Genomic DNA, 124,645 nt, shown 5'->3' on the forward strand with positions numbered 1-124,645 from the left:
TAAAGGTGTGGGGGCGGGACTAAGGGACCTAATGGTTCAATTTCCTCTAGATCCTGAGGGACAGCCAGTCACCAGATGCCTAAACCCCTCCCTTTTTCTTTTTGTCAGTTGTGGGGCTTGAACTCTGGGCTTGGGCGCTGTCCTAGCTCTGACACTTTGAGCCACAGCTCCACTTCCTGCTGAGTCGTTTATTGGAGATAAGAGAGTCTGGGACTTTCCTGCCCAGGCTGGCTTTGAACCGTGATCCTCAGATCTCATCCTTCTTAGAAGCTAGGATTAGGGGCGTGAGCCCCGGGTACTCCTGACTTAGCCCTTTTCTCTAGATTGGATTCCCCTCGGCTCTGGGTTAGTGATTGGTCCCTCCAACCCACCTTCACCTCTCGGAATGAGGCTCCCCGGACTCAGACCTGGGACCAGCCGGTAAATACCCTGGAGCAGGAGGGCTCCCATTGGCTGGGGCGGGGGCGGGGCTGCCCGGAGGCGGGGCTGCCCGGAGGCGGGGCTGCCAGGGGGCGGGGTTATCGGGGGCGGGGCTTCCCGGGGGCTGGGCAGTCTTCGGAAGAGGGGGTGCAGGGCCGGGTGTCTGCATTCGCCTTGCGCTCGAGTCCGCTCCGTGAGACCTGCGCGCAGCTGCGTCCGCTGGCCAAGAGCTCCTGCGATCCGGGGGGCGGTCCCCGTGTCTTCCCGCAGCTCCCCGGCCCGGGCCCTTCGTGCCTTTCCTCGCAGGTGCTTTGCGCGGGGAGACGGTTCCCTGGTCTTCGCGCTCTGCCGCTCGGTGGACGAGTGCGAGCCCCCAGCCCCGAACTTCTGGAGAAGGTCGGCCGTCTCACACTGCGCCGGTGCGTCCTGCCGGCGGACCCCAGCCGGTGCGCCCACCCAGCCGGCCATTCCCGCAGCCCTGCTTTCGTTCCCCGGAGGGAGCCGACTGAGACCTCATTGATGCACCCATTCCAGTGGTGTAACGGTGAGTCCCGGGGCGGGAAGGGGCTGGCTCGAGTTCCCGCGGAGGCACCTCGGCCGAGGGGCGCGACGCCCCGTGGGAGCCAAAGTTCTCCCTCGGCGTCCTGGCGCCCACCTCTGCTCCCCTCCCCACGGAGTCGGACGTCGCCGGTCCCTGGCCGGGTGAGGGTCGGTCTGGAAGGGTCTTGGGGCAGGCCGGAGGCGGGGGAGCCTAGGGTGTTCCCCAGCCTTTGTGCCGGCCCCTTGGCTCCAATGCCCGCTTCCTCGCCTTTGTGCGCTAGGGCTCTGTTCTTTGTTGTGGCGGTTGGCGGAGAATGAAATCCGCGCTCGGGCCGGGATCTCCTAGAGGGAGCTCAAGTTCCCGGCCTGAAACTTCGCAGGCAATTTTAAATAGACGCCGCCGCGTGCGGGGCTGCACGCGCGGGCGGCGCCGCGGCCCTTTGTTGGCTCCCCATTGGGTTGCGGGGGGGCGGCGGTGGCGAGTGGGGGGGAACCGACGCCGAGTGGGGAAGAGGGTCGCCGGACTGACGGGTTCACCCTGGCCAATAGGCACCCTGGGCGCCCGGCTAGCTATCCCGGCGCTGCAAGCTGGCCTCGGGCAGGGGCTGTGCTTTCTTAGGCCCTGGACGGTGGGGTCCGCTGTGGTGAGTCTGGGTCGTGACTGCACCCCTAAACCCGGCCACACACGGTGACAGTCGCCCCAGTCTGCCCATCTCACCCGAGCCTCGGGGCCGGTTCAGGTGAGGACACAGGTTAGGCTTGGGTCTGGATTGCTCCCCCAGGTATAAGCGAGGGAGGAAGGTCTTCCGAGCCTCAGAACTGGTACCCCATCCCCACCCCCGTGGGCCTCCGCGTCCTGGCGGCGATCGTCTAAGGTTGGAGGAGTTTGGGGGCCGAGCGGGATGAAGCCGATGGTGCTTTGATCCATTCTAGAGAGTAGATTGCAAGAGGCTTTTAAGACAGTTTGGGCAGCGTGTATGAATGTTCTCCCCCTCCCGCCCCCTTCCTCCTTTTTTTTTTTTTTAACTAGTTGGTTCTAATTTCCTGAAAATGAACCAAGCCGTCTGTGATGGGCGGGCTGTGTGGGAGAGGAGGCGGAGGATGGGTGTTGTGAGCATCTTAGCTAGGAGAGTCAGAGATTCCCGGCTGGCTGGAAGAAGCAGTTCCCAGAGCCTCGGGTCTTTCTTGGCCAGCCCTTCTCTGACGTCATTCCTGCGCTCAGCCTGCCAGCTGAGAGGAGGCCTTCTTCTGAAGTTCAGGCTTCTGCTTTCTTCATAAGGTTGGCAAGACAATGGAGACAGAGACTTAGGGAAGAGAGCGAAGGCAGCTGCCAGTAATCCTGTTCTGTCTTCTTCTGGGAAATTTCCACTTTTCTTTCCTGTGATTCAGAGGATCTGGTTCATGCTAAACACTGTACTTACTTTCAATTATTTCACTTATTTTTGTACGGGACTTGGCTTGAACTCAGGGCCTGGGTGCTGTCCCTGAGATCCTCTGATCGCATCCTCATTACATTGTCTGGTTCCATTTACAGCCCCCTACCCCCACACCCCGGCCTCGTTCCAGTCCTAGGGCTTGAACACAGGGCCTCGGTGCAGTCCCTGAGCCTATTTGCCCTCAATTGAGTGAGCAACAGGCAGCACTTTTGGCTTTTTTTGTATAGTTTATTGGAGCTGAGTCTCACAGCCTTAACCTGTCCAGGATGGCTTCTAACCACCTTAGATCACAGCCTTCTGACTAGCTAGGATTAAAGTTGTGCCTGGTCTGGGTGCTGTCCTTAGGCTGTTTGGCTCAAGTGTTCTACCTACCACTGGATTCACAGCTCCACTTCTGGACTTTGGTCGTTAATTGAGTCTCAAGGATTTTCCTGCTCTGACAGATTTTCCAACCTTAATCCTCAGGTCTCTGTCCTGAACAGCTACAGGCATGAGCCACCAGTGCCCAGCTACTTCCACTTTTTTTTTTTTTTGCCAGTCCTGGGGCTAGAACTCAGGGCCTGGACACTATCCGTGAGCTTTCTCAAGGCTAGCACTCTACCACTTGAGCCACAGCACCACTTGCTGCTTTTTTTATGTGTTACCAAGGAATCCAAACCCAGGCTTCATGCATGCTAAGTGCACACTCTAGCACTAGGCCAGGCTTGCGGCTCCTACTTTCATGTCATCTTTTTTTTTTTTTTTTTTTTGGTGCGTTCAGGGGCTTGAACTCTTGGGCCTGGGTGTTGCCCCTGAGCTCTTCAGCTCAAGACTACTGCCCTACCCCTTGAGCCACAGCATCATTTCTCATTTTCTGGTGGTTATTTGGAGATAAAGCTCATAGACTTTAGTGCCCAGGCTGCTTTGAATTGCAATCCTCAGATCTCAGCCTCCTGAATAGCTAGGAGTACAGGTATAAGCCACCACACCCAGCTGCTTCCACTTCTATTTATTTTTCTATTCATTTTCTTTCTTTCTTTCTCTCTCTCTTTCTTTCTCTCTCTCTTTCTTTCTCTCTCTCTTTCTCTCTCTCTTCCTTTCTCTCTCTCTTCCTTTCTTTCTTTCTTTCTTTCTTTCTTTCGTTCTTTCTTTCTTTCTTTGTGGGTAATGGGGCTTGAACTCTGGGCTTGGGCCTGTCCCTGAGCTCTTCAGCTCAAGGTTACCACCCTACCCCTAGAACCACAGCCTCACTTAACACTTTCTAGAGATTAATTGGAGATAAGAGTCTCAGGTTCTTTAGTGCCCAGGCTGGCTTTGAACCGTGATCCTCAGATCTCAGCCTCTTAAATAGCTAGGATTACAGGGGTGAGCCATGCCCAGCTTGTACTTTCACTTCTTAAAGTGACCTATGGATCTAATTCTTTGACTTCACTGAAAAAGCAACCTCTTTTCTGAGACCCTATTTCCTGGGGCCGAAGTTCTCTGACCTTACAAATTTTAAAGGAGAGACTAGCAAACAATACAGTCAACATGGGTAAAGGTGACCCCCAAAAAACCAAAGGGCAAGATGTCTGCATATGCCTTCTTTGTGCAGACATGCAGGGAAGAGCATAAGAAGAAAAACCCGGAGGTTTCTATCAGTTTTGCAGAATTTTCCAAGAAATGCTCAGAGAGATGGAAGACAATGTCTGGGAAGGAGAAATCTAAATTTGATGAGATGGCAAAATTAGACAAAGTTCGCTATGATCGTGAGATGAAGGATTATGGACCAGCTAAGGGAGGCAAGAAGAAAAAGGACCCCAATGCCCCCAAAAGACCACCATCTGGATTTTTCCTCTTCTGCTCAGAATTTTGCCCAAAGATCAAGTCTACAAACCCTGGCATCTCCATTGGTGATGTGGCCAACAAGTTGGGTGAGATGTGGAACAACTTAAGTGACAGTGAGAAACATCCCTACATCACCAAGGCTGCTAAGCTGACAGAAGTATGAAAAGGATGTGTGCTGATTATAAATCTAAAGGGAAATTTGATGGAGCAAAAGGTCTTACTAAACTTGCCTGGAAAAGGGTGGAAGATGAAGATGAGGAAGAGGATGAGGAATAAAAAAAAACCTATTGATCTGTCTGCTTGTGAATATCTTAGAGTAGGGGAGCGCCATGATTGGCCCATCTCTCATTTGTGTAAAAACAAAGGGTTTAAAACCTACCACACTTAACTAAAAAAAAAATACACTTCTCATGCCAGCTGACCCCCCACTTTCCACAGCTAAGAATGGCAGCAAATGCTATGTCACTATATACAAAAACAAGACAACCTGAAGCTAAATGGATGCCCACTGCAGTGTCAACAGGTCCAGCCTTACAGTGCATGCCCTGAGCTTTGGCCTCTCTAAAAGGCATCTTCCTCCACAGCCTCAATAGAGATTCCCTCCTTGAACACTTGTTTGTTAAACATGCCATTTAAAATATGATGTAAAAATCAACATTAATAAATTCTTCAACAAAAAAAATTTTTAAAGGAAAACTCCATTACCCACTTTTGGCCATTATATCATTTCCCATTTCTCTTTGGTAAATAGCAGTAATAGGGGTCGGGAGTTTGGCCTAGTAGTAGAGTGCTTGCCTAGCATACACAAAGATCCAGGTTCAATTCCTTGGTACCACATGCATAGAAAAGCCAGAAGGGGTGCTGTGGCTCAAGTGGCAGAGAGCTAACCTTGAGGAAAAAGCCCAAGGATAATGCTCAGGCCCTGAGGTCAAGCCCCAGGACTGGCAAAAAAAAAAAAAAAAAAAAAGTCTTGATAAATAGCAGTAACATGTTAAATATCTTTAATCTGAAGAATCTAAAATCCAAAATGGAAAAGTTGAGTGCCAGCAAGATGCCATTTAATGACAATTCCTTATCATCAAATTCTCATGTACATGTGATTCAAGTGGGAGAGCACTAGCCATGAACACAAAAGCTCAAGGGTAGTACATGGACTCTGACATCAAGCCCCAGGAGTAGCATGAACACACAAAAAAGGACTGAAGTTCACACACTTAATCTTGGAACTGCCAGGGACAGGAAAAGATGGAACAGATAACTGCTTCAGGATTTGTTGGGGCCAGTGTGCCTTCAGGCAACTTGTATTTGCCCCTTTTGAAACAATAGTCTCTGCCACAGCTGCAAGTTCCCAGAACAGGAAACCATTGACTTTCTTAGGGACCCCAAAGTAGCTGGATCCATCTCATAAAACACACATGGAAGAGCCCAGACAAACTGGGGACAGGACTTGGGGATGGTCCTCATTCAATGGTAAGAAGCAAGGAAGCTTTGGTTTTCTGGAAGGGAAAGCCTGGGACCTTTTGCTTGTGTAAAAGTGACAATTGATGATCTGCCAGCCCATCCAGAAGTCTTCATGGAAAGTTAATCTCCTTTGCCCAATAAGAGCAAATATTTGAATAAGGTGAAGGGTGCTTGGATCCTAGAAGCAAGAGGCTTTCTGCTGGGCAAAGTAAAGGATAGTAGCTAATTATTTCTTTTAATTTCCTCCTAATCAAGAAGTCCTTTAGAACAAGAACTTATTTTGCTTGCTGTTTCTCCACAAGGTCTAGGGCAGAGCATAAAGCAGTCCCACAACAATACTTGTTGGCTGATTGGTCATTTATTTAGTTGAGGGCAGTTTCTGGGCAGTTTTCCCAAACCTCAGTCTTTCTTTGAAGTTGGAGCTTTTTGCCAAGAAGACCAGATTGTGTAAAGAAAGTGAGGAATTATTAACAAGTAATCAAGACAAGATCTAGCCTAGGCATTGGAGAATTAGTGGAAGTCGAAGTTAATCTCCTCAGATATCGTCAGATGTACTGACTGTGTCCATTTGTTGGCTCTCATTCTTGTTTCAGTGTAGACACTTACTTGTATCCTAAAAAACTTAGGACATGTTGAGCAAAATTAAGTTGATTCCCAGTGACATTTGGACTATTTAAGATACTTTTTTGTATATAAGCTAGTATTGGCACTTAAGTTCTGAGCCTTGCACTCCTTTTTTTTTTCCCCAGTCCTGGGGCTTGAACTCAGGGCCTGAGCCCTTCCTTAGGCTTCTCAAGGCTAGAGCTCTATCACTTGAGCCACAACACCACTTCTGGCTTTTTCTGTGTATGTGGTACTGAGGAATCAAACTGGTGCTAGGCAAGCACCATTAGGCACCACTCTACCACTAAGCCAAACTCCCAGCCCACCTTGTACTTTTGTTTGTATGTTTACTGAAGGATGGCACTCTACACCTTGCCCTACCTCCACTTCCAATTTTTACCAATTGATTTAAGTAAGATTATCTCAAATTTGTCTGCATGGGCTGTCTTTTTTTTTTTTAATATTTTTTATTTTTGGTCAATTGTGGGTCTTGAACTCAGGGTGTGGGTGCTGTCCCTGAGCTTTTTCCCTCAAGGCTACTGCTCCCCCACTTTATGCCTCAACACCACTTCTGGTTTTCAGGTGGTTAATTGGAGATAAAAGTCTCATGGACTTTCTAGCCCAAGCTGGCTTTGAACCAGGATCTTCAGATCCAGCCTCATGTACCTAGGATTACCGGTGCCTGGCCCTGGCTGTCCTTGAACTGTGAGCTTCAGATCTCAGCCTTCTGAGTAGCTATAGGCAAGAACCAGCAGCACTACCTGGCTAACGCTTGAGTAAGCAAGAGCCCACAATTGAAGCAGGCCCTCAGCTCAATAGAATTCAGACAGAAAAGGGTCACTGGAACATCCCAAAATCCAGGCCTTGCAGACTTAAGAAAAGCCCAGGAAATCCTAGGCAAGGAAAGGTGAATGAACAAGCAAGGTGCTGGTGGCTCAAGACTGTAGATCTAGCTTCTCAGGAGGCTGAGATCTAAGGATTGTGATTGGAAGCCAGCCAGGGCAGGAACATCTTTGAGACTCTGATCACCAAAATAGCCAGAAGTGAAGCTATGGCTCAGTTGGGGGGGGGGGGAGAACAAACAAAAACAAACAAACTTCAAGCAGGTAGGGACAGGACTGGACAAGAGATAGTGAAGAGACTGGCCCATTGGAGATTGTGTTAGAGAACACTAGCAAGATATTGGAAGGACGATTTGAAGCCAACCAGGAGTTTAAAATATAAAATGGGAGGATGTGTCAGACATAGAGGGTAATTAGAAAAGGAACTAGAAAGAATGATGACATGTTTTAGGAGACAGCAGGTTAGGTAGTATGTAAAAAAAGGATGTGGCCAAGCACTGGTGGGTCATGCCTGTAATTTTAGCTTCTCAAGGGGTTAAGATCTGAAGATCACAGTTTGAAGCTAGTCTGGGCAGGAAAGTCTATAAGACTTTTATTTCTAATTAACCATCAAATAGCCAGAAGTGGGAGTGGTAGAGTGCTAGTTAATTTTGAGTTCAGCACTCAGGACCCTGAGTTCAAACCCCAGTGCCATCACAGAAAAGAAAAAAGAGGTGACAGTAAGATAAGGCGCAGAGTTTGGATGGAAGTTTGTGGTTATTAGTTGGATATAAGGTAGAAAGAGGAATAAGATGGACTATGTGTATGTGTTAGCTTTCTTATCCCTGGCTGAATGTCTGAGGGCAATTAACTTAGCAGGGAAGATTTATTTTGCTCTTGGTTTCAGAGGTTCCAGTCCATTGTGGTGGGGATGATGTGACTTCACATTATGGCAGCCAGAAATTAAGTTCTCAAAGATCTGCCTCCAGTTAATACACTCCAAAGTTTTCACAGCCTTCCCAAATAGAACCAGAGGCATAGAGGCATATGTTCTACCCGTGAACAGGGTAACAGTTTCCAAGCCATAACAACATGTTAGAATTGATTCTAATCTTTTTAGCTGGCCTAACACTGAGTTGTGGTAGCCCTGGTAATTATCAGCTAGAATTCTGTTGTACAGTATGGGTCCTAACTCCTAACCAAGATCCCAGAGAAGAATCCACAGCCTGAACATAGAGGGACTTTCAAAGTCTGACCTCGTATGAACTGTGAAGACTATGTGTGGATGGTGTAATGATAGAGGGACTTTTCCCCCTTATTGTTGGGAAGGTATCATTTTACTGTGGATTTACAGGTATGAAATTAGAGGACAGGTGCATTAGCATGTCCCTATAGTTTACCACTCAGAAGGATCACTTAAACCCAGCAATTCTAGTTCCAGTTGGGCAACATATAGAGCAAGATCCCATCTGTTTAAAAATAAAATAAATTTGGTAGCATGAGAATGTGGTTGGAATTCAGCTTATTCTCATTAATCAAGGCCTCTTAACCTTTCCCTTTGCCACTACCATGCTCAGCCTTTGGCTTTCTATCTTATCAGTCTGTTTTCTTTCCAGCTACAGCTTGGCTTCCAGCCTTGGTGTATTAGGGAGACACAAGAAAAAAAGCTTTCCTTCAGTTTGTTTCTTTGCCCAGAACCTGATCACGTGCCAGCATTACCAAATCCTGGCAAAGAGGGGACTACCACAATTAGAGAGCCACTACTATTCCTGAGGTCTGTGGAAAGGGAGGCAGCTAGTCGCTAGCCAGTGCTTTTCAAACTACAGGTGCAAGGGAGTCCATGATTCTCATTCATTTGTTCAGTGTAGGACTGAGATTCTGCATGTCTAACCACCTCCCAGGGATCCACGGGGCCTGTGGCACAGTGCCTTAAGGCTTTGAGTAGGAAGGAGCCAGTAAGGAAAGCTAAAGCTCCCCACCCCCACTGCCACTTTCTGGAACAGTGGCCCGGTCTTGGAGTGAACATTTTCTATTCTAGTCCTGGCACAGCTTGTCTTTCAAAGCAGGTGGCTTAATAATGACAAATGACCTTTGCAGTTGCACTTTGCAATTTACAAAGCCAGTTTCTTACCCCATCATTTTCAGCCTGTATATTTTGCTAGTTTTTTTCTATGACAAAGTGAAACCTAACTTCTTAAAGGTCATCTAGTTAGCTAGGGAGAGGTGGGTCAGCACCCAAATGGTTTCTCACCCAGGCCTCTTCTGTTTGGTTCTATATGCATTTTTTGAGCCACTTATAAAACTGAGGTTTCCTACTTTCTGACCATCACTTCCACCTGGAAATGCAGCTGTAGCCCAAGTGATAGAGCACTAGCCTTGAAGGGGTTGGAGTAGGGGGGGGGGGGAAGCACAGGGACTGCACCCAAGCCATGTTCAAGCCCCAGGGTTAGAACCAACAAAACAAAACAAAACAAAAAACCCAGATCTAATATAGCTCCTGTCGTTCATGTAGGAGTGACATAGTATGACATTAACCCCTGCAGTAAGTGACTAACTCAGTTTTTCCATCTTCTTTTGCAGGGTGTTTCTGTGGCCTGGGACTGGTTAGCACCAACAAGTCCTGCTCAATGCCACCCATCAGTTTCCAGGACCTTCCTCTCAACATCTACATGGTCATCTTCGGCACTGGCATTTTCCTCTTCATGCTCAGTCTCATCTTCTGTTGTTATTTCATCAGGTGTGTGGGGTTACTGATCAATCTGTGAGCAGAGACAAGGCAAAAAGAACATGGCAGGGGAAGGCTGAGTGAGGGTCCTAAAGCAAAGCCTTTTGCCTAGTGCTGCTTGCTCTTCGCCTACCCTTCTCTGAGATCTGTGTTTCTATTTCTATCAGCCTATCAAGTTGTCCCAGAGCATATAAGGTCACTGAGGGGTTGGACTGCATCCTACCTCTAGGCCTGTATTACTTACTGTCAGGCTGAGTAACTGAGTTACTGGTCCCTTAATTCAGTGGTCTCCTCCTGACTTGAGTTCTCTAGTAGGAATAGGTGGTCACCAATTATGCCAGAAGCATACGGTTTTTTTGTTTGTTTCTTTGTTGTTGTTTTGTTTTTGCCCTCCAGGCAAATCCTCTTGTCTATTCTCTAGATGCTGACCATCTAGATATGTTAACCATATCTGAAGAGCTTTTTTTCTTTTTCCCTAGCTCCAGTCCTGGAGCTAAAACTCAAGGCTAGCACTCTACCACTTGAGCAACAGTGCCACTTCTAGCTTTTTCTGTGGTACTAAGAAGTTGAACCCAGGGCTTCATGCATGCTAGGCAAGCATTCTACCTATACGCTACATTCCCAGTCCAGAGAGGTACTTGTTTTTTTTGTTCTTTTGCCAGACCTGGGGCTTAAACTCACTGTCCTGATCACTGTCCTCGGGCTTTCTCAAGGCTAGAGCTCTACCACTTGAGATACAGCACATCTGGCTTTTTGATACCAGTCCTGTTGCTTGATCTCAGGGCCTAGTTGCTGTCCCTGAGTTTTTGCACTCAAGGCTCATGCTCTACCTCATGAATCACCTCTCCACTTCTAGCCTTGCAGTGGTTCAATGTCATAAACCTTTCTGCCCAGAACGCTTTGAGACATGATCCTTAGATCTCAGTCTCCTGAGTAGATAGGAGAATAGGATCAGTAATGAGCCACTAGTGCATGGCTCTTGTTCCTCCTTCTCCCCCCCTCCTTTTTTTTGCCAGTCTTGGCCCTAGAACTCAGGGCCTGAGCACTGTCCCTGGACTTTCTCAAGGCTACAGCTCTACCACTTGAGCCACAGCACCACTTCCAGCTTCTTTTTTTCGATGTATGTGGTACCAAGGACTTGAACCCCAGTCTTCATGTATGCTCGGCAAGCACTCTACTCCTAGGCCAAACTCCCGGCCCCTTCTCCCTCCTTTTTTTTTTTTTTTTTGGTGAGTCATGGGGCTTGAACTTGGCCTGGGTACAGTCTCTGAGCTCTTCAGCTCAAGGCTACCACTCTACCTGAGAGCCAAACCCCACTTCCCATTTTCTAGAGGTTAACTGGAGACAAGAGTCTCAGGTTCTTTTGTGCCCGGGCTGGCTTTGAACCTTGATTCTCAGATCTCAGCCTCCTGAGTAGCTAGGATTACAGGCATGAGCCACCACACCCAGCTCTCCCTTCTTGAATGCTAAGCTTCCTCCTTTAAACAAGTCTTACCAGTGACAGAATACCTAAAACCCCAAGTCTAGTAATTTACCTAATTACCTGAAAGCTAATAGGAAAGATTGACTTCTATGTGACTTGGAGGCACATATAAAACCAGCTCTTTCTACATGCACATAGAGACTTAGTGTTTTGTATACACACACACACACACACACAGAGTCATGCCACATTCCAAAGGGCAAAGATCGGCAACAGAAGAAAATCCAGAGACCATCATTCTACCCAGGAAATAGGTAACCAGTATTTCCTAAGGGCCAATAATAGGTGTGACCTTAAGTTGTCAGCTTAGTCTTTGTCAAGGGCCTTTGTGTGTGTCAAGCATGTGTTCAGCATTTTGTAAATCATATATCCCACTTAATTCTCAGACTAATACTGCAATTTAAGTATTTGCCCACTGTATAAATGAAGACATTCATGCCCTGACAGTTAAGGATCTGCCCAAGGTCATGACATCCAGAGAGATGCTGAGATGGGCTAATCTGGGAACAATGAGTCTTTCATTTCAGATTCCTTCCATATGTTTGTTTGCCGTCTGTCCCTTGCATGGGAAGTAGGGGAGCCGCTGTGGCGACTGTGGCCTTCCCCTTACAGCTGGGTACTGGGATCCTACAGAAAAACAGACTGGGGAGCTGAATACCATTGATTGGTGTCTCTTTGGACCAGAAAAGCACAGCCCTGTGACCCCATGATACTAAGGCTGTTCACACTATAGTGCTGCTCAAGACCACCTGCCCCTTCTGCAGTAATCTGCTCCTTTATCATCCTGCCTTCTGTCCTGAAGTCAGTTGACCCTGGAGTCTCATAGGTCCAGATACTCACTAATACGTCCTACATGTGCCTATATATAGAAAGACATACAAGCTCAGAAGCCACTTCCTCTCCTTGAGTCTCAGTTTCCTTCTCAGCCAAAATTGGCTCATAACCACTGCTCCTGACCTGGTGAGCTCATGAACGAAAGCCAGCACCCCCTTCTTCTCCCACTCTGAGCTGCCCTTGTCCTACACAGGATGGAAGGGCTAGTAGAGTACAAATAGACAGGAAAGGAACAATTATTTTCAGGATCTGGCTGTATTGTTTGTTCTAAAAGGGAAAAGAGGAAAGGGAGAGCCTGCTGGCAGTGGCTACAAATGGGCTCATTGAAACTGGAGTATTTTTAGTTGCTTTGCTCAACCAGCAGCTGAGAAGGCCACCTGTCCAAAGCTGTTGGCTCTCCTTCCCCAGCTGGAATGCCCAAGGTCTTTGCTTTCTGCTCTGTTTTCTTTACAACAACCTTTTCAGCCCTGTTTTTAACATGATCTAATCCCTCCTGAGCTGAATTGTTTTCTGTAGGATGAAGGTTCAGCTCTGAAGCCCTTCTCCATTCTAAGGCTGGAGGTTCCTGGTACTATGGGCCAGACAGGTGATGCCACTCTTAGGGCCTGACAAGTAGAGAGGCTCCTTGCACATTTATGCAAGTATAGAAATGTTGCAGGCAGCCAGGTGTGGTGGCTCACATCTGTAATCCTAGCTACTCAGGAGGCTGAGATCTGAGGATCACAGTTCAAAGCCAGCCTGAGCACGAAAGCAAAAGTCATGAGAGACTCTTATCTACAATTAACCACCAGAAAGCCGGAAGTGACTCTGTGGCTGAGAGTGGGATGTAGATTAGTAAAGTACTTTCCTAGTATGGCTTTGACCCCAGAACCATGCAAGCAAAACAGAACACAAACAAACCATACGTAGGCCATTTACTGTTTACTACTGCCATATCGCATAATGGAGATTGTTAAGAGATTCCTGATCATGGAAACGTGTCTTCTTATCCCAGCCTGCTTTAGTGCGGGGCAGTGCCCCTTCCTCTTGGAAACTGAGGCAAGAAATAACTGCATTATATATGAAAACTTTTTTTTTCCCTGAGCTAGGTGATAGACACTTAATAATCCCAGCATTCAATAGGAGGAGGCAGGAGGATGGTGATAATATATAGGGGTGATCCATCCTATTTCAAACTGAATAAAAACAAAAACCTTTTTTTTTTTCTAGATTAAGGAGTTCCCTGCCAGTAAATAATAGGACAATAGGAGGTCTGGTTAGGCATTCTGCCACACTCTGCAATGAGCAGAAAGCACAGGTGGAGAGAAAAGAAAGGGACATTGGCTGTGCTTACCTCAGCCCCAATCCTGGCAGAAATCCACTTGGACCAGACTTCTCCCCAAGCTCCAGGAACACAGGCTTGCCAGGTCACATGACCTCCTGTCAGGAAGGATAGAGGAGGATTGTAGCTTGATCTTATCTACCCTGCACCATCCAGGGCATAGCCTGCCTACACCTTCTGCCTCTTATGTGACCCAGGGAGCATCCCAGCCGCTAACGATTTCAGGTTCTATTCTAAGTCTGGCTAGCAATCCATTCTCTGTAAACTTTGCTGGGTCTCTGTCACCCTGTTAATGTGCAAAAGCAGAATATATAAACTGAGCCACGCACTGGTGGCTCGTGCCTGTAATACTGACTACTCAGGAGCCTGAGATCTGAGGATTGTGATTCAAAGCCAGCCCAGGCAGGAAAGGCTGTGAGACTCTTATGTCCAATTAACCACCAGAAAATGAGAAATAGCTCAAAGTGGTAGAATGCTGGTGTTGAGTACAAAGGTGAGAAAAAGCCCTATTAGTTTCCATCTTTTCTTAACTGCTGTTGGGTAAGAGGCCATGTAAAGTTATCTGCAGCTGTACACAGGAGTGCATGCTTGTAGATCTAGCAAAAGGATCCCGAGTTTAAGGCCAGTGTGAGCTGCATAGCAAAACCCTGTTTCTCAAAATCAAAGGCAAACAGAACTTGACTGAAGGGTTCAGAATGAAAGTTTCCCCCACTGAAAATTAAAACAGTGTAAAACCAGTGAATGATGACAGTCTGAGCCATTTGCACAGTGAGCCATTCAGAACAGACTTCATGAAATGGCAGGCTGTGTTTCCAAATCACCTTACCTATTCAAGATTGTGGTGTAGTCCACCCTAATGGGACAGGTTGTGTTCTCTGGTAAAGGACAAGCTCTGTAATTGCATAGATCTTGATTCAGATCCAGGCACTCCTGCCAACTAGCTCTGCGAAGTTTGGGCAAATTGCTTCGTTTCTTTGGGCCCCACTGGTCTCATCTATAAAAAGGAAAATGTCCCCCTCTTCAAAGTTTTTTGGATCTAGTGAGAACATGCTGAACAATGTCGTCCTGGGAGTGACACACAACATGTCCTTGGTGAACTATTATGCCATTGCTATTAGTAACAACATGCCATGTTTTGGCTTTTGGGAGTTAGGCAGTCTGCAGGCCACTGGCTTAGAATGAAAAGGAGAGAACAAAGAAGATGTCGTCTGGGTAGTTTGTCTGGCACTGAAGACAAGTGTGCTTTGATTCCAGAATTTCTTGTATTCTTTGAGTGGAAAATTCCCCAGAGTCAACAGAAACTTACTTATCCTGTTATGCTGGAGTTATGGAAATATCCCTACCAATAATATCAGTGTAACTCCCTGTGTATCTTCTATAGGCACATCTGAAGAAATTTACCTCCTGGGAATGGTTGGGGGTGGGGGAGGGAGGAGAGAAAGAGCTCTTTGGAGTATTTCATGGAGATTCTTCCTGCCTGACAGTAAATTAGTAAAGGTCAGAGTCCTTAGTGAACTCTTGAGTTCAACCTGACCTGTGATAGCTGTGGAATAAAGCTCCCTTCCTCAGTGCTAGAAGGATGCCCACGTATACAGCCAGCCCAGCTAAAAGCCATGGATCTGTCTACGCAAAGGAAGAATAATAACCTGCCATCTCCCTTTTCTTCTCCCCAGCAAACTCCGGAACCAGGCCCAGAGTGAACGATACGGCTATAAGGAGGTAACTCGCCTTTCATGGGTTCCCATTTATCCTGATGAAGGGGAAGGGGGATAGGAGCCCAAGCTCTACTTGCCTGAGTTTCCATGGCCTCTCTCCCTAGGCCTCCCTGAGGCCAGCTCTCCTGTACTGTCCTCAAGCTGGGCTAATCCAGTCTGCCCAGAGATGTTCACTTTCAGCAGAGACTGGAATGCCCCCTGGGAAAGACTAGGATTACCTCATTGACTCCTTTGTATAATTGAGGCCTTCAGCTCTCACACCTCCTCTTCCCTCCCTAGGTGGTTCTTAAAGGGGATGCCAAGAAGTTACAGCTGTATGGGGTAAGTGTCCTGCGTGGCCCTCTAGCTAGTAAGGCACACTGCACTCCTCTACAATTCTTTTCTCGGGACCTGGGTGTCCCTGAGCTTTTTGTTGTTGTTGTTCAAGGCTAGTACTCTACCAATTTGAGCCATAGCTCCACTTCCAGTTTTTGAGTGGTTAATTGGAGATAAGAGTCTGTTGGGGACCTTACTGCCCAAGTTGACTTCAAACTATGATCTTCCGATCTCAGCCTCCAGTGGCTAGGATTACAGGTGTGAGCCACCAGCACTCGGCTTGCAGTAACTTTCCTTCTCTCTGTTACTCCCTCTCAATGTGCTCCTCAATCCTGACTTTTTCTGATCTGTCCCATCTATGCCTTTGAGGTCACCTCATTTCCCATAGCCACAGACCTTCCTAACCAGAGAGTTTTTGTGGTTGTCTGGGAGTGGGGAGGATTCCAGCATCACCAAGCACGAGACTTCGTAGACATGCCATCATTTCCCTCTTGTTTTTGATGTCTGCTATTATACCTCGAGTTCATAACAATTTGTCTTATAAACTTAGGCTTAGATGTCTCCTATGCTTTCTTTCATAAGAATAATGCAGGGACAATCACGGAGGTTAACGTACAAGAACTGAAGTCTAGATTTGAAGAATTTAACTGGTCCAGGAACTGTTTGTTTAGGCCTGTTGTAATCCTTGCTGCTCAGGAGGCTACTGTCTGAGGATTTGTGGCTCAAAGCCAACTGGAGGAGGAAAGTCTATGAGACTCTCATCTTCAGTTAAATCACAGAAAACTCTAGAAGTAGTGCCATGGCTCACGTGGTAGAGTGCCAGGCATGGACAGTGCCCATCTCACTGTCAGGAACACAGATGTATAAAACAAGGCGGGAGAGGACTGGGCTGGATCTTCCTTTTCTTGTCCAAAGATGTAGTCATGGATATTCTGGATGGTTAATAATCTCCTTCTCTGTCTTACAACACTCTTTTCTCTACAGCAAACCTGCGCAGTCTGTCTTGAAGACTTCAAGGGGAAGGATGAGCTAGGTGTACTTCCATGCCAACATGCCTTCCACCGCAAGTATGTGGAGATGTGGTCAGGGCTGCCCTATAGAGGAGTCTCTGGTCAATAATCAGGGAGTCTCTTCTAACCCCTGTCACCTCCAACCTGCCAGTGAGACCCAAGGGTCTATCGTGTCTTGTCATTTACTAGAAATTCGGATGGGTTAGGTTGGGTACTTGTTCTGAGGGTAAGTGGAGCAGTCTGGGATATCTTAGAGAGGTAATATTTCTCTCATCCACAGGTGTCTGGTGAAATGGCTGGAAGTTCGCTGTGTCTGCCCCATGTGCAACAAGCCCATTGCTGGACCTACAGAGGCCACACAGAGCATTGGGATCCTATTGGATGAGCTGGTGTGAGAGCCGCCTCCAGAGAAGCTGGAGAACACCTCTTGACATGAGGCACCTAGTCCCATTTGCACAGCTACAATGGACAAAACTATTGGGTGGTGACAGTCATACTTACCAAAAGGAGAGGGCTCTGGGCTTTCTCAACAGAGTGAGACCAGTGCCAGACTTGCCTTGCCTTTTGCCTCCTGAAACTCCCTTTCCTGTTACTTAGTACTGAAGACCTCAGCCAAACCAGACTATTGCAAACCCAGTACTGATCTGCCCACCTGCCTCATCTCCGCTCAGGGAAGGAGATCACCTTCTTCTGGCCATAAACACAGAGCAAACTCTGCAGAGTTCCCCGGAGGAGGACAAGAGGCACTTACCTGGAAGGGATGAGCTGGGTCTGCCTCACCACTCCTTCACCCAACTTCCTTAGAAAGGAAAACATGAGAGAATGAGGGCCTGGGAGGTGAGAAGGCTCTTTGTAAAATGGGGTGGAATGTGGAAGTATATGAGGACAAAGTCAATGTTTACAAGGGACCTATCAGAACAAGGATGGCCAGGACTGGCTGACTACAGGGACTGGGAAATCCTTCCTCTGTTAGGATCTGAGGTGCTATCCACTCTCTCCCTCCTCTTTTCCTTCCTCTCTCAATGAATCTCAGAGCTTCCTATTCTATGGTGTGGGGTTTGAGAACCCCTATGGAAGAAGGGCTTGTTTTATGCTCAACTTACACCCAGGTTTTTGTTTTTCCCCTAAATGAGCGAAAGGAGCCTAGGGTGAGGGGGTGACTTGGTTACAGGAGCAACAGAAACCTGCCTTCCCCTTTGTAAATAGTATTTTTATACTTTATCCTCAACATCTCAGGCTTTGCAAATGGGATTCCCACCCCTCTCAACTGAGGGGATGGGAATCTTCTCTCCAGAGTGGGTGAGGATGGGAGAATGCTATGTATTTAAAGAAAATAAATTTAATAACATGTTTCTCTAACCAGAGTTTGCTTATGGTTGTGTCCTGGGCTTGGCTGCTCTGCCAAGAGAGGGAACAGAACTCTAATACTGCCCCCTCCCAATTCCTCCTCCCCATGTCAGACTTGTGCACAAAGCTTTCTTATCTCTATAAGAAAAAATTGATAGATGCAGCTATATGCACGCATGCACATGTGCACATGTGCTAGTGAGGCTTGAGGCCAAGACCCTCAGGGATGCTACTCTATTACTTGAGCTCCAGTTCTGGTTCTGTTTTGCTAGTTAATTGGAAATGGTCTCATGGACTAGTCTGCCTGAGTTGCTTTGAACCATGAACCTCAGCTCTCAGCCTTCTGAGCACAGAGAAGGGGAAACTGGATATTATCTGGCCAGGTATATATCGACAGCTGCTGCCGTCTTGTTATTTAGTTCCGTGTTTCTAATAAGGCCTGCTTCCTGGGCCATCAGACTGTGCATACATGTATAAGCCTTTTTTTTTTGTTTTTTAAGTCTGTTGTAGGGCTTGACCTGAGGGCCTGGGCACTGGCCCTAACCCTATTTATGCTCAGTTAGGACTCTACCACTCATTTTCTGGTGGTTAATTGGAGATGTCTCCTGCCTAGGCTGGCTTTAAACCAAGATCCTCAGATCTCAGTGTCCTGAGTAATAAGGATTATGGAGAGACATGAGCCCAGGCTTTGAGATCTATGCATGATTAGCATTTCAGTGAATTTCACTAAAAGGGGAGTTTGGAAAGTGAGTTTTTGTAAAGAGTTTAATCAGGTGAAAGTGGAAAGAAGGAAACATTTCCTGTGGGCCCACACAGAAAATGAAAGTTAAAAACTCAAAATGGCAGTTGTTATGTGCTGCCTTTATTCTTTCTGAGCTACAAGAATGAATACACGTTTATCAAATGTAGCAAACCTCCAATCACTGGACTGTTCAGAGTAGCCAAGAACACATTTGGATCAGGCATTGGTGGCTTATACCTGTAATCCTACATACTCAGGAGACTGAGATCTGAGAACTGTGGTTCAAAGCTAGTTGGGGAAGAAGAGTCCATGAATTAACCACCAAAAGGAAGTGGAGCTGTGGCTCAAGTGGTGGAACTGTAGCCTTGTGTAAAAGAAAATCTTGGGGACCAAATGCAGGCTCTAAGTTAAAGCCTCAGGAACAGCAAAAAGTTAAAATAATTTTGATCCAGCTTTAAAACATCTGACAAAACCAGTTATTTTCTATGTTCACTAAATATTCAAGGACAACCATGACATGCAGAGTACTGTTCAAATAAGTTTGTACCCGAATGCCTTTCAAAGGGAAAATGGCAGAGGCTGAGTAATAATCATATATCCTGGGATTCCAACTAAATGTTTTTTTTTTAAATTACCATAGTGATGTACAGAGGGGTTACAGTATAGTAACCCCTCTGTATAGTAGTGGGTACATTACTTGAACATGGTTACCCCTTCCCATGTTTTCTCTCATTTTCCCTCCCCCTCCCAAGTTGTAGAGTTCATTTCCAACACATGTCTTGTGAATATCACTGTTTCACTGGTTTATCCTTTGTCCTTTGACTCATTTTATTTTCCCCCTTCTCTTCCCTGATTTAAAAAAGCAAATAAATGTACAACAATGCACCAGGTACCAAAGTCAGATACAGCAACAACAGAGGTTTTGTCTGTGGCAAACATACACCATTTGGTCATTGGGAAGACTGAGCACTTAACCCACGAAGCTTTTTTACAAGAAATAATATACTTTCTTCCTCTGGATAGCTCCGAATTTTGGATTAGGCCAAGAATGGTGAGGAAATCAAATGATTCAACCATAATTACATAATTAACCACGATAAGTACCAGGACCAAAGCACAAATGCAAATATCACTAAGGGTTTTCACACCTCCCTCAATTTTGTCATGGTTTCCTTCCTGTGTCAGTGTTAAGTAACTGTGACCAAAATGCCTAAGAGAACAACTTAAAGAAGGCAAGATTTATTTGGGCTCATGATTCCAAAGGGTTCAACCCACCGTCTTTGGCTCCACCTACCCAGATAGAAGAGAGCAAGAGTGTGACAGAGGAAGCTTTTCACTTCATGGTAGCCAGGATGCAGAGAACACCAGGGACTGACAACCAGTTACAACCTTCAAAAGCTCACATCTCCCTCCCAGTGACCCAGGACTCACCTCCTAAATTTCCACTGCCTCCCAAAATAGCACCACCAGCTGGGTCCCAAGTATTCAAATGAGGACATTTCTCATTCAAGCTATTGTACCCTTAACACTCATTCCCTGACGTATACTAGATTCTTTAGTCTACATTGAACAAAAACACCTTCTGTGTTTCTGACTCTCTGCCAGGTTCAGAAGGACAGGTGTGGACAGACTGGAGACAAGAACAAACTGATCATTCTATGGAAAATATTAAGTTGTTTGCCACACAATAGCATTAAATTTCTACTGATGGTATTGAAGAATAAGAATCATGTCCATTTAGTTTTTTTCCTGATAAACTGGAAGATTAGAGACAGAACTTCAGTGTCAACTTTGTGCTTTGGCGTAGATTCGGATTCTTTCCCTATTTGACAATCTCAACAAGAAACCACAACATGTGTTCAGAAGAGGAAGAGGTGACACAAGAGGTATCATTTTATAATTTGCAGTATAAAATATGTATAATATTTAATATAGGTTATATATGTGCACTTTCTCAAGACAGTGATTGATACTGGGGCTTGGGTGTAACTCAGTGGTAGAGTGCTTCCCTAGCATGTTGAAGATCCTAGATTCAATGCTCAGCACTTACAATTAATAATAAACGTCAAGCCCATGGTAGGCACCAATGGATCATACCTGTAATCCTAGCTATTCGGGAGACTAATAGGTGAGGATTGAGGTTTAAAAGCCAGACCCAGTGGAAAAGTCTGTGAGACTCCTATCTCCAGTAAATAACTCAGAAAAAAACGGAAGTGGTGGTACTGTGGCTCAAGTGGTAGAGTGCTAGCCTGGAACACAGAGAAGTTCAGGGACAGTACTCAGGCACCGAGTTTAAGTCCTAGAACCACCCTTCCCGCCACACCCCCAAAAAGGTGAAGCCCACACATCTGTAATTTTACCGCTTGAAAAACAGGCTGGAAGGCCATGAGTTTCAGGTCAGCCTAAGTAAGTTCCAATCTAGTCTGGGCTAGAGCATGATCTTGTTCTAAATAAAACAAAGCGAAATGAAAAGAAAGAAAGGAAGGAAGAAAAAAGAAAACGGTGGAAGGAAAAGAAAGGGAAGAAGGAAGGAAGAAAAACAAAAAACTGCCACTTCGGGCTCATACCTGTAATCCTAACTACATAGGAAGCTAAGACATAGAGGATCTTAGCTCAGAGCCAGCCAGGGCAAAGTCTGTGACACTCAATCTCTATAATAGCAGCAAAATGCAAACAATGCCCTGAATTCAAATCCTAGTGCCAGAGTTCCCCCCCCTCGCAAAAAAAGAGGGGGGAAGAAAAAGAAAGTGGCCGATAGTTCAGTGATATGAATAGTATTTGCAGTGATTATGGTAACATTTCTTTAATGATGCAATGGTGGAGACCCATAATGTATATCCAAATGACAACTATTGATTGTCAGGTCAGGCATAAGTCAGAAAAGTAAAACAATAATGTAATTACAAATGTTCGAGGGAATCATTTTCTCTGCCACCTTCAACATTTAATTCTCTAGTGGGTTCTCTGACTTGGATTTTAATGTCTGCAGAAAACCATTATCCTTTTGGAGAGGTACAAAGTCCCATGAGGAGTTGCAACAGTAATCAGTACTAAGTCCCCCTGGGAAGAAGAAACATTTATCTATCTATCTATCTATCTATCTATCTATCTATCTATCTATCTATCTATCTATCTATATCTATCCATCTATCTATCTATCTATCTATCTATCTATCTATCTATCTATCTATCTATCTATCTATCTATGCCAGTCCTGGGGCTTGAACTCAGGGCCTGAGCACTGTCTTTGGGCTTTCTCAAAGCTAATGCTTTACTACTTGCGCCACAGTGCCACTTCTGGTTTTTTCTATGTATATGGTACAAGGACTCAAACCTGGGTGTTCGTGCATGCTAGGCAAGCACTTTACTACTAGACCAAACTCCAGGCCCCTTTATTTATTTATTGTGGGTCCTGGGACTTGAACTGTCCTGGGCACTGTCCCTGAGATCTTCAGCTGAAGTCTACTTTTCTACCCTTGAGCCAAGCCCCGCTTCCTGTTTTCTAGAGGTCAGTTGGAGATAAGTCTCAGGTCCTTTTGTGTCCCAGCTGGCTTTGAGCCTTGATCCTCAGATCTCAACCTCTTGAGTAGCTAGGATTATAGGCATGAGCCACTGCGCCCCGCCCTTTATTTATTTTTTTATTGGCTTTACTCAGGTTTGGACTCAGGACCTCACATTTGTGAAGTAGGAACTGTGCCGCATAAACCACATCTCCAGCCCTAGGGAAGAGTCCATGAACTTTTCTGCCTGGAATGGCTCTTTTAGCCCTCATCCTCAGAACTCAGCCTCCTGCATAGCTAGGAGTATAGACACAGATTCTGCTCTTTAACTTGCCTTAGGCCCTGCCTCTCAGATCATGCCTGTATTGCTGTCCACTTCCGAATAATATTCCTGGGTCTCAATGTTACACAGTAAGCAGTGCCATTTAACCACCAAAGGCAACACTCTCTTCCACACATGCCCACCCCATCCCCATCGCTGGGGTCTTTAGTGCCAGGTTTGTATTTCATAAAGCTTCTGGAAGTATTTAAGTACCAGCACATCCAGGTCCACACAGCTACCCCTCTAGCACCTCCTCTGTGCTGTTCCTTGGAACATGAGGAGCTGGGACCCTGTAGGAGACCTGTGACCTTCATGCTTGTCAAGTAGAAGGGCTGTAGTGTGAAGTACTTGAATTCTACTAGAAACATGGCTGGATTTAATTTATTATATATTTACATATATTAAATGTAGATTTTGTTTATATATAATTTAGTTGCTGCCAATAAGGATGCTTGAACTCAGGGGCAGGCACTCTCCTTTAACCTTTTCCCTTCCTGGCTAGCATGGCTACTACTTGAGCCACACTGGCACTTCAGCATTTCGCTGGCGACAAAAGTCTCACAGACTTTTCTGACTGGGTTTGCTTCCCCAGATCTTAACCTCCTGAGTAGCTAGAATTACAGGCACAAACCATCAGTGGTGGTTATAGGTTCTTTTTATGTATTAATTATTTTTATTGTAAAGTTTATATATGGAGGGGTTCTGCTATATTAGTCAGTACATTTCTTACCCCAAGTCCTTTATTTTAAAAAGCAGTATTTTCTTTCTTTCTTTCGTTCTTTCTTTCTTTCTTTCTTTCTTTCTTTCTTTCTTTCTTTCTGTCATAGAGCTTGAACTTGGGCCCTTTTTGCTCAAGGCTAATGCTCTGTAGAAGTCCACGCACCTCTGACTTTTAGGTAGATAACTGGAGATAAGGGTGTCAGGGACCTTCCTGTACAGGCTGGCTTTGAACGGTGGTCCTCAGATCTCAATCTGTGGAGTAGCTAGAATTATACAGATGAGTTACATATGCTTAGCTTCCCTAGGGTGTTTTGCTCAAGGAGATTAGAGTCCCAGGGATTTTCCTGCTTAGGCTGACTTGAAGCCACAATTCTCAGATATCAGCCTCCTGAGTAGCAGGGATTCACATGTGAGCCACCTGCGCCTTGCAAAAAGCAATATGAACATTTGTAACATGTTTCATTGTTCTGTTAGCCCAATTGCAAGTAAACTACTTTGGCCATCTTCATCCTTATTCACCTTCTGTTTTTTCATCTCTTCCTCCCTGGCACCCATCCCACCAATAGATCCTGTTTAGTGTCGTTTTTTAAAATCTTTTTTTAGTGTGTAGTAATTGTACCAAGTGGTTTCACCATGCGATTCAGTTAACTTTTAACCTCACTAAATTATATGTTGTGTGTCAGACAGAGAGATGCAACAGCCTTGTGTAGCACCCTCCTCTTGCCACACATATTAGCAGCTCTTGCACAATTACCCATGGAATATTCCCATCTTGGACTTTTTCCACACCCTAAATTTAGCAAGCTAGAATTATCTTCTAAGCACCACTTTAAGCAACCGTGTTTGAAAGGAAGAATACCAACAAGAAGGAAATCTGCATTTCCTCTTGGCTGTGTATAGTATCCCTGACTTGATCCTACATCCAGGACTCGATCTTATTTTGTGCTGATGATGGTACAGCGAAGACTATAACCCAGCAATTCGTTTCAGATTTGTAAGAGTAAAAACTTGTACACGTAGCTTGAGAAACATGAGAAGCACAGCTGCCACTGCCAAGCAGTAAATTACAGGCATTCCTGTTTTGTGTGTTCTGGAAATTGTGCACATTGAATTGAATAATTGCCTTCAGTTGGCTGGTGAGCTTTCATTATTTAAAGGAATTCTTTTGGTGGGGGGGCAGTAAGGGAGGTACTGGGTGCTATACCTGAGATATATCTTCAATCCTTTTATTAGAAGAAATACTGTGTTTCAGTCTTTTAATCCTAAAAGCAAGCACTCTACAACTGAGCTATACCCTCAGCCCAGGGAAACTGACCTGCTTATTGACCTGAAAAATCAGGATTAGAGAGAGAATAACCAAATTTCCCAAACTGGCCAGTTTAAATTGGCCTGATAATAACATGCCCACTGCTTTCATGGGTACACAAAAGAAAGTAACCTGATGTTAACCAATCAGTTCTTTCTGTTGTTCTGGTTACACGCTTCCAGGAAAGTAACTTTGAAATGGGCAATATGCTTTTTCTTCTTTTGCCTCTTTCTTCAGCCTGATCTGTCTATGTAACCAATTTCTCTTCTCAGCCCAGGGAAGCACCCATTCTCTCTCTCCCTCTCTCTTTGTCTCTCTCTGTCTGTGTCTGTCTGTCTGTCTGTCTGTCTGTCTCTCTCTCTCTCTCTCTCTCTGTCTGTCTCTCTTTAATTGTGTATACATTCATTTTTTTATTTGAATTAGGGAAGGGAAGGAGAAAAACAGTATGATGAGAGAAAGGACAAAGAGTGAACTAATGTAACAGCGATACTCACAAGACAATATGTTGGAAATAAACTTTACAACTTAGGAGGGGATGGGGGAAGGGAAACTAGGAGAAAAACATGGGAAGGGATAAAAATGTTGAAGAAGTGATGTACTTACTACCTTAAGAATGTAACTTTATCCCCTCTATATATCACCTTGACAATAAAATAAAATTTAAAGTAAAAGAAATGGCATATAGCAGTATCACCCATTCTCTTTTATAAAATGTTACTTGACTCTGTAGTATATGAAGCCATGCAATATAGTTAAATGGGGAGGATACAAAGAGAAAGTAGAGTAGAAATGGGAATAATGATCAAAAGTACTTCATATGCATGTGTGAAAATATAATAAACATACTTAAAGAATTGTTCAAGAAATCTGGACAGCAGTGGCTCATGCTGTGATGCTAGCTACTCCAGAGGCTGGCACCTGAAAATTAAGGTTCAATGCCAGCCAGAGCAGAAAAGTTCAAGAGACTCAATCTCCAATTAGTCAGCAAAATGAAGGTGTGGCTGAAGTGCTATAGCACTAGAGTGTATATAACAAAGAAGTTGAGGGAGCAGTGGCTCACACCTGTAATCTTTGCTCTCAGGAGACTGAGTGCCCAGGCACAAAAGGACCAGCGACTTTTATCTCGCATTAACCTCTAGAAAATGGGAAGTGGAGCTTAGCTCAAGGGTAGAGCGGCAGCCTTGAGCTGAAGTAGCCTTGAAGCTTGAAGAAGCCTTGTCCCTTGAGGGACAGCACCCAGATCGAGTTCAAGCCCCATGACCTACAAAAAAAAAAAGTTGAGGGATAGTGAGGCCCTGAGTCCAATCCCCAGCACTGGCATTAAAAAAAGAAGAAAAGAAAAGAAAGTCTTAAACTGGGTGCCAGTGGCTGATGCCTGTAATCCTAATTGCTCAGGACCTCCCTTTATACAATTAATGTACACTAATTAAACAACAATAATGAAAAATCATTAAAAGCCAGGAGTTTGTTTCTCATGCCTGTAATCCCAGCTACTCAGGAGACTGAGATCTGAAGACAGTGGTTCAAAGCCAGCCTGGGTAGGAAAGTCCTTACGACTCTTATCTCCAGTTAACCACTAGAAAACCAGAAGTGAGGCTATGGCTCAAAGTTATAGAATACTAGCCCTCAGCAAAAAAATCTTAGGGATAGTACCCAGGATCTGAGTTCCACCCCGGTGACTAACAAAAACAAATAATGAAAGCTATGTCCTCCAGGTATAACCCAGTGGTACCTTGTGTGAGGCCCTGGGTTTGATCTATAACACCACATGTACAAAATCATTGTCAAAAGATACATTAAATGGGATGTGACAAATTATACAGGCTTCTAGACATTCATACACAGTGAGACCAAAGGAGGAGATTCTAAGTAGGAACACAGAGACACAATGTCTATCTGCCTATCATAAAATAATGTTTATGAAATAAACTTCAGGAAATGGAAAGTAGGTTTTTTTATTCATAGCTGTTTTTCTTTTCTTTTTGTCTCATTTGTCTTTTTTGGGGGAAGAGGGGGTCATGGGGCTTGAACTCTGGGCCTAGGCACTGCCCCTAAGCTCTTCAGCTCAAGGCCCTACCCCTTGAGCAATAGTCCCACTTCTCATTTTCTAGTGATTAATTGGGGATAAGAGTTTAATGTTCCTTAGTGCCTGGGCTGGCTTTGAACAGTGATGCTCAGATCTCAGTTCCCTGAGTAGCTAGGATTACAGGCTATGTCTATCTTTAAGAGGTAGACAGGGCATGGAAATGGTGGGCCAAAGGGTAAACAAATGCAATAATGGTGCTCAGGAGACACTATATTGAAAATAAATACATGACTTGTGGGTAGGAATAGGAGAGATAAAGTGGGAGAGAAAGAAGGAAGGGATGACACTATCCAAAAAAAAGTACTCTTCCCCCCACAAGTCATGGATCTTGAATTCAGGGTCTGAGCACTGTCCTTCTCAAGGCTGGAGCTCTGCCACTTGAGCCACAGCACCACTTCCAGCTTTTTCTATATATGTGGTACCAAGGAATTGGAACCTGGGTCTTCATGTATGCTGCATGCTAGGCAAGCACTCTACCACTAGGCCAAACTCCTGGCCCAAGAAATGTACTCTTTACCTGACTTATGTAACTATAATCCCTTTCTATATCACATTTACAATAATAAACTTAAAAATTAAAATAAAATATACTAAGAGAGGCTTTTATTATTAGAATTGACTCACACACTTAGAGATGCTGAAAATATTCCATGATTGTCACCTGATAGCCGGATATCCCTGGAACTAGGCAGTATAATTCAGGTGTAAGTCCAAATGCCACTAGAAGACTTAAAACTCTGAGTTCTGATGTCCAAGAACAGGCAGAAGAAAACAAATAGGTCAGTTCAAGAAAATTCCCTCTTTACTTTTTTGTTCTATTGAACGTCTGGGTTAATTAGCTAGTGCCTTCTCACATTGAGTAAGAGATCTTCAACACTCTGGTCCAAATGACAATCTCTTCCAGACATATCCGGGGAAAAAAACAAACAAACAAAACAAAAACTTACCACCTGCCTGGGGACACCTGAAACAAATCAACTGAACACCAAAAATTAACTGTCACTGACATAGTGAAAAAATTATTTTAAATGACTGGAGACATGATATTTGTCACTCTTTACTAAATGTATCCTCCTGTCTACCGCCATACCACTCTGAACGCGCCCGATCTCGTCTGATCTCGGAAGCTAAGCAGGGTCGGGCCTGGTTAGTACTTGGATGGGAGACTAAATGTATCCTCCTAAAGACAAAAAAAAAAGAATAGCAAAGACATATTAAATGATGACACTCAGGAATATGGTTCTGTGGTGATGCATGCAGTATGGGGAAGACCAGTATTGTAACAAAGAAATCCCAAATTATGACTGATAATTATCTGTTTAGTAATAACACTATTGCAATGTTTAGTAATAACACTGTATGTTTAGGATAAAGCAAATAAGGAATTACGTGAATGTTAATTAAGAACCATGATTTTTTTTTGTCTGTCTTGGAGCTCTGTCCCTGAGCTCTTCAGATCAAGGCTACCACCCTATCGCTAAAGCCACACCTCCACTTCCAGAAGAACCAAGATTTTAAGGCAGACACCAGTAATCCTACCTACTCCAGAGACTGCGATGTGAGGATCTTGGTGAGGATCTTGGTTCAAACCCTCTGGGGAAGGAGAGTCAGAGATTTTTAATTACTAACATTATTTTTATTTTACTTTATTTACTGGTCCTGAGGCTTGAATTCAAAACCTGGGCTCTATCCCTGAGACTCTCCATGTACTTTACCACTTGAGCCACAACACCATCTCTCTCTCTCTCTCTCTCTCTCTCTCTCTCTCTCTCTCTCTCTCTCTCTCTCTCTCTCTCTCTCTCTCTCTCTCTCCCTCTCTCTCTCTCTCCCTCTCTCTCTCTCCCTCTCTCCCTTTCTCTCTCTCTCTCTTTCTCTCTCTGCCAGTCCGCTTGAGCTAAGGACCTGAGCACTGTCCTTGGACTTTCTCAGTCTCAGCACCACTTCTAGCTTTTCTCTATGTGTGTGGTACTGAGGAACTGAACTCGGGTCTTTATGCATGCTAGGCAAGCACTCTACCAGTAGGCCAAACTCCCAGCCCTGGCTTTTCTCTTTATGTGATACTGAGAACTCAAACCTGGGGCTCCATGTATGCTAGGCAAGCACTCCACCACTCCAAGCCACATTCCCAGCTTTATTTGTGATCAGTTGTGCTGCTTTACTTCTGGGCCTGGGCACTGTCCCTGAGCTTTTTTTTCTGAAGGGTTGCTTGAGCCACCATATGACTTATGGTTTTTCTGGTAGTTAATTTGAGATAAGAGTCTCAGGGAGCTGAGACTTCTCTGGAACTTTGAACTGAGATCCTCAGACCTCAAACTTCTGAGTAGCTTGGGTTACAGGTGCCACTAGCACCCAGCTTGCAAGAGATTTTTTTTTTCAGGTCATGGGGCTTGAACTCTGGGCCTGGGCATTGTCCCTGAGCTCTTCAGCTCAAGGTTGCTCCCTACTCCTAGACCCACAGGCCACTTCCAGTTTTCTGCTGGTTAAAAGGAGATAAGAGTCTCTCGGACTTAAGCCCGGTGTGGTGGCTCACGCCTATAATCTTAGCTACTCAAGAGGCTGAGATCTGAGGATCCAGGTTCAGAGCCAGTCCAGGCACAAAAGGACCAGAGACTCTTATCTCCAATTAACCTCCAGAAAATGGTAAGTGGGGCTTGGCTCAGGGTAGGGCGGCAGCCTTGAGATGAAGAGCTCAGGAACAACACCTAGGCCCAGGGATAGGGTGGTAGCCTTGAGTTGAAGAGCTCAGGGACAGCGCCCAGGCCAAGTTCAAGCCCAATGACCCACAATAAATACATAAATAAATAAATAAATTAATTAAAAAATAAAATCACTGACCTAGGTGCCCTGGTTGGCTTTGAACTGCGATCCTCAGATCTCAGCCTTTTTTGTCACTAGACCTGAGCCACCTGTGCTCAGCTGAAGAGATTTTTTAAATCTCCAATTAACCCCCCCAAAGTGGAGGCCATGGCTCAAGTAGTGCTCAGGGATAGCCTAGGCTGGAAATTCAAGCCCCAAGACTGGCACAAAAACATAACAAACAAAACAGGATTTTTCAGTGAAAGAGAAGGCATAGGAAATAGATAATAAGCTTGTCTAACCCCAAGCATGTAGATTTTTTGCATTAGAAATACCAGTATGGATTCATTGTTTCTTTCCTCTTTCAAAAGGGAAAGTGCTGGCGGGAGTTTTGCCTAGTGGTAGAGTGCTGGCCTAGCATGCACGAAGACCTGAGTTCAATTCCTCGGTACCACATACATAGAAAAAGGCCTGAAGTGGTGCTGAGGCTCAAGTGGTAGAGCTCTAGCCTTGAGAAAGTCCAAGGACAGTGCTCAGACCCTGAGCTCAAGCCCAGGACTGGCCAAAAGAAAAAAAAAGAGAGAGAAAGAAAGTGCTTCTACATAAAGGTCTTATTTTCTAGGTATCCAGTAGGATGACCCAGACCTAAAAGACTAAACTTGTGTCATGCCTGAATTCCTAGCTAAGATCTGAGGATCAGTGTTCAAAGCCAGCCCTACACAACAAAGTCCATGAGACTCTTTTCTCTAATTAATGACCAAAGCCCAGAAGCGGAACTATAGCTCAAGAACGATCTAGCCACTGAGGAAAAGAAAAAGAAAAAAAAGAAATCCTCAGAGACAGCTCCCATGTAAGAGTTCAAGCCCTAGGATGGGAACAAAAAATAAATGCTAAACCTGATACAGTTGGAATGGGGAAATGCTCTAGACTAGAATCTTCTATTCTCGCTTGGTGGCTCACATGATGGGCTGAAGATAATCTTCTTTATCTCTAGAGGGTTCATGTGATTTCCTTAAGATAAAGTCCAGACTTCCTTAAAAAAAAAAAATCCCACTTTCCAATTTCAAGGGTAAAGTGTGAAAGACAAAAGAACACAACATCCCTCACCCTGAACTCTAAGTAGTGACCAAATTATTTAGGGAGGGGGAAAAGGGAGAGTGGTTTCTGTTATCTCATAATCTTGTCCTTTTAGATAAAACCCCCGGCCTCTACCTTTCTGTGCAGAGAAAGGACTAACTCCAGCATTCTTTTATCCAGGTGCTCCGTAATTTTCCTCCACAGATTCTTTAGGTTATTCTTCTTTAACTAGTGCTCTGCCACTTGAATGACAGCTCCACTTACAGCTATCTTTGGCACCGAATTGGAGATAAGGTTTTCATGGACTTTCCTGCCTAGATTAGCTGTGCAACAGCTAGGATTATATGCTTGAGTCACCAATGCCCAGTCCTTGCTCCCTTTATTAGCTTTTTCAATCAAACCTGGCATTTCACTATTGGAGAGGTAGCTCCACTCTGGCTTTTTGGGTGCTCAATTGGAAGTAAGTCTCATGGACTTTCTGGCCTAGACTGGATTTGAACCTTAATTCCAGATCTCCGGCTGTTGAGTTGCTAGGATTACAAGTATGAGCTACCTTGTTTTGTTTGTGATAGTTGTTTTGTTACAATGCTTCATTAGTGTGAATTGTGATTTTTCCAATACTACCAGTTCTGTGTCGTTTATCAACCTACATACTATTTAGGTGCTGTGAAATATGTAGTAGAACAAATGCTTAGTTTCTTCCTCACCTTACCAATTTGCAAAATAAGAGTTAATTCCTTAGGCAACGGAAAGGTGAAGGAAGTATTTTTTTACACTGAATTTATTGTCTTGCATGTAATTATGTTTCCATTGCGACAGGCAAAATATTCTTTTCATTCTCATATTGCCTTTAGCCAATTGGTACACTTTCATTATGGCTCCTGGGTCCTCTCCACATTTTTCAGTAATATTTGACAGCCATCAAAATGCCATAAGGCCATCCTCTATACTTTGTCTCAATTCAGACATCTGTCATTCTTTAAGTAATGATTGGCCCTTTTAGTGAGAAAGTACATTTGGATTGTAAATGGGTTCTTACTAGCCAGGAAACATGTCCATGGCTGAGGGCCTGCTCTTTTCTCTTAAGCATATATCCTAGAGTGCACAGAATGGCCTCACAGAGCTGCATTGTGTAAATGAATGGTGGTTTGCACAGCCAATCTTTTGTGGATGGACATGTGTATTCAATAAGCGTCTATTGCATGACTAAATTGTGCCAGGCACGAAGGACAAAGACATGGTGGTTGATTTCAGGAAACTCAGTGTAGAGGAGAGGATGTATACAATACAAGTACTTTCTTTCCATCGAAGCAGAGCAAGAATCCATCTAGCACCAGGAATACCTAGAAGAAACTCTCATATACAAAAAAGGATACAACAATCTCCTTATTGATTGGCGTCTAGCTCCACTTGAGCCTTGAGAGAAAATGGTTATCGGTGCTTGGAATGGTTAGGAACATCGTGAGTGCCACCAATTGGTCAGGGCAGGGCAGACCAAATGAGAGAAGAGGAGAAAATTCTCCAGGAAAGAGGAAATAGAAGGAAATTCAGTTCAACTCTGGGCCTTGCACTCTGACTCTCCCCCTCCCCCCCCTCATCCACGCCCTGGCCTCCTAAGGCCGGTGTCCAATCAGTTAAGCCAAGTCCTTTCTGGAAGGACATGGAAGAGTCTCAGTCTTTGGCTGGCTTGGACCCCAGATCCTTAGACCTCAAGCTCCTGGGTATCATCAACAAGGATTTCAGGGACCTCCCCCGCGCCCCCTGGTGGAGGGCAACGCAGGGATTCCCTCCTTGAACTCCACGGACATCACTCCAGATCGACATCCCAGCAGAAGGACAAGCAAAGGACCCCCAGTTCACGTCAGATGGGTAGTGTGCCCACGTCGTAACAAGATTTGAGGGAGGCACATGTCACGCAGGCGCGTGATGACCCAATCATCATGCTTATGAACCGGAAAAGGATCAGCCTGCGCGCTTGTGAAAAAACTCCTGAGTACGCGTGACTCATTTTTAGGAAAGGGTGAGTCATAGAGTCTAGCAAAATACAATATTAATCTGATAGGTTCCCATGGCATTTCAACTATAGTGCTGATATTTTTTGACCATTTCTTTTCTTTCTGCTCGTAACAAATAAAAAGTAGAAGCAAACTCAGTGGGCGGATGGTTCTCTATGCAAATTAGACGCCTTAGCTCCACCCTTTTGGCGCTTCATTTCCCACCCCTCAGCCTGGCTCTTCTTTGCTTGACGACCCCAGGTCGTGGAGCGGAGCGTTTGCGGCAGTACCGGCGGAAGTTAGCTAGGTGCTTTCCGGCAGCTGTGCTCGCTTGGACCGGATGCCGCTAAAAATGGTGGATGTGAGGGAAAACTTACGGAGGTGTCTGTGTGTCTGTCGGTCCGGGCTCCTGTCCCTGAGCATTTTGTTCAAGACTTGCGCTCGACGACGTTAGTCGCGGCTCCAGTTCCAGCTGTTCGGTGAGTAAGTGGAGAGAACAGTCTCACGGACGTCCCTGCTCGGGCTAGCTTCGAACCCCGGTCCTGAGGTGGGAGCCTCCTGAGGGGCGGACAACGTGGGCACGCCACCGGCAGCAGTTTGTCGCTTGAATCTTCAGGAAGGGACATCTCTCCACTCCACGGCCACACATCGGGGGCACCATTGGTACCTGAGAGGCCCCTTTGTCGGACACCCACCGCGTCACCCCGGCCCTGTTCGACCCCTGCTCGGAGACGCCCCCCCCCCCCCCGCGCCGTTATATTTGGTGTTGGTTCACCGTTTGGGGAAAGTTGCAGCCTCTGAGATAGCTCTCCTTTCCTCTACCTGCCCTTTCTTGCTGCAGTGTGAGAAATGGAGCCTGACAGCGCCAAGGAGACCTCCGGGGAAGGCTCCCTCGCGACCGAAGAGGACTGTCTCCTTGCTCTCGGGCAGGCCTTCACTAAGATCCTGCATCGCCTTACCGACCGGGAGCCTCGGCGGGCCAGGGCCGGAGGTGTTAAAGACCTCGATGCTCTTATTGATGCCACAGAGTGGGACAGATTGTTCGAGGGGCGTGGCGAGTCGGTCCGCAAAATGCTAGGGACACTCGCTCAGGTGACCAAAGCGTTGGAGAAGTATGCGGCCCCACTCAAGGAGGAGGCAGGCGCCAGTGGGGGTCACTCCGGAGTGGCTGATAAAGCGGAAGAAGTTGGATCACTGTATCTTAAACTGTTGGGGAAAGTTGAGGCTGCCAAGAATTCGGCAGTCGGTTCCGCTTGGAAGACAGATACAAGACACGTCGTAGGACCCATCTATATTTTTGCCATCTCACACTGCTCGAAGCAACCGTGGACCAGTCCAAGATCCCAGGAGGTGGCGGAAAAGGTGCTCACCTCACTCCTTCAAGTTACTGAATGCAAATCAGTGGCAGGATTCCTATGTGGAGAAAATGAAGAAGAGAGAGGGAGATTTCCTGTGGTCATTGGACTTCTCAAGCCCGAGTTGAATAAGTGAGTGCTGATCTTTTCACGGACCGGAGGTTTATTCATTCCAATTTTGTGAGAACTCAAAGTAACCCAAGTTTCTTCATGAGAAAAACAAAGGTGATGAATAATGCTATTTAAAGCACAGAACGACATGGCTATCAATGATATAAGGAACTTGAGAGTGGGATCGAGATCTTCACTCTCAAATTTACTACTATGTTTCTTCTAGCCTTGGAAAATTGCGTACTTTCAGCTGACTTAAAATGAGAATTCTGCCCCCATTTATTTGCAGTTAGAAATAAAGACACGAAAAGGATTTAATCTTACATATTTATTTACTTAGCCAGTCCTGGGCTTCTGGCCCTAATATTACACTTTTAGAATTTAAACTTAGGTTGGGAGTTTGGCCTAATGGTAGAGTGCTTGCCTGGCATGCATGACGCTCTAGTTTAGATACCTCCGTACCCCTACACTGAAAAAAGCCAGAAGTGGTGCTGTGGCTCAAATGGTAGAGCTCTGGCCTTGAGGAAAGTCCAAGGACAGAGCTCAGGCCCCGAGTGCAAGCCCCAGGACAGGCAAAAAAAAAAAATTAAAAAAATTAAACTTAGGGAATGTATGTATGTATGTTGGTGTGTTGGTCTTTGAACACTGGGACCTATTTGGCTTTTTTTTTTTTGGCCAGTCCTGGAGCTCACACTCAGGGCCTGGGTGGTGTCCTGAGCTTCATTTTTTCAAAGCTAGCACTCTACCACTTTTGCCACAGCTCCACTTGCTAGTTATTGGTAAGCATCTCGGGGACTTTCTTGTCTGGGCTAGCTTCAAACTGCAATCCTCACATCTCAGCCCCTTTGAATCATAAAAATTATAGGCATGACCCAATGGCACCCAACCTAGATAAGCTTTAGACTCACAGTCCTGGGTCATGGATAAATAAATGTATTTAGTGTATGTTATGTAAGTTTTTAATACAAATAATTAAATGGATATTACAACATTAACTTATCTGGAATGTACTGTACAAGAAAATATTCAACCCAAACTAGTTACTTACTTGGCTGATTAACACTATGTTACTTCAGCTGTTGTGATTTCATGTGTTCTTTTAGAGAATCCTGGAAGAATAACCCTGCAGTCAAACATGTGTTTTCATGGACTCTGCAGCAGATCACTCGGCCCTGGCTGAGCCAGCATCTGGAAAGGATACTTCCCCCATCTTTGCTCATTTCAGATGATTACCAAACTGAGAACAAGGTCCTGGGTGTGCAGTGCCTTCATCACATTGTGCTTAATGTGGTAAGCACCTTAGCTTGTCATCTATTACTCTGTAATGGGTTGTTTTTACTTTTATTTATTTTTCTGAACTAGCTTCCTATTAACAAAATGATTAAATTCACTTATTTGTATTTTTTTCTCCTTACATTTGTCCTCTCCCAACTTGATAGAAATTGTATTTCACGTGTAATACAGTAACTAAAAGAATATAGAAGAAACAGGAAGATAATAACTCATTATTAATAACCAGACCTTCAGAACCAGACTTTCAAAAACAAAAACCGAACCTGAAAGGAATCATATTCAAAGATGTAAACTGGGCCAGGAGTTTGGCCTAGTGGTAGCGTGCTTGCCTAGCATGCATGAAGACCTGGGTTCGATTCCTCAGTACCACATACATAGAAAAAAGCCAGAAATGGTGCTGAGGCTCAAGTGGTAGAGCTCTAGCCTTGAGAAAGTCCAAGGACAATGCTCAGGCCCTGAGCTCAAGCCCAGGACTGGCAAAAAAACAAACAACAACAAAAAAAAACAAATATGTAAACTATTACTAAAGGAACCTTTTTATTTTTATTTTTTACCTTTGTATTATGGGGCTTTTAGAATATATACAGAAGTAGAGGCAGTAATGTAATGAGTCACCATGTACGCAAAGTCCAGTTTCAGACTGATATTGTGGGTAAGGTTTTGGATTAGATCCCCAGCACTAGGGAAAAAAATGTTTTGTCCACCTCGGGAAACATTCCTTTTAATTGTTGTAAGTTGTCTGATTGCAGCCAGCTGCTGATTTGCTCCAGTACAACAGAGCTCAGGTCCTGTATCATGCCATTTTCAACCACCTGTACATGCCAGAGCACCAACTTGTTCAGGTAATTATAAAGCTTATTTTTGAAGGTCTGCATTGTAGTTTAGAAGATAGCATTTTGTAAGGCAGAAATAGTTGAGAGACATTTTCCTGTCTTGGAAAATGAAAATGTGAACCGAAAGCTATGGCCAAGTTGAAAGTATTGCACCGCAAGCAGGCATCTACATTCCCAAGTCTGATGAAAGCTAGGTTAATTTTCATGTGGATCAACTGTGTGTCAAAGTCACCATTATGCCTAAAAATGCTATACTTTTATTTGTGTGAATGTTTTCATCCTGCTTTATATCAACACTTGCACTTTAAACATTGTATATGTAGATGTTTTAATGTCAATTATTGGTTCATTCAACAAATAACTTTTTGCAACATTGTAATTACTGCAACTTAGTAAATGAACCAGATTGGGTTCATAACTTTAAGAAACACTGTGGCAGGATAGTTATTTCAGTCTGACTATGTACACATAAAACTATCTAAAACTGTACACCAGAATGCTAACCATATTAGATGAGGTTTGCATAAAGTGCAAGGCTAGCTCCTGACCAGGTTTAGGGTGGTGTTGAGGTGGTTCCGAAGGCATTGGGAATAAAGTAATATGTGCTTATGAAGGATATATTCACTCCCGTTTGAGTTGCTCATGAAGGAAATGAACATTCTAAAGACAGAAGAAGCAAATTGAGTGAAACAAAAGGTATAAACAACTTTTTATTTCTGTTTTTGAAGAAATAGAGATGCTGGAATTAAACCCAGCTCCTTGAAATTGATAGGCCAGCATTCTACCACTAAGGCAAACCCCCAGTCTCTTCTTTTCTATTCTTTCACATCCACTCACCACTACATTTTTCTTTTTTTGGTGGGTCATAGGACCTGGGTGCTGTCCCTGAGCCCTACCCCTGGGTCTGGGTGTTGTCCCTGAGCTCTTCTGCTCTGGGCTGCTCTCCTACCTTTGAGCTAAGCCCCACTTCCCGTTTTCTAGAGATTAATTGGAGATAAGAGTCTCAGGTTCTTTTGTGCCAGACTGGCTTTGAACCCTGATCCACAGATCTCAGCCTCCTGAGTAGCTACGATTATAGGCATGAGCCACTGGCGCGCCTGGCTACCACTACAGTTTTTCTTTTAACTTAAAAAAAATTTTTGTAAGAGTGATGTATAGAGGGGCTACAGTTACTTTTTTTTTTTTTTTTTTTTTTTTTTGCCAGTCCTGGGCTTGAACTTAGGGTCTGAGCACTGTCCTTGGCCCCTACATTTTTAAGGTAGTGAGTATATTACTCTTGAACATTATTACCCATTCCTATGTTTTTCTCCCATTTTTCCCAGCCAAATTATAAAATTCATTTCCAACATATTGTCTTATGAGTATCGGTATTACACTGATTCATCCTTTGTCCTATCATTTTGTTTCTTTTTGCCAGTCCTGGGCTTGAGTGCAGGGTCTGAGCACTGGCCTTGTACTTTCTCAAGGCTAGAACTTTACTACTTGAGCCACAGCGCCACTTCTGGCTTTTTCTATGTATATGATACTGAGGAATTGAACTGGGTCTTCTTGCATGCTAGGCAAGTACTATACTGCTAGGCAAAACTCCTGGCCCATTTTGTTTCTTTTTGTTACCTTTTTTTAAAAAAACCTTTTTTGTTCCCTTTTCCTCTTAAATTGCATTTTGGGTATTGGGAATATAGTTACTAACAAGTCCAAAGTTTCTGTCTTTGTGTATGTGTGCCAGACCCAGGACTTAAACTAAGGGCTTGAGCACTGTCCCTGAGCTTCTTTTGCTCAAGGCTAGCATTCCACCACTTGAGCCACAATGCCACATCCGCCTTTGATTGTTTATATGTTACTAAGGACCCAGGGCTAAGTGCATACTAGGTAAGCACTCTACTGCTAAGCCACATTTCCAGCCCCTAAATTTATGTCCCTCCCCCCAAAAAACAACAAAAACAACAACAACAACAAAAACAAACAACAACAACAAAAACCCTCAGGGGCCTGGGCCCTGACTGACAATCACAAGTATAATACTTCCTCTATGTAGAAGTAGTTTCATTCAAGTTTATACATGTTATATAACACCCAACATTTTTGTGATAACAGACTTAGATTACTGAAAATCTAGATTATAAAGTCTAATCACTCATAAAAATTAGTATACAGGTCTTGAAGTATTAAACTTGTGATTGCTAGATAATGTGAAGAGTTTGGCATGTTAACTCATACCTATGATCAAATAAAGAATTTGGCATGTTAACTTATACCTGTAGTCAATTAAATCAATAAAGAGTTTGGAATGTTAACTCATACCTGTAATCACAACTATTTAAGAAGCAGAAATTGAGGGTCTGGGCACATGGCCTAGCAGTAGAGTGCATGCCTATCATGCACAAAGCCCTGGGTTCAATTCCTCTGTACCACATACACAGAAAAGGCTGGAAGTGGTGCTGTGGCTTGTGTGCTACAGCTCCAGCCTTGAGAAGCTCAAGGACAGTGCCTGGGACTGGCAAAAAAAACCCAAAACAACAACAAAAAAACATACAAGCAGAAATTGGAAATTTTTTTCAGTTCAGGAACAGACTTAGAAAAACTCCATGTATATTAATAAGTTGGCATGATGACTCACACCTGTCATCAATTCTCTGTGTGGCACAAATAACATTTCCTTTAGGTTAGCCCAGGCAATCACTTGAGCAAGAAATGCCAGGGGCCATGGCCTTAGAGAGTTCAAACCCTAGTACCACTAAATCAGAAAAAAAAAATGAAGTTTAAAATTTTATTAAAGTGTCATGCACCTAATGTAGTATTGGTATTTTTTAGAATTCTATGCATGTCCCCACATTCAGTGAAGGTCTTAGAAAACTTAGAGTGAACTATGGTTTCTTTCCTTTTCTCCTAGGCTGTGCTTCTGTGTCTCTTGGATTTATTTCCCATTCTGGAGAAATCCCTGCACTGGAAGGGAGATGCAGCTCGCTCTACTACACACTGTGATGAGGTACTACAGCTAGTTCTGACCCACATGGAGCCAGAGCACCGTCTTGTCTTACGCAGAACCTATGCCAGACACCTACCAGCTTTTGTCAGGAGGCAAGTACCCAGACTGCTTGTCAGGTGTCTATGCTCAGTCTAGCTCTTTTTGTGTATGGCAGTTCCGTGGCTTGAACTGTGGGTCAGGGTGCTGTTCCTGAAATTTGTTCAAGGATGGAGCTATATCCCTTGAGCCACAGCTCTACTTCTGGCTTTTTTTTTTTTTTCCTGTCAGTTGTGGATCTTGAACGCAGGACCTGTGCACTATCTTTGAACTTTTTCACTTAACTTTTTCATTCTCCTACTTTGAGCCACAGTGCCACTTCTGGTTTTCTAATGATTAACTGGAGATGAGTGTCATGGATGTTTCTCCCTAAGCTGGTTTCCAACCACAATCCTCAGAGCTAGGCGTGGTGGCTCACACCTGTAATCCTAGCTACTCTGGAGGCTGAGATCTGAGGATCGAGGCTAGCCTGGACACTACAAAACTGAGACTCTTATCTCCAATGAATCTCTAGAAAACAGAAGTGGGGCTGTGGCTCAAGGGTAGGGTGGTAGCCCTGAGCTAAAGAGCTTAGGGACAGAGCCATGGCCGAGTTAAAGCCCTATGACTGCTCCCCCCCCCCGCCCCCCCAAAAGGAAACAACTCGCAATTCTCAGATCTCAGCTTCCTGAGTACCTAAGATTATAGGCATAGCCACCAGCACCCAATTCAGTCTATCATTACATTTTCTTTCCATTTTCAGATTGGGGATCCTAACTGTCCGGCACATGAAGAGGCTTGAGCAAGTCATCATTGGTTATTTAGAGGTTTATGATGGACCAGAAGAGGAAGCTAGGTTGAAGATCCTTGAAACACTGAAACTTCTCATGCAGTATACTTGGCCTAGGTATATAGTACCAAAACAAACAAGCTTTTTCTTTAGAACATGCCCAAATGTGTGTATTCAGTACAAAGTATTCAAGACGTGATTTGAATTTTTCATTTGCACACAGTTATAGCATTTAACCAATTATATACTATTGGAACCTATATTATTGAGTCAGCAAAAGGCTTCAGCTAGGTCTTACATCTTTTAGCTTAATATGCCAATTTAGAATTTAAACCATTTTTCTTCTTGATTCCAGAATTTCCTGCAGACTTGTGATCCTGTTGAAGGCTCTTTTGAAACTGGTATGTGATGTAGCAAGGGATACAAACCTTACACCTGAGCCTGTTAAGAATGCCTTACTACAAGAGGCCACAAACTGCCTGATCCTCCTGGACCACTGCTCCCAAGGACGGGTAAAGGTAAGGCAGTCTGTAACTCCATTTCTGTGGCTCTCACTGTCCTTAGGCAATTCTTTTCATTATAGTTTTAGTGTTTATGTGCCTAGTCAAGTCTGGAAATTAACGTGGAGTGTTTTAGGTCTCCATCTACTTCTAGGTCCTTTAGTCTTGTAGAATTTGATCAACTGGTAGTTGAACCCAGGACCTGATACTTTTTTAACTATACATATTGACATTGAGTTGTGCCTCAGCCTCTTTTTTTGCTCCAGTCCTGGGACATGAACTTTGGGCCTGGGAAATGTCCCTGAGCTTCTTCTGCTCAAGGCTAGTACTCTTACCACTTGAACTCCAGTGCTACTTCCAGCCTTTTCTGTTTATGTGGTACCGAGGAATGGAACCCAGGGGTTCATGCATGCTAGGGAAGCACTCTACCACTAAGCCACATTCCCAGCCACCACCTACTTTTTGAAACTGTTCAGATCATTTTGAACAAAAGGGTTCAGATGTCAGTAGGATTAAGGATGAAAAAATGGGCAAAAGCCTTACAAGTATGTGAGATTTAAGTTCTGTTCTAGTCTTTTTTGAGTTAAAATTCTCAAGCCATGACTATGGGCCTGTTCATATGTATTTAATGTCTTTTGCTACATTTAGAAATTTGACAGAATGAAGGCAGCATGAAAAGAAATTCAAATCCTAGAAAATAGTGATTGAATGTTTTTTGCTTTATTTAGATGATTTCATTTTAGCTCTTTAAATCTTGGGGAGTTACTGAGGCTCAGTTCTAATGTCATTTGCCATGGCTGGAAACAAGCAGCTATTTAATGGCTAGTAGGACACTTGCAAGTATTTTAAGTTTATTATGTTCTGACCAGTAAGTTGCCTTAATGTCATCCATTCTTGCCTTTTGATTATAAGAGAATAAATACAGAAAAAGAGCTGCATGTTCGTGGCTCACACCCTATAATCCTAGCTATGCAGAAGGCGCGAATCTGACCATCAAAACTCTGAAGCCAGCCCTGGCAGGGAAGTCTAAGACTCTTACCTACAACTAATCAACAAAAAGCTAGTAGTGGCTGGGTACCGAGTGGCTCATGCCTATAAAGCTACTGAGGAGGCTGAGCTCTGGGGATCCTGGTTCAAAACCAGCCTGGGCAGGAAAGTCCTTGAGACTGTTATCTCCAGTTAACCAATTGAAAACTGGAAGTGGCACTGGCTCAAAGTGGTAAAGTGCTAGCTTTCAGTGAAAAAGCCCAGGGACAGTGCCCAAACCAGACCCCAACTTCAGGCCCCACAACTCAGTGACCAAAAAAAAAAAAAAAAAGCCAGGAGTTGTGGCTCAAGTGGGAGAGTGCTAGTCTTGAGCCATAAAGTTCATAGACATCACTCAAACCATTCAAGTTCAAGCCATTTTCTCACTGCCTCCCTCCCACAAAAAAACAAACAAAAAGCCTGTTTTGTTTAATGTTTCAGGGTCTTCTAGCCAGAGTTGTCTTAAATTGCAAAGATAGTACAGTGGTGAGCTGTATTAGAAAAGTGCAGCAGAATCCCATGGAAGCTTCCGTCCTTGGAATTTAAGATAACATCCCAAGAAGAAAGGACTGTATGAATGCAGTTAAAAGGTATTTTTACACTATACATTGGAAGTTCGAGTTTCATTTTTCTTTATTCTTTCCTTTTGTGATCATATATGTAAGGAAAAAGCAGTAACTAAACAAAAACTTGGAAGGTCTGCCGTTGGTAAATACAGTTGGGGAAAAGAAAAAGATATCAAGGAATTTCCTGCTTCAAGTCTAGAAATATTTACACCCTCAGTCTCATTCAGCCTTCAGGAAAAGATCTGTTAAGCTGTTACTTAAAAAACATGTTATAAAAATATTCTTTACAACTTAAGGCTTTCTCCATTCACTCCACCCTTGCTCCTTTAAAGATGCATAAAATTATTAACACAAATATTGTGTGAAATACAACTCAAAGAGCAAAAACTGGAGGGGGGAAATGTGTTCGTGAAGTTCACAATGTTCAGTCCTGATTGTAAATGAAGGCAATCATGTGGTTGTGGCCTTGGCTCTGGGCTCTGTCTCTTGTTCATATTCTATTTCTACATATGCTCGTTTTCTCTGTAGTGGTCCTTTCAAGGGTGCTTTGCCTTTGTGTGTCATATTGACAGCCTGTTCTTCCTCTTCACTGGAAGATTCATCATCCTGGTCTTCATCACCACTGGCATCCAGTTTATCCATTTCCTAATCAGTGAAGAGAAAAAGTCAAACAGGGAAACGAGTACATTTTTCTAAACTCTTAAGTACAGAGCAAGCTAGAGAATTCATTCTCTTGGGTTTTTTGTTGTTGTTTTGATTAGTTTTCGCCAGTCCTAGGGCTTAAACTCAGGGCCTGATATTGTCCCTACACTTCTTTGCTTGTCAAGGCTAGCACTCTACCCTTGGAGCCATATCACCATCTCAGATTTTTTCTGTTTTGTGGTTCTGAAGAATCAAATGCAAGGCTTCATGCTTGCTATGCAAACACTACTGCTAAGCCACATTCCCAGCCCCCAGGGAGATTTTTTTTTTTCCCATAGCTTACCTCAAAATCACTTATGTCACTCTCATCTACCTCATCATCTTCTACAAATTCTCGTTTTCCCATATCCTAAAATAAGACATAATTATTAAGTTCCAAATACATAATGAAGATAGTTTTGACATCATAAATAAATTCATAAATAACAATCAGAATCAGTCCATATGTTAAAACAACATTTACTCATTTTAAATTAAATAGGTCATTAGATAATAATTTGTTGGCTGCTGCTAAGCCAAAATTAATCTCAGGGTAGATAAATGATTAATATTTTTGTTTAGGATAGTAGAGATATTTTACTTATATATATGTAAAATAAACATCTAATTCTGTAGGTTATTAGTTGACAAACTTACTTCTTCCTCTTCCTCATCATCTTTCTCCTCAACATCTGAAGAGTCGCTCTCTGCCTCTTGTTGTTCCAGAGCCTTGTCGAAGGCATGAATGGGGAAGTTGTAGATGTCACCATACTGGAGAACAAAACAGATTGCCTTTACTACATTTGGGTATTATACTTGAAGTTCAACTGTCCTACAAGCATATTCCTTTTTCCTGAGGGACAGTTGAACTTCCATCTTTTTTTGGGGGGGGGGGAAGGGTAGGTCATGGGGCTTGAACTCTGGGCCTGGATGCTGTCCCTGAGCTCTTCAGCTCACTGCCTGACCACTGTGCCTGGGCATTGTCTCTGAGCTACTCAATTCAAGACTGCCGGCCTACCCCTTGAGCCACAGCCCCAGTTCCCATTTTTCTCGTGATTAATTGGAGAGAAGAGTCTCATGCTCTTTAGTGTCCAGGCTGGCTTCCAACCAAGATCCTCAGATCTCAGCCTCCTGAGTAGCTAGGATTACAGGCACATGCCACCAATGCCCAGCTATAGTCCAGTTTTGACACTTAAAACAATCAATGGCTAACATCAAATAGGTAGCTTCTGAGAAGGATGGAACAAGGTCACAAAGTATTCATGTTGTCTATTTAAATGTTAACCTTAAAAAAAACATGTTCAAAGGCATGTTAAACTCATCTTAAAATCTGATTATGGAAAAACTAGTATCTAGAATTTTTGAGTATGAGAATGGGAATTGAAAATAACAGAAAACAAAGGATAGTCTTGGTGGTGGATTATCAAAGGCCAGTGAAGCATTCTATGTGCATATATAAATTAAAAAGGAAGGATAAAATCAGAGTAGGGCATTTTTCTAGCACTTTATTTGGTAGTATTATACTACCATTTACAATGTATGCCCCAAAGATATTTTCTCACCGTATCTTGTTTCAGTCTCTCCAGTAATTCCTTTTCAATGGCATTGTCCAGTTGAGCAGCAATTAATGCTTTTTCCTATAAAAGACAACAGTTCACTTCATTAGTATTCATTTTTTTCAGCCTAGAGAAGTGGAAATTATGTTTTTTCCTAATTTTATTTTTATTTATTTGCTTATTTATTTTCTGTGCTTGTCCTGGGGCTTAAATTCAAGAGTCTGGGGCTATCTCTGAGTTAATTAATGCTCAAAGCTCTAGCACTTAAACAACAGCTTCACTATCAGCTTTTTTGGTGATTGAGTTTCATGGGCTCTCCTGGTTGCTTCAAATTGTGATCCTTAGATTTCAGCACAAGCCTCCCAACTTTATTGTTATTTTTAAGGGAATATACGAAGGGTTTGCAATTCCTTAGTCAGCTTATGAGTGCAATGCTTCTTGGTCAATACCATCCCATTTTAACAAAGGAAGACCTTACAGCTTTAGAAATTAAGAGTTCTTGGCTGAGAGTGTGGCCTACTGGTATAGGGCTCTCCTGGCATGCATGGAGCCAAGGGTTCAATTCCTGGTACCACTTACACAGAAAACCTGGAAGTAGAGCTGTGGCTCAAATGGCAGAGCGCTAGCCTTGAGCAAAAAGTGTCCACAGACAATGCCCAGGCCCTCAGTTCAAGCCCCAGGACTAGCAAAAAAAAAAAAAAAAGTACTTCTTAGTACATCAGACATATAGGTCTGCATATATTTAAAAATAATGTGAGTTGCCGGATTTAGTACATCAGACATATAGGTCTGCATATATTTAAAAATAATATGGCTGCCGGGAGTTTGGCCTAGTGGTAGAGTGGTTTGATTCCTCGGTACCTCATACATTATTTACTGATTGTTTCTTTGATTGGCTAAGTGAACTTATTTACAGATCCCACTGAACATTTTACAAAAGATACAGAGTAATTCAAATAGCTGTCAGTAGTAGTAACTTAGCAGAACAAACTTCAATATACTTAACTGGCAACTTTTCCTTTTTTGTTGCTCACCTTGGGGCTTGAACTCAGGGCCTACCTGCTGTCCCTGAATTTAGTTAGGCTGGTGAGCAAAGCTCCACTTACAGATTCTTGATAGTTAAAAACATATAAGCTATGAAAATATCAAGTAAGTTACCTCTCTTCTTTTTTCTCTTCGTTCCACCTTCTTACTCAAAGGAACAAGTTTTTTCCTAGGGAAATAGAATACATTATTTAAAAATTCAGGCTCATATCCTATGTACTCTTTAAAAAAAAAACAGGATTGGAATTGTTTTTTTAAGGCTCAGCTCAATGCAGAAGAAATACTTTGTAATAGTACTAAAAATGCTGCTAAAGGGGCATTGGCCCATTGCGTCTTATGGGCAACATTATTGTCATTGTCCTTTCCTTCCTCCCCAAGGGTAGAGATGGCGCAGCCCTCCATTTCTTGGTGCAGCTTGAGGACTGACAAGATGCTATCCATGCAGTATTAGTGTACAGTCCAAGTATAGAAAAACTTCTGAAGCACAAAAACATTGAGAAATCATATTTTAAGTACTTGGTAACACAGGAGCTTCTTATACCTCCAGCTACTGAAAAACGTTACTCAGCATGCAAAGGATTACTGGGACAGGGTAGTCACAATTGAACTGAAGGAAACACCAGAGCAAGGTATAAAGTGTAGGATGTCCAGCTCCTTCAACAGGTAAAAGAAGATATAAAAGCTAAGAAAGTTAATTTTCATAGACTTGGAGAATTCTATCATTGGTTCTTTCAACTTCTTAATTCTTAGAATGCTTTTCTTGGATCATCTCAAGATGAATGGGGGCCGTAAAATTTCTGGTATAATAGAAAGCTTTAGTCTTATCTTAATACTTAAAAAAAAAAAAAAAAGTGGTAGATTACCATGGAGCAGAACTTGTGAGCCTTCATTTGAAGTGACTTTAATGTAATTTCATTTTCTCAGCTACAACCTAGATTCCCACAGACTGCTTCTCCCCATGGGGTAGTTTTGGAGTTACACAAAATTTTTGGTTGTGTGGGTACTTTTGAACAAAGTTTTAGACTTACTCCAGGCTATTCTGTGGCTCACACCTATAATCCTAGCTACTTAGGAGGCTGAGATCTGAGGATCACAGGCTAAAAGCCAGGCCAGGCAAGGAAAAGTCCATGATACTCTTACCTCCAGTTAACCACCAGAAAATCTAAAGTGGAGCTGTAGCTCCAAGTGTTTACACTAGCCTTGAGTGAAAAAGCTCAAGGACAGAGCCCAGGACCTGAATTCAAGCCCTGTGACGGATAAAAAGTCTCAGGAACTTTTGTGCTTGGGCTGGCTTTGAACTGTGATCCTTAGATCTCAGCTTTCAGAGCAGCTAGGATTACAGGTATGAGCCACTAGGGCCTAGCAGTTTCATAGAAAACTTATTATGCTAATAAAAGGAAATACAATATTGAAAACTGAATGTTATATCCTATTTCCAGTTTCATTCTTCTTGATTTGACAGAGATAATTCCCCCTTTCAAAAAACAAAACTCACAAACTTATGGACATATATTCTGTGTGTGTGTGTGTAGGCATATATATATATATATATATATATCCAACATTGTAACACAAAACTTTAGTTTTTCACTGTGTATTACTAAGTTTTAGATACTAAACTGAGTTGCCAAATTAATTACATAGCAGCTTTCAAGTTTAAATTTTTAAATCTTTCTATCAACAATTTGCTGATCCAGGATCTAATTAGGAATTTTAATTTATAAAAGTATCATTTGGACAAAAAAAAAAGGCATTAAGACTAACACTCCTAAAGGTATTATACATCTAGATCACTGCCACCCCTTCCATCAGTTTTGTTTTTATGCCAGTCTTGTAGCTTGCAGGAATACATTGTTCTTCCTTGGCCTTCTCCCTTTGCTTAAAGTTGGTACTTTACCACTTGAGCCACATTTCTACTTCTCATACTTTCTTAAGTTGATGGTTACATTTTTGACATCATTTCCAAACTACTTATGTCAAGATTCCTTTAGGCAATTATAAAGAAAATTTTATGAATGAAATTTTCTAATAAAGAAGACAAGAATATTCTATGAGTGAGATTTTCTAATAAAGACAATTTATACTGTACTGTTCCAAACACCCTGAAAAATCAAAGGGTACACCTTTGAAGTTTCTTCTCCACATAAGCTAAGACATTTCAAAGTTGAATTTGTCAGAAGTTTTACAATCTCAGCTTCCTAACATGGTCCAATGGAAAGAAAGATGTTAAATAATCCAAATACTTACTGTCGCTTTAGTGTAAGCTTTCTAATGCGTATTAGATACTGGGTTATCTTGGTAAATCTCTGCTTACATTTGTGTCGAATGAAACGAGGCCAGTAAATTAGATTTTCATCTATTTGTTCCAGTGCTTTCTCATAGTTTTTACTAAGCCGGACCTACCAAACAAAATGAAAACTTGAGTAGGGCAAATGGACAAGCTTTCACTGTCAGTAACTATGGGGCCTAAGGAGATGGCTTTATGAGTTTAGAGAGGATCATGGGAAAAGGGACGTATACAAGCCATTTTTATCTATTTATCTGTGTTCACTAAAGTTTTGTCATTAAGTCTTACCCGTTCCCAGAGACGCCTAGGAAAAGCTGCTCGTTCTATAACCTTCATATACAGATAGCATTGTCCTGAAGGATATAGTAAATAAATTTAAAATTATTTAGGCAAACTAAAGAACGTCCTTGCCAAAACTGTTAAATAGTTCTCATGAAGTTAAGCTTGGGGAGTTACCTTTCTCTTCCTTGATGGTAGCATACTGACTATTTGCCAGAGGACAGGATGACCGATTACACAGTCCAGTCAGGCTGTATTCATTTCTGCAAAAGCCTTGAGTCTTGGTTCTTAAATGAGGGAAAGAAAACAAAGATTAGATGTTGATTACCAGGAAGGCAATTAGAAGAATTTTATTCCAGGTTACAAATCTAGGCTCACCTTATTTTGAAGGAACAAAACTGCTTGTTTCCTAGTGTATCCCAGATAACCTGTGACACAAAATAAAATTAAAAAATTATTGTGGCCTAAAAGATATTGTATAGATAAAAAAGCCATCATCATAAAGGCTGGGAATATAATTCAAGCTCTTAGTATGAGGAAATCCTTGGGTTCAATCTTATACTCCTAATATCCTCCCTACAACCCAAAATGAACTAAACAAACAAAAATTCACAAGGAAAAAAAAAAAAAACAGACCAAATCTTATTATATAAGACAGGATTGGCTTCACACGAAAGCAATCCTGTGTGTGTGTGTGCATACACAGTCCTGGGGCTTGAACTCAGCGCCTGGGCACTGTTCCTGAGCTTCTTTTTGCTCAAGGCTAATATACTACCACTTGAGCCTACAGCACCACTTCTGGTCTTTCTTTTCTGTTTATGTGGCAACTGAGGAATTGAACCCAGGGCTTTGTACATGCTAGGCAAGCACTCTACCACTAAGCCACAATCCTAGCTCTCCCTTAAAAAATCTTTGAGAGGAGTCGGGACCGTGGCCTAGTGGTAGAGTGCTTGCCTAGCATACATGAAGACCCAGGTTGGTTTCCTCTATGCAATATATACAGAAAAAGCTGGAAGTGGTGATGTGGGTCCAGTGGTAGAGCACTAGCCTTGAGGAAAGCCCATGGACAGTGTTCAGGCCTTGAGTCCAAGAGCCAAGACTAATTAATCTATAAGTATTTTTCCAAAATGTTTTTATATGTGTATTTCAACCAGCAGCATGCCTCTGTGTGTATGTGTTTATTTTGCTGGTACTGGGATATGAACTCCAGCACCTCAAGTTTGCTGTTTCTTTGCTCATGGCTGGCACTCAACTACTTAAGCCACTCCTCCAGCCCAGCTTTTTGCTGGTTATTTGGAGATGGAGACTAACTTCTCTGTTTAGACTGGCTTTGAACCAGATCTCAGCTTCCTGCATAGCTTGGATTACAGGTTGGAACCATTGGTAGTTCATGGGTATATATGATGAATACATATCTTTTATACACTGTTACTCTCTTACTTTGCGTAATCTATCTATTGTTGTTGCACAAAAGACAGGTACTGGTGGTTCACCCCTGTAATCCTAGGTAGTCTGGAGGCTGAGATCAAAGGGATTAAAATTGGAAGCAAGCCAGATCAGCAAAATCTGAGGCTCTTATCTCTAATTAACCACCAAAAAGCCAGAAGCGGATCTGTGGCTCAAGTGGTAGCCACAGCACAAAACCTAGCCTTGAGCACAAAAACCCAGAGACAGTATATAGCAAAGTTCAAGACTCAGGACAGAAACACATACACACAGAGTCAAGCTACACAGTACTAGATTTTTAATATATGTATTATCTATTAGCTATTGGTATCATTTACTTTTGTTTTTTAAATTGGCTGTAGGGCTTGAACTCAGGCCGTCTCTGAGGTTTTGTGCTCAAGACTACCACTTGAGCCAACTTCTGCCTTTTGTGATGGTTAACTGGAGTCAAGAGTCTCAAAATTTCCTGCTCAAGCTATTCAACCTGTCTTCAAATGTCAGCCTGTGGGAGTAGCCAGGATTACAGGTCTGAGTCACCGGTGGCCAGCCTGCCTCTTCTCTTGAATCCCAGAATCACAAATGTTCATCACAGAACATTCCTGCCCCAGCTGGCTTTGTATCACGATCCTTAGATCTCAGCCTCCTGAGTACCTAGGATTAAAGATGTGAGCCACCAATGCCCAGCCCAGTAAACAACCAGAAAGCGGGATGTGGAACTAAAAGGCTCATGGATTGCACAAGCACCAGGATAAGCATTCCTCCCCACTCCCTCCAATAAAAGACCCACAACACAGCTTTCCTTTTCTGCCATCTTAGTAAATGCAACTGCTATTGAACTGCATTTGTCAGCTGCCACCCCCTCTTAAAGATCAAAACAAAACACTTCCTATAGGCTTTGTTATGATTTTGCCCTGGCAAGCATATCCAACTTCATTATCTTTCTCTCCTATTCTTTATTCCTGTTACACGTCACTCAATGTCCTTAATATTATTGCTTCTCTCCCATCTCCAGATCTTCATGCCCTCTCCCTCAGTGGCTGGCTCATTCTCAACCTAGGTCTCAGTTCAAACTTTTATTCCTAGAAAACTCTGACCAGCGCCATTTGAAGTGGTCTGTCCTAACCACGATCCACTTCATTACTACTAACCTTTCTTTCCTACTACTATTTTGCAAAGCAATTATTTTATTTGTCCACATGTGTATAGACTTTCTGACTAAAATTCTCTGGATAGCAGAGGCTCCTGTGTGGTTTGTTAACTAGATAGTATTTATCACAGAGCCAGGCGCACTCACTTTGTAAGTACTTATAAATACCTAAAATCAATGAACTGTTGGTTACTTCTGAAATTATGACTTGGGTAGACAACAGGGGAAGGTTAAAGACAAACCTAACATAGGAAAAGCCGGCTGGGAAGTATGCATAACGATAAAAATCCCGAATGATGAGGTCTCTTAGTTCGCCGCACCCCTGCCACCCTGCCAACGTCCACCCATTTGACAGCATGGCGCGAAGGCCTGCAGACGCCAGGCACTAAGGAAGTCAGCCCGGGACTGCGGTGGCCGACTCTCGGCCGCGGGCTGGCGGGTCCGGCAGACACACGTGCGAGCCCGCCTAGAAAACTGCGTTGAGAGCCTCGCGTCCAGAGCAGCACGAAGCAAACGAGCCCGTATGAACGTTCGAGTCCTAAACACGCGCAAGGTGGCTGCGCGAGCCCCGGGGTGTCAGCACCAGTGGGGAGACTCACATCATCCGACTGCATGGCGTCGGCGACCCAGCACGCAGCGGCAGCCTGGTCCGGAAGGCCGGCTCGCTTCCCCCAGGAACCACTTCCGGCGGCTCACTTCCGGAGAGCCCAGCTTTAATATCGCGAGAACCGCTAGGCTCTCGGAAGTGCGTCATACCACGGGCGGACTAGCTTCCGGCGCGGCCCCCCCCCTCCCCCGGCAGTCTGCGCGCTTTGTCTAAAGCTGTTAGCTACCTTCAGCTGCCGGAGCGAGAGCGCGCCGGTGATGGCCCCGGGGCGCAGGCTGAGCACCCGGGCGCGGCGGCCTTGGGGCGGGGTCCGCTCAGCGGCCGTCTCTTACGCTCCTTGATCGAGCTCGCACTTGTGGCTCAAGGAGTGAGTTCGGTACGGGCCTCTTCTCCCTGACGGACGTGGGTTTGGGGAGGCGTGGGTCCCCGTGGCCTAGGAATTGGAGGCCTGTGCACACCTGCCTCCAGGAAACTGACCCACCAGATACTGTTTCATAAACAGATCTGGGCGGTTAGCAGTTCTTTTGTTTCCCCGAACGAAAATGAAAATCTTTGTCAGTTAAAGTGTTACCAAGAAAAAGGTCTTTTTTTTTTTTTTTTTTTTTTTTTTTTTTTTTTTTAAAGGAGTTCCAGGATTTTCATGTCCCAGTTGGTTTGGAACTACATTCGTCAGATTTCAGGAGTGAGCCCCCAGCACCTGGCACACATTGTACTATTTTTTTTTCATGCAGTGGGAAAAAATAATGCATATAATAGTATACATACATATAAAAAGTATATATGCCTGCTATAGTCTATTGGCAATGATGGAACCACTTGATGGCAGATCCACTGTAGATAGAAACTTAGAAATCGCCCTTAAAAAGATATATATGTATATACATATATGTGTTTTAACATTTTCTAGATACATATTCTACAGTAATTTTCACATATCTAGAAAAAAATGTGCATAGGAAGCTAACGTAGATTTATACAAAAGTAAGGAACCCAAAAGTTCAGTAGAAAAATGAATGTCCAGGGACCGGGATCATGGCCTAATGGTAGAGTGCTTACCTAGCATGCACAAAGCCCTGGGTTTGAGTCCTTGGTACCACATACACAGAAAAAGCCGGAAGTGGTGCTAAGGCTCTAGTAGTTGAGCGCTCACCTTGAGAAAACTCGAAGACTGCCCATTCCCTGCATTCAAGCACCATGACTGGCCACAAGGAAAAAAAGAAAGTGGGTGTCTATGGCATAAAGGACATACAATAAAAAGCTGTTACGTTAACATGGATAAATTTCAAAACTATTGGTCAGAAAAAATTATGCATGGATATTTCTAATTTATTATGGATGTGTAGCAAATTAGCCCACACATTTGGTGGCTTAGAACAACATTTATTATGAAATTATAGTCCTGCATAAGCGAGTCCTTTGCTTAGGTCCTTTCAGGGTTGCTGTTAACATGTTGGCAGCATTGTATTTTCATTTGTAGTCTGAGCTAGGGAAATACCTGCTTTCTGCCTCATTTGAAATTGGCAGAATTATTTTTAAAGGGCTGAGTTTTGGATGCTATTGCCTGAGGCTGCTTGAAATTCTCAATATGGTTGCTTAATTCAGCCAGCCAGCCAGCAATGAAAATTTCCCATTCCATTTGGTTAAGACAGTTTTAAATAATTCATTGTAGCCATTCGGGCCACTTTCTGCTAATATCAATCTATAGGTTAAATCAAGTCATCATCCCACTCTCAATTGGAAATGGCTAAAATGGCATGACCATTAACAGCATAGATCCCAGGACTCCTTACTACATCAGTCTGTCTACAACTCCACTTCTCATTTTTTGGTGGTTAATTGGAAGTAAGAGTCTTATGGACTTTCTTTCCTGGACTGGCTTTGTGCAAAATTTTTGAATGTCAATCTCCTGAGTAGTTAGGATTATGGGCAGGAGTGACTAGCTTTTGAAATCAAAGCTGTTCCTCTGATCTGGGAGCTGATGTCTCACACCTATAATTCTAGTTACTCAGGAGGCTGAGATCTGAGGATGGAGGTTCAAAGCTAGCCCTGGAATGAAAGTCTAGGAGACTCTTATCTTCAATTAACCATCAGAAAACTAGAAGTGGTATTGTGGCTCAAAGTGGTAGAGCACTTGCCTTGAGCTGAAGAGCTCAGGCACAGTGTCCAGGCCTAGAGTTCAAGCCCCACAACAACAACAACAACAACATACACAAGCGCACACACACACCAAAAAACTGGTGCTCTAACATTTGAACCATAGTACCACTTCTAGTTTTCTTTTCCCTCCCTCCCCCCCCCCCCTCTCTCTCTCTCACCAGTCCTGGGCCTGAACACTGTCCTTGGGTGTTCTCAAGGCTAACACTCTACCACCTGAGCCACTGCATCACTTCTGGCTTTGTCTTTGTTTGTGGTACCAAGGAATTGAACCCAGGGCTTTGTGCATGCTAGGCAAGCACTCTACCATTAGGGCCCATACTTCCAGCCCTGCACTTCCATTTTCTTCTTTCTCCTCCTCCTCTTCTTCTTCTTCTTTTATTTATTTATTTTTGCCAGTCCCGGGGATTAAACTCAGGGCTTGAGCACTGTCCTTGGGCTTTTTTTTTTTTTCCCTCTCAGGGATTAGTGCTCTACCACTTGAGCCACATCACCACTGGGGTGTGGCTACTAGTCCAAACTCTCTGCCTATTATACTTACTTTTGAGACAGGAATCTCATGGGCCTTCTTGCCTGAGCTGGTTTTGAACCACTCTCCTCAGATTTCAACCTTCTAAATCGCCTTGAACTACCGGCCCCCAGTTCACTCTTAGGTTTTTTCTGTATCAACTTAGCTTAGGGTATATATGTCCACTGGCTTGGGCCCAACTCGGGCCACCAGTACTGGGGCTTGAATTTAGGACCTGTGCCTTTCTCTTAGCTTTTTGGACTAAGGCTGGTATTCTACCACTTGAGCAATAGCTCCACTTGCAGTTTTTAATTGAATGTAAGAGTTGATTGAACATGTGTCTTACAGACTTTACTGCACAGGTTGCCTTAGAAACTTGATCTTCAGATTTCGGCCTTCTGAGTAGGATTTAAGGCACCAGCCACCAGCACCCTGCTGAGCCCTTAGTCTTTTTTTTTTTTTTTTTGTATGTATGTGGTACCAAGGAATCGAACCCAGGTCTTTGTGCATGGTAGGCAAGCACTTTAACCACTAGGCGAAACTCCCAGCCCTGAGCCCTTAGTCTTAAAAGATTTCCAACCTTATCTTAAGAATCTGTTACGGTTTGGGAACAATGGAGATAAGAATCAAATTTACATTCCAGTCAACTAAATTTTTGGTTACTCACTAGTCCCTCTAAATTCTGCCAGTAAAGTGGTTCTTCCTTCTACATTTCCTTCTGGTAATCTTTAAAATATGCAGCTAAAGCATACCAACTGACATATTTAGCAAGGTGTAAAAGTTCTATTGGATATATTTTAAATGTTGCAAGTTACTACAGGTGTTAGTTTTACCAGTCATTTCAACATATGTCATGTCTTTTTGACCTTTTTTCCTTCCTTCCACCCTTCTTCCCTCCCTTCCTACCTAACTCCCATACTCCTTCCCTTTCTCTGTCCCTCTCTCCCTCCATTCCTTCCCAGTGTTCCCTTTATAGACCCTGTTGGACTTCAATTTGCAATCCTCCTGCTTCTGCTTCTCAAGTGCTGGGGTTTCAGGTGTGTAGCATCCATCATACCCAGCTTCAGTTTTTCTTGTTGCTTGAAAAACAGCTGCAATTGAAAAAATAAATTTTTAACAACACAAGTTCTTCAGTGTGGTTTAAGATGCTTGATTATCCTCACTGTAGAAAAGGAAAACAAACAAAACATTATTTTATTTATAAGAATATAAATGGAGGGCTGGGAGTTTGGCCTAGTAGTAGAGTGCTTGCCTAGCATGCATGAAGACCCGGGTTCAATTCCTCAGTACCACATACATAGAAAAAAGCTGGAAGTGGTGCTGTGGCTCAAGTGGTAGAGCTCTAGCCTTGAGAAAGTCCAAGGACAGTGCTCAGATCCTGAGCTGAAGCCCAGGACTGGCAAAAAAAGAGAAGAAAACATAAGAATATAAAGGGAATAATTCCACTAATGAGAACTCTACATAGCATCCTGACTAAAACACCTTACTTTTTTTTTTTTTTGCCAGTCCCAGGTTTGAGCTCAGGGCCTGAGCACTGTCCTTGGGCTTTTGGGCTTTCTCAAAACTAGAACTTTACAACATGAGCCACAGCACCACCACTTCTGCCTTTTTTTTTTTTTTTTCTATCTATGTAGTACCGAGGAATTGAACCCAGATCGTTGTGCATGGTAGGCAAGCACTCTATCACTAGAAGCTCTGGGCCAAAACACACCTTATAATCCAAAATGTACTTTGGATTATAGATCATGTGATTTTTTTTTTTTTTTTGCCAGTCCTGGGGCTTGACCTCAGGGCCTGGGTATTGTCCTTGAACTTCTTTTGCTGAAGGTTAGCTCTTTACCACTTGAGCCACAGCATCATGTCCAGTCTTTTCTGTTTATGTAGTACTGAGGAATCAAATCCACTGCTTCATGCTTACTAGGCAAGCACTCTACCTCTCAGCCACATTCCCAGCCCCTCATGTGATTGATTTTTTTTAAATTGTTAAGTCTGATAATGAGTACAGATATTTTTTGGAAAATGTCCCCTCTTCCCTTGTTCTCTCCTAGTTTTTTTCCTCCTGTCGCCACCCACCACATCAACATAGTGTGTAGCAGCAGGTGAATTTAGGAGGACACAAGCCTTCAGACTATGACAGCTGATAAAACCCAAACCTCAGTGTTGAGTCTACCAAACCCCCGGGAGGGCTGATCCTCCTCAGTTGTATGGCTCACCCTTTTCCTAAGAATGCTTGACTTTGTGTGCTCCAGCTCCTAAAGAATGTCAAAAGCAGTTTTTCCTGTCACTGAAGGGCAGGGGGCTGGAAGCCTTTCTTCTCAAAGAGAGGTTTTCATTAAGAAAACTTTCCCTAAGAACTTTAGGAGGTTGAATGCTTTGGCACCACAAGTGAAAGGCCGCCCAGAGTTGTTCAGAGCCAAGGCCCACTGGCTTTTAAACAGGGCATCACCGAAAGCCTGGATCAGGATCTCTGGGCTCGAATGGGGGTGATCTCAGTAGTTGCTTCTGCTGTTCCAGTATTCTCTTTCCGAGTGTTCCCGAAAGCCAGGCCAGAGGAGGAATAGGGGCGCTGCAAACTGAAAGTGAACCCCCCAAACCCCGGGGCTGAGGCGTCCTGCTCCCCCCCACCCCCCGCCCCTGGCCAGGCAGAGACACACTTCGGGCCAGGTGAGTGATCGGGGCGGAGTCTTAAACCTGAGGATCAAACAAGACATTCCCAGTGCGCTGGTGAGGGTGGAAAAGTGGGAAGCGCCTGCTGGGTCACAGCCTAGCATCTCCGGGGCCGAGCAGGGAGCGAGTACCCGAGAAAGGCGGAATGTGCCCTTCAAAGACCCCCCCACATCGGTTCGCAAAGAGTAGACTCGAGAGCCTTGGCGAGAGGTTTCTACCCTAGGTTGCCGAGATGGCACTGGTGGTGTAGGAGGCGGCCTGAGCGTCCTGGGAGCGCAGGGGAAGTGTGCAGGCGGTCCCACTGCAGAGCTGGCCGCCAACGGCCCACGGGGAGGGAGGGAAGGTATCTTTCCCTGCTGCTGCTTCTCCTTACCCACGCCTCATCACTTGTTGCTAGAATTGGATGCTGAGGCTTGGTAACAATTTTGACTTTCCAGCTGAGAGAAACATTGCGTACTTAGTGGAGAGTTCCACACGCAAATCATTTCCTTAAGAATTAAAGAATACTGCTGTGCTTTACGACGTTTTATTGGAATCTTCTCATGATTCTTGACTACTTATCAAATGCCACCCAGAATATCTGTCATGTACGTTGAAGGGGAGCGGGGAGCGGTGAGACGCTGAGCTTGTCATCCATAGCTGTTGCCCTCCCTCTTGAGCCACGTCTCTAACCCATCTTTTTGCTGCTTGCTTACAAATTGGTCTGCCCCCACAGGCTTCCAGTCATGATCCTCCAAATCTCTACTTATTGTACCTTACAATGTTTGGGTGACTATTTGACGAACACAGCAATTTGGAATGTGAATTTTGTTTGTGAACTGTGTACCTAGGTTGGGTACAATTTTGAATGCCTTCATTCATTCTTCCCTGCTTTTAAACGAGGTCCCCCTTTGCTGACATACTCATGATTTATCTTGGACTTGCCTCACTTACATGGCACTGTAAACCTAGGGCCATATTTCTCATTTCAAATAGAGATGTTTGAAGATAGGGCCTGACTGTCTCAGTTGAGAAGCAGCTCAGGTTTTTGCACACTAATTGTTTCCAAGCCACCAGTGAAGATAATACCCAAACCTCAGCCTTGGAATTGTCTCTTATTTTATTTTAATCTTTTGCCTCCTGCCTCTAAGCCAAAAGCAATGTTGTGGAATCAGATGACCATTAAGGTTTGTAATATTTCAAAATTGCTATAGTAACTCATTTAGTGGCATCCTGGTAGATGGCATCATATAATGGTGAATTAAACACACAATCTCAACTGGTACTACATTATGGCTCATTTTTTACTCTTCAGTGAGAAAAAAAAGTTTTCAAGTTTATTTTACAAATAACTTTTTGGAAAAAGTCAAACTAAGGGTTAGATTTAGGAAAGAGGAATATGAGCAAATGTTATTCATCTATAAGTTATATGTATGTACATATATACATATATACTTGCATAGTAATATAGTTATTTATTTGCCAGCTTTACTGTGTAGCCCGTGCTAGCCTTGAAGTCACAATCCTCTTGCTTCAGCTTCTGGGATTATAAATATGCACTATTGTGCCCCTCTCCTTGGTTTCAGTGTCACTGGTGGGTCTTCAATGGAGGGCCTCACATTCTTACTCAGCTTTATTGCGCATGGATAGCACTTCTGGATTTTTGTCTGTGTGGGCTGGTTTCAAACCTTGATCCTCAGATTTAGCCTCCTGAGTCATTAGGATTACAAGTGTGAGCCACTGGTTACAAGCTTATTCAAATACTTTTAAATTTTGAACATAGAGAGTTGATTTTAGCAAGAGACAAAACCTCTTACCCAGCTATTAACATTCTTTTTTTCATATATTTTATTGTAATTAATAGAAGGGTTACATTATATTTGCCAGATAGAAGGTGCATTAATTTACATACATTGATACCCTTTCTCATGTCTTGGTCCCCACACCCCCACCCCAGCTATTAACATTCTATAATAAACATTTGTTATATGATATAACTGTAGTCTTGCTTTTAAAAAAGCCAGTTTCTCATTTTTAATATATAAATCATAAATAATATAAATACTTTCAAAAATTAGCATATGTTAATTGTACAAAAAGTTTCATCATGACATTTCCATACAGATACAGTACTCTGAGAAAATTCAAACTTCTTACTCTTGTATCCCCCAGATGAGAGATTTTAATGCAGATCTGCAGGTAGGAAAATTGTCATAAACTAACGTAGTAACGAAGAAATAGTTGCCAAGAAAATGAACCAGAAAAAAGATGTCATGTCTGCTTTCTCCCTCACTTCCCCAGTCCTGGGGCTTGAACTTGGTCTAGGCATTGTCTCTCAGCTTCTTTTGCTCAAGGCTAGTGCTCTACCATTGGCGCTACCACTCCATTTCTGGCTTTTTTTCTAAGTAGTTTATTGTAGATGAGACTTTCCTGCCCAGCTGGCTTCAAACTTTAATCCTCAGGTCTCAGCCTTCTGAGGAACTAGAATTACAGGCATGAGTCACCAGAGCCTGGCTAGAATGCGCTTCTTGAAGAATTGCTTTAGTCCTTAATGTAATAAGTAAACTTCCCAGCTTTGTGCTCCCAACCCTCCATGTACATCTTTGTTCCTATGGCAACACTGCATGTTTGAGTGCTTCAGGGTGTGTCTAGAAATAAAGGAGTTGAATGACATCCTCTACTGTCCTGAAGTAGAAATGTGAAGGTGTTGTGTCTGCACCCTCTGTCCTCATGGATCACCAGTCTTGAATTACCATGCTGACAGTGCTACCCCATTCTAGAATGTTTCTCCCCCACCCCCCCATACTCCCTTCCTCCCTTTCTCTCTCTTCCCCTTCTCTCTTTCTGTCTCTGTCTCTCTGATAATACTGATGGGCTTTATTCTTGCAAGGCAATCAACCCTACCACTTGAGCCATACCTCCAGCTAGGGCCATCTCTTTATAGCTGAATGGAGAAGGTGAGAGGATGAGACTGGGAAGAACACCAGTCAGTAGGGTTTGGTAATAACCACAGTAGGAATGAGTGAGGTATAGTTGAAGAATGTAGTTAAAAGGGCCTACAAGTGGTCCAGAGGCTCCAGATATCTCCCAAAGCCTACCACATGTTTTTGCAGGATAGCCGCTATTTGAGATTTGTTCTGGAGACTTACACACCATAGTGACAGTAGTTCTTGGAAGAGTCAAGCTTGTTTGAGAAATTACATGTTAGTAAAAATAATTTGGTAAATGGATAATTAGGGTGTGTGTGTGTGTGTGTGTGTGTGTGTGTGTGTGTGTGTGTGTTGTTACTGGGGCTTAAAACTCAGGCGACAAAAATATGAGAAGGGGTATTAATGTGTGAGAAGTAATGTACCTACTAGCTGGCGAATGTAACTGTAATCCCTTTATACATTACCCTGACAATAAAAAAAATAAAATTTAAAAAAAGAAAATGAAGGGCCGGGAGTTTGGCCTAGTGGTTAAAGTGCTTGCCTAGCATGCACGAAGGCCTGGGTTTGATTCCTTGGTACCACATACACAGAAAAAAGCCAGAAGTGGTGCTGAGGCTCAAGTGGGAGAGCTCTAACCTTGAGAAAGTCCAAGGACAGTGCGCAGTCCCTGAGCTTAAGCCCAGGACTGGCAAAAAAAAAAAAGAAAATGAAAGCTATACCTACTGAAAAAAAATCATTATAGTTGGAGAGAGACAACTTTGCAGAGGATCTGAGAGTACAAAGTCTTACATGGGAAGAGAAAGTCCAGCAGCTCTTAGAGCAGATGAAGCAACTGAGAGGAGAAAGAGCAAGGGGTGAGGCAGGTGTTGGACCTAGAGACTAACCTGGTAGAACAGAGAAAGCAGCTGTCAGAGCTGCTACCCCCACATCCCTCTTCAAGACCACAGGCTGAACAGCAGCTGCAGTCCCCGGCCTACCATATGCAGAAGGAGCTAAAGAATTACAGGAACAACTTCACATCCATATACAGGAAAACCACAGCCTCAGTCTCCGGAACCCAGAGCAGCAGGAGCAGCTGTAGATACTGGAGACAAAAGCTAAGGAATGGGATCAGCATGCTGAGGATCTGTCTGCCTGAGATCCTTGAGAGAGAGAGAACGTGTGACCATCAGATGTACACTCATGCACAGTGAGAAGGAGGAGCTTGCCAGCATTCTGCACTCAGACCAACAAGCAAAGAAACACCTGTAGGAGAAGCTGGAGTTAGAAGAATGGAAAGAAATGGCCATGAAAAAGAGCCAACAGGCTCCAAATCTGAGGAACTGCATGACCAGTACCTGCCCCCGCTGCAGGAGCTCAGATCCACCCGTAAATGACACTCAGGGCTCAGTATTCACCTTGGCACTCTAGTTAGGGTTACTGTATCAGTGAATGACATATTATGACTACATGCGCTGAAAGGTTCCTTTTATTTTAAAACTCTTGTGCCTTTACATGTCACCTTGCAAAGATTATATTTATTAAATATCCTGCTTTATGGCTAAAAGATTATCTGTTCATTTGTTACAGCTTTTTTGAGGTCTTCTTGACTGAAGAATCTCCAACAGCTCTGCTGATAGCTTAAGAAGACTGCATGCTGTTCCCAGTTCATGCCCGGCCAGGCCTACTCAAAGATTCTGATCTTGGTCCTTCATGGAGATTAGCTCACAGCAGGAATGGCAGTACTGGAAGTTGGCATCCAGATGGTTCCTCTATGTGAAATTGTCCCAGGCTATGGGCTGACATGAAGACGTGAGAACGTGAGAACCAGGCTTGCCCTTTGTCAGTCACCCAGGGCAGGGCAATATGGTGCGGGTTCACAGGAGAAGGCTTTTGGCACCTTGCCTGTGCGTGATAGCTACTGCCTTTCTGCTTGTCACACTGCAGGTACCAAAGATTTGGGTTGTGTGGTGTGGATTTATTCTTGGGCCCTTACTTCCTTTTTTTTTTTTAATCCCCAATTCCAAATACTTTACTTTTTGCTTACTTCTTCAGTTCAAAGACTTTCTACTTTCCAGATCAGGGAGAATTCCCTCTCTCTCTCTCTCTCTCTCTCTCTCTCTCTCTCTCTCTCTCTCTCTCTCTCTCTCTCTCTTTTGTTGTTGTTGTTGTTTTTGTTGTTGTCAGTCCTGGGCTTGAGCTCAGGGCCTGAGCTATGTCCTTGGATTTTCTCAAGGCTAGAGCTCTACCACCTGAGCCTCAGCAGCACTTCTGGCTTTTTTTCTATGTATGTGGTACCAAGGGATTGAACCCAGGTCTTGGTGCATGCTAGGCAAGCATTCTACCACTAGGCCAAACTCCTTGCCCAGGGGGAATGCTTTTGAACAAGTTAAACAGGTTCAAAAAATGAATGTGAATGGGTGTAGTGACTGATGAGGATCACAGAAGCAAAGTCATCAAGGTAGAAGTCAGTTTGTGGTTCTTTCCTGGCCCTGGTACTTAAGGAACAGGAAGTAAATCTTGATCTGTGTTATTGGGTGGATGTTTGATGGATTCTTAAAGAAATCATTCTATTTATTTATTTATTTATTTATTTATCTTTTTGTTACTTTATGCCAGTCCTGGGGCTTGAACTCAGGGCCTTGGCACTCACTGTCCCTGAACATTTTTCTCAAGGCTAGTGCTCTACCACTTTGATCTCAGCTCTACTTCTGGCTTTTTTGTGATTAGTGGGAGATAAGAATCCCACACATTTTGTTGGCTAGACTGAGTTTGAGCTATGTTCCTCTGATCTCAGCCTGTTGAATAGCTAGGATTACAGTTGTGAGCCCCCCAGCTTCTGGCTTGAAAGATACAATTCTTTAAAAAAATTAATTTTTTATTGATATCACAAAGGTAGTATACAGAAGGATTACATTAGTTGGGTAATGAGTACATTTCTTCTTAAAAATTGAGTTTATTGTTTTATGGAAGTGATATATGGAGGGATTACGATTACATGAATCAAGTAATGATTTCATTTCCTTTTGTACAATGTCTCTGTTTCTTCATTATCTTCCACTTCCTCTCTCCCATCCCCACTCAAACCTTCCCAAGACGATGAATACATTGCTTTTGGACAGTGTCACCCCCCCCCCCTCTCTCCCAGTTTTTTCCTGCTTTCCCCACCTACAAGTTGTATAGTTCATTTTCAACATAGTTTCTAGTAAGTACTACAGCATTTGTTCACCCATGGCCCCCTGTTTCTTTGCCCTTTCTTACCTCCCCAAAGACAGATAAATGAACAAACAAGATACAAAAGAAAGCATTTTGATATATATTATTCTAGATGATCAGATGCTTATCAGCATCGCACCTTTGTGTTCCTCCATTTAGAGGAACCTCCTTTGGTCTTACTGAGTGTGAATGCCTAAAATCCCGAATAATTTATCATGTCCTGGTTTTAGACCTAACTTTTCACATGAGAGAAAATATATACTGTTTGGAACGATGCCGTATTTGAAGAGGCAAAACAAATGTAGAATGCAAACAACTGCATTGATAGGTGTCTTGACCTATGCTGTTAGTCCGAAGACTGTTGTTAGTGTCAGTGAACTAAAGTATATGTCTGGTCCTCCCTCATAAAATCCGATAGTCAGTTGTTCTGACCTTTGTTGACTGTAAGTTAGGATAGTAATTGCACAGTGATGGTCAGATAAATGTTTTGCTCCACTGATGTGTTTCTGTTATGGATTCTTTTTCTGGTGTGGAAGCCATGGTGTCCTCTGGTCTTTAGACTACAGGATGTTCTTTTTCTGACTGGGATTGAATGAGATAAGGATTAGAGCACTTGGGTGGACAATCTGGTACTGTACTTCCTACCACCTTCAGCCACCTGATTGGGATTCTAGTCAGACGATACAGTCCACTGCCTCCTTGTGTGTCTTAGAGGAAGTTAGGTAGCTCACGTCTTCTGCCTTTCTCTGGAAAATTAACAGCTGAAGTCTTCTGCCTTTCTCTGTAGGAAATTAATAGAGATCTTTGATTTACCCATGACCTCCCCCCTTGTTTTCTTTTTCTTTTTTGTAGTCCTGAAAAATGCCAGAGTCTAAGCCTAGAGTTTTCCTTTTGATGTCAAAATAAATTGTCATATTTTTGACATGAGTGCCATCTTGGTTTCAGAACGTGAGAAGTAATGTAAATGCTGAGGCTAAACCTTTGTCTGACTAAAATGTGGTTTTGCTTGCCATAGTGTGGTATGGTGTGGACTTTCCTACCAGCTCTGGATTTAAACTGCGGTCCTCAGATCTCAGCTTCACAAGAAGCTAGGATTATAGGTGTAAGCCACCAGAATCTAATATGTGAGGTGAGTTTTTGTCTGCCCTGAGTTCAAGCCCCAGCACTGGCAATACAAATAAATAAACCAGGCATGGTGGCTCATGTTTGTAATCCTAGCTACTCAAAAAGTTGAGATCTGAGGATTGTGGTTCAAAGCCAGCCCAGGCACTAAAGACCCTAAGACTCTTATCTCCACTTAACCACCAGAAAACTGGAAGTGGGGCTGTGGCTCAAGGGATAGGGTGGTATTCTTAAGCTAAAGAGCTCAGGGACAACACCCAGACCCAGAGTTCAAGTTTCATGACTGACCAAAATAATGCTAGTGAAGCATTTAGTCTTCAGAGATTTTTTTTTTTGCTGGTCCTGGGCTTGAACTCAGGGCCTGAACACTGTCCTAGAGCTCTACCACTTGAGCCACAGCACCATTTCTGGCTTTATCTATGTATATGTGGTACCAAGGAATTGAACCCGGGTCTTCATGCACGCTAGGCAGGCACTCTACCACTAGGCCAAACTCCCGGCCCCAGAGATAGTTTTGTTGATTTAATGTGGACACTAGGGTCACAAGGATCCCTGACTTTATTTATTTATTTATTTACTTGCCAGTCCTGGAGCTCAGGGCCTGGACACTGTTCCTCAGCTTCTTTTACTCAAGGTTAGCACTCTACCACTTGAGCCATAGTGGAACTTCCAGCTTTTTTGTTTATGGGATACTCTACCACTAAGTCAGATTCCCAAGATTCCCAGCCCTCCTTTTTTTTCATATATTTTTATTGTAATTAATGGAAGGGTTACATTATATTCACCAGAGAGAAGGTACATTACTTCACAAATATTGATACCCTTTCTCATGTCATGCCCATTTCCCGCCCCCCCCTTCCCCTGCTCATCTTGATTTCCCCCCTTCCCTCTACTATTTCAAATAACCAATTAAGCACACATAAAATATATCAGATAACAAGGTGAAATACTGTAACAATATGAGATCCTTTTTTTTTAAAGAGGAGATTTACTTGAATAAAAGGTAGATTTTATTAGAGCAAAATTTATCATAAAATGATAGTACATCTCCAAAAAAAACAGAGCAGGAAGCCTCAGTTGGTGAAGTAGTCAATAACCTGGAACCCATTTGTGTGTGTGTGTGTGTGTGTGTGCACACGTGCGCAGGCCCGTGTGTGTGTGTGTGTGTGTGTGTGTGTGTGTGTGTGTGTGTGTGTGTGTGTGTGTGCATGCTGTTTCTGAACTACTTTTTTTTTTTTAGTCATGGGGCTTGAACTCTAGGCTTGGCACTGTTCCTGAGCTCTTCAGCTCAAGGCTTGTGCCCTACCTCTTGAGCCACAGCCCCACTTCCCATTTTCTAGTGATTATTGGAGATAAGAGTCTCACGTTCTTTAGTGCCTGGCCTGGCTTTGAACAGAGATCCTCAGATCTCAGCCTTCTGAGTAGCTAGGATTATAGGAATGAGCCACCACGCCTGGCTCCCTGAGCTTTTTTGCTTGAACATAACTCTGCCACTTGAGCCACAGCTCCACTTCCAAGGTTTTGGGGGGAGTTCATTGGTGATAAGAATCTCAAAGTCTTTCCTGCCTGGGCTGGCTTTGAACCTTGATCCTCAGATCTCAACCATCTGAGCTGCTAAGCTTATAAGCAGGAGCTACTGTCACTCAGGAAACCCATGGGTTTTGAAGGCTAATAGTCCTCATTCTTTTTGAATGGTATTTTACTCAGTGCTTCTTAGTATTTTTGTAGGTTTTGGATATTCCTGAGATTCTTATGAGAGTTGTGAGTGCCATACCCCCTGGGGAGTTAGAGCCTATATGTAATACATGGGTCAGTTGTCCACTTCTCTCCTGCCATTAATAACAAGTACATCAAACTGGAACTGCCCTTGGCTACTGAGTATTGGGCACACAAGCCTGCATTTGGCTGACAATAGAGTTATCAACACAGTCATTCCTTGGTATTTACAGGGGGACTTATTTCAGGCTCTCCCTTCCCCCCAGGGATACCAAAATCTGCAAATCTCAAATCCTCTAGATAGCATGGCATAATTAGCATTATATCCAAGACATTCTCTCTTTTATTTTTTGAGACATCAGCTTGTTATGAGCTTGTTGTATAGACCAGGCTGCCCTGCAACTCACTATGTAGCCTAAATTGATTTTTTTTTTTGGTCAGTTGTTGGAATTGAACTCTGAGCCTGGGTACTGTCCCTGAGATCTGTAGCTCAAGGCTAGGGCTTTACTACTTTGAGCACAGCTCTACTTGTGGTTTTCTGGTGGTTAATTGGGGATAAGAGTCTCCTGGACTTTGGTGCCAGGGCTGGCTAAGAACTGTTTTCTGAATAGATAGGATTACAGGTGTGAGCCACCAGCCCCTAGCTCCTAGGCTGATCTTGAACTTAGGATCCTCCAACCTCAGTCTCCTGAGTGCTGAGATTATGGGGGTATGCATGGAATTACCATGTCTGGCTTAAAAAAATTATTATTAGAGCTGGGAATGTGACTTAGCAATAAGAGTGCTTGCCAAGAATACACGAAGTCCTGAGTTTGATTCCTCAGTACCACATAAACAGAAAAAGTGGTAGAGTGTTAGCCTTGAACAAAAAGAAGCTTAGACAGTGCCCAGCCCTGAGTTCAAGTCCTAGGACAAAGAATTATTATTATACTTTCATTATCCTTAAGTAATTCTACAAAGAAATTGCCAGTCAATAAAGCAGTTTGTGAATGCTATGCATCTTGCTTGGTGTCACTCCCTTTCATTTTTCTGCCATCCTACTAACTTTCTCCCCTCCCCTCAACATCTGACATCTGTGTATGGTAACTCACTTGTAGATCACTTCTAGTACAGTGTAAATGCTATGAAAGTGGTTGTGGTAATGTATTGTTTAGAGAATAAGGAGGTAGAAAAGTCTGCATATATTGGGCATAGATAGATGCCGTTTGAGTGTTTTTGATGAATGGTTGGTGGACTCATGGATGCAGAGCTGAAATACTGAGGGTTTACTAAGTCAAAATGTAAATCTGCTTTCCTTCAGGTACTTTATTTTTTAATTTTTAAAGATTTTTTTTGTGTGGGTGTCATGGGGCTTGAATTTGGCCTGGGCGGTGTCCCAGAGCTCTTCAACTCAAGGCTTGAGCCAAGCCCACTTCCCATTTTCTAGATGTTAATCAGAGATAAGAGTCTCAGGTCCTTTTGTGCCCAGGCTGGCTTTGAACCTTGATCCTCAGATCTCAGCCTCCTGAGTAGCTAGGATTACCGGCTTGAGCCACTGTGCCCAGCTCAAGTACTTTATTTATGTGAAGAAAACTACAAGTTTCAGTAAGATAAAATAAGGTGAGTCCTTTCTCTACCATATTTTTTATTATGGCTATCAATATTAAATCTTGGGCCAGGAGCATAGACTAGTGATAGAGTGCTTACCTAGTTTGATTCCTGGGTACCACATACACAGAAAAAGTGGGAAGTGGTGCTATGGCTCAAGTGGTAGAGCATTAGCTTTGAGAAAGCCCAAAGACAGTGTCTAGGCTATGAGTTCAAGCCCCAGGGCTGGTAAAATAAATAAATAAGCTGGGTGTGATGGCTCACACCTGTAATCCTAGCTACTCAGGAGGCTGAGATCTGAGGATTGTGGTTCAAAGACAGCCCAGACACAAAAATCTGTGAGACTCTTATCTCCAATTAACCACCAGAAAGCCAGAAGTGGTTCTGTGGCTTAAGAGGTAGGGTGGTAGCCTTGAGTGGAGGAACTCAGGGACAGTGCTCAGACCCAGAGTTCAAGCCTCATGACCAACAGAAAAATAAATAAATAAATAAATAAAAATAAATCTTACAATGTGATGAAAAGGTAGTACTCTGGAACAACAGCTGTCTCAGCTTCTAACCTGCCCACCCTATTTTGCTTTCTAGGTTACTGTTTAATGACCCACAATTAGCCTATCTTGAAACAGGTTAAAACGTGTAGTTTTAAGTGGGAGGCTAGAACTCAGTGGCCTACTATGTGGTAACTACATCACTGGGAATTGAACCTAGATCCATGTGCCCAAGAAGCAAGTGCTTTATTGCTTGAATTCCCCTTCCTCTCAATAGATAATCCTTTCCATGTGAATGCTACAGGGGGTATCAACTGCAAATGTAATACCCATGAATTTAAATAAAAAGAAATCAGTAAGTTTTAAATCATTTCCTTAGGGTATAATCTATCATAGTGGACAGGAAACAACCCTATCATAGTTTGCAAAAGACAAAGCCTTTTGCAGATACTGTATACTTGTGAAGCAGAGGGAACATGTGTCCAAGTGTCAGAATTATTCATCAGCCTTGCCAGGAAATACTTTGGAAGCAATGCATATGATTAATGGGCATGATTAATGATTAGAGGCAGGGATTTTTTTTGTTTGTTTGTTTCTGCCAAGGGCCACTTGGATTTTATTTTTTGACAGTCCTGGGCTTAAGCTCAGGGCCTGAGCACTGTCCTTGGACTATCTCAAGGCTAGAGCTCTACCACTTGAGCCTCAGCACCATTTTCGGCTTTTTTTCTAAGTATGTGGTACCGAGGAATCGAACCCAGGTCTTCGTACATGCTAGGCAAGCACGCTACCACTAGGCCAAACTCCCGGCCCCTCCACTTGGATTTTTTTTTTCTATAGAGTCATAGGTTTTTATGTCTATATAGTTATGTTTATATTTCCATTACCATGCTTTGGGTATGCAGTTATTGAGTCCTTGCTCTTGTCACTTGGATTTTTTAAAGGTTCATATAAAATTATCAGTACAGGCAAACTGTATCGTTATCCAGCCATAGTCAATTGAAAGCATGTAAGTTTGTCCCATCATGTACCAAACGATTTATTGGACCTTATGGTCTGAGGGCTAGACATTTCCCACCCTGAATTCCTGGACTGTGTGTCACTTCACATGGGTAAGGAGACTGTAGTCTGTAGAAAAAGGAGTCTGTGGTAAATGGGACATGCTTTGTGTGGGGAAAGCCTTTGTTGTGAATACGTTCCTCAGAGTTCATGTGATAGAAATGCAATTCCAGTTGCAGTAGTGTTGAGAGGTAGGGTAGTTAAGAAGTGATTAGACCAAGAGGACAGATAAGTACCACCACCAGGAGTGGTTCCTGATAAAAGGATGACTTCAGGCCCCTTCCCTTCTTCTGGATACCCTAACCTTAGACTTCCCAATCTTTAGAACAGTAAGAATCAGTCTTGATTCTTTATGAATTACTTAGTCTTATGTATTCTCTTAAAGCAGCATAAAAATAAACATAGACATGAGATTATCCTGGATTTCATTAGAGGCCAAGATCAGGAGTCATTAAAAGACTTGGAAAAAACTGTACTAAGTGAAGTAAGCCAGGCCTAAAGAAACATAGACTGCCTGGTTTCCTTCATTTGTAGTAAGTAGAATGTGGCTATAAGTCTATAAGTAAATCCAATGGATAGTAAATGAGAAATAATTACACCTGGACATGATTAATTAAACAGCACTCTAAATATTAACATAGTGAGAACAAAGGAGAATATTCTTAGGGGAGGATCTCAAGGGCTCAGTAACTATATGTATATGATCACATAAAATGATGCTTACTGAAATGCACTCCAAGAAATGGAAGCAAGACTTTTTGTTTTACTAGTTGCACTTTTATTCATTTATTTTCTTATTTCCTGTTTTCTTTGGTTTGTTTGTTTATTTAATTTTTGGTCAGTCATTAGGCTTGAACTCTGGGCCTGGGCGTTATCTCTGAGCTCTTCAGCTTTGAATAGTACTACCATTTTCAAGATTTAAATTTTGCCAACTCAGGAACATGGAAGTTCTTTCCACTTCATTTTTTTTGTTGGTCATGGGGCTTGAATTCTGGGTCTGCGCACTGCCCCTGAGCTTTTCAGCTCAAGGCTTCTGCCCTACTCCTTGAGCCATAGCCCTACTTCCAGTTTTCTAGTGGCTAATTGGAGATAAGAGTCTCACAGTCTTTAGTGCTGGGTTGTTATTGAACCTCGATTCTCAGATCTCAGCTTCCTGAGTGGCTAGGATTACAGTCATGAGCCACAGGTGCCTGGCCCTCTGTCATTGTTTTTGATTTCTGTACACTTTGTCTTGTATATGTTTATCTGATTTGGGAGGGAAAGGGAATCACAGAAATGGTGGGACAAAGGGCGAACCAATTCAGCAGTGAAACCCACTAGACACTATGTTGGAAATGAACTATACAACTTGGGGGAAGGGAAGTCAGGAGTGGAAAATCATGGAGAGAATGAGGGAGAGGGTGACACTGTTCAGAAGGAAGTGTACGCAGTACCTGACTTACATAACTGTATCCTTTCTGTACAACACCTTCATAATAAAAATCATAAAAAGGAGACTCGCCCAGATTAAAACAAAAACAAGAGTAGAGGTAGCTAAGCATGGCACAGAGTAGGACACACCTATAGTCCCAACAGTTGGAGACAGGCAGGAAGATTGAATGTTGGAGGTCAACCTGGGATTCTCTGCAAGTTTGAGCCAGCTTGTGCTACATAGGAAGACCCTGTCTCCAATATGCAATGGCTGGGGCTATGTGTTTTCATAGAAGAACACATGTGTATGCATAGACACTCTTGCAAAACAAGAGCCTGTGTTTGATCCTCAGTATAGAAGAATAAGCAGATAAATACAGAACAAAATAGAAGTTGAGATTATTTCTTGATTGTGAGATGGTCAAGGTAATGTTGAAGAGCCACAGTGGTGCCCGAAGAAGGAAGACAGAGGACAGGGGCCAAGAACGAAGCATAGAAAAGGCAGGAAACTGGGGATTTTCCTTGAGTGTCTAGAAAAGAGCCCTTCTATCTGATAAGCACTGATATTCCTTGACTTTAGTCAGTGAGTTGCGTTGCACTCTTGATTTCCAAAGCTGTGTATTAATGAATGCATGTTGTTTTAAACAAGTACATTGATGACAGCAGCGTTAGAAAATGAGTTAAAGTCTAGGTCACCTAGGAATGGACTAGTAATACTTGTCTTTACATTTAGGTGGTGGTTGAGCTGGGAAAATTTGAAAGGAAGACGTTTAAAAATTTAATTTTTCAAGATGAACATACAAATTTGGAAGAAGAGTCTAAACATCTTGACCCATTCATTAAGAAAGAAGCACTGAGTATGGACAAGATGAAAACATTGGAAGTCAAGAGCTACCCCATCATGCTCTGGTGGTCCCCTCTGACTGGGGAGACTGGAAGGCTTGGCCACTGTGGGGCAGACAAGTGTTTCTTTACCATTAACCGTACCTACCAGCATCATCCCATGACCAAAGCTTTTCTCTTCTATGGTAAGTAATGTTTTTGCCTTTCTCCTTTTATTCCTTCCTTATGGCAGAGTTACTGCTTATTTTCCAGGTAGAATCTATGCCTGTGTGAAAGACCACAGAGAAACCTCTTTGTACAGAGTAGAGTTCATCTGAAAACACTGGTACACCTTTGTTTAGTCGTCAGAAGGCCTGAGCATTTGGCAAAAATCGAAACCATACAAGCCAGACAACATAAACATGGTTGGCTGGGTCAGTTGGTCTTTCTGGAGGGCAAGCTATATCTTTTTTTTTTTTTTCTGTTAGATGTTGTGCTTTCTGACTTCAGTACTCAAGCAGTTGAATCTTACTTATACTGCTGGCATCCATTCAGAATGGTACCTGGCATAGAGGAAGGAGGTTATTGCTGTGGCAGATGCTTAATTGGACATAAGCCAAGCCTGATGTTCTTTAGTATGATGTCAGATTAATCTAAAGTAAAAATAACAAGATTGTTCAGCATCAGCTTTCATGAGCAAGTTACCGTTTATCAATTTTGTTGCACTTGAGCCACATCTGCAGTGTATTTTTGTTCTAATATATATATATTTGTGGGGATCATGGGGCTTGAACTTTGGGCCTGGGCACTGTCCCTGAGCTCTTCAGCTCAAGGTACCCGCCCTACCCCTTGAGCCATAGTATCACTTCTGGTTTTCTGGTGGTTAACTGGAGATAAGGGTCTCATGGACTTTAGTGCCTGGGCTGGCTTTGAACCATGATCCTCAGATTTCAGCCTACTGAGTAGCAAGGATTTCAGGCATGAGCCACTGCGCCTGGCTTCTAATATATCTTTGAGATGATGGCTGGCCTCAGAGTATAATCCTCCTCTATTTTCTTCTTCTGAGTAGCTGAGCTTAAGTGTCTTATTTTATTAATATTTTAGCGGTTATTATAAAGTTGATGTGCAGAGGGGTTGTAGTTATATAACTCAGGTAATGAGTATATTTCCTTCTAGGCAGTGTCACTCCTTCCCTTGTTCTCTCTTGGTTTTTCCCTCCTGTCCCTACCCTCATAGTTCATTTTTCACAGAGTGTCTAGAGTGTATGAACTTACTTTTCAGATAATAGTCTTACTTTTATCCACATTGGCATTTTAAAATTTCATGTTGGCATTGTTCCTTCATTTTCCTCTCTTTGTCTTCCCCCCAACATAGCTGTGATTACAGGCATAAATTCTTTTTTTATACTTTACCTCAATGGCCAATAGACACATGAAGAAATGCTTGATGTCTCTGGCCATAAAAGGAATGCAAATCAAAACAACTTTGAAGCTGGGCCTGGTGGCTCACACCTATAATTCTAGATACTCAGGAGGCTGAAATCTGAGGCTCTTGGTTCAAAGCCAGCCCGGGCACTACAAGCCATAGCTCTTATTGCTAATTAATCTCTAGAAAAAGGGGAAGTGGGGCTGTGGCTCAAGGATAGGGCAGTAGCCTCAAGAGCTCAGGGATAGCACCCAGGCCCAGAGTTCAAGCCCCATGACCCACCACCCCCCCTAAAAAAAAACAAAAAATAACTTTGAGATTTCACCTCATCCTAGTTTGAATGGCCATATCAAGAAATCTATAAATATTCTTTATAGTTGAATTAAACCATTGTATTATGATTACTTTTGTTTTCAAATCCTTGATTCACTGTATACATCATATGAAAGCTCTACAACATGTGTCTCATGCCACCTCTCCCATGATATCTGTTGATATCATCTGACAGATCATAACACTGCCATAGTGGAGGTTCTGAATGAATAATGGGGGTGGGGCTCTGGGAAATTAGACTTTTTAAAAATTCATTTGTTATTAATCTATAATTTCACAATGAACTAGATAGAGAGATCAGCAAAATTAGGATTTTCATAAACTCCTGAGCTTTAGAAATTTGAATGGTAAAGAACTTTGGCTCACTTCTTTATCATTTAGGTATCACTTGCAGAAACTAAGTAGCTAAGTCGATGTCATTTTAATTTGCCTTTTCTATATGGTCAGGAACTTTTTTTTTGTTGGTCCTGGGGCTTGAACTCTGGGCCTGGGCACTGTCCCTGAGCTATTCAGCTCAAGACTAGCTCTCTACCATGTTGAGCCACAGTGCCCCTTCTGGTTTTCTAGTGGTGAATTGGAGATAAGAGTCTTACAGACTTTTTTTGCCTGGGCTAGCTTTGAACTGAAATCCTTAGATCTCAGCCTCTTGAGTAGCTAAGATTACAGTTATGAGCCACCAGTGCCTGGCTATGCTTAGGAATTTTAAACATTCCTTCTTGCAATTATCGGTCACTTGTACAATTTGAGATTGTCTCTCAGTTCATTGGCCTATTTACTAATTGTTTTGTTGATTCTTTGGGAGCTTAGTTTTTACTGCTCTCTGTATATAATTTGATTATTAATCCTTTGTAGTATATGCATCTGGTAAAGATTTTGTCTCATTCTGTTGGCTGTCTCTTCAATCTACTGATTATTTCCTGAGCATGCCCTGTGTGCCCCACCCCCTCCCCAACATAGCTTCCTTTTGCTAGGCCTACCTTCCTAAATACCACCACCTTCCAGTAGTGAGCCCCAGGCTGATGATTGAGCTTATAGTTAATCAGACAACACTAGTGTGGTCATATGAGGACTTCTGGTCTCTCTAAGCTTCTGTGTTCTTATGTAGGATGTCCATTTAAGCAAAGGTACACAGTGAATACCTGGTCCAAGGCCTGGCAGAGTGCATGGCAGAGATTCAGCTGTAGTGAGACTGTGTGTACATTCATTTATGTTGGCCCAACTTTCATCTGCAGTCCCAACATCCTCTCCAGTTGGTGACCCCGAGTACTGTGTAGAGTGTCCTGTTGCAGGTTGGATGTGGTGGCATACATCTGCAATCCCAGCCCCTTAAAAGGCTGAAGCAGGTAAATCCTGAATTCGCTCTGAACTTCAGAGTGCCAGGTCCAAATAACTCAATGTGTGCTTGCTATTTGTTTTAAGAATCACACACTCACCTCCAAATTTCAGTTGTCTCTAATGGGCATCTGCTAGGCAAATCCAGAAATGAAAGCATTCTCATACCTGCTTGTTTATCTACTTTATCATGTTTCTTTTTGATTCTGCAATATTTCCTTTTTGGAAGGAGGTGCTATTTAGGCTTGAACTTAAGTCCTTGCATTAGCTAGTTACTTTTATTACTGAGTCTTGATGTTTGAGGTATGGCTTCCTGCCTGGGAGAAGACTGGACATGATTCACCTGTTAGCCTTAGCTAGGATTGTGGGTATGCACCAGTCAGGGTCTACTTTTTAGCATCTTGACTCTAAATTGCTATAACCTTTTATCTGGGCCCACAAGGTAGCATCAAGCTATAGCTTACCCTCCTGTAGTGCCTCCTGAGTGCTGGAATTACAGGCATGCACCATGAAGTCGGACTTGTTATTGTATTTCTAATATTGAGCATAGTATATGGCACATAGAAAGCCCTCAGTAAATACTAAGTGCCATTAAGACAAAACTTGGTGCAGGATTTGTGTTGAGCAGTGATTAGTTCTACTTAGTAACAAGAGGGGGCAGCAGAGAGCTGCCAGACTACAGGCTTCTATGAGTGCAGTTGGGCTGTTTAATCACAAACGAAGAGCCGAGGGAGAAATGTCACAGAGGAAACTGAGAAGCAAAAGAAGTTTATCCTGAAGAAAAATGGAGTGAGATGAGGAGCTTCTAGTTGATAGTAGGAAGGATGCTGGAGAGGTCTCAGATGTATGAGTCTCTGTAGCCTATAGCTAGGCTGGAGGCCTTTACAGGGATGGGGAGAATCCTGGCCAAGTAGATGTGATACTGGAATGATGCAGATGGGTTAGCAGAGTAAGGGCATTAGCTCTGACTTCTTAAACAGCTTTGCTTTTGGAAGCTCCTGATAGGTGGTGGCAGTTCTGGCTCCTGGTCAGTTATGGACTAGATTTTGGGCTACAAGAAACATAAGAGAGGATAGAAAGTCAACCATTTCCAAAATATCTTCTGGGCAGCATGCACAAAAATAGTCTGATAGGTCAATGTTACCTTCATTTGAAAGATGAAGTTGGCCCAGAGAGTTAGGGTGATGTATATTCACATTCATATTCATTCATAGTCATTTTTATATGGCTGAAGTGAATTTTTAGGCCTAAGTCCCTTGATTCAGAATGCCATGTTCTTTCCCTTGTACTCTAGAGACTTCTTAGAGTTTGCTAATGACTTTTTTTTAGTTTACGTTTGATTTAATTGTTTTTATGAAGGTGATGCACAGAGTGGTTACAGTTAGGTAAGTCAGGTCATGAGTACAGTTCTTTTTGGAAAATGTCACCCCTTCCCTTGCCTTCTCCCAGTTTTTTCTCCTGTCTAACCCAAAGGTGTATAGTACATTTTCCACTTAATGTCTAGTAAGTGCCACTGCTGCATTTTGTTCATCCTTCGTTCTTCCATTCCTGTACCCCCACTTATCCTCCCTGAAAAAGATTCTTTTAAAAAACTTGCTGTTCCTGGGGCCGGGAGTTTGGCCTAGTGGTAGAATGCTTGCTTAGCATGCACGAAGACCCAGATTCGATTCCTCAATACCACATACATAGAAAAATCCAGAAGTGGTGCTGTGGCTCAAGAGGTAGGGCTCTAGCCTTGAGAAAGCCCAAGGACCATGCTCAGGCCCTGAGTTCAAGTTCCAGGACTGGCAAACAAAACAAAACAAAACAAAAAACAACTTGCTGTGCCTGAAGAGAAATATGCCCTCTTCAAGTATGCGTTATATTGGTAGGTTAAAAATTTACGTTAGATGGGTTGAGGGATAACTAATTGATAGAAGACTTGCTTAGCATATTTGAGGGTTTGGCTTTGATCCCTCAATACTACAAAAATAATTATACTAAATATGATTATTCCTATTTATTTGCTTGTTGGCTTCTGGAAATTTGGACAAACCATAAGTACAATACAAATATTGTTTTTTGTTGTTGTTGTTGTTGTTGTTGTTGTTGTTGTTGTTTGCCAATCCTGGGGACTGACCTCAGGGCCTGAGCACTGTCCTTGGGCTTTCCTCAAGGTTAGTGTTCTACCACTTGAGCCACATAACCAGTTCTGGCCTTTTCTATGTATGTGGTTACAAGGAATCGAACCCGGGTCTTTGTGCATGCTAGGCAAGCTCCCGGCCCACAAATACTGTTTTTTAGGCTGACACTTTGTAGTCTCTGATTTCCAATAACTATTCAGATTTTTTTTTGTCAGTCCTAGGGATTGAACTCAGCCTCAGCACTGTCTCTGAGTTCTTCAACTCAAGGCTACTGCCCTACCACTTGAGCCACAGTGCCACTTCGTTTTCTAGTGGTTAATTAGAGATGAGTCTCTTGTTTTTTTTTCTGTTGTTGTTTTTGTGTGTGTGTGTGTGTGTGTGTGTGTGTGTGTGTGTGTGTGTGTGTGTGTGTGTGTGTGTGTGTGTGCCTGGCCTGGATCCTCAGTTCTCAGCCTCCTGAGTAGCTAGGATTGCAGGCATGAGTCTACTGCACCCAGCTACTGTGCAGAATTTTAAGTGTCCAAGTTATATATGACATACCTGTGAAGAATAAACTTCCAGAATTGTCTTCTGGCTTACGAAGGACATACACTTTCTGTGAGGTTTATTTGGACAAAGAGTCAAGGGGTTACCAATGTGGAGAGTAGTAACTTTGTTCATAGACCAGGAGTCAGCACAGAATTTCTGACCTTGAACATACCTGCCAGAGAAGGTAAGCTTTATTAGTTGTTCTTGAGAGAGTACCTCTCAGTGGAGCACATACCCACCCTTCCTGAAGGCAACTGTTCTTTGTCTGGAGCACCAGAGCCTAAGCTCATCTCCCTGATTAGCAAAGCCCAGTGAAGGCAAGAAGCCTTGGCCTTGTGATACAAACGCATCACTTTCAGTATCTAAAACCTGATCTTATTAAGAAGTACAGGACAAGCTCTCCATTAGCTATTTCTACTTGGGAAGGGATCATGGAACTGATGTATATCAGATTCTGATAGGGAGAAATACGCATTTTTTTAAATCAAATAGTAAATAATACTTAAAAAGAAGGTCATTCTTCTCATTGCCAAGAAAAGAGTATGGTGAAAGAAAGTGATTGTGATGGTTGCTTTTGCTTCTTTTTTTCCTACTGGAGTGGTTGGAAGGCATTTGGTGGGTCTTCTTGTTATTTACTGACTGTATTTCCATTGGATGAGGTCATCTGCCCACATTCCCTTGATAGTTTGCCTTATGCAGTTGTTAATGGTCACCGTTCCCCAATGGAATACTTGATTGCCTACAGATGACAAAATGAGATCTGAAGCTGTTTCTGCCACATTGCCAGCCTTGGGTGCCACACTGAGGTTGTCCTGGAGGAGTGCCTTCAAATTACGGAGGACACAAACAGAATTCCTTCCACTAGCCATTAGCTTGAAGCTCATCGCTTATGTCCCAGTTAATTAGCCATTAACTAGTGTCCTGTCATCAAATCCTTCTGAGTCCACAAGGAAGCCATACTATAGAAAAATAGCCCCAACTTGAGTTTTGCACTCTATGAATAGAACGACCACATAGAGACAATAAAGGATCCAAGAAGAGCCAGAGTGTGGAACTTGAAGGTTAAGTGAATTTCTGCTTTAGAAAATTCAGGGTGCTTTCCCATGGAGGACACTAGAGAGCAGTATGCACAGGGAAATCTTAAAGCAGGCCACAGAATTTTCACCATTTCCAGTTTTGCTTTTCTACGATGCTCTGGCATCACACCTTAATATTTTTTCAACTCATTACATAAAGCGGACGCTGAGGTTGTATACCATCATAACAAAAACATCTCAAAAGGATGAAATACTTTATTAATGTCACCAAAGTAATGCTGTACTTGAGCTCAGCTAAAGAAACATGATGTTATGATTTTTGTTTTTATTTTGTCAATACTAGGGATTAAACTTAGGGCTTTGAACCTGCTAGGCAACTGCTCTGCCATTTGAACTACATGTTTTGAATTTCATTTTAAAAATAAAAATACTTTAATTAAAAATAATTCTTATCACATGATGACATAGGTATAATGCCAACACTCTCAGGCTGAGGCAGGAATATATGAATTCAAGGTTGGCCTGGGCTATGTGATGAGACTGTGTCTGAAAAAGAAATAATACACAAAAGAACAGTTCTTCTTTTCTGTATTTCTGTATTCTCTAGTATTTTTTCTAGAGTTGATGTTAATGTCTCTAAATAATATGTATATACTTTGATTTCCTGAGGCAAGTGGTTATTTTGTTTGCTCTTAATACATTTTTCTAGTCATATATATTCCTGTACCCACAAATCCCATGTAACCATATGATATCACATCAGAAATAATTTATTACAATGTAATTTTTGTAATGTTAACTTTTCATCATGGAAATTTTCATATGAAAAGAGGAGCAGATGGACTGAGAAATGCTTGCATCTTCTTCACCCAGCTTCAGCAGCCCTCAGTTTCTTCTTGCTTGGGGTTGATTATCACAAATGCATCTTCCTTTTTCATTTCCTTAAATCAATTTCAAACATTGATATTATTAACTTATAATTACTTTGAAAATATCACTGACTTATACCAGGGATTGCATTTCTTCTTGGGTATATATTCTGTCTTTCCCTAGAAGTACTAATTGCCTCTTTTTTTTTTGCCAGTCCTGCCACTTGAACTCAGGGCCTGAGCACTGTCTTTGGCTTTTTCTTCAAGGCTAGTGCTCTAGTGCCTGAGCCACAGGTACCACATCTTCATGCATGCTAAGCAAGCACTCTACCACTACGCCAAGCTCCTAGCTCCATAATTGCCTTTTCTTTGTCTGAATTGCTTATTCATTATTTATCAATTTTAAGTGTTCCATCAGGTAGACCAAACACACATATTAGTATATATGAATAAAGTTTAGATAAATAAAATTAAAACAAAAGATTAAGCATACCAGTTCACCTACTGTTTTGATTTTCCCAAAGGGAGCATTCTGAAACCCCTCCTTTGTTAATTTCTTATCTGTGGCTCTGTAATTTTGCTGAATATTTCAGTATATCATCCTCCTGGAGCTTTATATATCATGAGGATTCCCTCCCCACTCCACACAAATACTTTTTGTTGTTCTGTGATAGGTTACCTCTTCTATGGGTCCTGAGTTTTCTGCTTTCTTGAGGTTTCCCTGGATGGCTGTAGTCAGCCTTCTACTCAGTTCCTAGGAAAGGTTTGAGGGAGGTGTGGATAGGGGCTGGTCACTGTCTTTTACAGATCATTCTGATTCCTTTCCATTTATCTACATACTTTGTAACTGAAGTCACACAGGCCAGTGTAGTTAAAGTATAGTAGATTTGTGGTAAGTGACTACATTCACTATATTGTCTTTGAAGAAAAGGTAAAATATGTACTAATTAAAGAACATTGTGGGTTGGGAATGTAGCCAAGTGGTAGAGTGCTTGTCTGGCATGCATGAAGCCCTGGGTTCCATTCCTTGGCACCACATATACAGAAAAAGCAGGAACTGGTGTTGTGGCTCAAATGGTAGAGTAATAGCCCTGAGAAAGCTCAAGGATAGTGCCTAGGCCCTGAGCTCAAGTCCCAAGACTGGCAAAAAAAACCCCGAAAACAAAAACAAAACATTGGTATCTAGAATTGGCCAATCTTTATTTCAGGTTATTCTTCATATCTAGTAGTATTTTGCTTCTCATTCTTTTATAAGTTACCATTGTCCTAAAAATCCATGCTGGCATAGGTTAGTGTGGGTTTTTCTTTCCTTGGAACAGGTACTTGGTAAACCTTCTAGTCTGGAGGCTATCATTTGGCTCTGAAAATATGTCCCAGTGTTTGTTTGTTTGTTTGTTTGAAATCATCACCTCTGATCTTTCTGTCCCTGTCTCTCTCAGTCTCTGTCCTGTCTGTATGTCTGTCTGTACCTGTCTATCTCCGTCTCTGCCTCTGCCTCTCTGTCTGCTTGGAGACAGGGTCATGCTGTGTAATCTAGACTGGCCATGAACTTGCTGTGCAGCTTAGGCTAGCTTGGAATTTATAATTCTCCTGACTCAGTCTCTTTATGCTAGGAATACAGAATTGAACCACTGTACCTGATTTTATCTCTCTTTTTTCTTTTACCAGTCCTGGGGCTTGAACTCAGGGTCTGGGCACTGTCCTTGGGTTTCCTCAAGGCAAGTGCTCTACTGCTTTAGCCATAGCACCATTTTCAGCTTTTTCTGTTTATGTAGGACCCAGGAATCGAACCCAGGGCTTCATGCATACTAGGCAAGCACTCTACCACTAGGCCATGTACCAGGCCCCTGTCTTTATCTCTTAATATATGAGACATATATTAAGTATATACTAGAACTTTTGGATTAATGCTATGCATTTGAAATCTCTCTCTCCCTTTCCCGTCTCGCTCTTCCCCCCACCTCTGTCTCTCTCTTTTATCACTTTGCCGGTTTGTTCTTTCAAGGCGATTTGTTTAGTTTCCATTCTTATATCACATGTAAAGGTTTTTTGTTGTTGTTTGTTTGTTTTTTGTCAGTTCCGGGGCTTGAACTCAGGGCCTGGGCACTGTCCTAGGACACTTTTTGCTTAAGGCTAGCACCCTGCCACTTGATCCACAGTGCCACTTCTGGCTTTTTCTGTGTATGTGGTACCGAGGAATTGAACCCAAGGTTTCATGTATGCCAGGTGAGCACTCTACTACTAGGCCAAACTACTGGTCCTAACATGTAAATATTTTTATACCACTTTCAGTTTTATATTACTTTACTATTTTTGTTTATAGATATAATCATAATCTCTTTGATGGAATAAATTTTAAAGACTTTCCCCCTTCCCTTCCCTCTTTTTGTTTAATTCTCTCAGGGGTTTATTAAGGGAGCCTAATTGAACTTGCTTGGTCTTCAGGGGCCGTTAGGACAGGTGATATGGCTTATTTCTCTGAGCCGCTCAATTTTCCCTTAAACCTGGCTGCCAATCTTCTGGGCCCTGGGGCTTCAATCCTTATTTTTTCCTCTGGATACTCCTTCCTCTTCATAGTTCTGGATTTCACCCTACCCTTGAATGTATCCACTGCAGGAAGTCTGGAGACTTCCATTTCAAAACTATGGAGAAGTTTTGAAACTTGCATTTCAAAACTCCTTGCTGGGAGTGCATTGGTCACAGGCTACATGTAAGAGGTCTTTGAATGTTCTGTAGTTTTCTTTAAACCTGGCTTTCACAGGCTCTCACTGCTGGGTCATATACTTGTCGTGAGTTCCCAGCCTGTTGGCACCACACTGCCAGCATCTTCTTAGATCTCTTGGCCCTCGCTTTCAAACAATGCATTAAAATTTCTCATCTGATAGAATCCTTTCTCTGATTCTGTGTTCTTTATAAAATATTTTTATTATTATTATAAAGGTATTATACAGGGGGCTTACAGTTCCATATGTCAGATAATGACATATGTCAGATAATTTCACTTCTTCCTTCACTCTCTCCCAGTTTTTTCCCTCTCACAGTTCTGTGTTCGTATACCTTGAATCTATTTTTTTCTCTTTATTTTAGTGGGGTTTGGAGATGAAGAAAGAGATGAACTTGTGCTCTTTTATTCCCTTATTCTTGGCTCTTTTCTACAATGTCTCTGGATCTCCTGAGGTGGCAACACAGGAATGTGATGAGAGATGAGAGGAACAAGGTTCATTACCTGATTTATGTAACTGTAATCCCTCTTTATATTAATTTTATAATAACCAAAACAAAGACTACAAAAAAAGAGAGAAGTATAAGGAGCGTTTCCTATGGGCTCACTCCACATGCTTCTCTAAAGGGGACCAACCAGACTCAAAGTGATACTAATGGGCAAACCTGAGCAATTCCCAGGCTAGGCAATGGGAACCTGGTATGGATGTGTCCAGTGAAGGACCTTCAGTGTTCTTGGTTCTTACAGCATTTCAGGCTCTGTAGTGGAACACTGAATCAAGTGGATTGATTTAAATTCCATTTGTGTAGTCATTGCTGAGTGTCTTTTCAGTGGTTGAGGCCTTTTCAAATGGTGGCCCTTGACTTTTAATTCTCAATGTGTCACTCTCATTTTCCTTGGCCTTATATCTAAAGTGTTTGAAGTTATTTTAAGGCCTCTTTCAAAACACTAACTTGGTAGTGCTGATTTCAAAGGCACCCGGCCTCATGAATATTGAGGAATTTACCAACACACTTCTTTTTTTCCTTTTTTTTTTTTTTTTTTCTGTCGGTCATCAGGCTTGAATTCTGGGCCAGGGCATTGTCCCTGAGCTCTTCAGCTCAAGGCTACCACCATATCCCCTGAGCCACAGTGCCACTTCTGGTTTTCTAGTGGTTAATTAGAGATAAGAGTCTCACGGACTTTTTAGTGCTAGGGCTGGCTTTGAACTGACGTCATCAGATCTCAGCCTCCTGAGTAGCTAGGATTACAGGCGTGAGCTGCCAAGCCCAGCCCAACCCACTTCTTTAGACTAAAGATGAGTGTATGTTCTCACTAAGGATGGGCTTTCACTTCAGTACTCTGTTGTTCAGTCTGTATTCATTCATGGACTCACCGACAGGTATGTGAAGACATTTGACTCTCCACATCCAATCCGTAAATCAGCATTCAGGGACTCTAGCCTACCTATTCTATGAGTGGTGGTCGAGCAGGTTCTATGAAGAGTTTCAGATCTCTCCACTGTCCCAATGAAATTCCCTTACACTTGATGTACAGTTGACTCTAAGATGGTATTCTCTATTACTCCTTGTTAATTGGCATATTGTTGATTTAAATCCTGAATGAAGATTATGTGTGTGTGGGTGTGTATGCCTGTCTCTATGTATACTAGTAACAGGGCTTGAACTAAGGATTTGATACTATCACTTGGCATTTTTGCTCAAACCCCAGTACTCTACCACTCAAGTCATATCTCCAACTATTTTGCTAGTTAATTGGAGATAGGAGTCTTTGGACAGTTTTATCTATTTTAGCTGATGAAACATCTAGCCTCAGATTTGAGCCTCCTGAGTAGCTAGGATTACCACCAAGGCCTTTAAGGTTTTTTTTTAATGATATAATCTATTTTTTAAAATAAGACTACATATCTTTTTAGATAAAGCTGTTCCGTACAGTTGAACCTATCACACTTGCTTCCATCTTAGGTCCTATGGATTTGATTAATAAAATGTGAAAATATGCCACTAGTGCATTTTGGCACACATCTAGCTGTGCTGTGCACCAGCATTTCCTTGTCTCACCCCCTCATCCTGGTTTTGTGTTATTCTATCTTCATTTTCCTTCCTTGGATCAGTGAATGTGGTACTTTTCTCATAACGTCACTCACAGGTTCCAATTCTCTAATTCCTCTCATGAATGTTCAGTGATATCTCAGTAGTGTCATTATGTTTTTTGAAGCACTAACTCTATGTTACTAGGGGAGGATTTATTTTCAAGATTTGTCATCTGCCTGACCCAGACCATAACACCCAGTGGCACTCGGCTGCTCATTACTAGGCAGATGGGACCTGCTGCTATGATGGAAACCTGAGTACAGTGGCTCTTGAGGTGGTCACCAGAAATGGGCAGTTTGCTTTAAGAGTCTGGCCTGAACAGATGGTGCTGCATTGAGCCCCTACATGCCAGCTGATTCTCAGGTTGTGGAGGATAGAATTGACTCTGATGTTTTATTGGGCCAGCGTCTCTTACATACCATTGGATGGAAGACTCAATCCAATAACTTTCCATTTCCCAATCGGGAAATAATTCTGAGAAGACATTTGGCTCTTTTGGTACAGTGCAAAATGCTGGCTAGTAGGAACTAGGAGACATATGGCCTGTGGAAATGTACGTGCATGCATTCAACCAAAAGCCCATGAGCCAAATAGGTATCAAGTGAGAACTCCTGGCTTTTTCACTTGAGAAGTTTCAGAGCAAGCTCATACAGGATTCCCCAAGGGCTGTTTAAAGATTTGGCTTTGGCTATAACTACCACAGCAAGCCTTACTTCCTCTGCATGGTGCCATACTCTGTCTTGGGCTGCTTAGCAGCCCAACAGATTCTATCATCCCATCTGCACATGCTAGCCAATTACAGGGCATCCCAGTCATCTGAGCTTCCTTTAGTCAAGACCAAGGCAGAGAGCTAAAAAGAGATGGCACTGTCCTGCATCAGACAGGGCAACTGAAAAGCAAATATTCAAGGACTATTTCCCTTTGCAAGGGTCACTGGATGCACTGAATAGCAGCTGATCTCTTAGTTCCAGAGGTTTTCATCTTTCTATCCTGGAAATTTCTCTATACCTTCATTCCTAATACATAGTACTTAGCCAATGCTTAGAAGTATAAAGATAAGGATAAAGCATCTAGATCACTTGGGAGACCACTGTCACACCTTTGTGTTACACTAGCTTTGCAAAGCTGTGTCTTCTTTCTAACTATTAGGCTGCTTTATTGGCTGATTCTATAGACATCAGCTCTATATCCAAAGGGGCTGAAATCTGTACCTCCTCCTGGCTGTTATGTCATGTCTTCTAATCTGCTTGAGTTCACAGATGAAACAACAACCAAATAGCACAAACTTGGAAAATGTGACTATGCTTTTTTTTAGATATTTCCAGAGAAGGCATCCTTATAGCTTCCTGTGTTGAAGGACTGCATGTATTTGGAGTGACCTTTAATTTTGGATGAGGCAGGGAGATCATGTGCTATTACATTAGAATACTGTAAATGTGGAGTTGAGAGCTACTTGTAGTTTTTAAATTTTTTTTTTGTCAGTCTTGGGGCTTGATCTCAGGGCCTGAGCACTTTCCTTGGACTTTCTCAAGGCTCTACCACTTGAGCCTCAGTACCACTTCTGGCTTTTTCTATGTATGTGGTACAGAGGAATCGAACCTGGGTCTTCGTGAAGGCTAGGCAAGCGCTCTACCACTAGGCCAAACTCCTCTCCCTTCACTTGTAGTTTTGTTTGTTTTCCAGTCCCTGAACTCAGGGCCTGGTCACTGTCCTTGGACAATTTTTTCTTAAGGCTAGAGTTCTGCCACTTGAGCCACAATGCCACTTCTGGCTTTTTTTTTGTGTGTGTGTATGTGGTACCGAGGAATGAAACCCAGGGCTTCCTGCATGCTAGGTAAGTCACTCTACCACTAGGCCAAACTCCCAACCTCCCTGCTTATTTTTTCAGGTACGCTCAAGCTTCTGTTGCTACTGTTGGATTCAAAAATCTTTCCAGCAAGCTGGGCACCAGTGGCTCACACCTGTAATCCTAGCTAATCAGGAGGTTGAGATTTGAGGATCTAGCTTCAAAGCCAGCCTGGGCACGAAAGTCTGTGAGATTCTTTTTTTTTTTTTTCTATGTATGTGGTACAGAGGAATCGAACCCGGGTCTTCATGCATGCTAGGCAAGCACTTTAACCACTAGGCCAAACTCCCGGCCCGTGTGAGATTCTTATCTCCAATTAACCACCAGAAAACTGGAAGTGGTGCTGTGGCTCAGTGTGGTAGAGCACTAGCCTTGAGCTAAAGAGCTCTGGATAGTGCCCAGGCCCAGAGTTAAAGCCCCATGACAGAGAGAGAGAGAGAGAGAGAGAGAGAGAGAGAGAGAGAGAGAGAGAGAGAGAGAGAGAGAGAGAGAGAGAGAGAGAGAGATCTCCAGCAGCATCTTTAAGTATCACTGCTCCAGTTTTTTTCATATATTTTTTATTGTAATTAATAGAAGGGTTACATGATATTTGCCAGATAGAAGGTGCATTAATTCACATACATTGATACCCTTTCACTTGTCTTGGTCCCCGTTTCCCTCCTCCCCACCCCCAACCCTCATCTTGTTTTCCCCCTTTCCTATCCAATTTCAAATAACCAAATACAAATATGTCTGATATATCAGGTAACAAAGTGAGATACTATAACAATATGAGATAACCAAGGGACAGCAAAAGAGATGAGAGATAACATAGTACCTTAAGGACAACAATCATTCTTTATATGGCTTACGTTTCTATATTGTAGAGATCCTTTCATACTATATGGCCTTATGTATCTAGGTTTTGCTCTATTGCAAATCTCTGCTAGGAGAGCCCAAGGTTTCTACTGATTATGACAAATGAGGGAAACCATTGAGCCTAAGATCCTTTGAGTCTGGCTTACTTCACTTAATATGATTTTTTCTAGGTCTTTCCATTTCCTAACAAATGGGGCAATGTCATTCTTTCTGACAGCAGCATAGAATTCCATTGTGTACATATACCACATCTTTGTTGATCCACTCATCAACTGAGGGACATCTAGGTTGGTTCCACATCTTTGCTATGGTAAATAGTGCTGCAATGAACATTGTTGTGCTAGTGGATTTAGTATGTCCTTGTTTTTGGATGATTGGGTAAATGCCAAGTAGTGGAATTGCTGGGTCATAGGGGAGCTCTATGATTAGTCTTTTGAGGAACTGCCATACTGCTTTCCATAGTGGTTGAACGAGTTTGCACTCCCACCAACAGTGTAGTAGTGATCCCTCCTGGCCACATCCCCCCCCCCAGCATCTGTTGTTATTAGTTTTCTTGATCCTGGCCATTCTAACTGGAGTGAGGTGGAATCTCCAAGTTGTTTTTATTTGCATTTCTTTTATGACCAGAGATGTTGAGCATTTCTTCATGTGTCTATGGGCCATTTTTGTTTCTTCTTCAGAGAAGACTCTCTTTAAGTCTTTGGCCCATCTTTTAATGGGTTGGTTGCTTCTTTGAAGCTTTATTTTGGAGTGATTCAATTTCTTGAGCTGGAGGTATATTTTATTTTTTTAATTTTTTTTCTGTAGATATATTTTAGATACGAGGCCTTTGTCTGTTGTATGATTAATGAAGATCTTCTTTCACTCTGGGCTTTCTATTTAGCTTGCTAGCTATGTCCTTTGCCATACTGAAGCTCTGCCGTTTAATGCAGTCCCATATGCCTAAACTTTCTTTAATTTCCAATTTGAATTTCTAACCTATTTTGTGAAGTTCTGTGACAAAGAGTAAGACTCCATAATCACAATTACATTCTCTTCTGCCCAAGATGAGCTTATCAAAGGATTTTAAGAATCTAGCCCAGTTAGGTACTTCACTGTCTGGAATTACTCAGGGCTTAGGGAACCTCCTTGGATATGGAATTTTCAATGATAAGACCAGATGAATCCTGGGCATATTGTGATGAGTTAAACTCATTTGAAAAATACTATAAGAGATAGAGCACCAGGTTAGGAGCTTATAACCAGTAGGGAAAGGGCAAGAGAAACAGGCATTTTATTTTTTTTCAGCCACATGGGACCCATACAGGGAGATCCTTCAGGAAGCTAGAGTATTTGCTGAGAGATTATGCATCACTTCCCTGATTTCAGTTGGTTTAAAAATTACATCTAGTATAGTTTACTTTCCTTATTTATTACAGACATATTATGTTTTATTACTTTTCTGCCTTCTGGTATAGTATTTTAAGAGCTCCAACACTGCTGATAGTTCTTACACATACTTAAGAGTAAGAAGTATGTCTTTGAAAGTACTAAGATTAATATATTAAATCGTTGTTATTTTTTCAAGGTGTTTCGTTTGAGGAAATCCAGCTTGATTATGTTGATATCAGTTTAATTTTTAAATCCAAGTAGACGTCTATGCTGAATTACAAGACCTTGTTCTAACAGGCTTCTTAGAAGGGTATGTGTGAATCTCTTATTACAGCCAAAATAATTCATTAGTTACACATTGACAGAATAAATTCACCTGCTGATGTTCAAGTAAACTGTAATCTCTCTTTTTCCTTTTGGGGTAGATGAAATCCCTGGCTGTTTACTGTGCCACATAATTTTCCACATAAATTCTGAAATATGACACTCTTATTAGCAGGCAGGATTCCAAAGGTAATATTTCCTAAGTACCATTGGGGATGGTGTGGCAGTTTTAAGAGGATGTCTGTGAGCTTTTACATATTTTATTAAGTATGTGAGGACTTTTTATACTTCTCTTTAAAGAGATTTTGTCCCTTTTTATTTAAGTTTTGATTGTAAAAGTTAGTAGATAATGCAGGAATATATCTTGTATGACAAAACTAAAGCATAAAGAAGTCTCCTAGGACAAAAGAAAGAAATTTCATCCTTGCTTCTATAAGCCCCATTTCAGTCAGAGTAATGGCTGTCCTTCTAGTTTTTATGTGTAGTTGAATTCAGTCTGTAGTTTTGTCTGTCATGTCCACTTAAGAGAAATGAATCCCAGTATAAACATATATTGCAGAAAGAAAGTAGAAAAAGTATTTCAAAGATTTTTGGTTAGATTATTTCAATTTACTTGATTATTTTCAAAGCTATGTTGATTCTATAGTGTGGCCATTTCCCTGTCACTTTTTTGTGTGGGGGGGTGGTTAGGTTATTTCTGGTGTATGTTTGTTCATTTTTGGTAGGTCATGGGGCTTGACTCTGGGTGTAGGCACTGTCCCTGAGCTCTTCAGCTCAAGGATAGTGCTCTACCACTTGAGCCACAGTGCCACTTCCAGTTTTCTGGTGGTTAATTGGAGATGAGTCTCATGGAGTTCCTTGCTTGGCCTGGCTTTGAACCACGATCCTCAGAGCTCAGTCTCCTGAGTAACTAGGATTATAGGCTTGAGCCTCCAGTACCTGGCATGCTTTTGTTTTATTATATTGGTTACTCTTATGAGTCAGCTTTCTAGCCCTTTGACAACATACCTGGGATCAACAATCCAAGGGATCACTGTTTCATTGGCTTCAGTCCATGGATAGTTGGCTCCTCAGCTTTTGGGTCTCTGGTGAGGCAGCACATCAGCTTGTGTGTGGGTGTTTGGTAGAGCAAAACTACTCTACCAAATGCTCATGGCATTCAGGAAACAAAGGAGAGAAAGGGGGACAGGTTCCCAATATATTCCCACCTAGGGAACACAGGTAACTTCTCCCTAGGCCCCACCTGTGAGAGGGTTCATCTCCTCCCAGTAGTACCCCAGACTGATGGCTAAGCCTTTAACACATCTTTGTGCCACAACTCAGAGCTCAATGTATTAAAGGTATTATGAACAGATTTACGTCTTTAATCGTATATGCCAGTGTGTCTCTAAATATCTGAATTGCTCTATCAATGAAAAATGTTATTTCTTATTTACTCATAAGTTTTACTCGTATAAAGCTTCTCAGACACGCCCAGGACATTTGGCTTGTTGATTTACTTGCCATTTATTTCAAAGGCTTTACTGGAGTGCAGAATTTGAATGAATCTTAGTACTTCCCCATGGATAACTGCTAAGATATTTCCACGTAATAAACACATTCAGCAACTAAAAGATTTTCCATATCACAGCTCAAGTTAAGAGACTAGTTCTTTAGCATCTTCATAATAATCTCATTTTATCTTTTTATAACTCATTCATTCTTACCTCACTATCAACTTTTTTTTTACAAAAAATTAATAACAATAGCAGAGTATGGCTTATATTTTATTGCTGTTTTAAATGAGGTGATACTGCTTTTTAATCTACCATGAAATATTTTCATATGCAATTAAAATGAAACTGTTATAATTTCCTGAGTAAATGAGGGCAGATAAAACTTATGGGGGGTGTTTCTTTTCTTTTTTCTTTTTTTTTTTTTGTTAGTCGTGGGGCTTGAACTCTGGGCCTGGGCACTGTCCCTGAAGCTCTTCAGCTCAAGACTAATGCTCTACCACCGATAGCTACAGTGCCACTTCAGATGGGTAATTGAAGAGTCTTACAGAATTTCATGCTTGGGCTGGCTTTGAACCTTGTTCCTCAGATTTCAGCCTCTTAAGTAGCTAGGATTACAGGCATGAGCCACCGGCACCTGTTTGGGTTGTTTATTTTCTTACCAGTTAATTTCATCAATTTTTCCTTAACTTAATACATCCAATTATGCTCACAGAAACTTTTGACTTCATTGGAGATACAAGCCACAAGATCTAATAACTAGCCATGTGAACTGAAATTCTTGGTTGCTTGTGATGAGATGAATATAATTTTCAGATGAAATTTGTTTGGAGGTCTGTCTGCCCAGTATCTTCATGTTTAAACTTAATTTTTAAATTTTTCTTCAGAATTTCTAATGGGTTCATATTTGAGGTCTGACCTCTTAACAGATACTTGCTGTTAGCATATAATTTCTTATTTTACTTCTTGTTTATTCTCTTCTGTCCTATTGCCCAACTTGGGGCTTTTTGACTCTTGGGGAGCTAGAGAGAGGTGCATATACTTGCAATTGAGGATCATTTAATTCATACAAAACACCTGAGATATCTGAACAGGGAGCACAGATTTGAAGAAATTGAGAAATTCTTCCTGCTAAGGTATTAAGTGACAGGAGCAATTTAGATGGTTTTGGAACAAAGCAGAGAAGGTTTTATCTATAGCACTCCTACATAAAGCCTCTGTGGACATTAGACCACAGTGGATGTCATTGTCTTTCACATGCATTGGACTGCAAGAAACAAAGCTCTGACGAAAATTGGACTTGTTGTCCACATTTATCCATTAACTTACTCAGAAGTCTAGAGCAAGCAGAAGATGATGTTTAGTAGTTCATTATGTAATTGAAGACATGCTACCCTGCCATTTCTTCACATGTTAGTGAGTTTTTTCCATAGGTACTCTGATAGCTGTAGTTGCTGAAAGCTCTGTAGTTAGCTGAAACCATTCTGCAGTCTCCAAAGTTCGTATTATGATGTACTTCTGAGATCCTTTCTATTCTTCTCCCATGTGCTGTGCGAAAGTTCCTGCTTGTCTCCATTTGCCTGCTGGCAGCAGGCAGTGCCAACAGCAGTATAGTTAGTGCTGTGGAAGGTAGAAAGGAGGTGAGCCATGAAGCAGGAGCCTTGTCTGTGAGCATGCTCATCGTGATCAGAGTATACGGGTGTGTTTTTATTTCTCCCATTGGTTTCCATGCTTTTCTTTCTTTGAGTTAGAGATTTTATAGAATTGAAGTTGGGGGACAAATCTCAATGACATCTTTAGATATAATTAATATAAATTAAGGTACAAGTATAGAATATAGAAACAGAAAAAGTAATATTTTGGTGCCAGTTTTGGTACTTAAACTCAGAGCTTCAATGCTGTACCTCAAGGTAGCTCAAGGCTAATACGCTGACATGCGAGCCACAGCCCTACTTCTAGCTGTTTTTGGTAGTTTTTTGCCAATAAGTTTCATGAACTTCTCTGCCTATGATGGCTTCGAAGTGGGATCCTCAGTAGCCCCTTAGAATTCTAGCTCAGTCTCCTGAGTAGCTAGAATTACAGGTGTGAGTCACTAGTGCCTTTAAAATAACGCAAAAAACCTTCCTTCTTGTATGTTCTTAAATTCAGTAGAATTTCTTGTACCAAGCAGGTATTAATTCTAGATATCTGATGAAAATAATTTGAATAAAATAAATATTATTGGAAAAGGCTCATGTCCTTTGCTTTATGCCTTACCATTTTTTGGCTGCCATAGGAAAATTGGATATTAATTGTTTATAGTATTGATTTGGGCCCACAAAATGTAATTAATGCTTTATAAAAATTGTTTTGAGTTGGGCTAGGGGTTTGGCCTAGTGGTAGAGTGCTTTCCTACCATGCACGAAGACCTGGCTTCAATTCCTTGGTACTACATACATAGAAAAAGCCAGAAGTGATGCTGTGGCTTAAGTGGTAGAGCCCTCACCTTGAGAAAGCCCAGTGTTAAGGCCATGAGTTCAAGACCCAGGACTGGCAAAAAAAATGGTTTTGGGTGCTGGTCCTGGGGTTTTGACTCAGGGTCTGGACTCTGTCATTGAGCCTTTTTGTTCAAGGCTAGTAGTCTGCCCCTCGTGCCACAGCTCCATTTCTGGCTTTTTAGTTATTTGGAGAGGAGTCTCATGGACTTTCTAAACTGAGCTAGACTTGAACCCAACTCCTCAGATTTCAGCCTCCTGAGTGGCTAGGATTATAGATCTGAGCCATAAGCACTTCGTGTGTTCTTAGTTATATTTAGAACATTTTCTTTAATCATAAAGTTTTTTCTTTCAATTTTTAATATCTCTGAGATCAGCATGAGTTTGAACCTGATAGCACCCAGCCAATATTGTCACCAAGACAGTAGTGATGATTTACCCATGCATTCCTGAGCAGACACAATTGGGTTGTTTTTCCGTCTGGTCTAGTGGGACAGTGACAGACCAGATGTCTCTGTTGACAGATTGTTGGAACTATTTTCTGCCTCAGAAGTTTCTTTGACAATTTCTGGTTATATCAAGAAAGCAACAGCATCAGAATTGGAGAGAGCTCTCTGATGGTTTGTCAGAGGACATCTCAGAGGTAATGTCAGAACACCTTTGGATGTGTAGAAAACTATAGACGTCAGAGATTTAGAAAAGCAATTCAGATGAATCAAACTGTAGAAATATTGAGACTTTAAACATTTTAACTCATAATGCCAAATGTTCACAAAAGTCCCAAGTAATAACCAAAAACGAAGTAAATCTTTAAGAACTCTCACAGTGGGAGGTTGAAATCAAGATTGCAGTTCCAGGCCAGCTTGGGCAAAATATTTGTAAGACCCATCTTACCAGGAACAGCTGAGTTTGCTTGTACATGCCTATCATCCCTATCAATTCTCTGGATTGTAGCACATTCGAGAAAAAGATTTCCCCAGTCTTTAATCTCTATCCCCAAACCTCTGGCAATGCCCTATCATAAAATTACTAGGACAAAAGGGCTGATATAGTACATCCCTAGCAAGCTGCAACTACTGAATTCTTGTTAGTCACTCTACAACATTATCTATGCAAATGATATTTATAGATGAACCAATGAATACAATGATTATTGCCCTTTTTGCCGTGAGTTACTAATAGAACCTTATTGATTTATTCTCCATTGCTGGGTTTTCTCTGTATTTACCAGTAATTCAGTGTTCAACTCTTTGGCTAGTCAGAAATAATTACCCTTTCCTTCCTTTGAGAATAGGTGTTGTTATAGTTTGAAATTTAGGTAAGTTTAACATTTATACTTGTAAACGTGAGCTCCTCTGCAGCTTATTATGTTTATCCTTGAAGCTCCAGTTCCCAGCTAAATGTTTTACAAATAGGGAGTCAATAAAACCATGCAGTTTTAGGACTTTCTGGGCTTCTCTGATTTGGTAGCGCTCTGTCTTTTCCCCAGATAAGGGGACTGTAGTAGTGTGACCAGGACGACCTTCAACAGGATTTTAAATTACATGCCCTGGGGCTATTCCCATGTTCTCCGCAGGGATCAGCAGTCTTGTCATGAAGGTCTGGCTGCAATTCAGCCAATCAGTGTAGGGCTCTTGGACTTGGCTTTGCCAAATCCCAGTGGTATCCCAGCCCTTATCCTTCAAGTCAGAGTGGCACCTGGGCCTTCCTGTAAGCTACTCCTGCTCTGTTCAACTGCTGCTTCTTTTTTAACATGAGTCTCATTTTTTCTAATTACTGAGAGAAACTCAATTGATTTTGTGTTTGGCTTTAGAAACTGTCTACAGTACTACAATTTGATTTCAGATTACTGCAGACAGCTGTACCAGGGAGGGAGCACTCTTAAACTGTGATTTCAAATATTGGAAGTTGTTTGAGTTTTGTGAAAGGAAGAATTTAATCCAAGTTAGGAAGTGGGAAAAACTGAGGTAGTTTAACTATATCTGAAGTGACTGACAAGTGTCGTTTATAAGCTTTTCTGTCTTCTACAATAGCTATATTTTGCCAGCTGTTTCATAAGTGTTAACAGATCCATAGAAATTTTAATTTCAGATGAGTGAAAGGGTTTGTAGAAGAATGTTTTAGCGGATGAGCACCAGTGAGTGGCTCATGCATGTAATCCTAGCTACTCAGGAGGCTGAGATCTGAGGATGAAAGTTCAAAGCCAGCCCAGCAGGAAACTCCATGAGACTCTTATCTCCAATAAAATAATCAGAAAAAAACCCAGAAGTGGCACTATGGCTCAAGTAGTAGAGGCTAACCTTAAGCAAAAGAAGCTCAGGGACAGTGCCTAGGCCCAGAGTTCAAGCCTCAATACAGAAAAAAAAATGTTTTAATAATAAGAGGATTCTGAAGTCTTTTTACATCATCTGGAGACATAGTGGAGTGGATTTCTTTTTTTAAAATTCCTTTTCTTTTCTTTTATTTCTTGCCAATCCTGGGCCTTGAGCTCAGGGCCTGAGCACTGTCCTTGGACTTTCTCAAGGCTAGAACTCTACCACTTGAGCCATAGCACCATTTCTGGCTTTTTTCTATATATGTGGTACCAAAGAATCAAACCAGGGTCTTCATGCATGGTAGACAAGCTCTCCACCACTAGGCCAACCTCTCATCCCCAAGTGGATTTCTAATTTGTAATATGGTCAAATATGATTCTTTGGTGTTTTTTCTTTGCGGGGGGAGGGGGGACTGGTCCTGGGGCTTTAACTCAGGGTGCTCTACCACTTGAGCCAGAGCTCAATTTCTGGCTTTTTCTGTTTATGTGGTTCTGAGGAATCAAATCTAGGGCTTCATGCATGCTAGGCAAGCCCCCTACCACTAAACCACATTCTCAACCTCAAATATGGTTTTATGGAGACCTTCACCACCAGCTTATAATTATAATAATAATAATTATTATTATTATTATTTTTGTGGGTCATGGGGCTTGTACTCGGCTTGGGTGTTGTCCCTGAGCTCTTCAGCTCAAGGCTACCACCCTACCCTTGAGCCAAGTCCCACTTCCCATTTTCTAGAGGTTAATTGGAGATAAAAGTCTCAGTTCCTTTTGTGCCCGGACTGGCTTTGAACCTTGATCCTCGGATTTCAGCCTCCTCAATAGCTAGGATTACAGGTGTGAGCCAATGCGCCCATTTATTATTTATTTATTTTTTCAACTGAGTTCTAATTTTCCATGCTCAGTGGGATTTTACAAAAAGAAAAAAAATGGGGTCCCTGTAGCTCCTGCCTGTCAGTAGCTCCTGCTTCAGGAGGCTGAGATCTGAGGATTACAGTTTGAAGTCAGCCTAGGCAAAAAAGTCCGTGATATTTATTTCCAATTAACAATCCAAACAGTGTGGACTGTGGCTGGAGTGGTAGAGTATTTGTCTTCAGCAAAAAGGGTTAGAGATCGTGCCCAGGCCCTGAGTTCAAGTTGTATGACTGTCACGTATGCAACACACACACACAGACACACACACACACACACACACACACACACACAGTCGTGGGGATTGAACTCATGGCCTGGGCACTGATCTTGACATTTTTTGCTACTTGAGTCACAGCACAACTTCCAGATTTTTCTGTGTATGTGGTACCGAGGAATTAAACCCAGGGCTTCATGCATGCTAGGTGAGCACTCTACCACCAGGACATACTCCTGGCCCTGGAAATGCTTTTTGATCAAATAATCTGATATTTTCTTTCATAAAGTTTAATTATCTGAATTTATAATTTCCTTTCTTAAATAGGAACCATTTGTTTTTCTGTTTCTACATTCTTACCAGATGGATTAAGAGAAATAAATAGGAAGGTGATTCTGTGAGGGGAAATTGATGGTGGAAACCAGGAACAAGAATTATGAAGAAAAAAAAAGCCAGATACTTTTACAAAATCAAAGAACAGAAAGAAAGGAAAAACTTAGAACTTGTAATAATAAATTATAAATCAGAAGTATTAAACTTTGGAAATGGGCCTCTGTATTCCTCAGATTGGAATGGGGAGACATAATTCCAGGTTATTTCAAATAGCAAGAATTGAGGGTAGCAATGTTTGACAAGAAATATACTCTTTACCTTATGTAACTATAATCCCTCTGACATCACCCTTACAATAAAATTAAAAGAAATTAAAAGAAAGAATTCGTGGTAGGAATCAGTTGCATGGAGGTTAAGGTCTGGTGGAGCAGAATAAAGGAGTATGAAGATAGGCTAAAGAACCAGCTACTAGTGAATACTATAGCAACTCTTGGGCAGATTGGCTACCTGAGTCCCCAGGTCTGTGCTTTGGGAGGATCTTTCACTTTTCTTCCCACCTTCCAGTCTCCCTACCGTGTTGCCTTTGGCAGGAACTAACTGCAAGCCAGTTTTCCAGGGAGCTGAAGAAATAAAGTTTTCTGGGTCTTAGCCCCATAAACACTGAGTGCAGCACATAAGTACAGAAATGGAACTGTGAACAGACAAGCTGGCAATAAATGGAACTTGTGTTGTTTATGAAGCCACGTTTCCTGGAAAGCACTATAATGTTGGGCTAATACAATTGAAATATGACTTGAAATCCAAGGAAGGTGTTGGAGTACACTGGTGTATCTGTAAGAAATTATTCTTTCCTTTTTTTTTTTGGTCAGTCGTAGGGCTTAAACTCAGGGCCAGAGAACTATCTTTGATCTCTTTCGCCCAAGGATAGTGCTCTGATACTTTGAGCTACAGCTTCATTTCCAGTTTTTGTGTGGTTAATTGGAGATAAGAGTCTCCAGGAGACTTTTCTGCCTGAGCTGGTTTTGAACATCAATCCTCAGATGTCAGCCTCCCAAATAGGTAGAATTATAAATGTGAGCCACTGGTTCCTGGTTGGAAAGAGGGTCTTGCTTTGAATTCTTTGATGAACTTATATAAATCATTGATTCATCAGTACATTTTGATGGGAACATTATTGTTATTATTGGTGGAGTTGTTTTTTTCTTTTTGAGAGCAAGATCTTCCCTGTACATGGTGTTTTAGAACATTTCAAATTGTTCAAAAATATGCACATGATTTTTTTTTCTGATTGCACCTAGCATTAATGCTTAAGGGACTGTTCAGATCTCTGAGTAGGACTTCCAAACAGCATCTTCTTCATATGCTCTGGAGCTCAGAACAGGTGTTAGGGATTATGAAAACCCCAATTCCTTGTGCCTGGGGAAAGAGAAAAGAAAGGAGGGAGATGCTCAAAGTGGTGCAATAAGCTTATTCTAAGAGATTCAAACCAACTTTAGCGGTGATATCAGTAAAGAAAGTAAAGGCAGGAATAAGGTAAGGTTTGGCAGGAGATGACAAGTTTAGTCCTGGTAATGATTTGTGCTTGTCTGTGGTATGTTCACGTAAACATTTCTAGTATGCGTTTAGCTGACTGGTGGACTACCCATTTTGAGCATGGTCAAAAGTGAACTCAGGTACTTCTAGAGGAATGTAGACAGTATGGGAGAATGCAGGTTTCAACTGTGCTGGTCTTTTTTTTTTCTTTTTGTAGCTTGTGGGCCTTGAACTCTGGGCCTGGATGCTGTCCCTGAGCCCTTCAGCTCAAGGCTACTGCCCTATCCCTTCAGCCACAGCACCACTCCCGGTTTTCTAGTAGTTAATTGGGATAAGAGTCTCTTGGTCTTTAGTGCCTGGGCTGGCTTTGAACTGTGATCCTCAGATCTCAGCCTCCTGACTGTGGTGGTGTTTATTTTTTCTGTGGTGGTCTTAATTGTATCAAAAAGAAGGTGAAGGGGCTAGGTTGAGAGTGTCTTTCATCCCTTTTTCCCTCCCTTCCTCCCTCCTTCCCTCCCTCCCTCCCTCCTTCCCTCCTTCCCTTCCTTCTCTAGAGCCACATCTCCTCTTCTGGTTTTTCTGTGTATGTGGTACCGAGTTGAAGCCAGGGCTTTGTGCATGCTAGGCAAGCACTCTACCATTAGGCCATACTCCTGGCCCCACCTTTCTTTCTTCCTTGATGCAACCAAACCTTAAAGAGAACAAAACCATCATCTTCAGTAAAAATGATGGTAATTTTTAGTATATGCTATTTATTGTCAGTATGAACTATGGCTACACACACATTTTGCTTTTTACCAGTACTGGGTCTAGAACTCAGGACTTCGTACTTCTTTGTCCCACCTTTTTAGCCACAACTTTGGTCCAATTTACACATGTTAAATTATGTCACAAATAGAAAGGTGAAAGGATAAAACAATTAACAGCTTGTTAAGTTGATTTATAGCTCTTAAATATTTAGGCTTATGGTTCAAAGGATTCTATTTATGCTTTTGCCTCAGGCCCTACACATCACGAATGGGACTGCAAAGTTATTGACTAACCTACAGGCCACGCTCAATAGGCTTAAGACATTTCCACGCCCAAGGGTAGAATGGACATGCCTAATGAACACGTACTTGAGAGAGGGTTGTTTAATGTGAATTGATTAAGGGACAGGCAGGAAGACTCTTGAAGAGAACTTAATAGGAGAAGAGGGAAGAATATGGGTCCAGAAAGAGAGCTTCTGAGTCAAGTGGCCAATCATTGTTTCCTGAATTAGCTAGAGCTAGAATTAGCTAGAGCTAGGATATTGCAGAAGCATTTGTGGTTAATAATGTGGCTTTCACTATTCTCAGCACCATTCTTTCAGGCAAAAATAAATGATGGAGATGTGTAAATAAGCTGAAAAAACTCAAGTGAAAGAGCTTTTATTTTTATTTTTTTATTTTTTTTTGTGAAAGAGCTTTTAAAGTGACAGTTGGGTGCTGATGTTTTGTACTTATTGTTCTAGCTACTTGGAAGGCTGACATTGGGGACACTGTGATTTGAGACCAGGCAGAAAGGTTCATGAGATCCCTTCTCTGTTTATAGCTGGGTTAGTAGCATGTGCCTGTCATCATAACTTCATGTGAAGCTGAAAATGGCAGGCTCTTATATCCAGGCTAGCCCAGGCAGAAAAGTGTATAGGATGAACCTTAAAAGAAGAAGTTGGATATGCTGGCACATACCTTGTATCCCACATAACACAGGAAGCATAAAATGGGCAGATTTAAGTCCAGATACAAGCCTATAAAAGAAAAGGCCTGGAGGGATGATTCAGTGTCAGATCATTCACAAGTACTTAAGTTTGTACTCTAGTATCACTCAAAATTGGGGCAGTGAAACAACAGAGATAGGTAATGCTATGCATTCCTTGGTACATTGCCTGTCCTTGAAAGTTTTAATCTTCCTGTTGGGTATTTTTGCTGGAACCAAATTTGATAGGAATGTAGGTTTGTTTGTTTTTCCACGGGGATGGTGTCTTGAGGCTTGAACTCTGGCCTGGGCGCTGTTCCTGAGCTCTTCAGCTCAAGGCTACTGCCCTACCTCTGGGCCTGTGGGCTGTCCCTGAGCTCTTCAGTTCAAGGCTACCAACCCTACCCTGGAGCCACAGCCCCACTTCCCCTTTTCTAGTGATTAATTGGAGATAATCTTTCAGCTTTGTATTTCCTGGGCTGGCTTTGAACTGTGATCCTCAGATCTCAGCCTCCCGAGTATCTAGGATTACAGGCATGAGCCACTGCACCCAACCCTCTTTTTTCCTTTTTAAAATTCTTATTATAAAGGTGATATATAGTTATATAAATCTGGTAATGAGTACATTTATTTTTGGAGAACGTCACCCTTCCCTTACTCCCTCTCCCTCTGTTTCTGTATTCCCCCCTCATTACCCTCCTAAGACAGATAAATAAGCAAGGCAAAAAGGAAAGAAAACAGCTAAAAGGAAAAAAAAATCTCTTGTTTCCATTTGTTGAGTTTATTTATTTATTTATTTATTTTATTTTATTTTATTTTTGCCAGTCCTGGGCTTGAGCTCAGGGCCTGAGCACTGTCCTTAGACTTTCTCAAGGCTAGAGCTCTACCACTTGAGCCTCAGCACCACTTCTAGCTTTTTTTTTTTTTCTATGTATGTGGTACCAAGGAATCAAACCTGGGTCTTCATGCATGCTAGACAAGCACTTTAACCACTAGGCCAAACTCCCAACCCTGTTGAGTTCATTTTGATAAACATTATTTTATATGATCAGAGGTACATAGCCATTGCACCACTGTGTTCCTTTCCTAAGAACATCCTCCTTTGCTCTCACTGTGTGTGAATGTCTACTCCTGTATAATTTACCATATTCTAGTGCATATGAGATCTAGCTTCTGCATATGAGGGAAAACATGTAATGTTTGTCTCTCTGAGCTTGGGCAGGAATTTTATTTTTCATTTGTTGGTTGTGGGGTTTGACTCTGGGCTTGGACTCTTTCCCTGAGCTCTTCAACTCAAGGCTAAGTGCTCTACCATTTAAGTCACAGTACCACTTCCGGTTTTCCAGTGGTTAATTGGAGATACAGCTCATGCCTGAGCTGGATTTGAACCGTCATCCTCAAATCTCAGCCTCCTAAGTAGCTAGGATTATAGGCATGAACCACTAGCACCTGGCTAGGAATTCTTTTTAAAAATAGAAATTACCTTTGGGGGGGGAAACAGGAGGATGGCCTAGTGGTAGAGTGCTCACCTAGCATGCACGAAGCCCTGGGTTCAATTCCTCAGTAACATATACATAGAAAAGGATGGAGTGGTGTTGTGGCTTAAGTGGTAGAGCTCTAGCCTTAAGAAAGCTCAAAGACAGTGCCCTGACCCTGAGTTCAAGCCCCTGACTGGAAAAAAAGAAAAGAAAGAAAGAAAGAAATTACCTTTGGCAAACACCTGGAAGAGGGTACTCTTCCAGAGTGCCTTCCAGAGTAAGGCATTGCTGTATCATGTGCCAAGCACACTGGAGTTTCCATATCACTGGTATACTAAAGCTGGAAAATATCATTAATTCATTTGTTCAGTAGAATCCACATGATAGCAAAATGAATGATCCCTCTGGTCTTTTGCTATTGTCCAGTCTGAAATCCTGGTCCCTAACTGGGGTTTCCATTTCCAGATAGTTGGTCCAGCCATTGTAAGTAAGGTGTGGGGAGTAACACATGTTGCCTTCTGTTTTCTACAGTTTGTGTGGGAAAACTGCAGGAAGCATGTGTGCCCCTGAAGAAGAGGGGAGCTCATAAACACCCCCACAAAACATGCCACTCCTTTGCTTATTGCTACTTTGCATTCAGCCTTTGTAGTCCACAATCTGGCAGCCTTTGCTGGCATTAGTTTTACTCCATTAGTATTCCAAGTTGTAGTTCCCTTTATAGTGCATTTCATCACTTAAGTTCTGTTCCTCAGCTGTTGTTTAAAGGGACAAGTCAACGTGTCAGTATTTAGCAAACACAAAATAATCCACAGAGATCAGTGTTTGAAACTGATGTTATTCCTCGTAAATGGCAGTATAAAACAAACAAACAAACAAACAAATAAACAACAAAAAGAGGCAGTGCAGATGACTGTATAAACTAATAAACTTGCACACAAATTTGCTACCTTTTAATGGATTCACACTGTTAATTGATATCTTTAAAGATTTTAGTCTCAGACTCATGTTATAAAGGCATGGCCCTTGCTGGTGTGGTGGCTCATGCCTATAATTCTACCTACTCAAGAGGCTAAGATCTGAAGATCAAGGTTCAAAGCCAGCCCAGGCACAAAAGAACCTGAGACTCTTATCTCCAATTAACCTCTAGAAAAGGGAAGTAGGGCTTGGCTCAAGGGTTGGGTGGTAGCCTTGAGCTGAAGAGCTCAGGGACAGCGCCCAAAGCCTAGTTCAAGCCCTATGACCCACAAAAATAAATAAATAAATAAATAAATAAAGGCATGGCCCTGAGTTGAGGTGATCTAAATGACTCCCTCCATCCTGATCCACATTCAATGCCTTTGATGTAGGTTGTTAACCTACATCACAGGCCATGGTGTCTCCATTGTCATGTTGATCTAATTTGAACATTCCTCAGTGTTTTCTGTGTGAAGTTCTAGGGCTAGGAGGGAAAATCACAGGGCCAGTTGACACATTTGTAATGTTCTCCAGAGAATTGGACTTTGAAAGAACCTAGCAGAAAGCTTTTTATTTTATTTTTGCTTAGCACACATTGGTAATATATAGGCTTATAATTCTACATATGCAAACAATGTACTCTGATCAACCTCATCCCTCTATTTCTGCCCTCCATCCACTCTCCCATCCTGAAATAATCTCAACAGTAATCTTGCTGTTCTGTTTTCCTACATGCAGAAAGGCTACTGCAACCATGTTCATCTGTGTTCATCCTCACTCGTCGCCTTCCCCCATCCTGCTTCTGTCCCTTTATCTGAGCCCATTTTACTTTCTGGTCATTCATTTTGTTTATTTAGTGTAAATTAACTGTTCTAAGGAGTTTTAATATGGTATTTCAGGGTACATGTATTATATTTTGCTTAGAATACCCTCTTTTTGTTCAGAAAGCTTATTTTAATATCATTTTTTGTGTGTATGTACACAGGTTGTAGGGTATGTGTGTCTGAACATGCACAGATTGTGACGATTTGGAGTGTGTGTGTGTGAGAGTGGATGTTTGTACCAGTTCTGAGTTTAAATTCAGGGTACTGTCATTGAGCTTTTTCTTTTTTATTGCTTAAGGCTAGTGCCATACCACTTAAGCCAAAGCTCCATTTCTGGACTTTTACTGGTTAATTGGCAATAAGAGTCTCATGGACTTTTCTCCCTGGGCGGACTTGAACCCCAATCCTTAGATATTTGCCTCTCAAATAGCTAGGATTAGAGAAATAAGCTACTGGCGCATGGCTGGGATTTTGTTTTGTGGATAGTCGACCCTTGGTATCCATGCATATATGGTTTCAAATAGACCACCAGTGAGGAAACATTCACAAATCCTCAGGATATATAGACTTAAGTATGCAGGGGTTACCTAAACTTACCTATATTGTATGTGCATATGGAGTAGGCTATTATTTTAAATTCATTTTGCATACATCCATACTGCTCACAAACCATAGATATTGTTCATGCTCTTCATCTTCAATACTGCCAAGGCATGATTTATTTTTTTCCCATAATGCTGCCTAGCTTCTGAGAAAGACATACCTCCTTGCAATAAATCTGAAAATTTTATTTTAGCACTTTATTTGTGCTTTATCACTTTCAATTGCACTTGCTTTCCGTGCATCATTTTTGGGGAGGCATCTATCACAAAGTTAAGGAACATGCTTAGCAGATTACATGATCATAAACACAATTAATGATAACACAGGGCTGACTGAGAGCTTCCCTACATCAATGGAGCAGTTTAAAAGACTTATTTTGGTGTTTCATTTAATTTTTTATTGCACTTGGCAAAAATCGTATGTAATAAGTTTTTGTAAAAGACAAGGTCCCTGTATATCTCAGATAAAATACCAGGAATTGTTTTGTAACATAACAAATGTTGAAAATATTTCTGGAAAGTTGGAACCCTTTAATTCTTCTATTAAAGAGGTATGTATTTATACCCATAAACTCAACAGACTCAAGCATGAGACCTTTGCTCTGTGTGTGTGTGTGTGTATGTGTGTGTGTGTGTGTATGTGTGTGTGTGTGTATGTGTGTGTGTGTGTGTACTGGTTCTGAGGCTTGAATTCAAGGCTTGGGTGCTGTCCCCAAACTTTTATGGTCAAGGCTATTGCTCTACTACTTGAACCACAGCTCTACTTCTGGCTTTTTGGTGGTTAATTGGAGATAATCTTGATCCTCAGATCTTAGCCTCGTGAGTAGCTCCAATTACCGGCATGGGCCACTGATGCCTGGTTTTTCACTTTAATTTTGTTTGTTTGTTGGTCTTGGGGCTTAAATTCCGGGCCTGGGTGCTGTACCTGAGCTCTTCAGCTCAATGCTAGCTAGTGCTCTACCAGTTGAGCTACAGTACCACTTCCAGTTTTCTTGGGTTAATTGGAGATAAGAGTTTCACGGACTTTCAAACTTGGGCTGGCTTTGAACCCCAATCTTCAGATCTCAGCCTCCTGAGTAGCTGGGATTACAAGTGTGAGCCACTGGCACCCAGCCATTTTAATTTTTAAGATTTTTGCTGTCTCCTCCTCCTGCTTGACTTCTTCTCCTTCCTTCTCTTTTTCTACTCCTCTCTATCCTCCTTACCCTCTTTTTTTTCTCATCTTCCTGCTCTTCTTTCTCTTTTCTCTTTTCCTCCTTCCCCTTGTTTTTCTCTTCCTTTTCTTCTTCCTCTTCCTTCTTCTTTCCCAATCTTCGAGCCTTGAGCATAGTAGGTGATCACCCTACCACTAGGTATATCCAGAGCCCTTGTTCTTTTGTGTCAGTGTCTTACCAGGCAACCCAGACTGGCCCTGAATTCTTGATCTTCCCACCTTCAACTCCTGAGTGCTAGGATAGGTGTCTGCCATTATACTTGGCTATGTTGTGGTTTCTTAATACACGGATATAAGTATTTCTTGCCTAAGTATTCCATTTATTTCAAACCCCAGTAGGTTTAGGGGATACACACATCTCTATATACATATACATATACATATACATATATCCCCTTCTCTTTTGTCCAGCCTTGAGGTTATAACAACAGCTTGGCTAGAAGCAGAGGAAACCTGTTATGGCCATCAAAGAGTCTTTACACAGCCATTTTTAGTTCCTTCAACACCTCACTGATATAGATGAGAAGAGATAGAACTCAGTGCTGCTCCATCCTCTAAAGCACTAGAGTAGCTTTGTGTCTTCCCCAGTCATTTCTCTAACTAACCCACCAGTTAGCACTGGGCAACTACTCTTACTGGAGTCACTTATGCCTACCCCTGTGCCTAAGTCTGAGTTGATTTTGTATCCCCTCCCCCTTTTTTTTAAACTTTGATCTTAAAACTTCGATTCTTGATCCTTGTTTTTCTTTTCTGTGGGTTGAACCCTACTACTTTTTCTCCTGGTAAGTGGCCTTGATTTTCTGTTATGCTTAGGAGAGGGGGGGTGGAGGAAGAGGGAGGAGACTTTACGTTCTGACTCAGTTTTACAGGTTCCAGGTCCCATTGTTGGCCATTTACCAGCCAAGATATTTTCTGAGCAGCAGCTGCTTCAGTGCAGAGATCTGCCTTTCTTCAGTTCAAGTCCACCTGTTTTTCTGTGTTAATGATTATTATCTTTTTCCAGCTATCAACCTAGTCTGCTATTACATTTCAGGAATGTGAAAGACTATTGTTTAGTAAGCTAAAGATAAAATTAAGATAAACACACCATTTTTTTTTTTTTTTGGCCAGTCTTAGGATTTAAATTCAGGGCCTGGGCACTGTTCTTGGGCTTTCTCAAGGCCAGTCCTCTACCACTTGAGCCACAGTACCACTCCTGGCCTTTTCTGTATATGTGGTATCCAGAAATCAAACCCAGGGCTTCATGCATGCTAGGCAAACACTCTACTACTAGGCAACACATCCAGCCTAAAACACCCATTTTTATGTGGAGCACTCATTATTATCAAGATAGTGCTTCTTTACAGCATTTTCTTTGTGTTCAGGCTGCATCCTTGACACAGCCTTCTCTGGTATGTAATTGTTTAAAAGCCTTTTTCTATTAATTGATTTGTCTTTGGTGTGCTGTTGGCATCAAAGAATTTATATTTATTTGAGAGATTATATACTTGTATTAAATAATGAATTTCTATGAGCCCTTCCAGAGCGCATGTCTTATTCTACTGTTAAGTATTTATTTGGCTTATTTTAATCTCTTAATGATGGATGAATACTGGAATTTTTTCCCCTACTATTATTTTACATTTACAAATCAGGCTTCACAAAATCGTTAGCGTGAGGAACATTCAAGAGTTCAATATCATGATAATGTCTTAATCCTTCCTCTTTGGTTACAGAAATAAATTCTTCCTGACTAGATCTCCACCTGGGCAGGCAGGAAACAATTGTTTACCACATCCATCACTTTTGTCTGCACATTATCATGTTTCAGAGGTTTTCCAATTAATCCTGTGGAAGCTAGAATCACTCCTAATTATAATCCTGTTTTGTGTCTTTATTTCTGGATGTGCTTGTTAATTCATGTCCATCCCGCAGTGGTCTGTAACAGTGCTATTATTGGCCCTTTTATCTTTAAAAGCTTCTCGTCTGCCATTTTGACTAAGATTGATTAACTGCACTTTGTTGAAATCGATCATTTTAGATTAAAAAAAATCTATTCTGTATATTTCTTCTGGCTACTCAGGCATGATTTCACTCCCCCCGCCCCCCCATCTAATCAATCTGCCAACCTGGGTGCTTTTTTTCTTTCTGATTTCCTTTCTTTTGCACTTTCCTTTTTAAAGAACTGTTGATCTTGATCTCTTTATTTCTCCACCCCTCTTGTAGATGTCACCCCTGAGATGAAAAGTCCAGCTGCAGGGGGCAGGGAATAAATTCTCCTTTCAAATCTGGCCAGATTCTATTCCCATTTTTATAAAATGAGAAATGATAGTCCTTCTACTTGGTGATGTTTTCCCTGAAGGTTTGGGAGTGAAAGCCTCATCATTGGCTGCTTGGCACTCTGCCATGTCACTATATCAGTTTTCTTATTTATAGTCTCAGAATTCTCTGTTTTCTAATCTTACATGCTAACCTACTTTTGTGTTTTTGTTTTCAGGTAATGGTAGGTTGAGCTACAACCTATGTTTACTACTGAACGTACCGAATATCGAATTGTCTTTTGGATATATAAATTAATATTTGATTTTCTCCTCCTAGGTACTGACTTTAACATAGATAGCTTACCTCTGCCTCGAGAAGCTTACCATGACTGGGCTCTCTTCCATGAAGAATCCCCGAAAAACAACTATAAGCTCTTCCATAAGCCAGTGATCACCTTGTTCAACTACACAGCTACTTTCAGCAGGCATTCCCATTTGCCACTGACTACGCAGTACTTGGAGGGTGTAGAAGTCCTGAAGTCACTGAGATACCTAGTTCCTTTGCAGTCCAAAAACAACCTAAGGAAAAGACTTGCTCCCCTGGTGTACGTACAATCAGATTGTGACCCACCCTCAGATAGGGACAGCTATGTTCGAGAACTGATGACTTATATCCAGGTTGATTCTTATGGTGAGTGTTTACGAAACAAAGAACTCCCTCAGCAGTTGAAAAATCCAGCCTCTCTGGATGCTGATGGCTTCTACAGGATCATTGCCCAGTACAAGTTTATCCTTGCTTTTGAGAATGCAGTTTGTGATGACTACATCACTGAGAAGTTCTGGAGGCCTCTGAAACTGGGTGTGGTCCCTGTATATTATGGCTCCCCTAGCATCACAGACTGGCTTCCCAGTAACCAAAGTGCTATTCTTGTATCTGAATTTTCTCACCCCAGAGAACTAGCAAGTTATATCAGACAACTGGATTATGATGACAGATTGTACGAGGCCTATATAGAATGGAAGCTGAAGGGTGAGATCTCCAATGAGCGCCTTCTGACAACTCTTAGGGACCGGAAATGGGGAGTGCAAGACATCAACCAGGACAATTACATCGATGCATTTGAGTGTATGGTGTGCCGCAGTGTATGGGATAACATTAGGCTGCAAGAAAAGGTAGGTGAATGAGTTGTGGCAAAGGGGTGTGGGCTAGCTATCTCATAGTACTCTGCCATTTCACAGCTATGGTTGCTCCCTATCCCTGCTTATCATTCTAGCAGAGAGACAGGTTCTGCAAAAATGTCGAACATTTCCGTACTGTCTTTGGTGGAATATATTAAGTTTAAAATTATGCTATTCTTTCTAAAACTCTCTATTCCTTTTCTCATTTTCTTTTGCCAGTCCTGGGGCTTGACTTAGGTCCTGAGCATTGTTGTTGTGCTTTCTCAAGGCTAGAGCTCTAGCACTTGAGCCACAGCACCACTTCTGGCTTTTTCTATGTATGTGGTACTGAGGAATCAAACCCAGGTCTTTGTGCATTCTAGGCAAAGCACTCTATCACTAGGCCAAACTCCCACCCCTTTTCATTTCTTCTGGAGGATCCCTGTGCTACATCAGGTCCTAGGCAGTAACACAAGGGGGCTGCAAAGGGAGGAAAGAAGATGCCAAACAAAACACATCTCCACGTTCCGCATATAATTCATGTGGTTAAATCTTCAATAATGTAGTAGAGGCACACTTTCTTTCACTAATGCCCCACCACCAGCCAACTTGAATTTCATCTTCATTTCACACTTACAATTAACTACACTCCACCTTCTTCTTGTACATCTCTTGCTGGCAGAAACACAGGCCTTCTGATACGGATTGAATATTTCTTATCCAAAATACCTGGGACCTTAGTATTCAAATTTTAGAGTTTTTCAAAGTTTGAAATAACTAAGATTTACCAGTTGAACATTTATAATCCAAATAATTCAAAACATCAGAAGTATGCTTAAAAAGTTCAGGACTTTGGAGTATTTTGATTGCAGATTTTCAGATATTTTGTTTTACATCCCAAGTATTGTTCAAATGATGACGGATGTACCTTAAAATCATTATAAAGTTAGATGGGTACAGGTTGTTCATACCTAAAATCCTAGCTACTCCAGATGCTGTCATCTATGGATCATGTTTTGAAGCCTGCCTGGGTAGGAAAGTGTTTCAGATTTTCATCTCAAATTAACCACAGTGCGAGCCTTGAGGAAAAAAAAATAGTCTTTTATCTAGACAGTGCCCGGGCCCTGAGTTCAAGCCTCAAGACCAGCAAAAAAAAAATAATAATTTATTTTTTATTAAAGAATTTATTAACATTGATATTTATATCATATTTCAAATGTCATGTTTAACAAACAAGTATTAAAGAAGGGATTTTCTATATACGATCATTTGCACTTAGGTTTTAGAACATAATTAAAATTAAACTGAGGGTTTGTATGTCATATATACATATTAATCTATGTAGTAAAGCATTATGTCTGTAGAGTATATAGTCCATCAAAATAATTATTATAGTCTTTCTTTCATTTTAATCATCATATTGTTCTTAAGTCTACCTTCATACTTCTAGATTACTTTTTTTTTTTTTTTTTGGTGTTGACTCTAAATCTTAAACTCAGAGTCCCTGGCACTGTCTCTTAGATGGACTAGGACTCTACCACTTGAGCCACAGCTCCATTTATGGCTTCTTCTTATTTATTTGATTGCTAATTTGAGATAAGAATATCTCAGACTTGTCTTCTCTAAAGAAGAAATAAGAATGGCCTATAGACACATGAAGAAATGCTCGACATCTCTGGCCATAAAAGAAATGAAAATCAAACAGGACATGAGAAAGGGTATCAATATTTGTGAAGTAATGTACCTTCTATCTGTTGAATATAATGTAACCCTTCTATTAATTACAATAAAAATATATAAAAAAGAAATGCAAATCAAAACAACTCTAAGATTCCACCTCACTCCAGTTAGAATGGCCAGGATCAAGAAATCTAATAACAACAGATGCTGGCAGGGATGTGGCCAGGAGGGATCACTACTACACTGTTGGTGGGAGTGCAAACTCATTCAACCACTCTGGAAAGCAGTATGGCAGTTCCTCAAAAGACTAAACATAGAGCTCCCCTATGACCCAGCAATTCCACTACTTGGCATTTACCCAATCATCCAAAAACAAGGACATACTAAATCCACTAGCACAACAATGTTCATTGCAGCACTATTTACCATAGCAAAGGTATGGAACGAACCCAGTAGCCCCTCAGTTGATGAGTGGATCAATAAGATATGATATTTGTACACAATGGAATTCTATGCTGCCATCAGAAAGAATGACATTGCCCCATTTCTTAGGAAATGGAAAGACTTAGAAAAGATCATATTAAGTGAAGTAAGCCAGACTCAAAGGAACTTAGGCTCAATGGTTTCTCTCATTTGTCATAATCAGTAGAAACCTTGGGCTCTACTAGCAGAGGTTTACCGTAGAGCAAAACCTAGATTCATAAGGCCATATAGTATGACGCTAAATGAAAGGACCTCCAGGATATAGAAACAAAAGCCCATATAATGAGTGATTGTTACCCTTAATGTACTATGTTATCTCTCATCTCTTTTGCTGTCCCTTGGTTATCTCATATGGTTACAGTATTTCACCTTGTTATCTGATATAATATATGTATGTTTATTTGGTTATTTGAAATAGGATAGGGAAGGGGGTAAAATAAGATGAGGGGCTGGGTTGGGGGGAGGGAAATGGGGACCAAGACATGAGGAAGGGTATCAATGTATGTGAAGTAATGCACCTTCTATCTGGCGAATATAATGTAACCCTTCTACTAACTACAATAAAAAATATATGAAAAAAAAGAATATCTCAGACTTGCTTAGGCTGGCTTTGAACCAGGATCTTGAGGTGATAGCTTCCAGAATTAGATTATAGGCATGAGCCAAGTTCTCTAGTTTGCTTTTGAATTGGATTTATATATAATGAAAATAATCTCATGTTATAGTAACTGAAATTCTTTTTTGCCAATCCTGGGAACTGAACTCAGGGCCTGAGCACTATCCTTGGGCTTTCCTTAAGGTTAGTGCTCTACTACTTGAGACACAGCACCAGCTCTGGCTTTTCTATATATGTAGTACCGAGGAATCAATCCTGGGTCTTTGTGCATGCTAGGCAAGCACTCTACCACTAGGCCAAACTCCTGATTCCCGTAAGTGAATTTTTTTTGGTGGGGGGGGGGGGAGGCCATGGATCTTGGACTCAGCCTGGGTGCTTTCTCTCTAAGCTCTTCAGTTCAAGGCTACCACCCTACTCTTGAGCCAAGCCCTATGTCCCATTTTTCTAGAGGTTAATTGAAGATAATAGTCTCAGGTCCTTTTGTGCCCAAGCTGGCTTTGAACTTTGATCCTCGGATCTCAGCCTCCTGAGTAGCTAGGATTACAGGCATGAGCCACTGCGCCCGACTAAGTCACTGAAAAAAAAATTTTTTAAATGTTTTTATTTTTTTTATTGTAATTAGTAAAAGGATTACGTGATATTTGCCAGATAGAAGGTGCATTAATTCACATACATTGATACCCTTTCACATGTCTTGGTACCCATTTCCCTCCCCCCCCACACCCCCTACCCGTCTTGGTTTTCCCCCCTTCCCTATCAAATTTCAAATATCCAAATACAAATAAATTCAATATATCAGATAACAAAGTGAGATACTATACCAATATGAGATAACCAAGGGACAGCAAAGGAGATGAGAGACAACATAGTACATTAAGGATAACAATCATTCATTATATGGCTTTTGTTTCTAAGTCTTTCCATTTCCTATCAAATGGGGCGATGTCATTCTTTCTGACAGCAGCATAGAATTCCATTGTGTACAAATACCACAACTTGTTGATCCACTCATCAACTGAGGGACATCTAGGTTGGTTCCATATCTTTGCTATGGTGAATAGTGCTGCAGTGAACATTGTTGTGCTAGTGGATTTAGTATGCCCTTGTTTCTGGATGGTTGGGTAAATGCCACGTAGTGGAATTGCTGGGTCATAGGAGAGCTCTATGTTTAGTCTTTTGAGGCACTGCCACACTGCTTTCCATAGTCACTGAAAATTTTAAGGCAACATTTATTGAATCTAATTAATTTCTGTTTTCTTTAGATTAAAAAAGAAATTTGATGTTCTCTACCTGTACCACTTGTCTATCACTCATCAACCCACTGGCTGGTTACCATAGATCATTTCATCTCAAGTTCTCTGAAAGCAAACAATTTCAGTATTTTTTTTTAGCACTAATGGGATTTTAACTCAGATTTTTATGCCCACTAGGATGCCATAAATGAGCCATATTCTTAGCCTTGAAGGTAAATAATTTCTGTTAAGTAGCTAGTATTTATATTAATTTCAAGCCAGATATATACCTAAATAGTATGAGAAATTATTTTAATGTAGTATGTGGATACTATATGGGACTTTGACAAACTAAATATATCTATATACATACATTGATTTATATGAACATAAACACATCTTACATGTCTTTAGACAAAATAGGTGCAATATTTTTCTAATTTTAACAATTATGAAAATTTAAACTTTTTTTTGCCAGTCCTGGGCTTGAGCTCAGGCACTGTCCTTGGACTTTCTCATGGCTAGAGCTCTTCCACTTGATCCTCAGCACCACTTCCAGCTTTTTTTCCATGTATGTGGTTCTGAGGAATGGAACCTGGGCCTTCGTGCATGCTAGGCAAGCACTCTACCACTAAGCTAAACTCCTAGGCCTAACAAATTTAACCTCTTTTATCCAATTTTATACTAAATTTCACCTCATAAAATTATTTGAGTCTTTTGGTCAGCAACAGAAACACATTATCACATCATTCTTAGAGAATGCATCCTGCTTTCTGAAATAACTTCCTTTATGATGTGATTTATAGGGCCGCATCACAGGAAAAGGTAAGGTACACCACAAAAGGTACACCACATATATAAATATGCTCACATACAGAACTACAAAAACTCATAAGAGACTGTATTAAGTGCCCATGCTTTACTAATTAATTATTCTAAAAATACATCAAGGCAGAAAACAGTATTTCTGAATGTGATGACTTGGTTGGGTGACTTTCAACATCCTTTCAATTCTTGTGGATTGTACTCACAGAAACCTGAAAGAACTGTCAAAATTCTGCTCACTTCTGTTTTTCATTAATCAGTTATGTATGGAATGTTAGAACTGAGCAGCTCACATTTTGGTGGGCAGGAAATTGAGTGAGAATATGGCTGTGGATCTGTGTGATGATTTTTAATGTTTATTGGGTTGTTGAGGACCAACCTAGGGCCTTGTGTCTACTAAGCATGCTTTGAACCATGTTCCTCAGATTTCAGACTCCTGAGTAGCAGCGATTACAGGCATGATCCACCACGCCCAGCTCCCATCCATTTTTAAACTGAAAAAAAATGTTCAGTCCACATTTATGAATGTTATTTGATCTGTACTCTATTTCTAATACCTTTGTCTACATGTTCCTTAATCAGCATGTAAGTTTTCTACTTTATCTTTATATTCTCCTTAGTGTTGGGTTACTTTGCTCTTCTTTTTCAAATTTCTTAATGTGGAAAAGAATATATTCTGTGGGGTTAGGCTGAATAACTCAGGGACACCACCCAGGTCCAGAGTTCAAGTCATGGAAGTTCCACTACCGACAAAAATAAATAAAAAAATTTTAAAGTGTATTCTGCAGTTTGGTGGGGGCAGTGTTCCCCAAACATCAATTCGATCGATTTCGTTGTTACTGTTGCTCAAATCTTCTCCATCCTTTGTGAAGTTCTTTATTGGTATTTATTGGGAGAAGTATTGAATCTCCAACTATAATTGTTGACTTGCCTGCTTTTCCCTTGAGTTCTGTCAATATTTACTTCAAGTATCTTTAGGCTCTGTCATTAGGTATTTAGTGAATGAACTAACTTATTTATCATTTTGCTCTTCTGATTTACCTCATGGAGAGCGCAACACTTGTTTGTTGAGTAAAAAGGTATAGATAAAGCTAAGTTGGCCATATTCAGTATTGGAAGTGTAATGCAATTTTTTAAAATTTTTTATTGTTTGGCCAGTCCTAGAGTTTGAACTAAGGGCCTGGGCACTGTCCTTGGGCTTTCTCAAGGCTATTTTGCCGTACCACTTGAACCACAGCATCACTTCTGGCTTTTCCTGTATATGTGGTAGAGAGAAATAGAACCCAGGGCTTCATGCATGCGAGGCAAGCACTCTACCACTACGCCATGCTCTCGGCTCCCATATGTTTTAAATATGTGTAATAACCTAGATTTCAGGAAGGCAGATGCAGTTGGGTCAACCGTATAGACAAGCTCAAAGGATTTCCCTAATATCTGCCATAGTTCATCTTGTTCTTCAGAGATTAGAAAGGTGACTTAAGTGTGTGTGTGTGTGTGTGTGTGTGTGTGTGTGTGTGTCTGTGTGTCTGTGTGTATAAGAGTGGGATTATGGTAATGACAGACCCAGTCTGATAGGAATATTGAGTTTAGTAATTTTATATATGTATATTTTTTATTGTAATTAATAAAACAGTTACATGATATTTGACAGATAGAAGGTACATTAATTCACATATATTGATACCCTTTCACATGTCTTGGTCCCCATTACCCTCCCCTCCACCCCCCTTAGTAATTTTTTTAAAAAGATTGTTTTGCTTCAGAGTTACTTTTCTGGCTGAGGGAAACAGTTTTAGATTTGTTTTTCTGTTTGTTTATTAGTGTTATTTTTACTGTAATAAAAGTTATGTAAATTTTCTCCCATCTGCTAACTATTACTAAAATCACCCACAAACTAAGAAAATAAACAGAAGGTGTTTCTGTAGAATGATTAATGCTACTGGGCACAAACAAAGTCTGCAGTTGCAATCTGACTGCTTTATGCACCCATCCAGGGGACTGTGGTACAGTTTTGAGAGTTTAATAACAATGACAACTCAAACCTTGAACCCAGTAGTCTTTAAAAATTTCAGTATTGTGTTTTTCTTTTTCAACAAACAATTCCACAGTGATGGCTTTTTCAGTTAATGGGCTCTAGTCAGTGTTTTTGAAAGGGCAAGGGACTTGAATTTCTCATCATAGCATCAGTTTTCTTGCAATTTTTCCATCTTACTCTCATTTGGACCTCCAATGTTTTCCAAACCGACAATCAGGCCATACTTCATCTTTATGAACTGGTTATAATTTTAGATGATTTTTTTTGTTGTTTGTTTGTACAGTGGTCATTTTTTTCTCCCAAGTGAAATAGGTCATGTATCTATCTCTCCTTGGAAGGACTCAGCACTTTGTGGAATTCTGTTCCCTGATAGGCTCAAGAAGAGTTAAGAAATTCAGGAGACTGCAGTGTGGTCTAGTGGTCAAGTGCTTACCTAGCATGAAGGCCTGGCCAGGTTTGATTCCTTGGTACCACATACACTGAAAAAGCTGGAAGTGGTGCTGTGCTCAAGAACAGCAATCAGTCCCAGAGGCCCAGAGTTCAAGCCCAAGACTGACAAAAAAAAAAAAAAAAGGAGCTAAGAAATTCAGTACTATCTAGTATTTTCTCATTATAGGAATAGGAACCATATACTTGTTGGAAGCAAAAATCCTTTTCTTTTTCTTTCTTTCTTTCTTTTTTTTTTTTTTTGTCAGGCTCTAGGGTTTGAGCTGAGGTTTGGGCTCCGTCCCTGAGCCTCTCTGTGCTCACGGCCAGCACTCTACCACTTGAGCCACAGTGTCATTTCCAGTTTTTCCTGAGTAATTCATTGGAGATAAGCATCTCACAGACTTTCCTGCCAGGCTGGCTTTGAGCCATGCTCTTCAGATCTCAGCCTCCTGAGTAGCTAAGATGACAGGCGGGTATCACCAGCACTCAGTTCTGAAGGCAGAATCTAGTTTTTTTTTGGCAGTAGTAGGCTTGAGCTCAGAGCCTGAGCAAGGTCCTCGGACTTTCTCAAGGCTAGCACTCTATCACTTTAGCCTCAACACCACTTCCGGCTTTTTTCTATGTATGTGGTACCGAGGAATCCAACCCGGGTCCTTGTGCATGCTAGGCAAGCACTCTACCACTAGGCAAAACTCCCGGCCCTGAAGGCAGAATTTTTTTTCCATATATTTTTTATTGTAATTAATAGAAGGGTTACATGATATTTGCCAGATAGATGGTGCATTAATTCTCATAACACTGATGATACCCTTTCACATGTCTTGGTCTGCATTTCCCTCCCCCCCACCCCCACCCCTCATCTTGTTTTCCCCCCTTCCCTATTCAATTTCAAATAACCAAATACAAATATATCCGATATATCAGGTAACAAAGTGAGATACTGTAACAATATGAGATAACCAAGGGACAGCAAAAGAGATGAGGGATAACATAGTACCTTAAGAACAACAATCATTCATTATATGGCTTATGTTTCTATATCCTAGAGATCCTTTCATTCAGTGTCCTACTATATGGCCTTTTGTATCAAGGTTTTGCTCTATTGTAAATCTCTGCTAGGAGAGCCCAAGGTTTCTACTGATTATGACAAATGAGGGAAACCATTGAGCCTAAGTTCCTTTGAGTCTGGCTTACTTCACTTAATATGATCTTTTCTAAGTCTTTCCATTTCCTAACAAATGGGGCAATCTCATTCTTTCTGACAGCAGCATAGAATTCCATTGTGTACAAATACCACATCTTGTTGATCCACTCATCAACTGAGGGACATCTAGGTTGGTTCCATATCTTTGCTATGGTAAATAGTGCTGCAATGAACATTGTTGTGCTGGTGGATTTAGTATGTCCTTGTTTCTGGATGATTGGGTAAATGCCAAGTAGTGGAATTGCTGGGTCATAGGGGAGCTCTATGTTTAGTCTTTTGAGGAACTGCCATACTGCTTTCCATAGTGGTTGAACGAGTCTGCACTCCCACCAACAGTGTAATAGTGATCCCTCCTGGCCACATCGCCTCCAGCATCTTAAAACCATACCTACCCAAGATCTCAGCTAGAAAGGGATGCTGAAAGTTATTTCTAAAAATGCCTCATTTTATCAAACATACTTCCTTCAGGTCATACTGTGAAATATTTCTGGCAGAACCTTAGAGTGAGTAGAGTTCATTCCATTACTTAGTGATACCACTTCTGGATAGAACTGCTGCACTGTGAATGGACCCTTAATTTGAAGGGAAATTGATTAGTAAATATCTTTGATAGGTAAATATCTTTTTTCTAAGTAAGGAGTTGTATAAAGGGGTTACAACTCCATAAATCAGGTAATGAGTATAGTACTTCTTAGACAACATCACTCCTTCCTTCACTTTCCCCTCTTTCCCCCTTCTCTCCCTACCCATAAGTTGCATGGTTTATTTTTTATATGGTATATATTGGATACTATGACTTCATTTGTTCATCCTTCCTTGCTCAATATTTCTTTTACTTGCAATAATTTTAAAACAATTATTAACAAGTTCTAATAACTCTTTTGTAAAATGTCCTTTTATGTGGTTTGTCTAATATTTTTTCAGGCTAATATTTAGGTTATGGATTTTAGGGAATAATAGCTCAGAAATGAGAGTACTCTCACTGTGTCCCATCTCAAAGGATACATAATAACTAACATTACTGGGGATGTTAACTTTGGTCCCTTAGTTACACAGCCTCTGCTAGGTTCCACTGTGCACTTACTCATTTTCCTCTTCTACTAAGTGATTTGTTAAGTCCAGACTGCTTTCAAAGGGAGAAGAACTAGGCTTTATCTCCATGAGAGAAGAATAACAAATAACCAGTAGGCATAAATTATAAATCATCATAACAGGTCAGTAGTATGGCCTACTGTACAATACTTGCCTAGCATCGCACGAAGCTCTGGGTTTGATTCCTCAGTACCACATACAGAAATAACCAGAAGTTGTTCTGTAGCTCAAGTGGTAGAGTGCTAGCTTTGATAAGGCTCAAGGACAGTGCCCAGGCCCTGAGTTCAAGCCTGGAACTGGAAAAAAAATCATGACAACCACCAGAATAATTAGTATTTTCAGGCTAGACAAATGTTATTTTTTTCCCTTAAAGTTAGCATTTATCAGTGAATTTCAGCTAGCCTTGAGCTGAAGAGCTCAGGGACAATGTCCAGGTTCAGAGTTCAAGCCCCATGACCAACAAAAGAAAAAAAAAGTAACAAGTAGAATAAGATATACGGTAACGTATGGGTTAATTAAAAGTCAATGAAATGAGAATGTATTTTGCAAGAAGATATTGAAGCTGGGAACTAACTAGTGGCTCAAGCCTGTAATCCTTGCTACTCAGGAGGCTGAGATCTGATGATTGAGGTTCAAAGCCAGCCTAGGCAAGAAAGTTCATGAGATGCTAATCAACTACCAAAAAATCTGGAAGTGGAGCTGTGGGTCAAGTGGTAGAATGCAAAATGTGATGTCAGGCCCTGAGTTCAGGCCCCAGGAGTCACACACACACACACACACACACACACACACACAAAGAAATTGAAATACCAAGAAATAAATTTCATATATTAAAACATCTTTTTGTGGTATGGAAGATTGTGGCAATCACATATAAGAGAAATGGATGGAAAAAAAAATCATATTAAGTGAAGTAAGCTAGACTCAAAGGAACATAGGCTCAATAGTTTCCCTCATTATTCATAATTAGTATAAACCTTTGACTCTCCTAGCAGAGGTTTACAATAGGGCAAAACCTAGATATATAAGGCTATATAAGATGAGGCTAAATGAAAGGACCTCCAGGATATGGAAACAAGAGCCATAAAATGTGAGATTATTGTTCTTAATGTACTGTTATTTCTCATCTCTTTTGTTGTCCTTTGGTTATATGATATTGTTACAGTATCTTACTTTATTATCTGGTATATTGTATATATGTTTAATTGAAATAGGATAGGGAAGGGAGGAAAACAAGAACGGGGAAGGGGTGGGGGGAGGGAAATGGGGACAAAAACATGATAAGGGGTATCAATGTTTTTGAAGTAATGCACCTTCTATCTGGTGAATATAATGTAACCTTTCTATTAATTACAATAAAAAAAGGAAAAAAGAGAGTTATAACCTGAAACAAAAGAGAAATGGAAATAAATACATTAAAAAAAATGTGTGTAGTATTGGATCTTGGCCTAGTTTCTATCTCTGTGAATGGAGGTAGTAGCACTTCTTTATTTGCTTAAGAATTAAGTGAAGGCCTGGAGTTTGGCCTAGTGGTTAAAGTGCTTGCCTAGCATGCACGAAGACCCAGGTTCGATTCCACGGTACCACATACATAGAAAAAAAGCCGGAAGTGGTGCTGAGGCTCAAGTGGTAGAGCTCTAGCCTTGAGAGAGTCCAAGGACAGTGCTCAGGCCCTGAGCTCAAGCCCAGGACTGGCAAAAAAAAAAAAAAAAAAAAAAGAATTAAGTGAAAAGCAGAAAGAGAAAAAGAAGGGGTGACAATATCCAAAAGGAAATATACTTAATACCTGAGGTATAAAACTGTAACTCCTCTGTACATTATCTTCATAATAACAATAAAAAAATTTGGGGGCCGGAAGTTTGGCCTAGCGGTAGAGTGCTTGCCTAGCATTCACAAAGACCCAGGTTTGATTCCTAGGTACCACATACATAGAATAACTGGAAGTGGTGCTAAGGCTCCAGTGGTAGAACTCTAGCCTTGAGAAAGTCTAAGGACAGTGCTCAGGCCCTGAGCTCAAGCCCAGGACTGGCAAAAAAAAAAAAAAAAAAAAAAAAAAAAAATTAAAAGGACAAAGTATAGCAAGTGCCCAGCAGATTATCTTTTAAAAAGATTTTTTTTTTTAATTATCAGGGCAATGTATAAACGGGTTACACATTCTTAATGATATATTACTTCTTGAACATTGTTACCCCTTCCCATGTTTTTCTCCCACTTTCCCTCCCCCTTCCCTTTCCCAAGTTGTAAAGTTCATTCCAACATGTTGTCCTCTGAATATTGCTGTTACATGGTTCACCCTTTGTCTCTTCATTTTGTTTTTCCCCTTCCCTTCCCTGATTCAGATAAACAAATAAATTTATATACAATACAGTAGGTACCAGGCAGATACAGCATCAACAGGGGATAAACCATAAGAGGAAAAAATGAAAAAATAAAACGAGTAAAGAAATAACTTCACATAGTTCATTAAAAAACACCAATCACAGGATGTATCTCTTGTTTCCTTCTCCTAGAGTTCATTTCTCTTAGCCTCATCCTATATGGCCATATGCACATAGCTTTTGAGCTATTGAACTCATCCAGCAGATTGTCTTGTACACAGAATAATATTAATAAATGTTGGATATGTTCTATACCCTTAAGTTCTCCAGCACAGCAGCTCGAAGGGTCTCTCTCTCTCTCTCTTGATGTGTGTGTGTGTGTGACCTGGAGATTGAACTCAGGACAAGGGCACTGTCCCTGACCTTTGCTCATGGTAGCCTAGTGCTTTACCATGTGAATCACAGCTTCTACTTTTAGCTTTTTGTTGGTTAAATGAGATAAGAGTCTCATAGACTTTTCCTGCCTGAGCTTGCTTTGACTCTCAGTCCTCAGATCTCAGCCTCCTGAGTAGATAGAATCATAGGAATGAGCTATCAGTGCCCTGCTTCTTATCATGTGCTTTACATTCTTTCTCTCTTTCTCTCCATGCAGGGCTTACCACTCAAAAAATGGAAGGCAGAAATTACTCACCTGAGTTGCCCAGAGCCCACCATGTTTGCCTTCTCATCTCCAGCTCCTCTACCTCCACGTGGACACTCTTTGCGAGAGATGTGGATACCAAGTTTCCAGCAATCCAAGAAGGAAGCCCAGGCACTAAGGTGGCTGGTGGATAGGAATCAAAATTTTTCGACTCAAGAGTTTTGGGCCCTCGTATTCAAGGATTAATGTTCAGAAGTATCAGATTGACACAGCCCGGAGTCATCCTGAGGCTTATTTTCTAGTTTGCCTTAATATCTGGATATAATAGCCATTCTTTTTGTTATCCTTCAGATAATAATGAATTGTTATAGTTCTCAAAATGAGCCCTATCAAAAAATAGCTATAAATTATCCTCAGAGGTTATCTCTATTTTTTATGCTAAAAATAAATATTTTGTATGGACACTTGTCATTTTTAGCTTATTTTTGGCCTGATGTACTTCTGTAGAAATTCATATAATGAAGATTGTTTTCCTTAGTACATTGGAAGCAGAAGATGTAACTGTGGATTTTTAATATTTACACTATTATTAGCTACTTACTGGTGTTTGGTACTCTCAGTGTTTGAATGTTGAACATGAATATGAAACACATTACAACTTGATAATGACAAATTCCATTAGTTGGTTTCTAGGAATGTAAGTTTAAAAAAAGCTGCCTTAAGATTATCTGCTCTTAAGAAAAGATTATCTGCTCTTTTTTCATATATTTTTATTGTAATTAATAGAAGGGTTACATTATATTCACCAGATAGAAGGTGCATTACTTCACATACATTTGATACCCTTTCTCATGTCTTGGTCTCCATTTCCCTCCCCCCTCTCCCACCCCTCATCTTGTTTTCCCCCCTTCCCTATCCTATTTCAAATAACCAAATAAACATATATATATATGTATATATATATATAGTATATCAGATAACCAGGAGAAATACTGTAACACAATATGAGATAACCAAGGGACAGCAAAAGAGAGATAACATAGTACATTAAAGACAACAATCACTCATTATATTGCTTTTGTTTCTATATCCTGGAGGTCCTTTCATTTAGTGTCATCCTATATGGCCTTATGTATCTAGGTTTTGTTCTATTGTAAACCTCTGCTAGGAGAGCCCAAGGTTTCTACTGATTATGACAAATGAGGGAAACCATTCAGCCTATCTTATCTGCTCTTAGTCTTTTGTTGTTGTTGTTGTTGTTGTTGTGGGGTTTCAACTCTGGATCTGGGCACTGTCCCTCAGCTCTTCAGCTCAAGGCTAGCACATTACCACTTGACCCATAGTACCACTTCCGCTTTCCTGGTTTTAATTGGAGATGAGTCTCACAGGCTTTTGTGCCCTGGCTGGCTTTGAATTGTGATCCTCAGATCTCAGCCTCCTGAGATCTGCTTACAAGACCATGAGCCATCGGCACCCAGCTCTGCTACTACTCTTTAAAAGTCAAAGGGATGTATGTATATCTACCTTTATCTCTGTATCTATAGCCTCCTCTCTAACCATTTTTATATTCCCTGACCCTGCTGACCTCTTCCTGTTTCCCTTCCAAAATGTAGCATTTTGTAAAAGGCAACTTCCTGTATTGATTTGATCAAGGAAGTATCACCAGTTGTTCCATATATGTGCTGAACAGAATAATAAGAATTTCCTAGTTCATGTTGGAGAGGTTGAATTTATTTACTCTCAATGAGAATGACACCGACTCTAAGGGAAGGGATTTGACTGCAGTGTTCCTGTGAGCGTTCAATGTACTTAGATCATTTTCATCCCCTCCACTGCTCCTTCTACTTCCCCTTCCCTACTCCTTTTTTTTTTTTTTGCCAGCCCATGGGCTTGAACTCAGGGTCTGGTCACTGTCCTTGGACAGCTACAGCTCCATTTTAGGCATTTTTGGTGATTAAAGATGCGAGTCATAGATTTTCCTGCATGGTCTGGCTCTGAACTGCCATTCTAAGTAGCTATGATTATAGGCATGAGCCGCCAAAGCTCAGCCATAGTTTCAATTTTTATGATTGAGTGACATTACATTATGTATATGTACCATATGGTACATAAGGCTAAAGCTCCACCATTAGAGCCATAGTACCACTTCTAGCTTTTTTTATGTATGTGTCAAGCACTCCACCACTAGGCAAAACTCCCAGCCACATGTATAATTTTTTGTCAGTCATGGGGCTTGAACTCTGGGCCTAGGTGCTGTCCCTGAGCTCTTCAGCTCAAGGCTCCTGCCCTACCCTTGAGCCCACTTCCCTTTTTCTAGAGGTTAATTGGAGGTATCTCAGATCCCTTTGTGCCCGGGCTGGCTTTGAACCTTGATCCTCAGACCTCAGCCTCCTGAGTAGCTAGGATTATGGGTGTGGGCTGCCTCACCCAACCATGTATAATATTTTCTTTACTTATTTATCAGCTGGTTGGCTCTGAGACTAAATCCATGTCTTGGCTATTGTGAATTCTGCTGGTATAAGCATGTGTGCTGACTTAATATTCCTTTGATTATATGCCCAGGAATAATACAGAACCTTCATATAGTAGCTCTTCTTTTAGTTAGAAATCCTATGGAGAAGCCTCCATACTGATTTCCAGACAGGCTGCATATATAATCTCATACACAGACTATAAGGGTTCCCCACCGCATCCTTCACAACATTGGTTGTTTGATCCATGTGAGAGCATAGGTGAGTACACTAAGCATGATATCATAGCAGCTTCTGCTCTCCACCATAAAGATTGAGACACATTTTCTGTGCATGTAAAGTCTTGTTGTACATCTAGGTCTTAAATAACTCAATAGTTTATGAAATCTTGTTTTATCCTTGTTCTTTTCAGGAGTTCATAAATAAAAAAAAAACAATTCTGAACCTATCCGCTGTGCCCCAATTTACTAAAATAAAATTCTTGGTTATTTTTTATTTTTATTTTTTCTGTCAGTCCTGGGATTTGAACTCAGGGCTTTCTCAAGGCTAGAGCTCTGAGCCACAGCACCACTTCCAGCTGTTTTTCTATGTATGTGGTACCAAGGAATCAAACCCAGGTTTTTATGCATGCTAGGCAAGCACTCTACTGCTAGGTCAGGTCCTCTTGATTATTTAATGCAGCATATGCATTTTGTGGAGGAGAGAATTTCCATAGAGCTGAGAGTGTATTTCCAAGAAAATAAATAAGGTGTTCTGAGTACCTCTGTATTTTTTTGTTTAGTATATGCTTTTTCTGTCATTGAGTTGTCATTAATAAAAGAATGCCTTCTTGTCTCTGGTAGTGGTTGTTATAGGAGTAGAAGTATGTCTCATTTTTAGCAGGATTCTTATCTACAAGTGGAAGGTAAACTCTCTGAATGTTTCAATATGTTTACCTGTGTTGATCCCATCATGCTAAACCATTCATTTTACTTCACTGTCTCCATTTGTGAAATATTGTTAATCAAGTGACCTGCCTCACAGGACTGTTGTAGAAATGACTGTGGCTGTGAACAATTTTATACAGCACAAAACTGTCCTTAGTGCCTCAATATATTTCACATGGGTTATTTGTAAGGACATGCATTTTTAAAGCAGTGTAACCACGTGAACAAACTCTTCAAGAAACGTGGGAAAGAGTGCTCATCAATAGTCTTCATTTCATCATCAGAAAATGGAGATAACTTCGATAATTTAACAATGATGCTAGAGCCTGAATGTTCTGACATATGATTGGCTTATTTTTGTTGTTAGGACTACTGGCTAGTAGTTTGGATATTGATGGATGTAATTATCACTGTAAATGATGGGCTTGATGCCTATGATATGATGTGTACTTTTCAGAAATCAAAGACACAAGCAGACTCGAGTATCCTTCTTTCACTCACTCATCACACATTGTATATTACACATAAGAGAACCAGCTCAACATCTGTAGTACCTTGAATGAATTTAAACATAGACCTAGACTTGAAATGCCTGATAGTATGAAGAATATCTAAAAGAGTCTAATTCCCGTTACAAAGATCAAATTCTTTTTTAAATTTTACTTTTTTCTGTTATTATGAAGGTGAATATAGAGGGGTTACAGTTACATAAGTCTGGTAATGAGTACATTTCAATGCCACCCCTTTCAGGATTAAGTCCTTTTTAAGAGAAATCTGTTGTTTTAGTCTGCTCAGGGTACTCTCATAGAGTACCATGAACTGGGTTGCTTATAAATAGGGATTTATTTCTCACAGTCCACAAGGCTGGGGACTCTTAAATCAAAGGTGTCAGTAGACTCAGTGTTTGGTGAAGGCCAGCTTTGTGTTTCATGTATAGCCATCTTGTGTCTTCATATGGTGGAAGAGGTGAGGGAACTCTCTGGGGTCTCTTACACTAATCCAATCATGATGGCTATACATAAATTACCTATTAATTCTTAAAGGCTCCACCTCTTAAAGCTCTTGTTTTGGGATTTGGGTTTCCGTGTCTGGATTTGGGAGACACAAATACTCAGTTCCTAATTCCTTCAAATTCTTTCTTTTCCCCCAGGCTGAAGAGAGTTTATTGCAGAACAAACTGCTTGTCCTTCTGCAGTGAGGGTCTAAGGAGAAGGGTCCAAGTTTAAGGTTAAGTTTAAGGAGGAAGTATGACCTGGGTAGTCCAGGATATGACGTCAGAAAAAGAGAAGGTACCTCCCTCCAGGTGTGCCAGTTGCCTAGGTAACAGACATTGAGTGGAGGCTTTAACACCAGAGGCTTGAGGAGAGGGTACGGGGACTGCATACCCTGGACCTTACATCCCAGCCTTTTGCTAATTTTAAGGACAGATGGGGACCTTTTTTTGGTGCACCTTATGGTCTCAGCTTTTTGATAATTATGAAAGAAATTATGCATATTCTTTCTGGTACTGTCCTGGGTGCATGGGAGACCCAGAAAGCTGCCAAGGCTAAAAATCCTGAGAATAAAACTTACAAATCGCAGCTAATGAAAGCAATTATGCACATTCCTGTCCAGTTATAAGGGAGACAGATATGGGCATTAGATGGGCAAGTTTACTAACTTATTTCTCTTGATCTCCCACACTTTGTTAACAAAGATGTCTAAAAATATTCTGTTCATTGTTAAAAATTTTGAGTTTTGAGCTTTGCTTTGTTTTTGTCTGGTGTTACCTGTTTTTCTAGCATTGACCACATGGCTCTGTAGTGGGAAAATATTTATTTGGACACTGGAATTCCA

The 124,645-nt window shown here is 41.7% G+C and overlaps 4 protein-coding genes, 1 non-coding gene and 2 pseudogenes across 7 annotated transcripts; 5 read left to right on the forward strand and 2 right to left on the reverse strand.

The window, feature by feature from the left end:
* Positions 1 to 806: 806 nt before the first annotated feature.
* Positions 807 to 17,873, forward strand: Rnf122 (ring finger protein 122). The gene is made up of 6 exons (XM_090353755.1): positions 807 to 964; positions 9,668 to 9,824; positions 15,124 to 15,169; positions 15,445 to 15,486; positions 16,465 to 16,547; positions 16,771 to 17,873. The coding sequence occupies exons 1-6, from the start codon at positions 940 to 942 to the stop codon at positions 16,883 to 16,885; spliced, it is 468 nt and encodes a 155-aa protein (XP_090209881.1). The 5' UTR covers positions 807 to 939; the 3' UTR covers positions 16,886 to 17,873.
* On the forward strand, positions 3,897 to 4,726 carry LOC150049136 (high mobility group protein B3 pseudogene; annotated as a pseudogene).
* Positions 17,874 to 32,245: 14,372 nt separating the features above from the next.
* LOC150049137 (small nucleolar RNA U13) lies at positions 32,246 to 32,349 on the reverse strand. The gene has a single exon (XR_016539075.1). It is a non-coding gene; the product is annotated as a small nucleolar RNA U13 (small nucleolar RNA).
* Positions 32,350 to 32,716: 367 nt separating this feature from the next.
* Positions 32,717 to 42,023, forward strand: Tti2 (TELO2 interacting protein 2). 2 transcript variants are annotated; one of them, XM_090353937.1, is made up of 8 exons: positions 32,717 to 32,859; positions 33,222 to 33,867; positions 34,950 to 35,136; positions 35,889 to 35,981; positions 38,863 to 39,050; positions 39,737 to 39,880; positions 40,119 to 40,281; positions 41,731 to 42,023. In XM_090353937.1, exons 2-8 carry the CDS (start codon positions 33,230 to 33,232, stop codon positions 41,833 to 41,835), a joined length of 1,518 nt encoding a protein of 505 aa, XP_090210063.1. In that variant the 5' UTR covers positions 32,717 to 32,859; positions 33,222 to 33,229; the 3' UTR covers positions 41,836 to 42,023. The 2 variants fall into 2 exon arrangements, with proteins under 2 accessions (XP_090210063.1, XP_090210062.1); XM_090353936.1 differs by having other exon boundaries at positions 32,717 to 33,867.
* On the reverse strand, positions 41,900 to 50,973 carry Mak16 (MAK16 homolog). The gene is made up of 10 exons (XM_090353938.1): positions 50,895 to 50,973; positions 48,081 to 48,130; positions 47,880 to 47,989; positions 47,712 to 47,776; positions 47,384 to 47,535; positions 45,251 to 45,305; positions 44,099 to 44,173; positions 43,194 to 43,307; positions 42,841 to 42,906; positions 41,900 to 42,500 (listed from the first exon to the last, which is right to left on the reverse strand). Exons 1-10 carry the CDS (start codon positions 50,907 to 50,909, stop codon positions 42,306 to 42,308), a joined length of 897 nt encoding a protein of 298 aa, XP_090210064.1. The 5' UTR covers positions 50,910 to 50,973; the 3' UTR covers positions 41,900 to 42,305.
* LOC150049140 (uncharacterized protein C3orf38 pseudogene) lies at positions 45,292 to 46,258 on the forward strand (annotated as a pseudogene).
* A 9,741-nt stretch (positions 50,974 to 60,714) lies between the features above and the next one.
* On the forward strand, positions 60,715 to 120,167 carry Pofut3 (protein O-fucosyltransferase 3). Of its 2 annotated transcripts, none has more exons than XM_090353756.1 (4): positions 60,715 to 61,066; positions 70,448 to 70,742; positions 106,038 to 106,873; positions 119,425 to 120,167. In XM_090353756.1, exons 1-4 carry the CDS (start codon positions 60,986 to 60,988, stop codon positions 119,656 to 119,658), a joined length of 1,446 nt encoding a protein of 481 aa, XP_090209882.1. In that variant the 5' UTR covers positions 60,715 to 60,985; the 3' UTR covers positions 119,659 to 120,167. The 2 variants fall into 2 exon arrangements, with proteins under 2 accessions (XP_090209882.1, XP_090209883.1); XM_090353757.1 differs by having other exon boundaries at positions 60,715 to 60,939.
* The last annotated feature ends 4,478 nt before the right edge of the window (positions 120,168 to 124,645 follow it).

The sequence above is a fragment of the Megascapheus bottae genome, chromosome 20 (assembly GCF_031878675.1).
Source record: "Megascapheus bottae isolate mThoBot1 chromosome 20, mThoBot2.hap1, whole genome shotgun sequence".
NCBI lineage: Eukaryota > Metazoa > Chordata > Mammalia > Rodentia > Geomyidae > Megascapheus > Megascapheus bottae.

Coding starts and splice junctions, on each gene's coding strand:
- Rnf122 (XM_090353755.1), top strand. CDS start 940: ATGCACCCATTCCAGTGGTGTAACG. Junction 9,825..15,123: donor TTCTGTTGTTATTTCATCAG/GTGTGTGGGGTT, acceptor TCTTCTCCCCAG/CAAACTCCGGAACCAGGCCC. Junction 15,170..15,444: donor AACGATACGGCTATAAGGAG/GTAACTCGCCTT, acceptor TTCCCTCCCTAG/GTGGTTCTTAAAGGGGATGC.
- Tti2 (XM_090353936.1), top strand. CDS start 33,230: ATGGAGCCTGACAGCGCCAAGGAGACCTCCGGGGAAGGCTCCCTCGCG. Junction 33,868..34,949: donor CTCAAGCCCGAGTTGAATAA/GTGAGTGCTGAT, acceptor GTGTTCTTTTAG/AGAATCCTGGAAGAATAACC. Junction 39,881..40,118: donor ATGCAGTATACTTGGCCTAG/GTATATAGTACC, acceptor TCTTGATTCCAG/AATTTCCTGCAGACTTGTGA.
- Mak16 (XM_090353938.1), bottom strand. Junction 47,536..47,711: donor CTAGGCGTCTCTGGGAACGG/GTAAGACTTAAT, acceptor TTTGTTTGGTAG/GTCCGGCTTAGTAAAAACTA. Junction 42,907..43,193: donor ATGATGAGGAAGAGGAAGAA/GTAAGTTTGTCA, acceptor GTCTTATTTTAG/GATATGGGAAAACGAGAATT.
- Pofut3 (XM_090353756.1), top strand. CDS start 60,986: ATGGTGCGGGTTCACAGGAGAAGGCTTTTGGCACCTTGCCTGTGCGTG. Junction 70,743..106,037: donor CAAAGCTTTTCTCTTCTATG/GTAAGTAATGTT, acceptor TTCTCCTCCTAG/GTACTGACTTTAACATAGAT. Junction 106,874..119,424: donor ACATTAGGCTGCAAGAAAAG/GTAGGTGAATGA, acceptor CTCTCCATGCAG/GGCTTACCACTCAAAAAATG.